Source organism: Erythrolamprus reginae, chromosome 6 (genome assembly GCF_031021105.1).
Source record: "Erythrolamprus reginae isolate rEryReg1 chromosome 6, rEryReg1.hap1, whole genome shotgun sequence".
NCBI lineage: Eukaryota > Metazoa > Chordata > Lepidosauria > Squamata > Dipsadidae > Erythrolamprus > Erythrolamprus reginae.
This window is the reverse complement of record NC_091955.1, coordinates 57,385,550-57,498,682: the sequence shown is the minus strand read 5'-3', so window position 1 is coordinate 57,498,682 and position 113,133 is coordinate 57,385,550. Positions and strand designations below refer to the sequence as shown.

General features: G+C 40.4%; 1 protein-coding gene across 1 annotated transcript; it reads right to left on the bottom strand.

The window, feature by feature from the left end:
* Window positions 1-679: 679 nt before the first annotated feature.
* On the bottom strand, window positions 680-82,561 carry PLXNC1 (plexin C1). The gene is made up of 31 exons (XM_070755837.1): window positions 81,384-82,561; window positions 63,352-63,480; window positions 61,450-61,584; window positions 58,137-58,237; window positions 56,827-56,941; window positions 55,602-55,758; window positions 42,842-42,917; window positions 42,554-42,638; window positions 42,391-42,450; window positions 39,571-39,707; window positions 38,235-38,414; window positions 36,097-36,181; window positions 32,691-32,897; window positions 32,387-32,575; window positions 28,337-28,439; window positions 27,549-27,650; window positions 25,220-25,323; window positions 24,307-24,354; window positions 22,340-22,440; window positions 21,468-21,666; window positions 20,734-20,880; window positions 17,687-17,864; window positions 15,381-15,484; window positions 15,152-15,206; window positions 14,246-14,277; window positions 14,048-14,155; window positions 12,767-12,930; window positions 9,826-9,973; window positions 4,341-4,481; window positions 4,001-4,075; window positions 680-1,623 (listed from the first exon to the last, which is right to left on the bottom strand). The coding sequence occupies exons 1-31, from the start codon at window positions 82,395-82,397 to the stop codon at window positions 1,519-1,521; spliced, it is 4,584 nt and encodes a 1,527-aa protein (XP_070611938.1). The 5' UTR covers window positions 82,398-82,561; the 3' UTR covers window positions 680-1,518.
* Between the last annotated feature and the right edge of the window lie 30,572 nt (window positions 82,562-113,133).

Genomic DNA, 113,133 nt, shown 5'->3' with positions numbered 1-113,133 from the left:
GCCTATAATGGCTAGTTAATATTGCCAATTTTTTTAGCAAGATATGGAGCCAAAACCCTCCTATTTTGAGGCACTTTTAACTTTTTCTATTCAAAATTTTAAAAATTGATACAGCACATGCAAACATCTGCTGATATGTTCCCTGTAATTATTACCGGTACTCTGAGCAGGATGTGATAGGCAAAGGAACTCTAAATATTAGAGCATAGCTGTGCTTCATATTTGAAGGCAAGGAAATACTTTAGAGCAGGGGTGTGAAACTCATGGCCCATGAGTTGGATGCTTCATGCGTCGGCCACGCCCACCCCCAGTTTAGCGAAGGGGGAAAAGATATATGTCACATGATGATATGATGTTGCGTGCTTGACACCCATGCTTTAGAGTGTGTACATAGCCCTTACACCAAACCAATCTATTCCTGGGATTCTGCTATAACTTTAGTGCACCACTCCAATCTCAGGAAAAGATACAACTTCCTGAAGGGGTTGCAGATTGTACGTTTTTGCCTTCAAATGCAGGCACTGCAGGGCCCTATAAAATATAGCTGAGAAAATTGGTATTCCAATTGCAGGGAAGGCATAGCAGCTGATTGAAAGAGCCTACATCTATGTAATGCCCTCATCTATATTTACTTTATAGTCAATAATAAAATTATAATACATTTATGAATCTTCAGTTGTTAAAAAACCACACTTCTTTGTAATTTTTATTTTTACCCTTATATTTACAATGCATGCATATACTAATGAAAATACAGATAGGAAAGGCCACCAGCTCCATTTTTCAAAAGTGCAGATACAATGATGGAAGAATTTCAAAGTGTAAATTTGCATTTGGAAGACAAGGAAACTGTGTTTTGCAAACCCCTTCCATTATCCCTTTACCATTTTCCATTACCCCTTCCATGTCAAGAAACTTAAATGCATTCGTCCCTGACATCTTCAACAGTAGAGCTGGATATGAAACCGACTTTATCAAGAGGTGAATTGCGTTGCTTTACCAATGTGCTGGGTAAATCTTCCCCTCCATTTCACATCACTTTTATAGTTATGCCACAATGTGCCGCTATTTGGGGGAAGTTGAAAATCTGCACTTCATTGTAAAACCAGTTGAAAGCTCTCTCATTTTAATGCTCAGACTATGAATAACAAGAGAACAATTTTGTGCTTATCAGAAACCAACTGAGAGGTCTTTTAAGGCACATTGCTGCTCAGTAACAGCAAAGTTGTGAACTATTACACAACCAGTTTGTTCATAAAAGAACTGTATGTAAGGTTTTTAATGCAAAAAACAACAACACCAAAATTACTTGATTGTATCTATATAGAAGGGAAGATCTGCATAGAGGGATTGCTTCAGATGCTAGCAGCAGGTAATACGTCTCAATCCAGGCTCCGCTTTGTTAACACATCTGTCTGTTCCAATCTGAGGGCATCCTTTATTGATTTTGTGTGAACAGAACTAGTTGGCCAATATTTTGAATTTGGTTCCATAACAGTAGCAGTTACAATTAAATTCCTAAGCCCATTTGCATTTTTTCTTTTCATCCATTAAACTTTTTATATTTAAGAGTTGCTGCCGGGCTTCTTCCAATCCTCGTTCTGTCTCTAATTTATTCAGTATCTATGAGAACAAAGGAATGTATGCTTATTTTGCTTATTTAAAAAAAAAACATTCCCCCCCACAATGTTAAAAAGGAAGCTCTGCTTATTAAGTAACAATTCCTTCTAAAGCCAGGCTATTTTTGCATTTTCCTTTGCAAGTTATTATTAATCACAAGTTAAACACTTCTGTTGGCACTAGCAACCTCAATTAAAGTCAAGTGTTTCTGCAAATACAACTCAAATAGCAATAGATGCATGTTGTATATCTGTTAAAAGCAGAAAAACTCTAACTTCAATAATCAAGAAGAATCAACTATCCCAAGTATAAATACTGGCATATTGAGTGCTAAAATATTTTGATTACCTGCAAGCCAGATATAACATACTTTTGAGATCATGAAAAAATGTGATATTCAGTTTGTTTGGAAACTAACTAGATTAAATCAGTCTAGTTAATCTACCTCACATGCATTGACTTTTGTGTTATACTTATTTAGACATCATAGTTTTCCATAAAATAAGATTTGTTTCTAAAGGGTTGCACAAAACAAAGAAGACAGCAATCGCAAGGGGACAAAAGAATTCAAAATCCAAAGGAACTCTGGATTCTCCTAAATTAAAATTTGGAACTTATTAAATCTTAGAAAAGGGGTGGGTTACTTTTGCACTGTGCATAGCTTTGGCAATCTACAGCTTGCTTTCTTCATCATCCCCCCCCCCCGCTCCCCCAAGCCAAATGATCTTATTAGCCTGGAAAAAACAATGCTGTATTGTCATTAGGCAACATTAAGCCATTAAGCACTGATTAGATTAGATTAGATTTATTGGATTTATATGCCGCCCCTCTCCGCAAACTCACAACAATAATAAAAACAGTACACAGTAACAAATCCAATGCCCACCAATTTAATTACAATTTTAAGTTTAAAAATTCATAAAACAATCCCAATATATATAAAAAAACAGGCACACAGTCAATCAATCAAACGGCAAAACAACATGGGCAAGGGGGAGATGTTTTAGTTCCCCCATGCCTGACGACAGTTGTGGCCTTAAGAATAAAATGCAAGATGTCAAGGGTAGAATAGAAAATAGAGTAGGGTAGAGGTAGAGATAGAAGTAGAGTAGAGAACAGAGAACACAACAGAATATGAATATATATAGTTAAATAAATAGAAATATGGTATAGGGTCTCAGTCATTATAAAAAAGATTACAATCTGTTGCTTCAGGGTCATTAATCCATATGAGTTATTAATCCCTTTATTCACTTCCAGTTACTTTCTGTCCAGTTCCTCTCCCCCTCTCCCTCCCCTAACTAGAAAGGCAGAAATAGGGTAGTGCCAGTGCATAAACAGGAATTTTAGAGCTTGAATATTGCCCAATATACCATGCACATTGCTAATACAGCAGCGGTCCCCAAACTGTGGCCCACTGAGGCCATTTATCCAGCCCGCGGGTGAATGACAGAAGCACAGGATGCATCTGCATTCTTTGCTTCTGGCCACTGTTTCCTCTAGCGGCTAGGGAAGCTGGGAATCGGAGTTGGGGCGGGGAGCGGCAAGGAAATTGTGGGGAAGTCTTGCACCACTTTTCTGAATGGGGATTGAATGTGAAGCCGGCCCCGTTTTCTGAATGGGGATTGAATGGGAGGGTGAAGGCTTGTAGGGCGAATCCTCCGCGGGGAGAGAAGAGGGAAGGTGAAAGAGGGAAAAGAGAGAGAGAGAAGTGGAGAGAGAGAAAGAAAAGGGAAAGAGAAGGGAAAAAGGGAGGGAAAGGAGTGGAGAGGAAGGAAGGAGGGAAGGGAGGGAGGGAAGGAAAGGGGAGACAGAGGGAGAGAGAAAGGGAGGGAGGGAGGAAGAGAAATAGTAAGAGTGAGAAAGAGCAAGGAAGAGAAAGAGAGCAAGAGAGAGAAAGAGAGAGAGAGAGAAAGAAAGCAAGAGAGAGAGAGAGAAAACGAGATGAAGGAGAGAGGGGGGGAAGTAAGGAAGGAATGAAAAATGGACTTTGGTGTAAATTTTTTTAAAAAATTCTCTCAACATACATTCAAACAATACAGTGTATCATCTAATTTTCCATGAATAAAATGCCGTATTTTGTTAGTAACTAATATCAATCATCAAAAAGTTGTTAACAAAAGAAAATTAAAAAGAAAACATAAACATATATGAATTTCAGACTTCTTTCCCCCCTCTAAATAGTACATTCCCATTTTGTTTTTTTTACTTTAAAATAAGGTATGTGCAGGTTGCATAGGGATTTGTTCATAGTTTTGTTTATAGTCCGGCCCTCCAACAGTCCAAGGGACAGTGAACTGGCCCCCTGTGTAAAAAGTTTGGGGACCCCTGCTAATACAGTAACCACTTTCTTTCCAGACTAGATGATTGGGACTCTTACCTTATCAAAGTATCTTGCTATATATTGGTAAATTTTATTCAAGGCCTCAGCCTCATTAAACTCATTTTCATGTTTCTAGAAAAAAATGAGGAATTTTTAGGAACTGTTTATATTTAAAGATACCATTATTATCCATTATTATCTGTAGCACATAAAATGGTAAATAATAATTACAAGTAAACATAGAAAAATAAAGAAAAGTATTACTGGAACCCTTGACATGTGTCTTAAATTCTGAATAAATCCATCAATGGGAACTGTCCTTTAAATGCAGTAATACACAGCTCCATTTACAATATACATTTAAGTTCCAACTACAGCAGAAATAATAGATAGATACCTGTGATTCCAGAATTAAAAATTCTTCCAGCTCTGCTCTGGACAGTGGAGGCAAATCCCTTATTGATTTATAGAAAGCTTTAACTTCCTCTTTATAAAGTGGTATATCCTTAGCATAAAGAAGTTTATTTGTTGGTGCTTCCTTTGAGGAGGAAGAAGAATAGACATGTCATAAAAGTTAGCAAGATGCCTCATTTATTAGTGAACACTGCCCCTCCATACTGTCAAAATTAGTTCTGGTCATTACTTATGTCAGGCAATTTTGATGGACATAATAGATTATTTGCAGGTTTACAACTATTCTCTGAAATCCATGAGTATAAAATTTTAGAAAAGTATTGAATGGGGCATCAGGGCCACCAGTGTCATTGGAATGTAGTCTTCCAGAATAGCAGGCAAATATATGTCAGGTTCTTGTCAGGTACACTAAAACTTTCCTAAGAACCGTGACAGAAGAATTGGGGAGCTCAGAAAGCTAGCATGGGGTTTTTTTCAGGACATAGAAACATAGAAACATAGAAACATAGAAGTCTGACGGCAGAAAAAGACCTCATGGTCCATCTAGTCTGCCCTTATACTATTTTCTGTATTTTATCTTAGGATGGATATATGTTTATCCCAGGCATGTTTAAATTCAGTTACTGTGGATTTATCTACCACATCTGCTGGAAGTTTGTTCCAAGGATCTACTACTCTTTCAGTAAAATAATATTTTCTCATGTTGCTTTTGATCTTTCCCCCAACTAACTTCAGATTGTGTCCCCTTGTTCTTGTGTTCACTTTCCTATTAAAAACACTTCCCTCCTGGACCTTATTTAACCCTTTAATATATTTAAATGTTTCGATCATGTCCCCCCTTTTCCTTCTGTCCTCCAGACTATACAGATTGAGTTCATTAAGTCTTTCCTGATACGTTTTATGCTTAAGACCTTCCACCATTCTTGTAGCCCGTCTTTGGACCCGTTCAATTTTGTCAATATCTTTTTGCAGGTGAGGTCTCCAGAACTGAACACAGTATTCCAAATGTGGTCTCACCATCATTCTATATAGTGGGATCATAATCTCCCTCTTCCTGCTTGTTATACCTCTAGCTATGCAGCCAAGCATCCTACTTGCTTTCCCTACCGCCTGACTGCACTGTTCACCCATTTTGAGACTGTCAGAAATCACTACCCCTAAATCCTTTTCTTTTGAAGTATTTGCCAACACTGAACTGCCAATACAATACTCAGATTGAGGATTCCTTTTCCCCAAGTGCATTATTTTACATTTGGAAACATTAAACTGCAGTTTCCATTGCTTAGACCATTTATCTAGTAAAGCTAAATCATTTACCATATTACAGACGCTTCCAGGAATATCAACCCTATTGCACACTTTAGAGTCATCGGCAAATAGGCAAACCTTCCCTACCAAACCTTCCCCTATGTCACTCACAAATATATTAAAAAGAATAGGACCCAGAACAGATCCTTGTGGCACACCGCTTGTAACCTGACTCTGCTCAGAATACTCGCCATTAACAATAACTCTCTGATGTCTATGCTTCAGCCAGCTGCAAATCCATTGAACTATCCAGGGATTAAGTCCAATCTTCACTAATTTATCTATCAGCTCTTTATGTGGAACCGTATCAAAGGCTTTGCTGAAGTCCAGGTAGGCATAAAGGAAAAATAGGGCAGTTGGTCAGCCCTAGAAAAGAAAGGGGCTTTTGCCTCTGATCCCAACTTCTGATAGTGTGATTCCAGCACACACACACATTTGTGCTCTGGGCACACTCCTGCTTGTCAGTCCTTTCTTATAAAAGCTTTAGTTTGTGTTAAATGTAGCCTTTTCTCAAACTTATCACCACAAGATTTTAGAACAATCCTGCTAGCATATAGCATGGGGAAAAAGGGATATAATGTTGAGAGAGAGCTAATTTGCATATTGGTATGTAAATCAGTTTTTGGCAGTTGAAATATAGAATTCTGGGGTTTTGTATGCTGACTGTTGGTGAATCTGCATCACAGAGAGCAGATGTATGGAGAAATATAGTTATACTGTCAGGTTGTGCTTCATTAAAGTTTAATAATAAAAAGAAGAAAGAAAAATTTCTGTGGAGAAGACAGTTGAAGGCTGTGGCAGTTGGTGTTAACTGCAGTAGCTGGAATTCCTGTGACAGTTGGCAGTATGAGGAGAAAATTTAAAGGCAGAGTATTAAAAGTGCAAATTGTTCTCTGAAGATTTGTCAAAATGGCTGGGGATATGATAAAAAAGTCACTAATTGGCAAATTGAGTTGAGAAAATTACAGTTCATGGTGTAAAAAAGTGAAGTTATTATTGGAGTCTGAAGCCTTATTGAGCAAGATCAAGAAGAATGTGAAGCCAGAAGGCAATACAATAGAGAAAACACCAGAGCTAAATTTTTGCTGGTTATGAATATAGAAGATTCAATGTTGTTCAGAATTCAAGATATACCAACAGCAAAATTTATTTGGAAAACATTCAAAAATTATTTGCAAGGCCATCAGTAAGCAAGAAGCTCTTTCTTTCTGAGGAGAATGTTGTGTCAAATGAAGATGAAACCTGGTACAAGCATGATAAATCACCTACACAAAATTGAAGAGACTGTGTGTGAGCTGAGAAAGAATAATGCACAAATAGATGAAGAGGAGCAAGTTGCAGTAATACTAAAGTTCAGTGGAAAATAGCTACTCAACCATAGTCACTATTCTTGAAAACTGCCAAATAAACAGATAACTGTAGAAAATGTGACAAGTAAATTGATAGAAGAATACAACAGAAGGACTAAAACATCAATAAGGGGGTGACAATGGAAGCACTAGATTAGCTGAGAGTAATGTCAATAAAGCATTAAAGGTGAAGAAGAAAAGATGCTTCAGATGTGGGTCTGACAAACATCTTATTGGACAATGTTCAGAGAAAGAGTACCAAGAATAAAGAAAACTTCCAAAGCTACAGAAGAAAAGAAACCTGAGAAGATGATGCATAGAAAATGATGCAGAGGAAGATGATCTACAACACTGGGTGGTCGACTCAGGAGCATCAAATCATATGAGTTATAATAAAAATAATTTTTTGCAGGTTAAAAAGCAAGAAGAGTCGGATGGATGGGTCGAAATGGATGATGGATGGGAGATAAGAATAGCAGGGGTCGGAAAGGCGAAGATATCAGCACTGAAACATCCAGAAGATCAAGACAACAATGTGTGGAACAATGTTATGTGGGTTCTAGAAATCAGTAGCAATTTATTGTCTGTGTCTATACTAAAGAAGGATGTTTTTTCTGTATTATTTGAAAACAATATATGTAAGATAATGCACAAGGTCAAAGTGTGTGTAACAGGTAAGATGGAAGGGTCTTTATATGTAATTGGAGGGAAGGAGAATTTGGAAAGGGCAAAAGGATGTTTGCAAAATGTAAGTGAAGAAAAATGTAGAGTTCCAAATTGCATACATAAATGGCCATGTGAATTTTGGGTATTTGAATAAGATGATAAATGAAAAATACGAATATAATTTAAAGGTACAAAAATGTGGAAACTATGCAGTGTGTAATTGCTATAACACTGAAAAAGCAAAAAGAAAATCAGTTCCTATAAGAAGTAATGAAAAGTCAAAAAGAGTAATGGAACATTGTGCATGGACCAAAGATTGCAAAAGATTTAGTGCTAAATCTTATTTTTTAACCATTATCAATGATTTCTCCAGATATTGCTTTGTATATCCAATGGAGAGTAAGTCAGAGGTATTGAAATGGTTCAAATTCTTTGTTATGTGGTCAAAGAGGAAATGTGGAAATATAGTCACTACAATATTAAGTGACAATGGTAGTTGAATTCACAAATAGAAAATTTGAAAATTAATGTCACAAGGAATAAGTCATAGAGGGGGAATTATTGAAAGGAAACATCTGACATTATGTGCTTTCAGATGTCAAATTAGAAAGGAAATTTTGGGCTGAAGGGCTCAGGTATATAAATTACATACAAAATAGAATTTATCACTCCTATCTTAGAAAATCTCCATATGAAATCCTATATGGAAGAAAGCCAAATCTGAGCTATATTAGAGTGTTTTGATGTATAGCATATGTTCATGTTCCAAAGCAGAAAGGAAGCCAGTTGGTTGCAAATGGGTGTTTAATGACAAATATAATGGAGAAGGCAATATAATGAGGTATAATGCTAGCTGATATATTTACAAAGCCATTACCAAATGAAAGACATAGAAACTTGATGGATTTGCTGGCATTAAAGAAAATGTAAATAAATAATGTGTTTCCATGCAAATGAAATAAGAAATTAATTTATATTGTTTTAGTTTGAAAAAACAAACAAATGTAAATTATTTTAGCAGGGGTATGCTAGCGTATATCATGGGGGAAAAGGGGATAGAATGTTGAGAGAGCTAATTTGCATATTTGTATGTAAATCAGTTTTTGGCTGTTGGAAAATAGAATTCTGGGGTTTTGTATGCTGACTGTTGGTGAACCTGCATCATAGAGAGCAGATGTATAGAGAAATATAGTTATACTGTCAAGTTGTTTATTTGTGTATGAAACCAGTTCAATGAGAAAAAAATAAATACAAGCATAAGTTTTATATTGGAGTCATTGTATCATGAACTCAAATATACATTGTATCACAGTTCTGCTATGAAGAGACTCTGCTGTATGAAGCGAAGAACATCGCTTGAAAAACATAAATAACATAGAAATCCAATGCAAAGTGATCCGTTTCCTGGTAATTAGGAAAAATAATATGTTCACACAAACTGTCTAGATAGCACTTTGAGTGATCCTAGTGTAGCAGACATAATATATCCAAGAAGCAAGGTAAGAGCTTCTTAAGCTAATAAATTCCTCTGTGGAGGTTATGACGCTATTCTAAAAACTGTGGACATAGAAGATACGAAGCTATATGTTCATAACCAGCACATAGGAATGAATGTTCCCAAAAGAATATGGACATGGCTCAGGAAATACTTTTTCAGTGAGTCACATTTAAAGATGAAATTACCATTTTCAATAGGAATAGTGCAGTGCTTGGAAGACTAATCCTGTTAACTCACTTATCTGAAAGTTAATCCTGTTAATAGGGTTAGTTTGTTAATCCTGGATTCTCTCTGAGATTGGTTGTTTACTTGCAAAATCCACACTAATTAATACTCATGATGCTACCTAGTTGGGTAATGAAATGTCTGTAAGCAAACAACCAAACTCAGAGAGCACAAAGAATTCCTCTTCAGGCAAGAGGAACAAGAATGACAAAGATTAATTCAGCCAGAGTTCAGTTGTTTATGCTTACACATAATAGACAGAATCTTGCTAGACTGAATGAACCATTACTACTATTATATTAGTAACTATCCTAACTCTTCCTGTCTCCTATCCAGCATCACACTGGATTGGCTCTTGTCTCTCTCATTTCAAGGAAACTTTAAAAAGAGGCTCTTGATAGGCATGAAAAATAAGACACTACCTTTCCCAAATGTTGCTCTGACAGAGAAAATGCATCCATAAATGCTTGTGCAATGACTGACAGGCAGCCATCTATATGTGGAGTCTTTTTAATATCAAAGACAAATTGAGGATTCTTCAGAATATTCACCCAGAATCGAAGAGGCAGACTAGACAAAAAAGGAATTTAAAAAGTTATATTGAAATAATTAAATACAAATCCTTAAATGCAAATAATGAAATAATTAAAATACAAATCCTTCATGGAAAAATCAGCAAATATTTACTGTAAAAAGCTAACTAACTAAAAATATCATAAAAATTATTTTACTGTCAATTGATGAACACATTTTCAATATGCCCTGCAATGCTATAATTTATGAAATTGTTATGTATGCATGCATGCATATATGCTTATATTCAGTCCATACAGTTCCTTTGCATTTTGGATATCTTACAATTTAGATACATTAGATAAAAGTAAAAGGGACCATGGCTGAGTGAAGAGCAATACCTCCAGCTATTCAGCAAACACATAAAGAAAGGATTTGGGGAACAACCATGTTTTTAGATAGATTTAGATAAATTTTTAAAAGTTTCTAAGGGTGAGAGCTCCCCGAATGACTGGGAAGATGTAGTTCCAAAGCCCAGGCACTGCAACAGAGTAGCATGTTTCCTCAGTCCCACAATATGGGGCTATTCAATTTTTAGGGCTCAAAGCATACCCATCTTGCTTGTTTGCACTGGATGGATAGAAACAATTGGAGATAAGCAGCCTCTCAGAAAGTCAAGCCTAAGCCAGGTCAAGTACTTTTTTCTGCTGCTGTATTCTTGAAACAGCTGTGGCTTCTGGGTGGCTTTTAAAGGTGGTCCATTCCAGAGCATGTTACAATATAATTGTGAAATGACTGGTTAGTGAGTGACTATCTGAAGAGCCTCATAGTTCAGGAAACTGGTGCATTAGACTATTTTCAAGCAGGAACTGAAAGTCCAGGAGGAACCCTGGATTTCACTCCATCTCAAATGAGGAAGTAAATCCCACTGAAAGTTAATATATTGGGGGAGGGGCTTGAATAAACATAGCCACTTGGTCTTCTCAAGACTGAGAGTGAATCAGTTTTCTCCACAGCCTGTGGGCACTAGGCTAGGACTTTAAAAGTGTCACTTTGCCAATCCAGATTCAATATATAACTGGACATCACTGGCTGACTGATAATACTTGACCCCAAACTGACAGTTGACTTTACCCAGCAGTTTTATGCATATGTTAAACCTGGCAACTTCATGTATTATAGAATGGAAGAAAGCCTGTAGTACCTAACAAGTTCTACCCAATTAACATCAGTTGATACTAGCTGCAGAGAAAATAAGAGACTATGGTCAGTGGTATCGAAAGATGCTGATAAAACAAAAAAATTAGGATCAACATACCAGCTCAGTATTGATTCTTTACAATATAAACATACACACAACATAAAACAAGTGCTTTTGAATTGTGCCCACCACCAGACAAACATTCATACCTCACCACCAAAGTGGGGGTGTTTCTTGTATAAACCATTTTAACCCAAGAGCAAAGTATCTATATATACAGTGTTCCCTAGATTTTCGCGGGTTCGAACTTCGCGGAAAGTCTATACCATGGTTTTTCAAAAATATTAATAAAAAATACTTTGCGGGTTTTCCCCCTATACCACGTTTTTTCCCACCCAATGATGTCAAATGTCATCGCCAAACTTTCGGCTGCTATTAATAAATATTTTTTTTAATAAACTTTAATAAATAAACATGGTGAGTAATAATCTAAATGGTTGCTAAGGGAATGGAAAATTGCAATTTAGGGGTTTAAAGTGTTAAGGGAAGGTTTATGATACTGTTCATAGCCAAAAATAGTGTATTTACTTCCGCATCTCTACTTCGCGGAAATTCAACTTTCGCGGGTGGTCTCAGAACGCATCCCCGCGGAAAGCGATGGAACACTGTATTATAAAGTGATTCCAATTTGTTTTTTGTAACTTGGTCTCGGATTCTACTCGCCATATATCATCTTGCTTTGTCCCATTGTCCCATCAGTTGTCGCAAATCAGTTTCATTAACCAAATTCATCCTTTTATCCATAATCTCAAATTGAATGTGATCCACCATGTACCGGTACCAATTTTGCATTGTCCGTTTTGTCACATCTTTCCAACCCAAAACTATTACCGCCTGAGCGCTTTCTATCGCTGCTTGTTTTATTTCTCTAAATTCTCCCATCACATTACTTTTAACTAATACTGCCATTTCCTTAATAATTATCCATTGTATATTTCACATCCTATTAATATCCTCTTGCACTTTTTGCCAAAAATTCTGCACTATCGGGCATTCCCAAAACATATGCATAAACACTCCTTTATCTTGGCACCCATGCCAACAAATACCCTTAACATTCTGCTGAAAGTATGCAAGTTGAACGGGTGTGTAATACCACTTATGTAATATTTTCCTTCTCATTTCCCTAATTCTTGTATTCTTAGTTTTCCTTATATTATTCACTATATTTTTCATCTCTTGCGCCTCTACTTGTATCTCACTTTGCCACCATTTAGTCAACCCTTTGACCACCTTCTCCATCATCTTCTCAAAAGGACATAATTGTCCCAGACATTTGGACCCATGATGGTTTCTTGAGGATAGGACACACAATAGCTTCCTTCAAGACCAAAGAGACACACCCTTTATTCAAGAAGGCGAACACTAACGCACACATCGAATCACAAGTCATCTCATGGGCAGTTTTAATCATAGAAGGAAAATCTTGATTTAACAGACAAATGGCTGATGTAATAGGTTTATTTACTTCCTAAGGAGTCACAGAATCAAATTCACTCTAAATAATCCCCCAGAACTACAAACAACTTTATCTGCCAAAAAGCAAAAATATTCTTTATGCTGCCATGTTACAGTGAGCACATAAATACCTGTTGGTTTTCCATATATGAACCACATCAGGATCTGTAATTTTTTTATTTTCAGCCTGAGCATCCAGAAAATCAAAAAAATATTTAATAGCAACTGGGGCTTTATTGTTGGGCAAATTCCAAATGCTTCTGAAGAGTTTCTCAACAGTTGAATGGATAGCAACCTGTGACAAAACAAAAAAGTATTACATTACAATGTGTGTGTATATGAGTGTATACAGTATATATGTTGCTTGGAGTTATAAATTAATTTTTTTTATGAATGGATTTAAAAAATGGATAAAATAGTTCAGGTAAACCTAATGTAAAAGAGATAAAGAAATGAGAAATATGATTGAGATAACCTGGATGATAAAAAGAGATATGGAGGCAGCATTAGACCAACATGTAACATAGGTAAAATTAAATTAGAATAGATTAGAAATCAAATTTAAGATTTAAGAATATGAGTGTTAGAATGGAAAAGTGAAGAAAAATTGCTTAGTCTGTCATTCATTAAATTAAAATTGGCTATTGAAATTATATCTTAGTTTTCTCTTACACAGATTGAATAATTTGAAATGTGATTTAGGATACTTATCTTTTTACGTAAGAGTCCTCAGAGAAGGGTGGCATACAAATCTAATAAATTACTATTATTATTTTACAAACATATCGAAGGTATATGTGTTGTTAAGTATATATGTTTTTAAGGTGGAGGGGGAAAAACTTTTACCTGAAAAAAAAGCTACAACCACATATTGTTTGATAAAACTGGAGCCAATACACTCCAATTAAGTTTAACATATCTAGAACCTAATATCTGGAACTTCGTGTTAATGTTTACTAATTACATTTAAATATCTCCTTTTGTCTAGGAAGGTTGACACAATATGTGTGCTTTTCCTCAATCATTATTTCCACAAACACTTTATTCTCACAATCATTTGATAGTCTCATGAATGCAGTCCTTCTTAGAGTTCCTCTGTGTAACAGTGTCCAATGATTCTCAATTTATTTAGGTCAAAGAGGAAGCCACTTTATATATACCTGGATGTACACAAATATGATTTAGTGCATAATTATATGTACTTAATGATGTCTGTATTCAATTATATGTAAAGCATTTCCCAAATGCTGTTGCTTTAGATATGATATAGAATGTTTTGTCATATATTCCTTTTCCTAGTGCTTTTTAGTCTTCGCATGCAAGCAAGTCATTCTGTAAGGTAACAGATTATACACTGAATAATTACAGCATTATATAATTCTTTTATGATTAGCAATAAAACTCGGAGTCACCTTAGTAGAGAGAAGTTTAGTGAGATACATTTCTTTGACTTTAAATTTTTGTTTTCCTTTATGTTTTGCATTCTGTGTTTCTTTGGCTGCTTCTGCATCTGGTAATATCTATAAGAAAGGTTTACACAGATGTTCATGGAAATGCTGCTATTAAGGAGCTAAACAAATGACTAATTGCTAGGTATTAAGCTGACTTACCAGATGGCAATAGTCCTCAGAATATTCTCCATCTGGTCAACACAATGAAGGGGGGGGGGGAAGGGTAAAGTGAATGCACAAATAAAGATCAAGCTATGACCTAGAAAGTAGGCTGATGCTCAGGAAAAATACACTGAAACATGCATGGTTAGCTAAATTTATTCTTATTCAGATTACTGCCAATGTAGATGGTAAAATCTTTAACCTGGTAGTCCTTTCTATTAACTGATACAATTAACATTTAAGTGGAAATAGATGCTTGCTTACAAATATCAGAAAATAGTAATCCCAACATCTGGGGGGGGGGGAAGAGTAAATCAGGGGTGGGTTGCTACTGGTTTGGACCAGTTCACCCATATTGGTTGTGGAATCTTGCCCCGCTTGCCCAACCAGTAGCAATGGCCAGCAGGCCATGCCCCCAAACCGGTCCTCCGGTCGCCACTCTGTGAAAGTGGCTGGCAAAGAACCCTCTGAGCATGTGCAAAAGCTTCCACGAAGGTGCAGAGGGTCATGTCCCTGATACGGCGCACTTCCGACACGATGTGAACCAGTAGGGAAGGTAAGTGGAACCCACCCCTGGAGTAAATGTTTACTCAATTGTTTTTCAATTAGTTTTTCAAAATCGGGTTTGCCAGGACTTCTATGAGTTGATATTTGCAAGGCATAAAGTATTCATTTGTCTTTCATATTGTTTGAAACTCTGTACTGGGCAAATGAGCTACTCAATATCGAGAACAGAATATTTAATTTTTCTTCAGTTAAACAATTTTAGTTCTTATCATATTACTCTATATCTAAAATTAGTTCTATATTCTCAGTTCATATGAACTTCTGAATTGTAATTCAATTATATTTCATAAATTTTCAAAACTCAAATATATTATATAAATATGCTATTTGTTTTACCATCCGACATATCTTGTTTCTTCTTAAATACTTCAATTGTTGCTCCATCTGAAATCTGAAATCATACAATAGAGCATCTTTTTACTTTTCTTGAAATCTGATTCAAATTGTCATACTTTACATGTTCTCTGGATGGTAACAAAATGAAAATTCATGTTATAAATTAACGTTTGGCTAACATTCCCCTAACAAAGTCAACTTTTCAACACATTTGGATGTTTATTCTTACCCCATAATGGCTAATGGTGTTCAGCTTAGTAATTCCATTTTCCAAAAGCACGGAGGAACCATCTATATCCAGAAGTTCTTTTGCTTGGGAACCTGATTTAAGAGCTGACAACACAAATAAAATGGTTGGTCTTTACCACAGTAGAATTTTGTGAAAAACTTTGAAGTGACTTTGTGAATGTGCTATTGTCGCTGCTGGAGGGAAAATTTCTAGGTCAACAAAAATTGCTACAATAATTGTAGCATTGTCCTAATACTCTATGTGTCCAATACTACATACTTGCTCACTGATGCAATTTAGAATTTTTATGATGGGATCAATTTTATTTTATTTTTATCAGTTTCCATGTCTCTGTAACAATCTGGATGACTAGTAAATTATAAAAAACACACTACAAAATACAGTTCAGAAGCAACAATGTATTAAAACCTAACATGATAACTGAGTAAAGCCCAACACCTCACAGATTCCAACTAACCTCCCAGCCCGCATGCCTGGAATCAAATCCAAGCCTTAAAACTTTCTGACAAGTCAGCAGGTCATAGTCAGTCTAATCTTTATGGCTGCAATTGAAAAGGATTACTTTCTGAGTTCTGCCAGATGACATTCTGTAACTGATGGGACTCATAGCATGCCCCAGATCAATGATGGCGAACCTATGGCACAGGTACCACAGGTGGCACACAGAGCCATATCTTCTGGGATGCAAGCTGTTGCCCTAGCTCAGCTCCAATGTGCATGTGTGTGTTGGCCAGCTGATTTTTGACTCACACAGAGGATCTGGGAGGGCATTTTTGGCTTCCAGAGAGCCTCCAGGGGAAGGAGGAAGACATTTTTATGCTCCCCACATCCAGGGAAGCCTTTGGAGCCTGGGGAGGGTGAAACACAAGCCTACTGGGTGTTGTGGTTAGCTCTGGTCCAGTTCCTGCCCCAAGGAATGTGCAGATGGATGTGAGGGAGAAATCCACATGCTGCAGGCCTGTTTTGCTCCTGATGGAATCTGCTGATGAAGCCGCCTCTGACCAAGGAAGCACGAGTGACAGGGAAGAGGGGAGTTTGGCAGACAGCCCAGGAGAAGATCAATCATCTGTATCATCCTTGGATTCTGAACAAGAATTAATGACACATCCACGCATGCATAGAGTGATTTATTTATTATTATTTATTTATTATTTGGATTTGTATGCCGCCCCTCTCCGAAAACGCATACGAGACAACAACTGAAGGATTATTACAAGATAAAATAAGGCCACCTGTGGTTGGGTGGGGCTCCAGTAATTAGGGCTGCTGCTATAAATAGCAGCGTGTGGGTTTGGCCGTTGTGAAAGAGTATCTGATCGCAGTTCTTCAGGAATCCTGTGTTGCTGTTTTCTGGACTTTGTTGATTTTTCATGCCTTTGAAACTAAAGCAGAGCAATGTGCGTGTGTCTCACTTCGTTGGAAGAAGAAGGGGTGTGAAGTTTCTTCACAGCTGCTAGCTAAGTACTTAATGACTGCTTAAGGGAAATTGTACAGACTACTCGGTTGTTTTGGGACGAGTGCTCTTTGCAATACAAAAAGAGTGCTTAGTTTATTTTGAATTTTGTGATAAAGAACATTGTTTTGAATTTTCAAACGTGTGTGTCTGAAATTTGTACCTTGAATTTTTGGGAGGCTCCTACCAGAGAGCCCAGCAGAACAACTGGGCCCACCAGAAGTTGGGAAACAGACTGTTTCTGGCCTCCAGAGGGCCTTGGAGGGGAGCAAAGAAGCTGTTTTCACCCTCCCTTGACATTGAATTATGGGTGTGGGCACTCGTGCATGTGTGGTAGAACGCACCCATACCCTTTCGGCACCCGAGGAAAAAAAGGTTCTCCATCACTGCCCTAGATGGAAACAACTGAGGAGAGGTAGTTCTACAAATAAAGCCCTAGGCTGTGGAGGGTATTTTTTGTTCAATTTATGTAGCTTCCCACACACATGCTTGTAATATCTGATGATCAGTGAAAGTACTCAGAGAGCAGTGCAGCTTGTGGAGCAAAGACGTAACAGGCATCCATTTCTATTGTGCTTTTTCAGCAAAAAGCCGCAAATGTATTTACAAAAAAATTAAATAATCCAAGACATATTCAGGTAATTAATTATACTAAATAACTTTGAAATGTTAATCTTATAGTTTATATGTTAAATAGAAAAATAATTATTTTTAGTTTTTTTAAAAATGCAAACCATACTATTAAAATAAAAACAATTATTCAGTTTTGGAGAAACAAAAACAAAAAGCTATTTCTGAATGTATAACTAGTAGAGCACTATTAGTATCTTACTCAGGCCCATTTCTCTTAGCTGGAGACCATAGAGGGATCCATTCTTGTTCAGAAAGGCCTGCAGGATCTTCTCTTTGGCCTGTCCAATGGTGTCACAATCCAATATTTTCACTTGGATATTCTGGGTAGCGCCACTGGACTCATTTTCTTGGATATTTTCAAAGACAACATTTAATACCTGGAAAAATGTGAATATTCATTCAAAGTGACTTAAAAGTTGAAACTAAATAGAAAATACACAATTTTCTATTATATAATAACAATTATTAGGAATACCTAACAGGAAAGATGGCATCCACTGATTACTAAAATGTTATTATACTTCATATTTGTTTCTCTTAGATGAGCCTCCAAATACACATTCTGCTTTCCTCAGATATACCGTATTTTTCGCTCCATAAGACGCAGTATTTTTCCTCCCAAAGTAGGATGAAAAATCAGCCCCGTCTTATGGAGCGAAGATGCAGGCAGGGAGGGGGGGGAGGCGCTGGAGCAAAGGGGGCGCAGGGACGGGGACAGGGGGGGGAATCGTCTGAACGCGGTTCCGAGTTGGGGGTTCGGGGGGGTGCTGGAAAGCCCCCCAGGCCGGCTGCAATCTTTTAAAACAGCCGCGCCGCTTCTCAGCTGACTCCTGAAGCCAAAAGCCAAAGGCGAACTTCCGCGCTTCAGGAGTCAGCTGAGAAGCGGCGCGGCTGTTTTAAAAGATCGCAGCCGGCCTGGGGAGCTTCCCAGCACCCCCCCCGAACCCGCTTCCCAGCTGTTAAGTTATTCTGTTATTGTAATAAATATTTTAGCCCACTTTTTGGCTCAAAATAATTTTTTTCTATTTTCCTCCTCTAAAATCTAGGTGCATCTTATCAGCAGGTGCGTCTTATAGAGCGAAAAATACGGTATACACAATGAAAAAGCTCCGTACACAATCTTCCCCTGTTTTCTTTCTCTATGTCCTATCACTGTTTGTCCAACTATTTCATTCTGGCAAGATCTCCCTTTTTCCACAATCTATTCTCTGCTATTCTTTTCCCTATAAGGTCCAGTCTAGATTTTGTCACATAAACTCCATAAAATCTACCATCTCCGAGCTTTCACAGTAGTATTTATAGTTAGTACTTATAGCCTGTAATATGTATTTATGGTAGTACATATTACCCTGAACTCAAGTAATTCAAAGTAACAGATGGCAGTTTGCCGAGATTTACTTTATTATGTTCTCAAATCTACAGCTAAAGAAAAATAATAACCAAGGCTTTTTACAGACACATAGGAATCATGGGCCTTTTAGAATCTTCAGACTAAACTACAACTTGGCCTTAGGCTGTACAAATACAAACCTGCTCTTCCCTTGTCTCACTTTCTTTTCCTTTGTGCTTATTTTTCTAAATAAGTGGTTTGGAAAAGCAATTTCACAGAAAACCCATAGCATGTGATAATGAATATTTCATATTCATAAAGAATGAGGTTGGTAAATCCACAGTAACTGAATTTAAACATGCCTGGGATAAACATATATCCATTCTAAAATAAAATACAGGAAATAGTATAAGGGCAGACTAGATGGACCATGAGGTCTTTTCTGCCGTCAATCTTCTATGTTTCTAGGTTAGTTCCACACTATCTTGTCAAACCTCTCCATCTTTTCCACATGAAGGAAATGAGCATCAGGTGGCACAACTGGGATGGAACAAACTATCAGAATTGTTTTGAGATTCTCCCACAGCTCTGAACTACTTAGATCATCTTAAGCATATTGGAAGAGAACTGTTTATAACACCACAAAAATAATGGAGACACATAAATAGCTCTCCTTTAATTTCCAATACTATGCTTTCCCTCTTATTTTATTTATTTATTTGTTGTATTTATATGCCCCTCACTCCGAAATGGACTCTGAGTGGCTTATCATTCAGAGAGATGAATAAGTCACTTTTTTCAGAGCCGTAGTCACTTTGAATGGTCACTAAATGAATTATTGTATGTTGAGGACTCCCTGTACAGTATAGTGAATGAATAACATGCAACCCTGCATCCTTGCTAAGAGGGGAATGATGTTATGTACATATTTTGAAAGTGGCTTCCTGTTGAAATGACTGGTTTGTGGGTGGTGCAAACCACTAAGCATAGTTTCAGAAACAGAGTGATAAAATAATTCCACTGAGCTTTATGCTACCTCTGACCTAAATATAGAGCCATGTGTTGATTGTGTTGAGATAATGATTACAACAAAGACAGGATTGAAAAGATGAAACAAATATTTGGAGGATTTTTTATTGAATAGAACTGTTTTCAATTTTCTGGGGCTAATTAATCTTCACCAAAAAATTTAAAAATAATAGGATATTTTTTGCCAATTTCCTTAACTAGATGAATAGATACTAAGGCATATTAAACATCTGTCAATTAAATTAAGTTAAAGAGTTAGCTTTTCTTGGCACTGAATCTTGATTTTAATAATAATAATAATAATAATAATAATAATTATTATTATTATTATTATTATTATTATTATTATTATTTATTAGATTTGTATGCCGCCCCTCTCTGAGGACTCAGAGCGGCTGAAAACAAATTAAAAACATCATATACAAATCCAATGTTAAAACAGTTTTTTTTTAAAAAAACCTATTAAACCCCTATTGTATTAAAAAACAGTCATACAACCGAAATATACCATACATAAAGTCAAGGCAGCTAAGGATATATCAATTCCTCCTTGCCTGGCGACATAGATGAGTTTTCAAAAGTTTGCAAAAGGCAAGGAGGGTGGGGGAAGTCCTAATCTCCAGGGAGAGCTGATTCCAGAGAGCTGGGGCCGCCACAGATAAGGCTCTTCCCCTGGGTTCCGCCAGACAGCATTGTTTCGTCGACGGGACCCGGAGAAGGCCTACTCTGTGGGATCTAATTGGTCGCTGAGATTCGTGCGGCAGCAGGCGGTCCCAGAGGTATTCCGGTCCAATGCCAAAATACACTATGCAAAGCCTTTAATGGAATATATGCTTCTTTCATACAAACTCTCATGCTTCCAGTCATAAAGTCATTAGGTAACATACCACTGTGCTGAATTCAGGTGCTTGCCACAGTAACCAGTCTTCATTTAGTGTGTATAGGGCCTTGCAAGATATTACATCCACAGGACCCTTGATAATCCTTTGATTTAAAGTTGTTACAAGTAAAAAGAATGGTTCCCCAACTGTTTCCTATGGAAGAAAGTGAAACACAATTTTCTTTTGTTGCAATTCTTTGCAATTGTTTTATAAATGTGGTGTGGAAAGGAAGGCATGGGGAAGTACTAAATATATGCCGGTTGTAGTTCAAATCTGTTTTGATAAATATGCATTTTCAATTCACACAAAAACTTGAAACCAAGCTATTTCTTTGTATCTATATTTGGCATATGACTGCTGAAAATCTGTAACAAATATAACATGTAATGAATTAAATTAGCATGCAGCTGATCAGATCCCTCCCCCCAATGTCAAAGTGACTCCTGCAGGAAATATTCAGGAATGTTTAAAGTAATAGATTCCTTATGCCTTGCGTATCGATCTGAATTTATTTAATGCACCCAGAACACCAAGTTAATGAGCTTTAATTTAATTAAAATAAGAGGCTGTCTGCAGAGCTTTGCCAGCAATCCACAGTGTCAAAATAAAGCAAGACTGGGTGATCAACACTGCTAGGAGGCCAAGTGTGGAAAATGTGAGCAGGAAAATCTGCATGCAAATACATCAGTCTTTTGCTCACTGATGCTATATAGTGAAAACATATAATATGTAATACTTGCCCGAAGGAAACCAGAAAGGCAAACTGACATCCAGTTTGTAAGCAGCTTTTCCACTACTGATTCTGTGCGCCTTAGCATCAGCTTAGGTTGCATATTGCTAGACTGCTCCATCAAATCTTTTGTCAAAACTTCTAGAATATTAGTTAAATAGACTAGATTGGTCTGTAGTGCAATTGTCAAAAATGATGCAAACAAGCATCTGTTTAAAAAGAGGAAAACAAGTTAACAATAACTCTGCATGTTAGGAATCTAAATTATTGCCATATAATAATACCATCAGCTTGATCCAAACTCACCCATAGCTTGTCATGTTTCATGCAAAAACATAAGATGATTTCTAGAACTACTAAATATAAAGGGTCTATTTACCTTTGATAATCAAAGGTACTCTGGTACAGTGTACGTCTAAGAACAGAGTATTTATTGGTAAAGTCACCAATCAAGGCTACAAATGTAAACAAAATCTGTATTGTTTACAGAGTTAAGAATCTGAATATCATAAATGTAAAATCTGTTAGCCATTTTACAGGTGAAGAAAAAGATGGGGCATAAAACTAGTGATTATCAATGAACTCAAACCCAGATCAATTTCAGTTGGGAAGATTTCACACAATCTCCTGAAGGCAAAGGCTAGATTAAACTGAAATTATTGATTGATAAGACTTAAAAAACTTATCATAACTCAGAGTGACATATTATATTCAGGATGAGAAGAACTGATTTTGACTTTTGAAAAAAAGAAGAAATCAACAAGTAGGAAGACACTTTCAAAAAATATTTTGACTATTTTAACAAAAAAAAAAGACAATTTAGTATCTGTCAATTTGTCCCCAGTTTTATACAACTTGTAGAATTTAAATTTTATAGCATACCTATCTTTTATATCAAAGGTTTTCTGTTTTTCAAGAATGTGAATCAGAGTAACAAGAAATTTTTTGTTACAAATTAATGCATATAGACCCTGGTCTTTGCTCTGAAAGAAATGAAAGACATGAATCATATTATTGTCCAACTATTTTAATGTCATATATATTTATTTCTTAAAACTGTAAAAACCATACTTTGATATTTAAAAATCCTGCAATAGATATTGATGTTACACAAAATATAAAGGAGGCAGATAACGGAATACATTATTCCTCTGAATAAAACTTTCAGAGTTCTTGAAATATCTGTCCCAGCTTGGATATGCAATATTTCTAGATTGTGTAGAAAAATCTTAATCTTAGAAATACAGTGGTATCTCAAGATACGAACACCTCGTCTTACGAACAACCCGAGATACGAACCCGGGGTTCAGAAAATTTTTGCCTCTTCTTACGAACTTTTTTCGTCTTACGAACGCCAAACCCGAACTTCCGGGTTCGGCGTTCGGGAGGCTGCTGGGAAGCCCCCCGGCTGTTTTAAAAGGTGACAGCCGGGCGGCGGGGCTTCCCAGCAGCCTCCCAACGCCGAACCTGGAAGTTCGGGTTTGGCGTTTGGCTTCGGGAGGCTGCTGGGAAGCCCCCCAGCTGTTTTAAAAGATGACAGCCGGGCTGTGGGGCTTCCCAGCAGCCTTCCAACACTGAACCGGGAAGTTCGGGTTTGGTGTTTGGCTTCGGCAACTTTTCTTTTTAGCGCTGAGGAGGAGCAGAAGGGCTGTCTTGCCTCAATCCCCAGCACTTCTCCTAGGGAACACAGGGAGGCGAAGGGGCGAGGAGAGGGAGAGAACGGGAGGCTCAGCATTCCGTCAGTCGCAGCGCTGGCTGGCAACTTTTCTTTTTAGCGCTGGGCAGGAGCAGAAGTGCTGACTTGCCTCCCCAGTGCTAAAAAGAAAAGTTGCCAGCCAGTGCTGCGACTGACAGAATGCTGAGCCTCCCGTTCTCTCCCTCTCCTCGCCCCTTCACCTCCCTGTGTTCCTAGGAGAAGTGCTGGTGAGGAGCAGAAGGGCTGTCTTGCCTCAATCCCCAGCACTTCTCCTAGGAACACAGGGAGGCGAAGGGGCAAGGGGGGAGAGAGAGAACGGGAGGCTCAGCATTCCGTCAGTCGCAGCGCTGGCTGGCAACTTTTCTTTTTAGCACTGGGGAGGCAAGTCAGCTCTTCTGCTCCTGCCCAGCGCTAAAAAGAAAAGTTGCCAGCCAGCGCTGCGACTGATGGAATGCTGAGCCTCCCGTTCTCTCTCTGCCCCCTCGCCCCTTCGCCTCCCTGTGTTCCTAGGAGAAGTGCTGGGGATTGAGGCAAGACAGCCCTTCTGCTCCTCACCAGCACTTCTCCTAGGAACACAGGGAGGCGAAGGGGCGAGGAGAGGGAGAGAACGGGAGGCTCAGCATTCCGTCAGTCGCAGCGCTGGCTGGCAACTTTTCTTTTTAGCGCTGGGCAGGAGCAGAAGAGCTGACTTGCCTCCCCAGTGCTAAAAAGAAAAGTTGACAGCCAGCGCTGCGACTGACGGAATGCTGAGCCTCCTGTTCTCTCCCCCCCCTTGCCACTTCCGGGTTCAGTGTTCGGGAGGCCGCTGGGAAACCCCACTGCCCAGCTGTCACCTTTTAAAGCAGCTGGGGGGCTTCTCGGCAGCCTCCCGAACGCCGATCCCAGAAGTTCGAGTTTGGCGTTTGGGTTCCGGAGGACGCTGGGTAGCCCCCCGGCTGTTTTAAAAGGTGACAGCCAGGCGGCGGCGTTTTTTTGTGTGTTTTTTTTGTTGTTGCACGGATTAATGAATTTTACATTGTTTCCTATGGGAAACAATGTTTCATCTTACGAACCTTTCGTCTTACGAACCTCCCCCTGGAACCAATTAGGTTCGTAAGACGAGGTATGACTGTATTTTTTAAAATCACAACAAACTTAAATCTTAGGTACTTACTAGTGGTTCATGAGAGTCTTCAATAAATATAGACGAAATACCTATAGCCTAAACAAAAAAATTGTGAATACAACATTAAACATTTTCTAAACATTTGCAACATAAATATAAAGATGATGCTAATTTTGATGACGTGTAAAGATGCATTCTGAATATTTCTTCTCTTAAAGAAATATTCTTTCTACAAACAAAAGTGATCTGAAAATTCTCAGAAACCATGGGCTTGTAAATTACCTGTATACTGGAAACTACATGTTCAGAAATCATTTCTTAAGAAAAGAAAAACAAATGCTGTTTCAAAGCTGAAATAATTACAATTCTCTTATTCACATTACATCATCACAGAGGATGGTAACCGATTGTGTGAGGGTACCAGGATATACTGGCCCTTTCTGTACCTGGAAAGTTCTCACTACACAAAAAAATGAAGAAATAATCAAGAACTTAGCAACTTTAAGACTGGCCAGTGAATTCTGGGAGCTGAAGACCACAAGTCTTAAAGTTTGGAGATCTCTGATTTAAAACACTGCAATATTTGTCCTTTTTAAAAAAAATACCTAAGATTTGAATACTGTATTTCGAGAAAGAACCCTGAATTTAACTTCTATTTTTATTATCTTCATATTCCATCACTTTCAAGGAAGATGATACTTTGCAAATGGATTGATGAATTATAAAAAACTTTTTCATTTACAAACTTAAACTTTAGCATTTTAAAATGATAAGATTCAAAGCAGATCCTTATCAACTATCTGATTTATTTTTGTGTTGTGTGGTCTATTTTATTTTTTGGGTGGAAAAAGTCACTATACATCATCTAGACTCTTAATGGAGTTGGGCAGATTATTACATTTAATAAATTGAAATACATTTTTTTCAATTACTTGTTTGTTGTAGATAAATCATCATTTACCTCTGGGAAAAATGTCCTAATAACAAAATGTTTATAATCAAGAAATGGAATTGTTCCAAAGCTATCAACTATATCCAATTCTTCAACTTGTAGTTCAACAAATCCTATAAAATAAAAAAGTCTGCTGTAGTGTTTATTTTTATAATGTTATATCCTAATAACAATTTTCACTATGGTTCTCAGTATTGGTTTTGTGCATACATTTGTGAACATTTGTTTGTTTGTCTGCTTGTTTGTCTGTTTGTTTGACTTCTATACCTCCCAACCCCACTGACAATGGGACTCAATGGGCTTGCAACAATATAGAAAGTACAATACAATATAAAAGAAGTCAAATATTAAATTAAGGCAGTAAAACCTACAAGACAATAGTCCAATCAGTATACATGCACACAGTTCAGCCGTGACAGATATAATATTCCTGCCCCCCCAGACCTGCCAGCAAAGCCAGATCTTCACAGCCTTTCGGAAGGCCAGTAGGGTGGGAGCAGTATGGACATTGGGGGAGAATTGGTTCCATAGAGATGGGACAGCCACAGAGAAGGCCCTCCCCCATAGTCCTGCCTACCGGGAGGCGGAGTGTGGCTGGGTGCCGTGTCTTTGCCTCCGCGTGGCTCTGCAGCGAAGAGGAAGCAGCCATGCCCCCGCGCTCTCCCAGGCATCCCCGGCGCTCGGCCACGTGCCGCCTCTTGCCTCCGCCAGCCCGGCCGACTTTTACCTGCTGCTGGAGCCGTTTTGTCTTCATGGCGCAAAGCCACACAGTCCTGGACTCCCAAGTCGCTCTCTTCTCCGGTCAGCAAAGCCATCTGCCCAGGAAAGCGCCACATGTTGAAAAAGCGCAATGCTTTCCTGGGCAGCCGGCTTGCTGGCCGGAGAAGCGAGCGATCCGGGATCCGTGACTGTGTGGCTTTGCGCCATGAAGACAAAACGGCTCCGGCAGCAGGTAAAAGTTGGCCGGGCTGGCGGAGGCGGCGTGTGGCCGGGTGCCGGGGACACCTGGGAGAGCGAGGGGGTGTATGGCTGCTTCCTCTTTGCTGCAGAGCCGCGCGGAGGCGAAGGCACGGCGCCCGGCCATGTTCCGCCTCCCGATAGCCTGGCCGACTTTTGGAGCCGTTTTGTTTTCATGGTGCAAAGCCACACAGTCCCGGACTCCCAAATCGCTCCCTTCTCCGGTCAGCAAAGCCATCTGCCCAGGAAAGCGCCATGCATTGAAAAAGCGTGATGCTTTCCTGGGCAGCCGGCTTGCTGGCCAGAGAAGCAAGCGATTCGGGATCCGGGACTGTGTGGCTTTGCACCATGAAGACAAACGGCTCCGGAGCAGGTAAAAGCCAGCCCCTTTCTTTCCCGGCTTTCCTTATATGTTGTAGAGCAGCAGCAGCAGTTCTCATTTCAAATTTCAGCGTGGAGGTCGGTCCTCCGCGCTAAATTTGAAATTCCCCGGGCTGAAGAGGTAAAAACCTCTGCGCTATAGCGCACTGCGCAGCTTAGAGGGAACTATGATCTGCAGTCTACAAACACTCTTCAAGGGTAGCCTCATGTAGAGTGCATTGCAACATGTATTTATTTTTGTGGAATATGCAAAACTTACTATCTTTTTAATATGCAGATGTTTAAAATTCATTTTTGTATACAACACAGAAATGACCAAGGAATATCAAAATATTATTTATTATAAGATCAGCAATAATACTCTCTGGAAGAGTTTAATCTAAACTCCAATAAAGCCTATGTTTTCTGTTATTATGTGTCAGAATAAGCTCTTAAAACACATAAAAGTACTTTCTCACTTAGTATGCAAAAAGTTACTATGAGATATTTAAGGGATGGTTTTTGCTACATTAAAAAATGTTAGAATAAATCACGTATTTTTGGTGTAGCTAAAGTTAACATTATTGCAAATGCATAAACCATTTGTCCATTCTAACAATTTTTTTCAAACTTTATTTGTGATGTTGGCAAGATCTACATACACTTATCTATTACTGATCTCTTTCGATTAGAGTAGACCTCATAGGTCTATTTATATTTGTTTATTTGTATATACAAATCTTGTTTCCTATGAACAAGGGGAGACTGGCTAAAACAAGCAGTGAAGCTTTGCAACAGTAAATAAGACAATTATTTACTTATAACCTTTTACAAAGGTTTTTTATAAGGAATATTAGTATTTTTAAGGAAAATACTAATATTTTGGTAATATAGGTACAAAACTAAATTTCTATATTTGATATAATGAAAAAATAATTGCATAAAAATAATGCAACAATTCTGGAGACTTTTATACCTAAACCTCATTTCATTCACATATATTCTGCTGATATAGATTTACCTTCCCGTATTTCTTTACGAAGCTCACATTCCAATAGCTCCAGCTGTTCATTCAATTTTCGATTTAATTGTTTGGACTTTCGCTGGGTGACACAAAATGCGACTAAAAAAAATAACATTAAGCTAACAGAGGTATTAACAAGCCATCTTTCCTAATACATACATGTTCATAATGTGTTTTAAAAGGGGAAAAAAATCTGAAATGGTGCAGCTCAGAGTGGCCAAGTTTAAACTGACATTCAATATATTTAAATCAATACATTAAAAGTATCTGAAGGCTATAAAAAAGACTAAGTATAATAGTAGAACTACGGTAGAATCAGTAGCAGAAGGCCTAAGCAACCTCCAAAATTTTGGGAATATGGATCTCTTTCCTCAAAAGCCTTTCTTTTTGTCACCTCACACTGTGGCAAATTTTGACAAGATTTGGAGGCCTCTGTCTAGGAAGAAAAATCCATAGGGTTCCTTATTTGATGGAACTGAGGAATGTAGGTAATTCAATCTGAGGCCTTGGAAAGGTTTTGCATATAGCAAGGGAGAGAAAAGAATAGGATGGATCATTAGTCAGATGCAGTATAAGCGGAACTTCTTGAGCTGTGAGATGATTATGGGTAAAGGGCTCTCTGATGACTCTGAGTGGCTTTAGCTGATGGTTTTGGTGACTGACAGAGCTTTGAGCTGTATCAAATGACTTGGTTTGTTTTCATTTATTTTATTTTCATTGACTATCCCATGCAGCCACTGTTTTGTAAGAAATTAATGGATAGAGATAAGTATGCAATTACTTACCCGCAACTACTGCAACTACTATTGGAATTAACAAAAGAATGTAGAAGAATGAATAGTTGTTTTTTTCATTAGGAACTTCATACACAAAATTCCCCACTTTGACCTATGGATAAATAAGACGTTGATTTAGGTAATGTATGTTATTTATATATTATATATTTATAGAAGGTTGCAGTCAGTATATCCAGAATCTGCTATAGCAGTGATGGCGAACCTTTTTGGCTTCATGTGCCGAAAGGGTGTACGTGGGTATGCTAACATGCGTGAGCCGGGGTGGCGCAGCAGGTAGAGTGCTGTGCTGCAGGCCACTGAAGCTGACTTGTAGATCTGAAGGTCAGCGGTTCAAATCTCATCACCGGCTCAAGGTTGACTCAGCCTTCCATCCTTCCGAGGTGGGTAAAATGAGGACCCAGATTGTGGGGGCAATAGCCTGGCTCTGTTAAAAAAGTGCTATTGCTAACATGTAAGCCACCCTAAGTCTAAGGAGAAGGGTGGCATAAAAATGAATGAATGAATGAATGAATAAACAAAGAAACAAACAAACAAACAAACAAACAAACGTGCCGACACCTCTTCCCTCCCTCCCACGCATGCGCATCACCCCACGCTGCCCCCACACATGCACACAATCCCCTCTCCCTGTGCATGCAAATAGGTCTCACTGAAGCCTGTCACGTGAAAACCAGAAGTTCAGAAAAATAGACTTCCAGTTTTTTGCACTCTGGAGGGTTCAAGGAAGCTTCCTGAATCCCCAGAGTGCACAGAACAGCCCAACGGGCAAACTGGAAATTTGAAAAATATCCAAAGGCTGAAACAGCCTTTCCCAAGGCTGAAAATCATCTGGCCAGCATGCGCATGAATGCTGGAGGTGTCATAAGGTAATGTCTCGGATGCCATCTGATATGGTTCCACATGCCCCCTGTGGCACGCGTGCCATAGGTTTGCCATCACGGTGCTATAGGGATAAAAGGAATTGGTATACTCTCTATATTTCCAAAATAATTGATAGTAATTACAATATATTAATTTATTATATGACTCTTCTTTTATTAGTTTTATTGTTTTTGTATGAGGTTTTATATTCTGTAAGTCACCTTGAATCGCCATGTGTGAATAGGCAGGAATATAAATCCCATAAACAAACAAATAAATGTTTTAAATTTATTTGATTATACTGTGATGACCTGGGGAAAGGCACAGAGGCAACACAGTCAGCTGGTAGTTGAAATCACTCCTTTATTGCACCAACTTTCCTCCAAATGCTTCCACATTATGGCAAGTCCTAGAGCAAAGTGATCTCTCTCTCTCTCTCTCTCCCTCCCTCCCTCCCTCTCTCTCTTTCTCTCTCACTCTCTCATACTCACACCTCCAGCAGCCTCTGGCTGCAAGTCATTAAGCAAAATCCAGTGAGCACAATGGCTGCAAAGTAAGAAATGCAGCAGGAATATTAAATTGTACCTCTACTTAAGAACTTAATTTGTTCCGTGACCAGTTTCTTAAGTAAAAAAGTTTGTAACTAGAACCAATTTTTCCCATAGGAATCAATGTAAAAGCAAATAATGTGTGCAGACCCATTAGGAAAGAAATCAAAGCTCAGAATTTGGGTGGGAGGAAGAAGAAGAGGAGGAGGACAGTTGCTGCCCAGAGCGAAAAGAGCGTTTCTTTTCTTTGGCTCTGGCAGAGGTTTATTCCCTGTCCAAGTGCCCAGAGAAAGAAAAATGCTTTGTTCGCTCTGGACTGCCAAAGCCTCCTTAAGCACCACCGAAAGGCTTCTCTGGCAGCCCAGAAAAGCCCAAGATGGCCGAGATTAAAGGGTGAATGGTAGGAAACTGGCAGGGCCTTCATGCTGCTCTCAAATTTCCTGGGAAATTTTTCTGGGCTCGGGTTCTTAAGTAGAGGCAAAAAAACCTTCAACATCCGGTTCTTATCAAGAAAAGTTCAATTGTACAGGATTGTATTGCAATAATACATGTCATGATTAGAAACATCTGGTGTCTGGTTTAAGCACTTTATTAATTTATTAGCAAAGAAATATAAAAGTGTGGTAAGAAACTGTTGAGAAAGAGAAAGAAATGAAATATTGTACAAGACTTTATACAGATTCTTATATCTTTTCACTTTTTCACAATGTTTTGGAACCAAGGATAAGTAAATTGCTAGTTAAGTTTGCTAATGTTATTAAATAACTTAAAACAGGAAAAGACAAGAACAAAGTTTCTTGACAGCTATTTCCAGATCAAACAAGAGTCAATGAAACAGTGGAAATTACAGGCAAATATAAGAGCAATGGATACAGTTTGTGACATATACTGTATCTCACATATATCTCCTTGATTAGATTTGAACTGTCTGTTTAAAACTTCATACACATGGTAAGTTTCAACAAACTGAAATAAGTTTTAAAAAATCTCCTTCTCTTCTCCCTATCCCTCTTCCTTGGGCTATTTCAGTAAATAAAAATGAAATCTACATTAATTTTTTTATTATCAGTCACAAACAGATGCAAAAGTGAAGTCATGTCTACACACCACTATTTTCACTTCAAAACTTCAGAAGTCATCCAAAAGTGATTCATGATCATCTTTAGCGTCTGCAGTCAAAATGCTGAACAAGGAGTTTAAATGGCTGTTACACAGGGCCTGCAGTAATGAAAATCCCTACAGAACTATCAGATACAAACGGAAAGAAAGAAAACGGGGGGAAACCCCTCAGTTACTTGGCACATGAGTTGCCTACTGGCACTAAGCCTTCAAGAAGATAAAGGGAAAATACACTCTTTCTCAATTTCAGCACTAGTGGCTTTTGCTAAGGAAGTACTCCAAAGACATCATGTTAGCATTCCAGTTCCAGAGCAGGAATCAGGAAAGATTATTCTCAACAGGGAAATTGTCAAGATTGAAAAACGCTTAAACTTCCTGTGACTATTATTGCTTTTGAACTTGCCAATGAACTGGAGGGGAGGGCGAGATGGAATGCATACGCTACAATCTTCAACCATGAGATCTGAGGATACTTCTGCAGGTGTCTGCCAAGATATGGACTGTTATTAAAACATACAGGCTGATTCCTAATTGGACAATGTGACCCATTCCATGGAAAGAGAGAGAAAAAGTCATTTTTAACTATGCAGGGAGGAAATTTAGAATTGGTTTTGCTTTCTTCTGTGCTGGAATGATGTACTCAATAGAGAAATACTTTAGATATTTTAAAGTTCCTGAAGATGCCTGCTTTTATTGAATCTGTTAGTCAGAAGGTTAACAGAAATAAAGTTCCAGAATATTTTAAAAAACAGACCACCAAGTAATCTGAGCTTTTTTCAGTATCATGCACTCCATAACTGAGACAGAAATAAATCAACACTGAAATGACAAAGGACCGGAAATTTATTTCCATTGGTATGTAGACATGTCTATGTAGACATATTTTAAGTAAAAAACTGAAGCAAAAGCTTCCAACTGCTTGCTCAAGGAATCCTGCTCCCATAAGATTAATTTATTAATATGTGCATTGTGCATTCATGCAGCATCTCAAATATTTTCAACTGACCGATAGCAGGTAGCAGCCCATTACAGTCATACTTTTCCTGATCTTCCACAGTGCTGCATGGTCCCTGCAAATCCCAAATCCTAAATATGTATTTCTATGGACCAAACTGGTCAATATGTAAATTTCAGGTGATTCAGAAAGAGTTCCAGATTCTCTAAGATGTGGCTGACAAATACAGGGAATGCATTCACTTCAGATTCAAAGTATGTTTCTGCTTTGGATTTGACTATGCACAGCTTAGAGTTTTAGATTAGATAAATGCTTAGATTCTAAAATGCTTAGATTCAACCATTACTCACATTGAAAGCTGTGTCATTCTCTTTTTATGTACATAATGCCAAGGACAGTTTCCTTGGCAAAGAAAGACGACATAAACTTTTATTATATGGAAAAATATAATTTTGAAGAATAAATATGATTTACAAACTTAGAAAAATATTCATAAGAATAAAATTTAATAATACAAATTTAACAAACAGAAAGAAAGAGAGTATATTTACTCACATAAACTTTCATGCTTGACGTATTAATCTTCCTGGTAAGTTTTTTTTCCTGTTTAGCTCTACAGTGTATTATACTACGAGTAGCTGTTTCTGAAATATTTTGGACGTTGAATGTTATGTTGATCAGATTCTTATCGGATATAAAAACTTCAAGTTCATGTCTAAAAAGACTTAAGTTGTCTTTTTGTTTCTAGAGAAATTTTTTAAAAATAGAATGAACCATTTTACTATGCAGTAAAATTTGAACAATGAAAATAGTTTAAAAGAGAAGTTTAAAACCAAGAGCTTTAAAGATCACAACTTACATGTATTTTCAATTCCAGGTCAGGTTCCAAATCAGTTATTAGTTCATAATGAATAAATTTAGGATCAGGATAATATTGAAAGACACCGCAAGATATATTAACATTTTCAACTTTAAGAATAATGTTCATAATCTTAGGTCCTTTCTCCATCTTAATAGCTGGAGTTGTAAAACTGCATTCAAAACTATTTTTATGGCAAGTAAATTGCTAAAAAAAAAGCAATATTGAGAAAATTATAAATTATAGCAATACACATACACACACAATATTGTTGAATGCTGCAGATCTATACACAGTTCAAATGTTTAAGCGTCATGTAATTCAATGAGATTTGATATTGCTTATATACAATATATATTCATACCTGTAAGTTTATTCACATATACTGTATTTTAAAACACCATCAGAAGTTTAATTAACTTTTGGACTGAGTCACAACAGTTTAAAACTATACACACACATACATACATACATACATACATACATACATACATACATACATACACAAATATATACACAGCCAAATTTGATATTTAATACAAAACCATTAATCAGAGTGTGTTGTTTTTAGAAATGATGATAAGATATTAAAATTGTTTTTACTTGCTGGGATGAAGGGGAAAGTTACTTCTGTTTGTTTTCTATTTTTCTTTTTGTATTTTACTGCTTGTATTTTTGTAGCTTATTTTTATTCACAATTCTTCATACATTTGTTTGAATATTAGTATTGTTCTTGTTAGAGTTTATACCCTCATTTTAACTAAATTTTCATTTAGACGTGTTAGGTAAATACATTTTACTCTTTACCTATTTACATACAAATTCGGGTTCCCAGAAGCAAGGCTGCACTCTGAAACAGCATGAAACAACTCTTTCCAAATTTTATCATACAGCCGCTGGCTTTTAATACAGTATTAATGTCCGAGTAAAGGCATGAGTTTCCTTTCTGCAGAATTGGTTCCAGTTGGTGCTGATAAACTCTGTTTGGCAGGACCCACTGCTTCTCTCCACTCCTATTTTACATTTTTATGGAGTCACTGATCTGTAGTTACCCAATGACACAAGATCAAGTATCAACATTATACTTGGTGAGCTAAGGGTTGAGAGGTATAGCTGAATGTCTTTATCAATATGTTGATGATACTCAGCTACACTTCTCAACATCAACCAATGAAGGATGCTCTCAAATTTCTTTCTCAGTGTCTGAAGGCTGTAGAAGCTTGGGTGGGGAAAAAAGAGGTTTAGGTTCAATTCTAGCAGGAGTAACTAACTAACTGTGGGCTTTATTATTCCCAAGCTGGTAATTTTCTACATTGGTTCTGAATGGAGTGGCACTTAAAAATGAAGGCGAATATAATACAGGATAATAGTGCAGGATCCAATTCTGGGTTGATCAATAGGACGAAAGGTTTAATCTCCTGAGCTATTAGACTTGGGCTGGAGCACATCCTCATGGAACTTCTCTCCCACCAGAATGTTGCACTGCCTACATTAGAACTAGTGGAGATAGTTTTAGATCAGTGATGGCGAACCTTTTTTTCCTCGGGTGCCAAAAGAGCATGTACATGCACTATCACACATGTGCGAGAGTCCACACCCATAATCCAATGCTTGAGGAGGGAGAAAACAGCTTTCCCTGCCCCCTGGAGGTTGGAAATGGCATGTTTCCCAACTTCTGGTGGGCCCAGTAGGCTCATGTTTCACCCTCCCCAAGTTCCAAAGGCTTTCCTGGAGCTGGGGAGGGTAAAAACAGCCGCCTCCATCCTCCCAGAGACTCTCTGGAAGCCAAAAATGCCCTCCCAGAGCCTCTGTGTGAGCCAAAAATCAGATGACAAGTACACACATGCACAATGGGGCTGAGCTAGGGCAATGGCTCACGTGGCAGTAGATATGACTCCATGTGCCACCTGTGCCATAGGTTCACCATCACTGTTCTGGATTATTGGATCCTATTCAAAAGGTATGGATTAGGCATCACTAGGAGGGTCCTTGCACAAGATCACGTTTCAACTGCATCAGTCTCTGAATTGGGAAGTCTAGCTCAAATATTTGTGTCCTGGTGAATGCCTTTTTAGATTATTGCAACATGCTGTGCAACATGAGACTTCCTTAAGAACTACATGATCACATCTGCGTACCCACTACTGTCCAAGCTATATTGACTCCCAGTAGGTTTCCTGGTGCAATTCAAAGTTCATATTATCATCTATAAAACCTCTCATGACAATCTGGGTTACATGGGGGAATTATTTCTGCCCATCCCACAGAGTGAGCACATGACAGATCTCAATCAAATAATGTCAACTGATGTGATCTACAAAGCACCAGTTTGTCTGTCTGCCGTGTGGAATGCATAAGCCCCAGAAATTTGGATGGCCCTGATCTAATTGGCCTTCTGTAAAGTCTGGCTTTTTCTCAGGCATTGGGTAGCATAGTTAGAGAATCTATTTTTCAGGGGATTGGGGATATTAATAGCCATGTTACCTCTGGCATGATTTGTTTTGTCCTATTTTCCGTTAATATTTTTATTATTACCATAACTTTAATTGTTCAAGATGCAGACTCATATGTTGAGTGAGTGGTCTTATAAGTCTGAATTCTTGACAAACACTATCAATACATATAATATTCCTTCTGTTGTGGTTAGCTCTGGCCCAGCTCCTGCCCCAAGGACTGTGGATGTGGGGGAGACATCCACATGCTGCAGGCCTGTTTTGCCCCCGGTGGAATCTGATGATGAAGGTTCCTCTGACCAAGAAGACATGAGTGACAGGGAGGAGGGGAGTGGGGCAGACAGCTCAGAAGGAGATCAATTATCTAGCTCCTCCTTGGATTCAGAACAAGAGTTAATGATACAGCCACGCATGCGGAGAGCGATGCATAGGCAACAACAACTGAGAGATTATTATCAAAGAAAATGAGGCCACCTGTGGTTGGGTGGGGCTGTGGTAATTAGTGAGACTGCTATAAATAGCAGCCAGTGGGTTTGGCCATTGTGGAGGATTATCTGATCCTTGTGTTTCGTGACTGCTTTACTGACTTTGACTTTTTGTGTGCTGATTTCCCCCCGCTTTAAACTAAACCAGAGCAAAGTGTGTTTCACTTTGTGAAAGAAGAAGGACTGTGAATTGCCTCACAGCTGCAAGCTAAGTATCACAGAACTGATAAGGGACTTGTACAAATTACCAGTTTGTTTGGAGACAGTGCTCTTTGCTATACCAAAAGAGGGCTTAGTTTAAGTTAATTTTCATTATAAAAAACATTGTTTTGAATTTTCAAAAGTGTGTGTCTGAAATTTGTACCTGTGAATTTTTGGGAGGAGTCTGCCAGAGAGCCCGACAGAACACCTTCCAATTCATTTAAAGGCAGAGACACTTGGAGAAAATACAGCATATACAGTACCTACCATTATGCTTTGTGGGATATCACTTAAAATAACTTCATCTGTGATATTCAGATATTTCCCATGTATAGTCATATTGCGACCTCCACTGGGGGAGTGGGCAAAACAATTAAAAAAAATGGCAAAACAGGAATTTATTAATAAATAAAAATGAAAAAAAAATCTAATTTTCAGAGTTGAATGCAAAGTACATTAATTCAGAATACCAAATTTTAATCTCAAATAATCAGGCAATCTACACATTTCTGATTTCAACTATCTTCTCTTATGGCATTGCACAAGGCAGACCATTTCTGGCCACCTGCTAGCTATGGCCTTAGAAATTGTCAATACTTGAGGTGTCTACACCAATGTTTCCCAACCTTGGCAACTTGAAGATACCTGGACTTCAACTCCCAGAATTCCCCAGGCAGCGAATGCTGGCTGGGGAATTCTGGGAGTTGAAGTCGAGATATTGTCAAGTTGCCAAGGTTGGGAAACACTGGTCTACACAATAAAATTGAACTCATAACACAATTCCTGCAATATATAATTATGTTTCTAAAAAATGGATTTAAACATACATGTATTCAGTGCATTACAGAAATATTAAAGAAAAAATTGTATTATTAAAATATGCATAAGATACCACAAAATATAAAAGGCTCAAAATGTATTTCTTAGGTTACTTTCTCCTTAGATTACCATATTCTTCAGTGTATAAGACGAACCCTTTTCCTCTCTAAAAGAGGCTGATAATTTGGGTGCATCTTATACTCAGAATGTAGCTTTTTGAAGCTTTTCCCCCCCAGCCCTAATTAGGTGCTAATGATCTTTCCAGCTCTTACCTTCAGATTCTTTCATTGTTACTCTCTACAAAGAATGTTTTCCAAGCCCTAAGTCTTTGCAGAGTTTTTGTCATTGTTCTACTTGCTCCAAATGTTTCTTTCAAGCCTAACCAGATGCTAATAATGTTCCCAGCTCTTACTGGCTTGCAAGCTCTTGCATTGTTACTCTCCCTTAACCTTAACCAGGGATAAAATAATGAGCTGAGGCTGACCAGACTAAAAATACTAACCAGATGAATATCTGGTAAGCAGATTCTTTTCCCTATTTTTCTCCCCCAAAACTAAGGTGCATCTTCTGCTCTGGTGCATCTTACATTCTGTAAAATATGGTATATAAATAGCACATGGCATTCAATAGACAGGAGTACAAATAAAAATAACCTTAATTCTAACCCTAACCCATACAAAAATACAGAAAATTTGGGACAGTTCTACAACTGATTTAGCACATTTATTTATTTATTTATTGGATTTGTATGCCGCCCCTCTCCGCAGACTCGGGGCGGCTAACAACAGCAATAAAACAGCATATAATAATAATCCAATAATAAAACAGCTAAAAACCCTTATTATAAAACAAAACATACGTACAGACATACCATGCATCAAATTGTAAAGGCCTAGGGGGAAAGAGTATCTCAATTCCCCCATGTCTGGCGGCAGAGGTTGGTTTTAAGCAGCTTACGAAAGGCAAGGAGGGTGGGGGCAATTCTAATCTCTGGGAGGAGTTGGTTCCAGAGGGCCGGGGCCGTCACAGAGAAGGCTCTTCCCCTGAGTCCCGCCAAGCGACATTGTTTAGTTGACGGGACCCGGAGAAGACCCACTCTGTGGGACCTAACTGGTTGCTGGGATTCTTGCAGCAGAAGGCGAATACGAATAACTATCATATGTTATGTTTTGATAACGTAATTGTTTTTCATACTGATATGAAAGTTATATGACTTTGCTATGCCGTTTAATAATAGTAAAAATAATTTTATTTTGATCTCATTTTTCTAGTAATACATTGAAAGAATCTGCTGAATGAAACGTAAAAATGTTTCCTGTTTATGAGAAAAAAAGTGGTGAGGAAGAGAGCTTTCTGTAGCAATGTCAATGGTACAGAAAAGTTTGTTCTAGTATTTTCACCCATTTGCTATTTTGGTATAATAGAGGAATAATAACCTGCTTTACATGAAAGGAAAAGTTGTGAAAGGGAAGAGACAAAGGTCTATGAATTCAGATGATCTACTTTAAATAACAATGCTGTGCTTAGGCTAGACTATTCACTTTCAGGTGGTGTAATCTTTTATGATAGTACAAATTAAATATTACCTCATCCAAGTAATATTTGGAAGGATCTTAGCACATGATGGAAAAGAGACGTAATGTAGTGGAAAAGAGGCGGAACATTCAAATCCGTTTTCCTTTATGCATGCGCTCTTGACTTCTTTACGGCTTGGTGGTAAACAGAATTTCATGTGCGTATCATTTAACACTTTAGTAACGTATCCCCTAAGGAAAAAGAAAAAAAAAGGTGTTCATTTTTAACACATTATTACTTTCATGAATATTCCTGCTACCTGAACTCTTTTTAAAACTCTACCCTTTCACCTCCTTTCATCTCCATTTTAGTATAAAATATTGTCTACAGTTCTTAATTCCTGTTGACAGTCCCATTTACTTCTTTCTTTTATTATCTTTCTTATGGAGAGTTGCTTTCTCTTTCAGCTAGCGTTTCCTTTGCTTGATCTGATAACAAAACGTTGTTCTCTTATCTAAATACTGTTCCCTTAGAATGAAGATGTGATAGGTCTGTAAACTCCTTCAGCAAACTAATGTTTGTTCTCACAGTTGCTTCACTCAGACGGCTTCTTGGAATCTAATTGCCTCCTGTCATTTCTTGCTCAGCAGGAACAGGCCATCTAATCAACTACAGTATAAGGGACAACGATCAACTCTCAGTATGCATTGCTTGTAATCAGAAGCGCTTTGGTATATTGTCTTGTTACTTTTCACAGCTGAACAAACAGTGCCTGAGAGATTTAGCTTCTCCAGAGACTGTTGTCTTTTCTTTGCTTCTTTTTTACTGGCAATTCCCCATTAATTATCCTTCTTTACCTCCTTAGTGTATTTCTCCTTGGAAAGGACAGCTATTCCTTTTACTTTCTGCTTAGCAAGGAGGTACTACTCAATAAATCACACCAGCAACCCTCAGGAAACAGACAATCCTAGCCATCAACATTTCCCCCCTTTACTGTTGAACAAATAATCTCTCAGAATATACAGTTTCTCTTGTCACTCTTATCTTTTTTTTCATATTGAAAATGTGGACGAGATATACAGTAAATTCTAAGAATGACTATGGGAAATATGAATGACTATCAGGAATCTTTCCCATCCATATTTAACATTTCATTTATCCTATATTTACTATTAATTTTGCTCATAGCTTTATGTCTTCATATATATGTTTCAGATATTCAGTCCAGTATTCCACAGAGAATGAGAAAAACATACAAAAAGATACACTAAGTTCCACTTTGGGAGTTAACACAACAACAGAAGAGTTTCAATTTCCATGTATAGGAGCTATATATCTACGTTTCTTAGGTAGACACTATCTGTGCAAACGGTTTCAAGATAAAATCAACATGATGTTTTGACTCACACATCTCGTTGGCAGCTGCTGGTTCCAGTTATCTCCATCAAAAAATTTGATTTTGTAAAGTTTTTCCCTATGACTAGCACTTCAGGTTTACCTAATATTGACATGTAGTTCGGTTCAATGGAAATAATTTTAATAGGCTATTGGAAACAAAATAAATGTATATTAACATATCCAGACAATCTTTTTAAATTAAATAACAGAATCATGCATTTTCAATTCAATTCAATTTATTGGATTTGTATGCCGCCCCTCTCCGAAAACTCGGGGCGGCTAACAACAGTCATGAACAATATACATGAATAATATACAGTAAAAATCCAATACTAAAAACTAACTTAAAACCCCTTAATGTATAAAACCAGCATACGTACAAACATACCATACATACAGTTGTATCAGCCTAGGGGGAGAAGAAGTCTTAATTCCCCCATGCCTGGCGGCAGAGGTGGGTTTTGAGTAGCTTACGAAAGGCAAGGAGGGTAGGGGCAGTTCTAATCTCTGGGGGGAGTTGGTTCCAGAGGGCCGGGGCCGCCACAGAGAAGGCTCTTCTCCTGGGTCCCGCCAAGTGGCATTGTTTCGTTGATGGGACCAGTTGTCAGAGTGAGTCCTAACTGGCCGCTGGGATTCGTGCGGCAGAAGGCGGTCTCGGAGATATTCTGGTCCAATGCCATGAAGGGCTTTAAAGGTCATAACCAACACTTTGAATTGTGACCGGAAACTGATCGGCATGCAGCGTGGAGAGCAGACCGGATGGCCCCGAGCTCTGGCCACGTGGCCTGCTCTCTGCCCTCCCACCCCGCAGGCATCGAGGATCGAGGAGGACGCCCAAGTTGCGACCCCTCTCTGAGGGGGTCAATGTTTCTCCCCCCAGGGTAATGGATGAACATATGGAATTGTCCTTGGGAGGCAAGACCCACAGCCACTCCGTCTTGTCTGGATTGAGTTTGAGTTTGTTGACACCCATCCAGGCCCCAACAGCCTCCAGGCACCGGCACATCACTTCCACTTATATAATTTATAAGTTATTTATCCATTTATAAATACCTTTAAAAAAAATTTGCTTGTTTTGTAAGGGTTTGGGAGCTAGTGGTTAAGGATCAAATTAGAAAGCAAGATGCTGTGAGTTCAAGTCCCCGCTTAGCCAAGGCAGCCAGCTGGATGACGAATATTAATTATAGCAGATGTATTCAAAAGATATTTCAATTTCAATTCATGAAATAAATCCCAAAACCTGCTGCCTTACAAGGCAGGCCCCACAGGTTCAAATCCTAGTAAGGGCATGGCTAGCTGAAGAGAGCAAAAGAGCTCAAAATAGATCTATACTAGTCTCCCTTTTCATTATCAGCAAAATATGTTATACACACACACACACACACATGAGTGTGAGTGAGTGTGTGTGTGACATATTTTTGCTGATAATGAAAATAAAGGGAGACTAGTATAGATCTATTTCAAACTGTTTAGCTCTCATCAGCTAGCATACCCTTACAGTGATTTGAACCTGGGCAGTCTGTCTATAAGGCAGTAGTTTTTAACCTCTAGGCCACAGATTCTCCTTCTGTCTCAGCTTAAAAGTTCATAAAATTTACTGCCTGGATAGCCCCTGAAGGGGCCAAGAGGCAAAAAGGAAACAGTATGCTTTCTCCCATATTTGGCTATACCAGGGTGATTCAACAGAAAACACATCCACCCACACACACACACACACCTAGGAATATACATTTTTAAAAGTTACTTTTTCAGTGAAACCAAGGTCTGCACAGAGGTGAGAGAATTAAGTTACTTTATATGTAGCAATCCCAAACCAGATTGCATCCTTATTCTGTTACAACCAGAAAATTTACAAAGCCAGCTTCAAAATATATAAATATGTATAAATCGTATGCAGTGATCCCCCGATTATCGCGAGGGTTCCGTTCCAAGACCCCTCGCGATAATCGATAACTCGCGATGTAGCGGCATGGAAGTAAAAATACCATCTGCGCATGCACGCCCCTTTTTCCATGCGCAGATGGTGGAGTTTGCGTGTGGGCGGCGGGGAAGACCCTTTGGCCGCCCAACAGCTGATCTGCTCCGCAGCGCGGCAGCAGCGAGGAGCCGAAGATGGGGTTTCTCCATTGCCCAGGCAACGGGGAAACCCCATCTTCGGCTCCTCGCTGCTGCCGCGCTGCGGAGCAGATCAGCTGTTGGGCGGCCGAAGGAACCTTCCCTGGGTCTTCCCGCCGCCCAGGCAAAGGGGAAACCCCAAGATCGCTTGCCACTTGCCCGTCACCCGCTCACCCGGCCGCTCGCTTGCCGCTTGCCGCTTGCCCGTTCGCCCGCCCGCCCGGCTGCTCGCTTGCCGCTCGAGAGCAAGAGGGGGAGAGATAGAGAAAGAGAGAGAAGGAAAGAAAGAGATGAGAGAGGGAGGAAGAGAGTGTGAGAGAGGAAGAAGCAAGATAGAGAAAGAGAGAGAGAAAGAAAGATGAGAAAGGAAGGGAGTGACGTCATCGGGTGGAAAAATCGCGATATAGCGATTCGCAATGATCGGGATCGCGAAACTCAGGGGATCACTGTACTCCTCATAAAAATGCCACATCAATCTGTCAGTAAGGAGGGAGTCTGTCTTCCTCCAAAAAGACAGATCCATGCTAAGAAGTAAAGGGATAGAGAACTTATAGGTTTCCAGATATTGTTGATAATTCTCATGGTTATTTTCCATTGGTCATGCTTAACTGGGCTTCTGGGTAATCTTAACAATAGGTCCATCTCTTGTGTAAGATATAAATGCATCTTTCCCTTTAACTTCTAATATATCAGTTTCAATATTTGTGTGCTGACCTTTGATGTTGCTGAATGATCTTTTTTGTTTAGTGCATTGATAGTGCTACTACAATCAATCTGAAAAATAAATCAATAAAAACAAATCAATTTACAAAGCCCACATAAGAGAACTAATTTCATTAAATGATTTTTATAATTCTATAAAATCAAAACATCTTACTTTTTTGGCACAAGTCATAGTAGAGGTAACACATTTTTTTTGTCTAGCATTCCAGATGCAGTGTGTATGGTCACATGTTGAACATCTAGTAATATATATTAAAAATAGAATATGTAGCAATTAGGTCTTTTTGGATGTCATAAAATATTAATATTTGATACTGGATCTATCACTAATAACATCAACTATACTTCTTTTTACATTTCTGAACTGTTTATATTTATAATTCTTAATGATAAGTGAAACATTATAAATCCATACAAAACAAATTTAGTAAATGCATCTTACGTTTTTGATAAGGAACAGATGTCAAACTCAAATATTTCTGATAAATTCCACATTCCTGAGACGAATGACACTTGAACTGGAAAAAAATTGAGACAAAAACACTTTTATTATTAACTGCAAACCTGTATACAGTATAATGAATAACTTAAAAACAACTGATTTAAATCTAGAGCTACAGGTTTCCTTTATATTGTGGTTGCTTTTGTATACTATATTATTTACAACCTATTTTTCAGTCAGGACTGATTGCCTGAAAGGTTTACATCAAGTGAAATGAATTACTAAAGAAATATGAAATGTCTTCAACAACAAACCTCTAAATAGATCACACCTCTTACTGTTTCATGTCACATAGAATTAACTGTCCCAATAAAATGATGTTCTATGTTTATTGAATAATACGGTTAGATTACCTGGCACAGAAGCTCAAATTATGGTACAATTGTATGGGATGTACAGATCTCACCCACTTCTGCATGCATTTTCTTTGCAATGCCATTAATACAATTCCCAGGACTATGAACCTGCTCCTAGGAGCAAAATTTTTAAGAGTGCTTTCTTCAAGAGAATGCGATGAAATCCTATCCCAAAGGTTCAGGTGTGAAAGAGTTTTTAAAAATTGAAATGAAATCTAACTTGTCCATGTAGATCAGAGGGGTTAAACTCATGTTGTCACTGCAGAGTCACATGATGTATCTGGACTTTACCCCTCTTCGCTAAACTGGGTGTTTAGCCAGCATGCAACACCCACGGACTGGGAGTTTGACAGCCCTGATGTAGATAATGACCAAAGACTATCAGGGACTAGAGAATCAAACTCTGAACTAATCAGGAGCAGGAAGATTAGATAATGTTTTTGTCTCTGATAATGTTCGACTTCTTTTATGGCTTTGTATCTATTTGCATTGTATTTTGATTGTTGTTGTTAGCCGCCCTGAGTCCTTCTGAAGTCAAATTTTAAAAAAAACCATTCCCCCATTGAGGTGCTTTTTTGAAACAGAGTAGCAGAACTCCATGCTTTTTTTTGTTCTAGTTGGAGTTCTTTCCCAGGGCTGACTGAATGTCACTTAAGAGCCAAACTCCAATCCATTTAGCTCTGAATTGGCATTCAAGGAATTACATGGTAGCTATCAGAAGCTGTATGTGGTATAAATTTACTTTTATTTCACATACTAAACTGTGCTATTGGGATTTTGTCTATCTGTTCTTTTGTCGGTTGGGAGGTTGTGCAAGAAAAATCTATTTTCAGTCATTCTGTTTCCTTTAAACATTAGTTTCTTAAGCTCAATATACATAACAAAGGATCTGCATTTCTTATGAAATCAGAGCTTTCATCTTGACAAGTAATTTCTAGCATATTCCAGCTATTTAGAGAAGGTAAGAATGAATTGAAATTAGCAGATAATATATTTTTTCTGGAATAACTCTCCCAAAGAATTGTGAGAGTAGTAGGTTCTAAATGCCATCATTTAGTCAGTAGTGGGTTATAAATGCCGTTGCTACTAGTTTGCGTGCCTGTGTGCTGAATTATGTCATGGTTCTAAGTAACACCGCCCCTCCCAACCAAAGAAGACTCCATGGTTGGCAATTCGTCAAAGTTCCAGTTTATTAGAGATGTCATATTGGCACATACTGTGGCACATACTACGTTCAGTTCTGGAGACCTCACCTACAAAAAGATACTGATAAAATTGAACAGGTCGAAAGACGGGCTACAAAATTTTTGGAAGGTCTTAAGCATAAAACCTATCAGGAAAGACTTAATGAACTCAATCTGTACAGTCTGGAGGACAGAAGGGAAAGGGGGGACATGATCGAAACATTTAAATATGTTAAAGGGTTAAATTAGGTTCAGGAGGGAAATGTTTTTAATAGGAAAGTGAATAAGGGGGCACAACCTGAGGTTAGTTGAGGGAAAGATCAGAAGCAACATAAGAAAATATTATTTTACTGAAAGAGTAGCAGATGTTTGGGACAAACTTCCAGAAGACATGGTTGATAAATCTACAATAACTGAATTTAAATATGCCTGGGATAAACATATATCCATCCTAAGATAAAATATAAGGGCAGACTAGATGGACCCTGAGGTCTTTTTCTGCCGTCGATCTTCTATGTTTCTATGTTTACATCTGGGAAAACCCGAATCTGAAAGTTTCTGGGCTTCCCTCACTCAAAAGAAAGTCAAAGACTCATTCCTTGCACCCACATGTCCAATTGATCCACTGTCCGAACTGGAGACATCCCCCAGTCATGGCTATCCAGGTGCAGGCTGAATGTCCTTGAGTCCCAGACGAAAAAAATATTGTTATGGCTATATATCTCCACCCACTCCTCCCAATTTCCCAGAACACTAAATGTGACAGCCCTGAAGATCCAAAAGAAAAGATTGGCTCCAGGGCTTACAAATTGTGTTATAGGTAATTTATAATGTTTATAAATTGCTTGTGATATATGACAATATGTTCTCTTTGCTGATGATGTTAAACTATTTAATACCTCTGACAATACCCTTCAAAAGGATCTTGACCATGTAACTCAATGGTCTAACAACTGGCAACTTCAAATCTCTAGCAACAAATGCTCCGTCCTACACACTGGTAAAAAGAATCCGAATACTAAAAACATACTTGGTAAAACTGAACTCACAGAGGACTCTCACTCAGTCAAAGTCCTTGGAGTACGCATTTCCAATGACCTAAGTGCTAGAGCCCACTGTAACAGCATTGCAAAAAAGTATTAAGAATTGTAAACCTAATCTTACGTAGCTTCTTCTCTAGAAACACTGATTTATTAACTAGAGCACACAAAACATTCATCAGACCTATTCTACACCTGTGGATTTCACCTGTATGGAATCCACACTGCATATCAGACATTAATACAATTGAAGGAGTCCAGAAATACTTCACAAGAAGAGTCCTCCACTCCTCCTCATTTAACAAATTACCCTACTCCTCCAGATTTCAAATAATACTACATCTAGAAAATTTACAACTATGTTGTCTCCGAACTGATTTAACTGTTGTTCATAAAATCATACATCATAATGTACTCCCTGTCAGTGACTACTTCACCTTTAACAACAACACAAGAGCATGTAATAGATACAAACTGAATGTAAATCCCTCCAAACTTGACTGCAGAAAATACGATTTCAGCAATAGAGTGGTCACCGTTTGGAACTCATTATCTGACTCTGTTGTTGCTTCCCCCAACCCCAAAATCTTCAACCTTACATTATCTACAATTGACCTCTACCCTTTTCTAAGAGTCTTATTATCCTTTCTATTACTACATTCTACTTATGTTATGTTAATATGTACTATAATACTATACTTGTTTGACAAATAAATAAAATAAAAATAAATAAATAAAATATTAGCATTACTGTATATACAAAGTCTAAAATGTCTAAAAACCCAGGCTCCAATAGAAGAGAATATTGGAAGGTCAGTAATTAAGTGTGAAATCCTTGGTACTCTCTGAACTTGATTATTGTTACCTAATTGGATAATCTGCAAAACAACAACCAAGCACCAAGAACTGCACAGAACTAGGCTTCTTGAGACAATGTCAAGGATTACCTTTGTCTCCTCCTTCCCTATATCATTTGTAGGGGAGATTCTGCTCTATTTGTTCAAGCTTGCAAATTGAACAAAGTGTCAATTTCCTCCATAGAAGCCACTGACCTATGAAATAATTTCTCGTGTGTCAGACTTCTAAACTGATAATTTTTATATAACTTTAAAAAACAAATTTGTTTATGGTGGCTGTTCTCCAGTCATTGGAGTTTTCTCTAAACATTTGATATTTTTCTTTTAAATGAGCTTTTAAATGATTTTCCCCCTAATGCAGCTGCCCTATACACATGTCAACTTTCTATATAAAGAATACATAGAAGAAATAAACTGCAAATGGACTTACACAGCAACTAATTATACATTTATATTTACATTGATCTGCAATTCTTTTACATCTGCTATACATGCTGAAGCCAAGAGATTTGTTTTCAGTCTTCTACAATTGCCTTTATTAAAAATATTTGAACCATATTCATTAAAATTGCTCTAATTGTGTCATCACAATACGTAATAGGCTGTATTCAGATCAGATTTTATTTTTGCAGAATGCTGAATATTCAAAGCAACTTCATTAAACTTGCATTCACAGGGTGTGGTTATGCAAATGCAAAATAGATTTTTAATTTATTTCATTTTTATCAACCACATCTTCTTCTCTTCCCATGCAGAATCCACCCAAACACATCTGTCTGTAACAAGGGTTCAAAAATTGTCTGCCAAAGAGACCGTTTTCTTTTAAGCAAAGTTGCTGAAACTCAGCACATATAGAGGAGTGTATAAATAATGTCATTATAATTACTATAATTTCTCCAGATACCCAGGACCAGAGTCATCCTCAAATATATTGGGATAGAAAGTATCTCTTAGGAATAGTAAGTATATCCTAGTAAATATCTCATAGAAAATTATCATCGCAGTTCTAATATACTGTACTTGAATTGCAAGAAAATGCTTTCTGGAGAAGCAAAGTCTCTCTGAGTTCTGTCTCTAGGACATCACTTCTTTTTATGCTATTTATCTCATCAAAATAATAATTGTTCTTGATTGAACCACTGATATGTATTTCTGATACAGTCATTTTTTCCAGCGTGATTTCCGGTTTCACACAGCGTTTTTACGAAATCAGTGTAATATCTCCACTACTATCTAAATGAGTCACATATCTAACGCATTCCCATAATTTAATATTTTTTCTTGTGTCGAGCCCTATCTTTATTATTTTTACAAATAACTCCAATATACTTTCTTTGTCCTACTTTCCCTACAAAAACCCTGTGGAATGTGTTGGGCTAAGAGAGAGAGTGACTTGTCCAAAGTTACCTAGTTGGTTTTCATGGCTAAGGCAGGACTTGAATTCACAATCTCTTGTTTTCTGGCTTGATGCCATAACCACTACATTCGGAATATCTTGGCTTTCCTGGGCCGCATTGAGAAATTGTCTGGACCAGTGTTCCCTCTAATTTTTTGGGGGGGTGGGCGGAAAAGTATAGTGTCTGAGCGGCAGTCCCTTCGGGACTGGGCGGCACAGAAATATTAAATAAATAAATAAACAAACAAACAAACAAATAAAAAACCCACCCTGTTTTGCCTTAGAGAATTTGAGCTAGTTTCAAACTAGATTTTGATTTTCTTTCTCTCTTCCTTACTCCCATTCTTTTTCTTTCTCTTTTCCTTCCTCTCTTTTTTCTATCTGTTTCTCTCTCTTCCTCTCTCTCTCCTTCCCTCTCACTCTTTCCCTCTCGGCTTCTGGGCAGGTTTGGAAAACTCTGAGTTGATGATGATTTTTAAGTGAGCGATTGCTCACTGCTCAGCTTAGAGGGAACTATGGTCTGGACTATATCTAAAATTGTTCAAGTTTGTTGCAAAAATCAAAACCAGAAGCACACAGAGATGACTGATTCAGCTGGATTCAATAACTTATTTATAAACATAATAACACATGAATTTGCAATATCATTAGCAGATTATTCTTCAAGTAAACACAAGCAGGAGTTAGTTTCATTTCAGCAGAGGACAGAGAGGAGAGTGCAGAGTGGAGAGTGAGTCATGCCCAGCCTTAATATTAAGTTTTGATTCTCGGCACAGACTCAGAAGTGGTTAGCACCCATTGGCTGACTTAGTTGCTATGCCTATTTACTGGCTCTCCCAGTTCATGAATATCTTAACACAAATATATAATATAGTTAATATATATAAATGCACATAATAATGTTAAAAGTTTACAACTTGTTAGCCCTCATCACTAGCTGTCTAGGGCCACATACAGCCCGTGAATTACAGATTGGTCATGCCTTCACTACACCAAATTTTCTCTCTTTTGCAGGTTGCAAATTGCTATCAATTTATAAAATACTTGTAATTAGAATACTTGCGACATTATTGGGTATCATAATCCAATAAAATGCAAGCAGGCAAACCCATTTAAAATACATTGTAATGGATAATTATTTTTCAAAGGCATAGAAATGAAATAGTTAGATGTGACTAACTATGCCATATGCCATATTTCATACAATTGAAAGATATATCAATAATGCTGGAACTTTTGCCTTGTTACTTCTCTCCCTTTTCCTTTCTGTTGCTATGAAGAGATTGAAATTTCTGTCTCAATTTCATTTAACACAGATTTATTTTTATGTCCAGATCTTAGGATGCAAGTATTTATAATTATACTTCAAGAAAGTAGGCTAAGAGTCTTTAAAGTTTGTATCTCTTAATCCCAATTTGGAGGTGGCACAATCAGTGTTCCCTCTAATTTTTTGGGGGGGTGGGCGGAAAAGTATAGTGTCTGAGCGGCAGTCCCTTTGGGACTGGGTGGCACAGAAATAATAAATAAATAAACAAACAAACAAACAAATAAAAAACCCACCCTGTTTTGCCTCAGAGAATTTCAAATAAAATACTGTACTGTGTTTCTATAACAGTGAGCTCATAATAGGGCAACTCTATCAATATCAAAATGCCACTTAAATAGTTGAGTTAGTTTCAAACTAGATTTTGATTTTCTTTCTCTCTTCCCTACTCCCATTCTTTTTCTTTTTCTTTTCCTTCCTCTCTTTTTTCTATCTGTTTCTCTCTCTTCCTCTCTCTCTCCTTCCCTCTTGGCTTCTGGGCAGGTTTGGAAAACTGAGTTGATGATGATTTTTAAGTGAGCGATTGCTCACTGCTCAGCTTAGAGGGAACTATGGGCACAATATTAAACTGTATTTAACTTTTTAAAAAATGAGAGTTGCCACTCTACTCTTATTGAAGGAAAGGAAAAATGGATCTGAAATTTCTTTACATAATTTTCAATGATTGTTTAGCATTATGTTTGAACAAGACCTTAAAATCTATTGTTAATGCAAATTTCAATTAATTATTACATTAATATTACTATTTTTCTCTTTAGAATGTATTATTATGGTTCATTCACTGCTAGCCATATGTTTAGATTGGGTTTGGTATTTTTTTATCCATCGATCAAGTCCTTCTCCAAGGACCTGAGAGAGGAAGAATTATATCCTAAGATTTTTATTAATATTGCTTCTTCATTGCTTATTTGACCCCTATGATAATCATTAAGTGTCGTACCACATGATTCTTGACAAATGTATATTTTATTTTATGTACGCTGAGAGCATATGCACCAAGACAAATTCCTTGTGTGTCCAATAACACTTGGCCAATAAAATTCTATTCTATTCTATTCTATGTTGTTGTATATGTATATTATTCCAAGTAACTTCTGCAACTGTCTGATGACGATTTTGCCAATGACAATGGTGTTCATCTGGTGTTCCAAATATTTTGGGATTGCATCCAAGGCAACTAGTACTATTGATGTGATCTTTGGTTTGGTTTTGTTTTTTTGTCACAATTGTTTTACTTTTATTTTCAGGTCTTTATATTTTATGATCCACCCCTCCCCCCATTCTTTTCCTTCTACTCTGCTGTTTCCAGCTTCTGCCATGCCAACCACAACACTATCCAGTTTTTTTCTATTTCTCACCAAAATTGTTATGTTGTAGGTGAAACAAGTGAGCAAAGTTTTCAATCTTAAAATATAGTGGTATTCAACTTTACACCCAAATTCAATACATTCTTCCTTTCTCATAATCTCTTTGAAAAAGGAAGTCAAAATGAGGAAAAATATGCACAGGATATCAGTTACTATGTATTTCCCAATACATTTGCCAGTCAATGATAATGCAGTGTTGGTATCTGGCTGAGGTTGTAGAAGAGCCTGCACTGCCTTTCATTGCAGGTAGCCCCCTCTACTCCAGCTGTGATTTCCTGTTGCAAGAATGCTCCTTCCCATTCTATATCTGATTAAAATCCTTTATGGCCATTTATTTATGTTACATGTTCATTCGTAAAGAAATTAAATGAACTTTAAAAAAAAAAGTTGCATGAAAGAACATTTTAGCAATCTGGAATTCTTGAATCTACCTACAAACCTTTATTTCTGCCCTAAAGGAAGTACAAAACAGAAAAATTGTGTGCGTGCGTATATACATAATAAAGCTATTGCACTGCAATTCCAGAAAGTATTATAGCTGACATTATTTATTAATGTATATGAATGTACTTATAATTGCACTGATCTTAGAAGGCAGTTACAAAATATATATGTCTAAAATGCAGACAGGAAAGTAAGTGATTGAAAAATATTACTATGCCATGGCTGAATGTTGGATATGTTTCATAAAGAAATGTGTATTATTTTCTTCTGCTAGAAAGCTCTTATAAATAATGCATAAGTAAAACTATATTTATAGCAATGAATAATACAAAACAGCCCAACAATAAAATGGCCATTCAAATGGACTGCAGTTTTTCCACATTATATGAGAAAGTTGATTTGCTTGTAGATTGTTAACTTTTTTTTAAAAAAAATATTATTCAACACTTAAGGAGAAATTAGAAGTATAGTTGAATGTACGCCAGTCTAAAAACTTTTGGGTTTTGTTGAACTTGCTGCCAATCTGATACTGGAAAATGTATTACAGGTATTACTATACAAAGCATATTAAAGAAAGGGACTGGCGTATTTCCCCAGAATTATTTCCCTCCTTTCCCACAAAATGTCAACAGCTGACTGAAAAGCACCCATTGCTTAACATTGGATAAGGCTAAAGTGATGAGTTTCAACATTCAATCTCCTGCTGAACCTGTCATTTCTTTGAGCTGCCTCACCATCTTCACTTTTCTCAGACTGAGAATTTCTTTCCTGCTGCACAGCTAGCCACCCTCCCCAGCTGTAAGTCAACTTCTTTTAAAACACAAATGCCTGCACTAAATTTACGTTTAAAAGTAGCATTGATAATACTGATATGGGATACAATGCAATGGGAGATTCAACCACAATGGGAGATTCAACCGCACTAAACTATAGCACCATGCTGTATGTAATTTCCTTGGAGCATGAGTTTAGTAGTAAAAGAGTGCTAATCCTATATTTAAAAGTATCCTGGTTAAGAGGAGACAGGCTATTTAGGAAGACTTCATAATGTAGATGAGTCTCCCTCTATAGCAGGAGTGTCAAATTTACGGTGATCCTGCCCCCACCCAGTTTAACGAAGGGGGGGGGGAAGTCCCAATACATCATGTGATGCCACCATGATTATGAGAGTTTGACACCCATGCTCTATATTGTTTAGTTTGTTGGTTTCTTTCAACTAGCTAATTTAAAATGTGAATCAAGTAGAAGGATAGAAATTAGATTGAAAGATCTGAACTCTTTCAGTCTTGCTGCCCAAACCAGAATTAATTAATTAATTTTGTCCAAGGCACGATGAAGGTTATAGAGGATATACTTGTAGTAAAATATATCAGAGAAAGAATAGAAGAGATATAGGACTAAAATATAGGGAGAAAGATATACGATATAGGAATAAGATATAGGAATACAGTAGTCCCTCGCTATATCACGCTTCACCTACTGCGGCTTCACTTCATCGCGGGTTTTCAAGAAATATTAATGAGAAAAATCATTCGTGGATCTTCGCTGGTTCGCGGGTTTCTGAGGAAGTCGATCGGCAGATTTAAACAGCCCGCCGAACTCGATGGGCAGGTTTTTCAAAAAAAAACCAACTAAAATTGTAATTACTGTATTTAAATACTGTATCTAAAATAAATACTGTGTGGGAAGGGTTTATAAACACTTAAAACAATGAAAACTTACCAAACAATTACAATATAAATACTTAAATAAGTACTATCAGTCGATAAATTCCCCATCGCGGATTTCACCTATCGCGGCCGGGTCTGGAACGTAACACCAGCGATAGGTGAGGGACTACTGTAAAATATATCAATGAAAGAATAGAGAAAGGATAGAGGAATAGAAGAAAAGATATAGGAGATATAGGAGAGACAATAGGACAGGCACACTAGTGCACTTATGCACGCCACTTATTGACCTCTTAGGAATCTGGTGAGGTCAACTGTGGATAGTCTAAGGGTAAAATGTTGGGTGTTAGGGGATGACACTATAGAGTCCAGTAGTGAGTTCCTCGCTTTGACAACTCGATTACTAAAGTCGTATTTTTTACCGTCAAGTTTGGAGCAGTTAATATTAAGTTTGAATCTGTTGTGTGCTCTTGTGTTGTTGTGGTTGAAGCTGAAGTAGTAGTTGACAGGCAGGACCAGTAGTCGGTGACAGGAAGAACCAGAGAAGAGTGGCAGACCCCACATCAGTCTAAAATATCTTAACATTTCTAAAGTGGACAAGAGAAGTTAAGGCAAACCTTTCTCTTGGGATCACTTTAATACACCCCTGACAGAATGATTGGCAAAGTTTGTCTGTGTATATCTATCACAACAAATTTGTTGTGGTAAGAAAAAAAACCTACTTTAAAACCAGAAAAGTTAAAGATACTTGAGAGCTACCTCAGATGATATCAAGGGATTAGGTTCAGTATCAGACAATGATAATGTTGCCAGGGGTGGTTAGATGCAAGTTACGGTGCGGTTAGATGCAAGTGAGGGAAGGCCCAATGTCATAAAGTGGTTCAAATATTGATTTTCTGTCTTTCAGGAAGCACTTAAAAGAAATGAACCTCTGCCAAAAACACATGTTTATAATCTGAATTATGTTTGTATTAGCTGACATACAATTTAGATTCTAATGGACTGTATATTTTTAAAGAACGATATATGGTTGATACAGGCTGCAAAAAGTAAACTAGTGGACAACCCATGAAAGTTTAATCATTAATCCTATTTTTAAAAAGGTTAGACTGGCTGGAAAGGTACATATACTGTGGCATAATGGCAAAGGTCAGAATGGTCAATCTGGAACTAACTCAAAAAGATTATAGTTGCCAACCAGGATTATGATTCAATTTATTTTAATCATCTATGAGTAGTGCAATCAAGTACATTGCAGTGCAATCTAGGATTTATTTGAAAAACCAGCTTCCCCCCTCCCATGTGAATATGAGCCACTGGTCACTCTTAAGTGCAGGAAAATGTGTTGACATTAGGTCTAGGACAACCAACTCGCCACATGACAATTCACCATGGCCAACCCACCACGGGACAATTTGCTGTCAGACAAAATTCAATTCAATTTAATTTATTAGATTTGTATACTGCCCTTCTCCGAAGACTCGGGGCGGCTCACAGAATAAATATAAAACAAGCATATAGAACAAATCTAATATATTAAAAAGTACGACTAAAAACCCTATGTAATACACCATCATACAATACAATCACACCATGCATCACATGTATTAGTTATATAATTAGTTATATAATATATAAAGTTATATAATATTAAAAAAATGTGAAATAGAATCGTTAAAGAAATGATGCAAAAGGAAGGACAAAATGTGAATGGCAAAATTAATTTTAAAATATTTAAAATAATTAAATAAAATTGTTGAATCAATCTGTGGTGAATTCTCCCATAGCAAATTGGCTGCAATGAGTTGTCCCATGGTGAGTTGGACATAGCGTATTGGCAGTGGTGATTAACCGTAGTAAGTTGTCCCATTCTGTGTTGACATCTACTTACCTCTAGCCATCCAGAAAGGCAACCTACAGCTGTTTTTTTCCTGTTGTATATAGGGATTTCCCCCCCCCCAAAAAAAAATTATATTAATACTAGCAATGTTGTCTATGTTGCCTTCTGCACTTCCTTTCATTGCAGGTAGCCCCCTCTACTCCAGCTGTGATTCCCTTTATGGCCATTTGTTTATTTTACATGTTCACTCGTAGAGAAATTAAATGAGATTTTTTTAAAAAAGTTACGAGAGAACATTGGAACAGTGAAATGGTGAATTTTTTTCTCTCTCTTTTTCAAATTAGGTAAAATTGACAAGATGTTACATTTTTGCCTTTTAGTCCAAGACAAAATGGTAAATTGTTCTGCTTTCTTCATTTCTTCCTGTCTTTCCTCCCTCACTCCCTTGTCAACTATGAGGAGGCTTATAAAAAAGAACTTTACTGGAAACTATGTGTCCTTGAAGCTTGCCCTGTGTCATTGCTGCTTGCTTTGCTGACAGGCATAGGAGGGGTAAAGAAGTAGTGGAATCCACCAAATATGGTAAACATAGTACAGTATAACCATGACCAAAGTGGAAGAATGTGGAATCTGGAAAGGGCTTTCTTAAGATAGCTCCACTTCCATGATTTAAGGCTACATGTGGAGTGTGTTTTTTCCACACAGGCTTTTCACATATCAACCAGAAGTACATTTTTAATAACCTAACTGAATTAATTATTATATTAGGTAATATTTTAAGATACAGCTGAATCTAAAGGGATTTATATTAACAATAGCATTTAGACTTATATACCGCTTCATAGTACTTTTACAGCCCTCTCTAAGCGGTTATATAGAATCAGCATATTGCCCCCAACAATCTGGCTCCTCATTTTACCCACCTTGGAAGGATGGAAGGCTGAATCAATCTTGAGCCGATGGTGAGATTTGAACTGCTGAACTACAGCTAGCAGTTAGTTGAAATAGCTTGCAGTGCTGCACTCTAACCTCTGCACCACCCCGGCTCGGTTCATTACAATGAACATGCAATACAAATATTAACTAGTATTGTAATATAACCTCCCTTCGCACTGAGTTCAATCTGTAAAAGTAGACTTTGAATTTTTATGTATAACTAGAGAAAAGATATTGCAAGATACAGAAATATCAACTTACAAAGCTGAAATGTAAAGAAGCCCACCTTTGTCTGATAGATCTTTAAAATTTATAACACAGGAACAATTTAGATGGCGTTGAGTCTCGTCACAAAGAATTTTATTGGTCCTTGCATTTAACATTTTGCAATGGGAATGTGCTTCAGAAATACCAAAAGAATTTACATCTACTCTCACAGAAACCTAGAAGAATAAAAACATCGAAAATAATAAATTTATTCAGAGCTAGTTATAAAATTACCAATTTTATCCTGACAGTGAGCTAGAAAGTAAACATCTGCTGATATATGTGCAACTTCAATTATTAAATCCAAACAATCAACTACAAAACAGTATCTATCCAGGTTTCCTTCCTTCCTTTCCCAGTCTTATTAATGATTTAGCATTACACAGCATATGTGGAGATGCATGGCTTCTCTATTTAAAATGTAGCAAAAATTACTTGAAAATTAAAGTACATCACTTTGATGATCATAGATTTGAACTCCCCCAAGTTAGCCAGACTGGTTAATCTATTTTGTATATCCTTTTAATACAGATGAATATTTAGAAATTTGAAAGTCATAAAATACAAATAGTATTGGTATAAGTAGAACTGTTATCTACAGGGCAAAGATCTACTGTGCTCCAACAGCAATAAAAATATTACTTGAATATACACTTTTGTATTACCATTGTTAGTACATGGTACTCACCTGTTTTGGGGTTGCCATGTAGAAAACTACCAATGGTAGTCTGTGACTGTAAAGATGTAATATGTCTTTAAGAGCTTTGGCTTGTTTGGCCATTAGAGGGCGCCAGCACCGTTCCTTGGGGGGGGGGAGTTATCTTTGAGAGTAGCTGTGTGCAGTTTGTACTCTGTTGTTGATATTTGTACATATTTGTAAAAAAAATACTTTGTTAAATACTAAGTCTGTGTATTTACTGGCTAACCCACATAATTAGACCACTGCTATTACTCTGCTGTGTGTATGTCTAAGGTTTTGCACCGGCTGCACCAAGACATACTAACAACCACTATTTCCACTTTTATTTACTTGTGTTTTGTGGGCTAATGAATTTTACAATTTCACAACCTTAACCCTGCAACAGATTTCATTGGTAAAAACTAAGAAAATGGGCAATGTTGTGTTCCAGTGGCTGATACACTACAATAATGCAATATTATCACAGTCTCAAAATCACCATTGCTAACCATTTTATTACTATTACTGACTTTAATCTATGACTTGAGAATTATGAGTTACATACCTTATTATTTTTGAGTTCTGATGTGAAGATTTTCAGGCACTTATCTATACCGTATAAAATATTTACCCAGTTAGGTAAGTTACTAGAAAACGAACATTCTCCTTTTAAAGTGCAGCTAAAGAAAATACAAGTATATTTGTTATGGAAATTCTAAAAGACATTTTTTTGACTCTATATAGCAATTCATACTAGCTTTTCACTGAAAAAATTCCTTAGCTCAAAACAGGCTAAAAGGATGTGTTTTACATCAAATATGGTTTGGGATTTCTACATCATTTCTATTCAGCTATTTTTGTTTTTTAAAAAAGTTGCTATACTGTTTCTGCAAGCAATGAAAGCATTCCTGAGAAACAGATTGGCCTAATCAGATTATCATGCTCTGTTGCATTTGCTTATTGTTCACATATTGGTATTGTTTAGATTTTTATGATTCTAAAAATCATTTTAAAACAGCTAGAGCCAGGGCTCAATGAAATGGCTTGAACTTCATATTTGGAAAGGCCTAAATTTGAAATTTTGGGAGCCTAGAATTAAGAACATAAGGAGGGTCAAGTAGACTGGATTAAAATCCATTGATCTTTAAATAATTTTCAGCAGTATAACTATAACTCCTGGAACTCACAATTGCTAGTAGGGAATTCATGGACTTGTAATCCTTATATTCTGGAGAAACAACATCATTTTCTTTTTAAAACTGGCATGCAAGCTATTTTATATGAACAGCTTTATTTATTTTGCTTAGAAAATTAAATTAACCTTAAATGAAATTCTGATTTCTCTCTTTCAGGCACTTAAAAAGATCTTAAGCAAAGATCTTGCTTTGTTTGAACACTCATATGGAATCTAATGCTCTTTGGAGCAAAGGAGTTCTTTTTCCCCTGCCCTTGAAAAGAGGTTCCAATGTTATCCATAGATTAGTCCACATAAAAAGAAAATCAATATGGCAATAAATACTGAAATGTATTTTGGCACAAATTCATTTATAATTTTTAGGGGTCACATAATTGCAAATTCTGAGAATCCCTGACTTAGTAAAAATCCCTATGAACCACAGAAATTATCTATCTATCTATCTATCTATCTATCTATCTATCTATCTATCTATCTATCTATCCATTCATCCGTCTGTCCGTCCGTCCGTCCACTATATCTTTCTTTTTCTTTCTTTCTTCATTCTTGTCTTCCTTTTCTTCTTCCTTTTAAAACATATATAATTTAGACTGACTCTCCATGAAATTCAGACTCTCCATTCAGACTCTCCATGAAATATTAATTATGTTGTATTACAACATTAATACAAGGATAAATACCTTTTCTTTGTGTGGCACCATCCACAATGTGGATCCATTGCAGATAAACAATCTCTACAGGAAATATATTTGCTGCAATTTGCAACACGTATTCTCCTGATCTAAAAAAAATTAAAAAGTATCTGTTGCAAATTCCTTATCAGCTATTCCAAGCAAATCAAATAATATTTTATGAGTTTGAGATACACAAAACATAATAACGGTTTTAAAATAATGTTATAACTCTTTAAAATATAGGGAGACATTGAAACAAATATGATTCATTAGAATACTAGTGTCAGAGTTCCAAATAGCATCCAAAATTAAAGTATTCCTCAAAGTTCCAATTTATTAAAAGAGCCATGTTTGCACATTTGGGAGAAACCCAAATCTGAAGTCCTGGAATTTCTCCACCCGGTTGAAAGTTCAGGCCTTTGCCCCCATACCCCCAAGTCCATCACATTGATCAATCTTCATCTGCCAACTTGGTAGAAACTCCCATCTCCTTTTGTGCAGGTGCAGGAGTGCAAGGACAAAGGATGACCTTGATGATCTAGAAAGAATTTGTTATGGCTATATGCAGACACCCTCCGTGCAATTATACCACCCAGATTCCCACAGCAAATAATATATTTTAAAATAGCATAAGGTATGGCAGGCCAAAGGCCCCAACTAAATTGGTTTTGGCCTGACAACTAGGATAAGGTGTGCGTTTGGTGTACGCTGATACCAATTCCTCACTTTTTCAATCTTTCACAAATAACCATCTGTGAACTTGATTTGAGCTTATCCTGGCTAGCAAAAGCTGGGTGACAAATAACAAGTCTGTGGCTGCTGGTTTATATGATTCTAGGTTGATTTTGGAACATTAAAAGAGAAACATATAAATTACAAGTGTTTTCTAATGATATGGTGATAATTTTACAAGATCCTTAATCAAAATATTAATAAAAATATAAACAATTTGGGATAATAGCTAGTTTTAAAATTATCAAGCAAAAGATTAAGATGCTAACCAAGAATTTGAAAATGGAAAAAGAAAGGTTGGAAATAACTGGTTTTAAGATTTTTCTTGAAATATATATATGTATTACTATGACCGGCATTAATTGTATTTTATTGCAGAACAATTATGTTAAAGCCTGGAATTAAGAAGGATATACTGAAATAGAAGAAATTACTATCATCTGTGTTATGTCCGGCACAGAACAGGTGGCAATATAAGCACATCTGATTGGGCACCCTGCCAGCAACCATCTGGCGGGAGAAAGACATTGGGTGATTGGCTAAACCATCTGAAAGCTCGGCTATAAAAAAGCTGTCAGAACAGGAAGAGCCGCTCACTCATTCTTGTGGTTAACTTAAGAGCAAGTCACCGTTAGCTGGTTATGTTAGACAGTAAACAGTTGTTGAACTGTTACCTGGCTTCACCTCAGTCCTTACCAGCCTTGTTCAGAGAATAAAACACTGGCAACAAATGGGGGATCCTACTGAGGCACCATTAAGCAAAGTCATGTTAAGCGAAATCATGAACAAAAACCTGCTGCACTGTGAGCTGAGCCACAGTGACGATAGGTTGCATTATGAAAATTGCCTCAAAAGTCCATCCTCACTGAAATGGCCACCATCTCTACATTAGTGCCTTTCAACCAGGTGACAGACACATGGGATTCATTCCTAGATTGTTTTGACTGTTTTTTTAGCAGAGAACAATTACAAAGGCCTTCCTGGGTATCGAAAGTTAGCCGTCTTCTTCAGTGTCTGCGGCCACAATATGTTTGAGACAGCCAGAGCACTTCTGGCCCTGCAGAAGGTGGAGGATGTATCATGGAGGACTCTGTTGGCCAAATTGAAAGGGCATTGCCCTCAAGAATTGCTAGACACCATGCATTTCATCACAGATACCAAGCTGAAGGAGAAACAATAAATTAGTACATGGAGGCATTAAGAACAGCTGCCCTGTACTGTGAGTTTAGAGATCTGGAGGATGTCCTCCTGGAGCAACTAGTATGTGGGATCAGAGACATCCATTTACAACGTTGCCTGTTAGCTAAGATGGATGTCACTCCAAACCATGGCTTGGATTTCAGAATTCCAAGGAGGAATGCTTGGTGAAGAAGACAGAAGTAATAGAAATGACAAAATTGACATGCTTGATCAAAGAAAGATTAACATCTACATTTATTAGTAGCTGGAAACTTCATTATGAACTTTTTTCTGTAGAAAGAAAAAAATGATCTATGGCATTGATGATTAGAAAGAGTAAACAATGGAAACAAAAAATGTTGATGTAACATTAGAAATAGACAGTATGCATTTACAAGTGCTATTATGAAGATCAGAAACTATTTATAATTTTTCTTTTTTTTTCTATTTTCTTTCTTACGATTTACTATTTTATTTTCCTTAATTACCATTCAATATTTCTATTGTATTTGCCTTCTTAAAACACACACAAACCTTTCAAATTAGTACAACTTTTAATTATCAATTTAAATCTTATGAGAGATTTTCATTTCTGAAGCTCTATATTTTACTTGTGAACTGAAATAGAAGTGAGCTGTTATATTAATGTTTTAATGTTGTATTTTACTGTTTTGTAGCTATTTTGCTATAGGCATATTCACAGGAAACTAATGCTAAAATTCATTCTGCTTGACCTCTGCGTCCATTTTCCCATTTCTAGGAAGGTTGGATTAATTATTGCTCTTGAGTGTTTCAGATTTTGAAAAACATAAATTTTTCAGATTTCGAAAAACATATTTTTTTCAGATATCAACTATTTTAGGTTTTAATATGGAAGAATTGTAACTGCGGTTGCTCATGACAATTTCTGTTAAGCTCAGATGGATTCTAATAATCCTATTAAATCATTATTGAGCCTTTGACCTTCTAAGGAATAGCATTTACTTGATACCAAAGAAGAGTTGAATAATGTTAAGTCATCTTACAAAAAGAAAGCCTCATAAAGCTGATGTCCTAGACCAATCACAATGTGGAGTAAGATACAAGTGTAATAATGTGAATACTGCAGAATGTGACAAGGGGCAATATTTCCAATATTAAACTACTAGGATGAGGTGATTCTTAGCACCTGATGATGTAAGAATTTTCCAAAGTCCTTCCCTGCCCCACAAAAAAATCCAGTATGTCTTAATTTTTCATAATACTCTAAACTTTTTCCATGGACATTGCAGCATCTTTTTTATCATAAAACCTCACTATAAAACAATTGGAATATTTGTAATACCTTGGCTCCATGAAGTTTTATATACAACTTTGGAAACAGCATATAAATGGAATAATTTAGAGTATAATTTAGACTTCAACCAACCATATTATTAGATGGTAGATAGATGTAATTCTGATCCGTAGGGTCAAGTTCAAGCCTATGGAAAATGGGTGTTTCTTCCTTAATTTCATATAAAATTTCCGGACAATTTGGTTTCATTTCGTCATCAAGAACGATCTATAAAAAAGGCATTATATTTAATGAACACTTGCAAACACTTGCAAACAGGTTAGAATAGAGTTGTCCTGTATTCTTTTGCCATCTTTTCATCATCATAACTTATTTTCCCATGTGGTCTTAAACAACTATTGTGAGAAAAGATTAAGGACGATTTTTACCTTGCTAAAATTATTTAATAAAAATATGATAGATAGATAGATAGATAGATAGATAGATAGATAGACAGACAGACAGATAGACAGACACAGATAGATAGACAGACAGACAGACAGACAGACACAGATAGATAGACAGACAGACAGACACAGATAGACAGACAGACAGACAGACAGACAGACACAGATAGACAGACAGACAGACAGACAGACAGACAGACAGACAGACAGACAGACAGACAGACAGACAGACAGACATAGCCCTAAATGGCATCACCTTCTGCCACATGAGTCCCAGGACGGGTTAGGTCCCACAGAGTCGGCCTTCTCCAGGTCCCGTCAACCAGACAATGTTGTTTGGCAGAGCCTAGGGAAAGTGCCTTCTCTGTGGGGGGGGCGCCCCTCTGGAATCAGCTCCCACAAGAGATTCGTATTTCCCCCACTCTCCTCGCCTTTTGTAAGTCTGAAGACTCATTGATGCCACCAGACTTGGGGTTATTAGACACTACCCCCAGACTGACAAATGTATTTTGAGCTTGTTGACTGAATGGGTATGAAAGTTTTTTAATTGGCTTTGAGGTTTTTTTAGATTATTAACTTAAATTAATTGGATTTAGGATGTATATTGTTTCCTTATATATTGTAAGCCGCCCCGTGGCATATAAATCCTATTAATAAATACATACATACATGCATACATACATGCATAAAGATTAAAGTTTAAAAAAGTGTAAATAGTTATAGATATTGTTATTACATTAAAAACATATGGTATATTCCAATATTGTGCAAAATCATTATGTAACTTCAATTATAATGGCTTACTGTATGAGCCCAGCCTAGCCAGTTGGTAAACTGTAGTAGAGGTGGGTTCCTCCTGGTTTGGACCACTTTTCCCAAACCAGTAGCAACCCACAATGATGATGTCGTGGAACCAGTTTGGTTGGTGCCAATCCGTGGGCGCAGCCATCTTTTTAAATTTATTTTTTAAATTTATTCTGAGTATGTGCAGAAGTTGAATTTTTGGCAGGTGCATGTGGTCGCCATTTTGGTTTGGGCTTTTTTTCCCCCTTGGTTTTTTTGGCACTGCGCATGCGCATACACAGGAGGCGTGGCCACACCACGAACTGGCAGCAAGGTAAGTTAGAACCCACCCCTGAACTGTAGCATATGTAACTTCTATGTGTTGTTCAAAATACCACAATAAAATCAAATGAATACAATATTAAATCAAATGTACAGTAGCAAAAAAATGTAATTTTTTAAAGAGCAGCTTTTTTTAAATGCAAAGTTCTAGTGAACAACATAAAATCCACCTTCCTTCAAAAGCTTTTCTATTTGATTTATAGAAAGTGGAAGCTCTAAACATGGAAATAGTGCAAACGTGCATGCATGCACCAACCTGTTTTACTCCATTCAAAAAAGAGAGATAAATTGCATGTTTGTGAGTTCTTAAAAATTAAGTATGCTAATTATTTATATTAATGCCATATTTTTTTGAATAAAAACATTGAATAAAAATAAATCCAAATATGAACAGTTTTCTGCCATTTTATATAAACTTGTTGTATGAACTGATGAAATCATAATGATTCATGGCATAACCTACCTTCAATAGCTGCCCATTTCCTGTCCCTAAAAAAAACACTATCTTGTTCAATAGCACAGTGGCATAAACTGAAACCAAATTAAAATGACTTAGAAAAGTTGAGTTGTTGATTGGCCATGTAACCTTTACCTGAAACAGAATGAACAAAGAAACAAAACTTTAGAATACAGTACATCATTAAATCATAACTGAAATAATATTCTGTAACTATCAATATCTGTAGGAAGATTTGTTGCCACATTATAGATTTTAGGTGGTGTTTTATCTCAAGTAGACTTCAAAACAACACCTTTTCATTAGGATTAATATAATATATATTTAATATACTTTAAAAAAAAATTCGCATAATTAAATCAGAGAAAAATATGAAACACTGCAGCAACCATGTCCTTAGAAGCATAGTTTTTAAGATTTAGCCTAGCTAGTTTCTTGCTAGCTATGTGAGTCCAAAAAATACAGGAAGAAGTATACCACATAAAGAGCTAGTTTGGTCTAGTGGTTAAGGCCAGAAAGCAGGTGATTGTGGGTTCAAGTCCTTCCTTAGCCATGAAAGTCAATTGTGTTATTTTGGGCCAATCACTCTCTCTCAACCCACAGGTTCATTGTTGTGGGGAAAATAGGAGGAGGAAGGAGGATTAAAGCTAATAATATAGAGATTGAAACAGAAAACCCCCCAGAAAATGTGAAGGTTTGAATCATAGATGTTCCATTCACAGCCTCTTGGAGCAAAACCACTGTCCCAAAAGTCCACTATTTCATATTAAAATCACACTCTTTATTAGCAAAAGGCAGCATAAAGCAAAAATAGACTCAATGCCAAATAGAAGGGAGTAATTCTTCTCTCTGAGGTGAAACGTAAACAAAGTCCAGGAAAGATGCCAAGTTGGCCTAGTTGCATTACTTTGTGATAGGAGAGGGCCATTCATCATACAAGAGAATAAAACAGCTCATCGAAATCTAAGGCAAATATCGTCTGGCCAAGAATGTCTCTTTGTAAAGCAGGAACACACACACACACTCTAACACCTCCTCCATGAGCAGTGTTGAAACCTCACACCCAATTACCCCAAATCCTTTGTTTTTATACTGACTGGAAGTGACATTAAACCCCAAAGAGATAAAGCTTATTTCCTTTTACTATGCAAGTCTTGTTGCCTTCTCAGAAATCTCCTATACCTGGCATCTAAACACGGATTATCCTCTCTAATGTCTTCCTCATTCTCTGACTGGGACCACTCCCCCATTGTTATATCAACCCCCTCTGGTGGTTCCTTGAGTTCACGCCGGTCACTTTCCCACTCACTCTCACTCTTTGCATCAGCTGGCAACCCCACTGCCCAGGGTACCCAGAGGGGCCTGGCTCATCCTCCTCAGAATCTGACATCACCAGAGGTGGACAAAGTGCACTCACAATATAAATCTAAATATGTGTGAATTTCTTGTTGTCAATGATTCTGTTCTGAAAGAAGAATTGTAGTGATGGGTAATGGTCAAGTGGGGCATTCTGGGCATTTTGAACCCCAAAATATCTGGAAGGCACTAGGTAGAACAAGGTTATACTACCCATTATGGATTTTGTTTTCAGAGGTGTTCATGTGTAGAAAGTTAGCACCATAAAAAATGAAATACACTGCTCAAAAAAAATAAAGGGAACACTCAAAGAACACATCCTAGATCTGAATGAATGAAATATTCTCATTGAATACTTTGTTCTGTATAAAGTTGAATGTGCACAACAGCATGTGGAATTGTTGTCAATCAGTGTTGCTTCCTAAGTGGACAGTTTGATTTCACAGAAGTTTGATTTACTTGTAGTTATATTGTGTTGTTTAAGTGTTCCCTTTATTTTTTTGAGCAGTATATTTTGCAAAATATTAAAAAGGCAGAATGTCATATTTCCCTGGATGAGAAATGAAGAAGTAATTTTTAGAGGCAGAGAGCAGACTCACTCTTAATTGCCCCATCTTTCTTAGTAGCCCTCAGCAGATGTCAGCACACATGAAGAGGTAGATAAAGAGATAAAGAGGTAGATAACTCTATTCATAAGCAAATTCCATGCAGCAAGGTCTGAACAAAGATAGGGTTAGCCTTCATCCACAGTAGGAATTGTCCAACAAGCCCCTTCATTTCATCAGCTTCAATTCAATTCATTGCTTCAATCAAACTTAGCTTAAACAAACTCTTAGGATTTGTACATGGCATCATGGGAGTCTAACAATAGCCAATAGAATACATGTTCTTGCACAGAAACAGGAAGTTGAAATGCAAAACCTAAGAGAAGGTATGAATACTCCCCACTCTCTACTCTATGTGGTCAGCTGCACCAGAACCACCTATGTGGTTCTGCTTCATCATTAAATAATGTTTCCAATCACCCTCCATGTTTCCAGTGTCTTTCTCCCGGTTTGGAACTGAACCAGATGGATATTTCTTCCAATACAAGTAATGCACCAGTAGTTATGTGATTGGATATCATATAATGTAATGTATCATTTTCATACCGTTTTTGTACCAAAAAAATGTGTGGTATTTTTAGATGATGAAAGTTCTCATAATGCATTAGTGAAGACTCCTACTACTCTTTCCCATGATACATTAAGTATCATATATCCCTTGATATATGATACATATACAACAATGTATAAAATATATTAGTGTCTAAAAATTATAGGTAAACGGGAGCCATTCAGTAGTATACATTTCTTTCTTTCCAATGCATGGGGCACCTTTTTAAAAATTACTTTTTTCTTAAGATGCAGCTAAATCTAATATTCATTTTATGCCCTCAGTGTTTGCATGTTGCTTTTGCTCCAATATTTCACAGTGCTAAAAGAAAGTATGAAAAACAGGAAATCCTGTACAAAATGTTTCATCTCCTTTTTTGAAATATCTTTTATAATTTAGTTTTATGTAGCTCTTTACTTTCAGGGCTCGTGGAATCATAATGGGAAATCTACTTTAGAAAGACAAACCTACTCTATTATCTCTAATTCAATTCTGCATGTATTTCTTAAATTTATATTATAGTTCTGAATAATTATTTATGACACATTCATTGTGTTATTATATTTGTAATGAAGTTAATTAAAACCTTCATATTTAATAGCACTGTTAAAATTTGCCAGAAAATTCGCCAAACGTTGGCAAAAAAATTGCCAACTTTTACATTGCTGTAAGCCAAAGCTTGATCCATTACTCCAAGTCTAGTTATACTACACTTCAGTTTCAATAATTCTCAGTTAACATCAGTGGTAGGTTGCTACTGGTACGGCCCACACCATAGCTCTGGTAGCAAAAATGGAGCTAAGTGCGCAGCTCTGATAGGCACATGTGTGTGCGCAGCTCTGATAGGCACATGTGTGTGTCTGAGTGAGATTTTGCTTTTGTGCATGTGCAGAATGTAAAATCTTGTAAAGGGATGCGTGTGAGATTTTGGCAAATTTTTTGCTTCTGTGCATGCGGATGAGATTTCTGTGACTTTTTCCGCACATGCATGGAAACAAAAAAAATCACCCAAATCTTGCATCCCCTCGCAAGACTTTGCTTCTTGCACACGCGCAGAAATAAAATCTCACTTGGATATGCGCTGCACGGTCACCCAGAGCTGCACGCAGAGCGCATCGGTAGCGGTGGTAAGTAGGAACTCCTGCCTGGTTAACATACAATATTCTGGAAACTGCTGAACTAGATTATGTCATATTGCCTATTATCTATTACCATTTAGCACAGACCTGGGCAAGGGGCGGCCCGCAAGCCGCATCCGGCCCACCCGCTGTCTGTGACCGGCCCGCCCATTATCCTTGACCGGTCCGCAGAGGTCAGAGTCCGCTCCAGTGCGAGGATGAAAGAGCTCACCGAGTCTGCCGGGACTCCTCCAATTCCTGCTTTCCTGATGAATCATGAGGAAAGCAGGAACCGGAGGAGTCCCGGCAGACGCTGTGAGCTCTTTGATCCTCACACTGGAGCAGACCCCGACCTCCTACTGAGAGCGGCCGAGCACAGAAACCACGCAAACACTCAAGCGCAGTGATTGTGGTGCACCGTGTTGCTGTAAAGCAAACAATTAGGGATCTGTAGAGTGGGTCTGGGTGTTTAGGTCAGGGTCTGGTCTTTACAATATTGGATAGAACTGAGTTAATTATATTAGTCCAGCCCTCTAAAACCATCCTAATTTCTCATGGCAAAATTAATTGCCCACCCCTGATTTAGCATAATGGTTTTCTCTTTATAATCAAGAGGCACAATTTGGTTTAATAGTTGTTCTTAAGCTGTCCTTTCAGCATTGTTCGTGATGTAGCAATAGCAATACCACTTAGACTTATATACCTCTTTAGAGTGCTTTACAGCCCGCTCTAAGCAGTTTACAATGTCAGCATATTGCCTCCAACAATCTGGGTCCTCATTTTACTGACCTTGGAAGGATGGAAAGCTGAGTCAACCTTGAGCCTAGTGAGATTTGAACTGTCAAATTGCAGGCAAGCGGTAGGCAGCAGAAGTAGCCTGCAGTACTGCATTGTAGCCACTGTGCCACCCGGGCTCATGTAACTATCAAGTGGCATAGAAATATGCCATAGAAAAAGAAACACAACTTTAATATGATCCTTTGGGTTTTTGGAGCATCTGGCATATCTTGCAATGCATATCTCTAAGCCATAACAACTGCCATGGCTTCTTACCCACTTAAAGGGGAAAACAACTTTAATACCAGAGCACCTAAGGTCAGCCTTAATATGGATTGGGGATGAGATGAAGGTAATGTGATGAAAAAAAGGGGGGGAGGAGGGAGGGTCATACTGGTGAATACCCATGCCAGGCTTAGTTCCAGTCTAAATATAAAAGACCACTCAGAGATCATTTTCATTATGTATTATATTCTCCACTGAAGCCACATTTTCACAGTTCATTACCAATTCTATTATTTAAATAGAGAAGATAATAAGAAGTATCCTGCCAATACTGGTACTTTCCAATACAATTATGATGCTGAATAAATGACTGGGAACAGAAGACAGATGCACATTTTTGAAGCATTGCATTCTCTATTAAAAATACTTTCCTATTTAAGCATCCAAAAAGTGTATTATTATTATTATTATTATTATTATTATTATTATTATTATTATTATTATTATTATTAAAGATACCCCTAGGTATATATAGTTCATACATGGAATGATTGTGTTGCATGGTTTTAATGTTGGGTTTTAAATGTTTTTTAATATTAGATTTGTTATACTGGGTTATTTTGTTGTGAGCCGCTCTGAATCCACGGAGAGGGACGGCATACAAATCTAATAAATAATAATAATAATAATAATAATAATAATAATAATAATAATAATAATAATAATAATTATTATTATTATTATTATTATTATTTATTATGTCCCAGAATCTAGATGCACAATCTTTTCCCACAACAAATAAGACTTAAAACTGGGGAGATTGGATATTTAAGTCTAATTTAAATAGCTTTAAATCTGGGGAGATTCTTTATCCTCTCTCGCATATTGGAAGAGTTATTCCTCAGGACGGTGACAAAGAAATAAACCTAAGTCATATCATTATTTTTTCTAGGCAACTGTTTTCAGAATTAGGAATAAATATCACTTTAGGTTAGAATCTTCTGAATTTAAAACATATAACATTCCGTTAAAAATTGCTGGATGTGATCACTCAAAGAAACAGAGTACAGTAATCTGATTTAAAAATTAATATCTCAGAAACACAGTGGCCTACATTTCTGAGAAAGACCCTTACAAAATGGGAAGTTTGGAGAAGCAAGAGGTAGCCACAATCACGCTCTCAGTCCAACCCACGTCAAAATGTATTCGCCGCCTTGAGTTACTTATAATATTAATAATGCAGGATTAAAAATGAAATAAATAAATGATGATCCTGTAAGATTAACAGCATGAATGGCAGAAAATTTAGTTACAAGTCTCAAGATATGCTTGCTGTCATTATTTAGCGAGACAACACAAAAACTAAAAACATCGACTTTTCATGTGGGAAGCTGTCAGGGAATCTCAACAATTGTGATCACATGACTGTAGCTTGCTACAACACTACAATTGCAAGTCGCACAGCAAGCTCCCAGATTGTGATTACAGGGCCACAGGAACACTGTGATGGCTGGAACTCCATCATAAGTCCCACTCATGAAGGGCCATCATAACCAGCCGGGGCGCTTCTTGGCGTTCTCCCGAACGCCGAACCCGGAAGTTTGGCAAAAGTTCAGGTTCGGGAGAATACCGAGAAGCGCCACTGCCCATCTGTCACTTTCCGAAACAGCTGGGGCACTTCTTGGCATTCTCCTGAACGCTGAACTCAGAAGTTCAGCAAAAGTTCGGGTTCTGCATTCAGGTTCGGCAGAATGCTGAGAAGCACCGCTGCCCAGCTGTCACCTTCCCAGAAGAGCCGGTCGGGAGGCTCAAATGGAGGTGGGGAATCCCAATAGGGAATTCCAGGGGCGAAGCTTTGATGTCACGGAGACGTCCCTCCTGGCCGTCCAAAACATGGACTCCAGGAAGGACGTCTCTGTGACGTCAAAGCTCCGCCTCTGGAATTCCCTATTGGGATTCTCCACCTTTGTTTGAGCCTCCCCACCGGCCGACAGCTCCATGGCTCTTCTGGGAAGGTAACAAATAACAATATTACTACAGCAGCAAATAATTTTGACCCATATGATAAACATTTGCACTTTTACTTGAAATGTGAATCAAGCTATATATTTTCTATGTTCTGTCATAAGGTGGTAATGTAACTAAGCATATACATAAAATCTTAAGATTTGAGTAAACTTTTAAAATAAAAAATCCTCTAAATTGTATGTTACTATTACAATTCCAGGTTTCTCCTTCCTCTCTTAAGTAATATCACCTCTCTTAAGTAATATCAAGTAATATCAATTTTTCAATATATGTTCAGTTAGTTAGACATTATTTTTTGCTGTTTGCCAATAAGTATCTTTAAATCTACTGTCGGTAATGGAAATTTAAACATGTTCAAATCATTTCAACTGAAATCAGTGAGGCTTGGTGATATTTAATTGTCGAGTCATCCTGATGATTATATATCTGCTTATTCTTTACGCATATAAAAACTCCAAGATCTGAACTAATTTTAACATTTCTTATATATAGAAGAATGTTAAAAATAAAAATAAAAACATACATACATACATACATGCATACATACAAACAGACAACAATTACCGAGTAGCTTAGCCTACTCGGTAATTGTCTAAATTGCACTTTCAGCTTCTTTAAGTGATGGAAAGTAGAAACAGAATAATATTAAAATACACTATATTATATATAAAGGGAAATAATTTCTGAAGGGAAAAACAATTCCTCAACATGAAATTTGCAAAAGTATATAAACTTTTGCAAATAGTATGACTGTAATTTGGAATGAATCTGGTTGAATGGTTTTAAATTGTTGGGGGTTTAGATTCAGGCTTTATACTTGGGTTTATTAATTTTGTATTTGTATTGATTTTGTCCTGTAAGCCGCCCTGAGTGCCCTGGAAAAGGGTGGCTGAGAAATCCAAGTAAACAAACAAACAAAATTTATATGCCAATTTTAAGAAGTGAAGATTAAAAAAACCAGAAACTATATTATCACACTATGGAATATATCCAGTGAAGGGCTACAAATTTTTTTACTACCACACTGTGGGCATGGCTTATGCAGGATGCCCTGCATTTTCTTTCAACATCTTTCAGTGCAAATGGTTGCTCTGGGGTGGAGCTCCATTTTCACTACCCCACTGCGTTTCCCCCCCCCCCCCCCGTCCGGCCAGCAGCCTACCCCTGAATATATCCCTTGAAGTTACTACCAAATTGGATAGAATATTAAATTGTACGGTGTTACTACACGCACACACATATACCTGCTGAAAATTAAACTCAGGTGAGATCAACATGGGAAATTGTCCTACAAATTGGTCTGAATTTTATGCTGCAGAACACAGAAAGTAGCAAAAAATATCAATTTTTTAAAAAATTGTACAACAGATGATAGTTAATTTTAAATGTCAATATTAAAATATTGATAAGACAGTAACAAAAAATGAATACACAACAATGAAAGAATGCAATAATATATAACCCGCAACGAATATTTGCTTAAGAAAATTATAATCTGGATTTAAAATCCACCGACCTATTTACACACCTTAAAAATCCCATATAATTAATATTTCTATATTTTAAACAGATTAAAATTGCAAAATATAAATTCAATTAAAATTCAAAACTTATAAAATATCTAATAGACATATGGCATGCACCACAGATTCAAAAAATTAAAATAATCAACACAAAGTTGAGTTAAAAGTAGACTAAGAAGCAGTATCTACTTTTGGTTGAATCCAATTCACTTTGTTCTCAGAGCCAAAATCAGTTCAACTCAACTTTTTCATACCTGGTTTTAAGAAAATGAAGAGTGAATTTCAACAGAATAAATAATTCTAACTAAATATCTCAGAAATTTGGACTGAACTACTTCTAGTACAAGGATATCTTTATATTCACAGCACTGTACTATTGCAAAAGTCTTGATTCTTTAGTTCTGTAAATATTAATTGCTACAGGCAGTTAGCACTTAGTGCTTTATCTGATAATTGTGCATGGAGTGTAAGATTTGAAGATTGACATTTCTAGGACATAGAGAATTGAAAATAGGTGTTCAAAAGCCTTTATCTGCTCAGTTTGGTTATTGTTGTTTGTACGAATATAATAGAGGCAAGCATCCCACTTAACAAATACAGACACATTGATTGCCAGCATTTTGGTCTGACAATATAAAGATAGCATCTGTAGCTCAATCACAGCCCCATTTGGGATAGAACCTGGATGTGGCTCTCTCAAGGATTATCTGAAGCTCTCTCCGTTAAAGTGTTGGCTCAAATAAATATATGAGAATGTGCTCCAGTCCAATTATTATAGATGGACAGAGAGCATTGACAGACATAATTTCCCATGGACGAAGCAAATCACTGCCAAATTATTCAAGGAAGTTTCTCATCATAATAGCTAACTATATAGGACTCGAACAAAGCCTGGAGCAAAGTTAAGTGAAGAATCTTTATTATTATTATTATTATTATTATTATTATTATTATTATTATTTATTAGATTTGTATGCCGCCCCTCTCCGAGGACTTGGAGCGGCTCACAATAAGAAAACAGTACAAATCCAATATTTAAAACAGTTTAAAACCCTTAACATAAAAACAATCATACATCTCATACAGACCATATATAAAATGGAAACGGCCCAGGGGAATCAATTTCTCCATGCCTGATGGCAGAGGTGGGTTTTGAGGAGTTTGCGAAAGGCACGGAGGGTGGGGGCAGTCCTAATCTCCGCAGGGAGTTGATTCCAGAGGGTCAGGGCCGCCACAGAGAAGGCTCTTCCCCTGGGTCCAGTCAGACGACAATGTTTCGTCGACGGGACCTAGAGAAGGCCAACTCTGTGGGACCTAACCAGTTGCTGGGATTCATGTGGCAGAAGGCGGTCCCAGAGATATTCTGGTCCGATGCCATGAAGAGATTTATAGGTCATAACCAACACTTTGAATTGATCGGCAACCAATGCAGACTGCAGAGTGTTGGTGAAACATGGGCATACCGGGGAAGCCCATGATTGCTCTCGCAGCTGCATTTTGCCTCTTCAGAGGTAGCCCCATGTAGAGAGCATTACAGTAGTCGAATCTCGAGTTGATGAGGGCATGAGTGACTGTGAGCAGTGAGCCCCGATCCAGGTAGGTCTGCACCAGGCGAACCTGGGCAAATGCTCCCCCCACCACAGCTGAAAGATGGTTCTCTAATGTAAGCTGTTGATCGAGGAGGACGCCCAAGTTGCAGACCCTCTCTGAGGGGATCAATAATTCCCCCCCCAGAGTAATGGATGGACAGATGGAATGGTCCTTGGGAGGCAAAACCCACAGCTACTCCGTCTTATCAGGGTTGAGTTTGAGTCTGTTGACACCAATCCAGACCCTAACAGCCTCCAGGCACTGGCACATCACTTCCACTGCTTCGTTGACTGGACATGGACACCTCACTCCATGTCCCTGGATGATCTCGCCCAGCGGGTTCATGTAGACATTAAATAGCAGGGGGAGAGGTACCCCACAAGGGAGAAACCTAGAGGTCGACCTCTGATCCCCCACTAACACTGGCTGCAACCGACCGGAGAGGTAGGAGGAGAACCACTGAAGGACAGTGCCTCCCACTCCCAGCCCCTCCAGCTGGCACAGAAGGATACCATGGTCGATGGTATCAAAAGCCGCTGAGAGGTCAAGAAGCACCAAGACAAAGGATAAACCCCTGTCCCAGGCCCACCAGAGATCATCCATCAACGCGACCAAAGCAGTTTCCGTGCTGTAGCTGGGCCTGAAACCCGACTGTTGAGGGCCTAGATAATCGGCTTCTTCCAAGGACTGTTGAAGCTGGAGCGCCACCACCTTCTCAACAACCCTTCCCCATAAAGGGAAGGTTGGAGACTGGACGATAGTTATTAAGCACGACTGGGTCCAGGGAAGGCTTCTTGAGGAGGGGTGCCTCCTTGTAGGGAACCGGGAAGGACCCCCTCCCCAAAGAAGTGTTCACAAGCTCCTGGACCCAGCTCCGTGTCACCTCCCTGCTGGCTGAAACCAGCCAGGAGGGACACGGATCCAGCAAACAGATGTTGGAACTCACAGCTCCAATGGTCTTGTCCGCTTCATCAGGTGTCACCAAATCAAACTCTTCCCAGACAGATGGACAAGGACAGACACAGTTACCTCAACTGACTCGTTGTCAGTTGACTCTGTTATCCAATCGGAGTCAAGGTCCGCCCGCATCCGAGCGACTTTATCAGCAAAAAATGTGTTAAAGTCCTCGGCACTGCTCTGCAAAGGCTCCCCAACTCCCCCCTGATTAAGAAGGGAGTGGGTCACCTTAAACAGAGCGGCCGGGCGAGATTCCGCTGATGCAATCAAGGCGGCATGGTACACACATCTTGCCACCTTGAGCACCACTTTGTAAGTCTTAATATGAGCTCTTACAAGTGTTCGGTAGGATTCGGACTTACTCTTCCTCCATCGCTTCTCTAGATGTCTCTTCTGGCGTTTCAACTACCGGAGCTCCTCAGTAAACCAAGGAACTCTCCAGGGTCTAGTGCCTTGGAGAGGTCGCAATGGTGCAATTCGGTCAAGAACCTCAGTCGCAGCCTTATTCCAGGCCACGGCAAGAGACTCTGCTGAACTGTGGACGAGTGCATCTGGTATAACCCCAAGTGCCCTTTGAAAGCTCTCTGTGTCCATCAGGCATCTTGGGCAGAACCACCTAGTCCAGCGGTCCCCAAACTACGGCCCGCAAGCCGGATGCGGCCCGCTGAGGCGATTTATCCGGCCCGCAGGGAGCACACGAGATTTTATCGATAGATATAATAAGCTCTTGAATCTCCCGTCCATTCACCGCGGAGGATGAGGTGAGGAGGAGACGGTGCAGAGGCAAGGGGTGGGGAGGAAAGCGGGCCTGCAATTGGCCCCTTGCAGGCCCACTTTCGTCCCCGCCCCTTGCCTCTGCACCGTCTCCTCCTCACCTCATCCTCCACGGTGAATGGACAGGAGATTCAGGAACCCCCCTGAATTTGCCCGAATGGAGGCAGCGGCGGCTTCAAGGGACCTGGTCCTTCTCGGCGCTGCGTTGCTGCAGCGTCCGAGCTCCGCTGTTGTCCCCGGGCACTGTTACCTCAGCTGCGCTGAGAGAGAAAGAGAGAGAGCGTGGAGGGCGGCTTGCCGGTCCACGGCCCCCTGGATGAGCGGCCCCGCATGGCCCCAGCACCGGACTTCGCCATCGCCTCTGCCCCCGTCCGGCTCTCCAGCAAAGAGTCCACCCCTTTGCCCTCCATGGCGCCCAGCGCCCGGCCCCAGGCCACCGCCACCTCCTCCTCCGGGTAGCGCACCCGAGCTCTTCCTGCAGGAACGGGTGGTGGGGTGGAAGTGGTTGGACTTATCTACACGCGCGCCTGCTGATTGGGAAGAGGGGGGAAAAAATCTGCGCCTCCAAAGAGGGGAGGCGGGGGAAGAAAGAAAAAAAGAGTTCCAACTTGGCGGAACGCAGAGGGGAGAACCGAGCGTGCTGCAGCAAGTTTGCTTGGCTTTCTGGGGCTTTTTTTTCTCCCCTTCCACCACCCCTGTCTGAATGTCATTTGCCGCTTAGGAGTGACCCTCTCTCGGGCTTGTTGTGGATGCGGCGTGGATGAGGGGGAAAGCCGTAAGCGCGAATTAGCAAAACCAGTTCAACCTCTTCTTCGCCTCCTTACCGACTACTGAAGAAAAAAGAAGCTTCGTTGGGATTCTGGCTCTCCACAGAGACTTTCCAAATGTGCTTTTCAGGGCAGCCGGGCTTTTCCCCTCATCCACGCCACATCCACAACAAGCCCGAGAGAGGGTCACTCCTAAGCGGCAAATGACATTCAGACAGGGGTGGTGGAAGGGGAGGAAAAAAAAAAGCCCCAGAAAGCCAAGCAAACTTGCTGCAGCACGCTCGGTTCTCCCCTCCGCCTTCTGCCAAGTTGGAACTCTTTTTTTCTTTCTCCCCCCCCCCTCCCCTCTTTGGAGGCGCAGATTTTTTTCCCTCTCTTCCCAATCAGCAGGCGCGCGTGTAGATAAGTCCAACCACTTCCACCCCACCACCCGTTCCTGCAGGAAGAGCTCAGGCGCGCAGCGCTACCCGGAGGTGGAGGCGGTGTGGGGCTGGGCACCGTGGAGGGCGAAGGGGTGGACGTGATTGCTACCTCTTAGCTAGAGAGCCGGGCGGGGGCGGAGGTGACGGTGAAGTCCGGTACTCTCCGCTCTCTCGCTCTCTCTCAGCGCAGCTTAGAAGTAACAATGCCCAAGGACAGCAGCGGAGTTTGGAGGCTTTAGCAACGCAGCACCATGAAGGACCGTATGTTGGTCCTTTGAAACCGCCGCCGCCTCCGTTCGGGTGAATTCAGGGGGTTAGCTGGAGAGCCGGATGGGGGCGGAGGCGACGGCGAAGTCCAGTGCTGGGGCCATGCAGAACTGCTCATTCAGGGGGCCGTGGACTGGCAAGCTGCCCTCCGCTCTCTCTTTCTCTCTCTGTTGCCAGCGTGGTGTATGAGAAAGAGAAAGCAAGAGAGAGAGAGAAAGAGGGAGAGATAGAGAGTGAGAGAGAAAGGATAGAAATATAGTGAGAAAGAAAGAGGGAGAGATAGAGAGGGAGAGATAGAAATAGAGGGAGAGAGAAAGAAAGAGGGAGAGGGAGGGAGGGAGAGAGGGAGAGATAGAAATAGAATGAGAAAGAAAGCAAGAGAAAGAGGGCGGAAGAGGGAGAGATACAAAGAGGGAGAGAGAAAGAGGGAGTGAAAGAGACAGAGAAAGAGAAGAGAGAGAGAAAGAGAGAGGGACAGAGAGAGAAAGAGGGAGAGATAGAGAGGAAGACAGAAAGGGGGATAGATGGAAAGAGTGAGAGAGAAAAAGAGAAAGAGAAAATGAGGGAGAGGAAAATGAAATGAGAGAGAAGGAAGAAAAGAGAGGGAAGAGAGAAGTAGAGAGGAAGGAGGGAAGGAAGGAAGGAGAAATGGAGGGAGTTTCTTGATTTAAGTTTAAATTTACTTGTTAATAAAAATGTATAAATTACTTTATTACTCAATTACTTCTTATTTTAAATATTGTTTTTGTTCCCATTTTGTTTTTTACTTTAAATAAAATATGTGCAGTGTGCATAGGGATTTGTTCATAGGGGTTTTTTTATAGTCCGGCCCTCCAACAGTCTGAGGGACAGTAAACTGGCCCCCTGTGTAAAAAGTTTGGGGACCCCTGACCTAGTCGGTTCCGCCTCCCTGCAGGGGAGGATTGGAGCCAGGAAATCAAGCCGCAATACAAAATGGTGTGACCATGACAAAGGCAACACTTCTAAGCCCCTTAGTCTCAGACCATTACTCAGTTGTTCAGAGAGGAATATGGGTGCATGCCCCCCCTCATGAGTCGGACCCTGTACTACTTGAGTCAGGTCCATGGCAGTCATGGTGGCCATGAACGCCTGTGCTAGCCCAGAGGTTTCACCGAGCGACAGTAGATTAAAGTCCCCCAAGACAATAAGTCTGGGGAACTCCACCGCCAGTCCGGCTACCTCCTCGAGCAGCACAGGCAGGGCTGTTGACACGCAGCTGGGAGGCAGGTACGTGAGCAAGAAACACACCTGAACTCCTAAGTCCAACTTCACCAGGAGGGACTCACAACCCGCAATCTCTGGAGCAACGAGTCTATGTAGGCAAAGGCTCTTCTTGGCTCATGGGGTCGAGGCTGAGGCCAAATCTGAAACTCGGCTGGGCAAATTTCAAAGAGAGGAACTCCTCCCTCTGGACCCAGCCAGGTTTCAGTCACACATGCCAGGTCGGCCTCCTCCTCCAGGATCAGATCCCGGATGTGAAGAGGTTTATTTACCACCGACCTGGCATTGAGTAGCAGCAGCCTGAGCCCAGGGCCAGAATTACACTCGTCACCAGTACCCTGGGTTGAGCTCACAGAGCCGGAACAAGGGATCGCTATTAAGCAGCGATCTCTCCTCTGGAACGGCTAGCTCTGTGGCTCCCGCCATATCTGCCTCTCCCCAGCATCACCGGGATATTCTGACCCTCTGCCACCCCAGAGATAGGTACCCCCTCCCCTCCTGCCTCTTTAGTGTCAGATGGGCCAAATATGTCATTCACACCATTCCCATTCACCTTCTCCATATCATAATCCCACCCACCCCAGCCATCCCACCCATACCAATCATTCATTCCATACATATTATTACACCCGCCCCAATTATCCATCAATTTAAAAAACCTAATAATTTAATTAAAAATAGGATTAAAATATGGCATTAAAATACAAATTAATACTAATTAATTATCAATTACTCTAAAACTAGTACTAAATGCCAAATTATTAAATATTTAAAAAAACAAAATACAGGGGGAAATCAGTTAGAAATCAATTAGTTAGCAGTTCTTAGGCCATCAACAGCTAGGTGGCACCAGACTCTGGATCAATTAAATTCTAGATAAGTCCAGCATAAATCTCCAAGTCTTTAAATAATAAGTCCCTGGGAAAAAATATCTCTTTAGTGCTGGCCGCTGCCACCGCCCGGCACTCCCAGCTTGTAAATTGTGTCTCGAATTATTATTAACTCAGACTCCTGCGTCTCTACAGCTCCCCTGGCTCTCGTCGGTCGGTCCAGTCGCCCTGTGATAATTACCATTGATTTTGATATACAGAGGAATAAACATCTCAGATATCTGCTACAATATCTGAGATATCTGTTGTGGATCCATCTTTCAGCATTCCCAAATACTTTCCTTGTATACTTGCACTCTTACTTAGAGGCCACTCAAACTGACATGCCTAGAAAATTTGCCTGCAAAGGTATTGACTAGGAAATTCAATAATATCCCGTTTGGAGCTCTTACTGATACACTCAGACACTGACATTGAGATGGTGTTTTTGAAATGCCCTATTATCTTTGAAGGATGGAGTTAATCTAGCTTCCATTTACAAATTACTTGGTCCCTACAGGCAATTCTATATTTCCTGTTAAACAGGTAGGGCTACAAAATTTCTAGGAAATTCTGTGCCATAGCAATTGCAAACAGAAGTTGGTGGATCTGAATGTATTACTGTATGGGACATGTTAGTTTCTGCTGTGAAAAGGCTTTTATTCATTTTTTAAAATTTTGATATTTTATTTTCTCTATTGCTTTGATTTTTTTTGAAAGATTGTAACATTTTAAAATAACATAAGAGAATGAAAAATAAGGTGGATTTACACACTACACTAATCCATGATATAATTTTCTTGTTTATTAGATAAGCATATTTATAAGTCCAGCCATTTTATTTTAATTCAAATATGTTCAAACAATAGTTAAAACAAATTACAACTCAATATTATATGTGGTTATTCAAGTTTATCCAAACTACTGTAGGGTTAAAATGAATTATGGTTACTGATATGTGCATTATTTGCATACAATTCACAATGCACTACAAATAATCTTTTAAATTCAATGTTAAGTAACCTCAGGAATACAATAACAGCCAGCTAAACTGTGCTGCATTTTCAGTATGACTGAATATTCCAGCACAGCTTTCTAGGAATTGTTGAATAGATAGATTCCACCTCACAGTTCTAAATGGGTATCATCTTTGATGACATCAGAAAGCAGCTAGATATCCAGGAACATAATGGGATTGCATTCTTTTTCCCCATTCTGTTTATAGGAAAAATGTTTTACTGCCCAACCTTGACTGAAATGTATTTTGGGGGGGGGGAGGAAATACTCAGACTAAAATAAAGTCTTTATCATTTACACTGTTAAATCCTTCAGATCCCTACAGGGGGTTCTATGTCTAGAGGAATTATTGCATTACTTTTAAGGATGGAAGGGATGGGAGGATTTCTTCTTTCTGTGGGAGGTGGCAACTTCATGGATTCAGCCTTCTGTCAGAAGTTGCTAAAGATGCACAATATTTCCCTCTTACCAATGCTTCCCTTTTTAAAAGGTCTTTGGTGCTGAGTTTGGTTGTTTTATTGCAGATGTTTCATTACCCAAAGTAGGTAAACTGCTAGCATTGATTATGTTACCCATTTTGGATAAAGAAATATCTGCCAAAGAACAACCAAATGACCCTTCATTTCAACCCCAAGTTACAAATATTCTCTTTTATTGTTTCCCCCTTTCTCTCTCCCATTCTTTTTCCTCATGTCACTGTTTCTCTCTCCCAAGCAAGAGGTTGCAAAAAATGAACAGACACTAAATATGTGAATTTACAGCACTCTTACAGGGAATATTAATAATTAGGCCAATTGTCACAAGCTGCTCAGAAAAGATCACCCATCCTTTGAAAAACATGTGAAGGTAAGATTCATAATTGAGGGAGAAAAATATGTTTTCCCTAATTCTACGATTATCATCACACAGATTAAAGTAAGACAATGAACCCTTGCTAATTTCTACCATTGCTGTTGTAAGGGATGTCATTACTTTGAGTTTACAAATATACCAAAGTAACAGAAGCAATAAAAGGTCATTTGAAAGTTCCCAATCTATTATTTCATTCTGCAACTGAAGAAGATTCTTATAGCAGTGTCAGCTACATCAGTCAATACCCCAGCAATTATAATACCCCGTAAAAACTATCAATGCTTTAGAACTCATAGCTTTCCACTGTTACAAAGAGAAATAATTGCTTTTAGTACAATTGAATTTGAATGTAGACAAGCACTAATTAATTAGTGGAAAGCTTAGATATAAATTGCTTTAACCTTTTGGCTTGGACCACCTTGTGGTTTCAAGCACGAATGCTAAGATTTTTCTCCAAAGGAATTTTATCATCCAAACTACCTAACCATATCCATCAAATTTCATTCCCTGCTAGTTAGTCTCTATTTGTGGTCCTTTGTCACAGCAATAGAAGAATAATGGTACTTTTAAATGAGGACCTTGGTAGTAGTGCTAATCCTGAAGATGTTACCTAGCTTAGGGAATGAAACATCTGCAAGAAAACAACCAAGCTTAGAGAGCACCAAAGACTCTTCATTCAATTGTGAGCTACAAATATTCTTCCCTGATACCTTTAAAGCATCTCCAAAGCCCCATAGTCCCATACCATTAGTTTTCTTCCCAATGCATAAGCATTCTTTATCTACTGGGGGGTTTTTTCATTGAAGCCATTGGAAAGCAAACAATGAAAAAAATGGAAAAACAATGAAAGAATCTGAAATAACTTTTTGACTGCTGTGTCTTATCACTGCAAAATACAGTAGTGAATCACTCCTGCAGAAAACCCTAAACTTTCCTTTTAGTTTTGGCTTCCATTGTGATCTGCTTGCCAAAATATTCTGTATCGTTCTGGGGTCCTGCCTCTCATAAATGCATAGCTTGCAACAATTAAACAAATCGATCTTAAATATAGCTGATTTGTTGCCAGGCGATCTGGCCAGCAATAACCGAAGGTACTCACACAGGACTTTGGAAGTTTCTGATCTGGTTCCCATGTGAACTCGGAACCGGGGGGCTCTCTGAACTGGCAGCTGTTCGCATTCTTCTTCAGTTCTTCAACCTTAAAGATGCAAAGACCGGTGGAAGTCGGAGTGGCGGGACTTGAATCTGAACCGAAAACCCCGGCCCAGAGCCCGCGTTCCTCCAGGTACGCGGAAGAAAGAATTTTGCTCTTTTTGCTGGCGCCACATCGCAGGAACTGGCTATTATGCTTGAAGGAGTTTCTCGCGTACTCAACGATGAGCATCTTGGCCTCCACGTTGTCGTTGTTATAATAAGGGAAAAAGAAGTAGTTCTGCCAGCGAAAGGCATCCTCGAAGTGCAGGTTGTATGCCTCCGTCATGGCCACCTGCCTCTCCTCGCCCACGCTGCTTTCCTCTTCCTTGAGGAGGAAGACCGCCTTGTTGGCGAGGCTCGGCGGGGGATCATCGGTGCAGCCGTTCAGTTTATGGGTCGTGGCCACCACCAGGAACCAACGGGAGCAGTTGTCCTCGCAATGCATCAGCCCGGCCACCGCGCCATCCGACGCGTAGGTCACCAATTCTTGGCCGAAGCGTTTCGCTTCGGTGGCGCTCCCTTCGGTAAGGTTCTGCGTGTAACAGACGCCTCGCTGCTGAGTCCAACAGGTGAGCAGGCGGTCGCCACCGAAGGGCAGCAGCAGCTTGTTGACCGAGGCCACCACCGCCCCGCAGGACTCGCCCAACTCCCCCGGGCAGACGGGCTTCTCCTTCCACTCCAGCGAAGGCGCCACTTCGTACCAGCAGTTGCCGCTGGCCACCAAGAACCGCTGCCCGCTCACGGCCAGGTTAGCCACGGCGTGAGGGAACGCGAGGGGTTCCTGCCCTCGGGCGCCCGCCGCAGCCCAAGCTAGCAGCCCCAGCAGCAGAGACGGTAGCAGCGGCGGCGAGGGCAACGCCGAGCTCCCGCGGTCACGGCAAGCCGGCCGCCTTCGCGTGGCCCCCGACCCTCGGGCCATGGCCCCCTTGCCTGCCCCGGCTACCTAGGGCTCCTCGGATGGCGGGAGAGGCTCTGGTGCCGCCGACATGTCAGCAGCTGCGGCACCGCCCCAACTCTTCGGACGAGCAGGGAACCCCTCCCGCGGCCGCCCTTCCCCCCGCTCTGTGGCTTCCTCTGCGCCTCAGCTGCCTCGCGCCTCAGCGGTTCCTCTTTTTCCCCCTGGGAGGTGGGAAGCCCGCCTCGCCTCCTTCACTGGCGCGGCCGACCCCGACTCTCCCCTCTTTCCCGCCCTTCCTCCCTCCTACGGAGGGCGTGCCAGCTAGGGCGCTCCACGTGCTTGTCGCTTTTCTCCCCGAATCCCTCCCCTCACCCGAGTTCGCTGTCGCCCGGGTGGGAAACAGGCTGATTGCAAATGGAGGCCATTCTCCTGGCGGAGGTGAGGCCAGCTGGTTTCAGGGTGGGTGGGTGGGTGCCTGGATGGGTCTCCTCGCTGATGCCACAAGGTTAAATGGTCTCAGATCCGCCCAGGCCAGGGGTCTTCAAACTTGCCAACTTTTAAGACTTGTGGACTTCAGCTCCCAGATTTCAACAACTTTAAGACTTGTGAACTTCAACTCCCAGAATTCTACAGCCAGCTATGCTGGCTGGAGAATTCTGGTAGTTAAAGTACACAAGTCTTAAAGTTGCCAAGTTTGAAAACCTCTGGCCCAGGCCCTGCTGGGTGGTGCCCCTTCTAAAGACGTTCCACAGCTGACTTCCCCCACTCTAACTGGTTTTTTTCCCCCTTCTAGCAATTTACAGCATTAACCAACCAGCCCTGGTGAGATATAACTTGATCTGCCCTCAATAGATCTATGCTTTTAACTAGAGACAAAATGGTCCAGGTGGATGAAAGCTATTTTCAAACTTATATAAGTAGGAATAAGGCTTGTAGGGGAGCTTGGAGATCATTTAATACAATTTTCTGAACAAGACTGCACTACTGTACTATTATAGCATGGCCATTCCAGCCTTTCTTCAAGCACCTCTATTGGGATAGAATCCTCCTTGACTAGAGGTGGGCAAAGTTGGCTCTTCTTTGACATGTGGACTTCTATTCCCAGAATACCTGACCTACCATGATTGGCTCAGGAATTCTGGTAGTTGAACTCCACAAGTCATAGAAGAGCCAACTTTGCCTACCTAGCCAAGACTCTACCCCACTGTAGAGTCCATTACATCTCCTCCCTGTGCCTAGTTGAAATCTACCTTCTTTTCATTTAAACTTGTGCATTTAAATGTCTTCTCATTTATTTTTTTGCCTTTGAACAATTGCAATCTATCTTCCACAAGACAGGCCAGCAGATATGTGGAAATAGCTGTTTATATCTCACTGCAATCTTCTCTTCTATAGTGCTGCACAGGCTAAAAATACCAAGGACATGGGGTGAGGTATCATCAATATGCTGATGATACCCAGCTTTACATCTCCACCCCATGCCCAGTCAACGAAGCGGTGGAAGTGATGTGCCGGTGCCTGGAGGCTGTTGGGGCCTGGATGGGTGTCAACAGACTCAAACTCAACCCGGATAAGACGGAGTGGCTGTGGGTTTTGCCTCCCAAGGACAATCCCACCTGTCCGTCCATTACCCTGGGGGGGGGGGGAATTATTGACCCCCTCAGAGAGAGTCCGCAACTTGGGCGTCCTCCTCGATCCACAGCTCACATTAGAAAACCATCTCTCAGCTGTGGCGAGGGGGGCGTTTGCCCAGGTTCGCCTGGTGCACCAGTTGCGGCCCTATCTGGACCGGGACTCATTGCTCACAGTCACTCATGCCCTCATCACCTCGAGGTTCGACTACTGTAATGCTCTCTACATGGGGCTACCTTTGAAGAGTGTTCGGAAACTTCAGATCGTGCAGAATGCAGCTGCGAGAGCAGTCATGGGCCTACCTAGGTATGCCCATGTTTCACCATCACTCCGCAGTCTGCATTGGCTGCTGATCAATTTCCGGTCACAATTCAAAGTGTTGGTTATGACCCTTAAAGCCCTTCATGGCATTGGACCAGAATATCTCCAAGACCGCCTCCTGCCGCACGAATCCCAGCGACCGATTAGGTCCCACAGAGTGGGCCTTCTCCGGGTCCCGTCAACTAAACAATGTCGGTTGGCGGGCCCCAGGGGAAGAGCCTTCTCTGTGGCGGTACCGGCTCTCTGGAACCAACTCCCCCCGGAGATTAGAACTGCCCCTACTCTCCCTGCCTTCCGTAAACTCCTTAAAACCCACCTTTGTGGTCAGGCATGGGGGAATTGAAACATCTCCCCCTGGGCACGTTTAATTTATACATGGTATGCTTGTGCGTGTGTCTGTTAGTTTATGGGGTTTTTTAAATTTCTAAATATTTTAATTAATTGCATTATTTATGATTTGTTTCACTTGTTGTGAGCCGCCCCGAGTCTTCGGAGAGGGGCAGCATACAAATCCAAATAATAAATAAATAATAATAAATAAGTGGTTCCAACTGTTCTTGTAATTTTCCTTCCACATTTCTTGTCATATTGGTTTCTGTTCTGTAGACCAGTGTTTCCCAACCTTGGCAACTTGAAGATATTTGGACTTCAACTCCCAGAATTCCCCAGCCAGCAAATGCTGGCTGGGGAATTCTGGGAGTTGAAGTCCAAATATCTTCAAGTTGCCAAGGTTGGGAAACACTGCTGTAGACATCCTTCATTGTATCAGTGTCTTTCCAAACTGCCCTGCACTAGATTTTTTAGGGCATGGGTGCCAAACTCACGGCGTCACATTGCCATCAATTGATGTATCACAACATTTTCCCCAGAGGTGAAATTCAGCAGGTTCTGACAGGTTCTGGGGAACCGGTAGTGAAAATTTTGAATAGTTCAAGAGAGAATTGGCAAATATTACCTCTGGCTAGACTCAGAGTGGGGTCGGAATAGAGATTTTGCAGTATTCTTCCCCTACCACACCCACCAAACCATTGCCATAGAATGGGTACCGGGATTTTTTTAATTTCACCCCTGGTTTTTCTCCTTCACAAAACTGAGGGTGGGTCACCTGCGTTGACACATACGGCCCATAGGTTGCCAGTTTAACACCCCTGTTGACCAATGGGGGAAAAAAACCCTGTGTAATGATTATTTCTTTAGATCTTGACACTAGATGATTGTTGATACCAGTTGCCAGATACAGGCCAGAATTACATTTGCTTTTCTTGTAACTGTTTCACATATTGGGCTCATGCTTAGATTTTTATCCTTCAAGACACACCAACTATTTTTTCATGATATCTGCCCCGTATGTTATTCCACTCTATTCCTTATGGCTTTGATTTTCATACCCAAATAAAGAACTTTGCATATTCAAGGGCAAATTGAAACTTATCCAAATGTATCAAGTTTTTCCTGATTCTTCAGACTGTTCTTCAAGATGATACTTCTATTCCGTTAACGTCATGTTAATTCATGAAAAATTGTTCAATATAATTTCCAGTTCCAAATCCAAGTCATTTATTTATGTTGAAGTATGAAGGCCTTATAACAGAAATGTGTATGCTATTTATTCCTTCTTTCAACTTTATACAGTCCCATTAATGTACACTTATTGGGTATGTCCATTCGACCAGTTCTGAATCCATTTACTGATAGCATTGTCTCACCTAAACTTTCCCATCTAGTCTATTAGAAAGTCATGGGAGACTCTTGAATGCTGTGCTAAAGTCTCGATGCATTATGTCCATTACATTTGTCCCTTGACAATGAACTGCATGAAGTCCTAAAGAGAATATAGGTGGTATTGAAATAACATTAATAAGCTCCTTCAAGACTCTCAGAAATAATTGTTCTGATCATAGTAATTTGCTCCCTAATAATCTTTATTTCCTTATAGTTGCCATTGTCTCCTTGAGTCAATTGTTCTATTTATATCCATTTGAACAGAGTTTAGATGTTTGGAGCATAATCTTGCAGTCATATTAAGATAAAACCAGTATTCAATCATTACAGTGATACAGGCTTGTTTGATACCCTTTATAAGTTGAGAGACATTTGGGTCCTACTCCTTTGGATTCTGTCACTTACTAGTTACTAACAAGGCATGGCATAATCTTTATGATCTAATTAACATTGTAGGGCGATCAAATATTAAGATAATCCTTCTGTTGGAGAATCTTGGCAAAATGTGTAGTGTATACTATAGTAAAGTTAATAGAATAAGATATATTATTAGTACTGGTAGTTCATGTCTTACAACAGTTTAATGCAGGGGTCTGCAATCTGTGGCTCTGGAGCCGCATGTGGCTTTTTCATCTCTCTGCTGCGGCTCCCTGTTGCTCAAAATATGCACCACAACCACCAATGTGCAACACTCACCGATTTATTGAACTTTTAAACCTGTCTCTTTTTTTGGAATTCAAAATGTTTTTGTTGCATGCAGAAATAAAAATGTGTTTTCTCTGTAGCAGGTCATTGATTTCATAAATGCAAGACATAGAGGTTTTTTTATACAAGTAGGGGGGAAGATATGCATAGTGTTATCTTCATTTTAAACACTAAAAGGATTTTGTGGCTCTTTTTTTTCCGGTGTGGAACAGGTCCAAATGGCTCTTTTGAGTGTTTAATTATTGACTCCTGGTTTAGTGGTTTAGTGACTTATGACCATTTTTCACAATTATGACATTTGCAGCATCCCCATTATCAAAATTCAGATGCTTCATATTTATGCATTGTCCCAGAGTCACATGTTTCCTTTTTGTGACCTCTGACAAGCAAAGTCAGTAGGGAAACCAGATTCACATAACAGTTGTGTCACTAACTTAAGAACTACTCTAATTCCCTTAACAGTAGTGACAAGGAAACTCATAAAATGACTTAACAAGTGCCACACTTAGCAATAGGAATTTTGGACTCAATTGTGATCATTAGTCGAGAACTACCCGTATTATTATTTGAGAAATTATAATGTAAATTTCAGAGGACGCGGTGGGTCAGTGGCTGTCAATCAGAAGGTCGGCACTTCAGCGGCTCAAATCCCTAGCTGTTTGTAATGGAGTGAGCTCCTGCTAACTTGTTCTAGATTCTGCCAACCCAATAGTTGGAAAGCACATAAAAATGCAAGTAGAAAAATAGGGACCACTTTGGTGGGAAGGTAACAGTGTTCCATGCGCTTTCGGGATTTAGTCATGCCAGCCACATGACTGTAGAGATGTCTTTGGACAGCACTGGCTCCTTTGGCTTAGAAATGGAGATGAGCACTGCTCCCTAGAGCTGGAAATGACTAGCACACATGTGCGGGGGAACCTTTACCTTTAATGTCAATTTCATTTGCCAAATGTAACTACATTAAGTTCAGTTGCTATTTTAACTATTTTGATGTCCACTGAGAGTCTACTGCTCTGCTTCACCAATACTAGAGGATTTAACATTCCTTTATAAAAAATATAAGTGAAATGACATTTTGCCGAGGCAAATATATTCCATGGTTGGTTACAGTGAGGAAACACTGATTGATTCAATCATATTGATTCTCTTTTCGTGGGAAGTTGCTGACATATTAACTTCTTTATACATATAAACAAAATGGGATTGAGAGATTCTGTCTGCTTACAATGTAGGATTCCGCACAGTTCAGTACTCTCTCCATTTTTATTTAACATCTACACGAAACTGCTGGGTGAAATAATCTGTTGCCATGGAGTAAGCTATCATCAGTATGCTGATGATTCTTAATTATATCCCTCTGCCCCTGGCACACTAAGCGATGCTATGGATGTCTTATCCCAGTGCCTGGAAGTTGTGGGGGGCCTGATAGAAAACAATAAGCTTTATCTGAATCCTGGCAAGATTGAATGGCTCTGGGTTTTGGAGCTTCTGGATCTGGAACTTTACAATTTTTGGTGCTCAATGGAGTTGCATACTCCAATCAGATCTGGTGCACTTTTATAGATCCAATAAGAAAATATTTTCCAGATCATTCTCTTATTTATTATTTGTATTTCCCCTTTAATCTTTAAAACTTTACCCAGGTTTGTTTGTACATATCCAATAAAATCGTGCTTTTCCAAATCATTCTCTTGCCCTGTCATTTCTGATTCCACTGCCTATTCTGTCTTATCAGACAAAATTTTCTCCACAACTGTCATTCTTTCATTAGTGTATTTTAAACATAATGTACCCATTTAGTCAGATACTATTACTGACACAATTTATATTGTACCTACTACTTTCTAGCTGTAGTCTTCAAATATTTCCTTTAATATTTCCAGAGTTATGATTGGAAGTATTATGCCATTTTGTACAGGCTCAAGGTTTCCCCACCCCCATCTATTTGGAACCTTTAATTCTCTCTAGTGTCCAGTTTGTAATATCATAAAGCTACATCTACAGTATGTTATTAGCCCAAGATCAGGTTCCCACAAGAAGATATTTTTATAGTTAATTCCAAAATCTTATATTGAATGTCAATATTCCAAATTTAACTGGACTCTTAATCTATTTATAACTTTCTTAGATCAATTTTATTTAGCTTATCTGCTATTTATTTCAAACTCTTTAAGTTCTTAAGCATATAATTATTTTTTCTTTTGCTCAGAACTGAAAGTAAACTTTTAAGTTGTGAGAGAACATGCAGTGGTCTGGTCAGATTCGTTTATTAGGAATCCACAGTTTGCAACAAAGAAAGGGACCTGACGGACTTCACCCCAGAGTCCTAAAAGAACTGGCAGACACCATAGTGGAACCTCTTCTCCTCATCTACCAAAAATCTTGGGCCACTGGAGACCTACCAGATGACTGGAAACGAGCTGATGTAGTTCCCATCCACAAAAAAGGTAAAAAGATGGATCCAGACAACTACAGACCTGTTAGTCTGACTTCAATACCTGGAAAAATACTGGAGAAAATAATAAAAAAACAGCTTTGCCACTACCTGGAAACAAACAGGATAATATCCAACAGCCAACACGGGTTTGTCAGAAACAAATCATGCCAAACCAATCTCATATCCTTTTTCAACACCATCACCAAATCAGTAGACCAGCGCAACATAGTGGACCTCATATACTCAGACTTCAGCAAAGCTTTTGATAAAGTTGACCACAATCTCCTAATCAACAAATTAGAAAAAAGTGGGGTAGATTACAACACATGCAGATGGATTAATAGTTGGCTGATCGACCGCACCCAATGAGTTGTCCTCAACGGTTCCAAATCCACATGGAAGAAAGTAGGCAGCAGGGTACCACAGGGTTCTGTCCTGGGTCCTGTGCTCTTCAACATTTTCATCAGGTAAAAAAAAAACTTGGACACACATACAGTCTGGGAGAAACCCCTCTCAGCAGTAGTGACGGCGAAAGAGATCTCGGAGTCTTAGTGGATAATCAACTAAACATGAGCCAACAATGTGCAGCAGCAGCCAAAAAAGCCAATACAATCCTAAGCTGCATCAACAGGGGAATACACTCCAAGACCAGGGAAGTCTAAATACCACTCTACTACGCCCTGGTCAGACCACACCTGAATTACTGTGTTCAGTTCTGGTCACCACACTTCAAAAAAGGCATTGGAACTCTGGAGAAGGTGCAGAAAAGAGCAAACAAAATGATCAGGAGTCTAGAAACCAAGACTTACGAAGAGAGACTGTGGGAACTGGGCATGGATAGCCTAGAGAAAAGGAGGGCCAGAGCGGACATGATAGCAGTCTACAGGTATACGAGGGGTTGCCACAGATAGGAGGGGATCACTTTATTCTCCAGGGCACTGGGGGGTCGGATGAGGAACAACGGCTGGAAGCTGACCAAGGAGAGATTCAACCTGGAAATAAGGAAGAACTTCCTGACGGTCAGAACGATCCACCAGTGGAACAACCTACCAGCGGACGTTGTGAACTCCAATACTCTGGACATTTTAAAGAGGAAATTGGACTGCCATTTGGCTAGGATGCTATAGGCAGGGGGTTGGACTTGATGACCCGCATGGTCCCTTCCAACTCTAACAATAAATAAATAAATAAAGCATTTTGTAACAACATGTAACAACACGTGGCTTGGTTTCCCTTTTTTAAAGGGTTCAGGTTTGGGAAGCGCGGCTTTGACAGCCGTTTGTACTTTCCCGCACGCAGCTTAACCAATTACTTTAAACTATATACAATAGGTAATTTGAATAATGATTGACACCCTCTGTATCCCTGGATACAGAACACCCCTCCCCTCATAAGTCCGAACAACCTGTCAGTCATTCAGCCAGGTGACATAATCATTCAATCGGATCGGACGCTGTCGTTCCCAGCTTGACCTGCGCAGTTCAGTTGTTCCTTCGATGTCTCCTGGGGAGGTCGGCTCGCTGCCCGCTCCACAGCTCTCTGCAGGCCTGGTTGATTCGGCCTGTGCCAGAGAGTTCCGTGTCGAGTGAGCAATACCAATGCCGGCCTCCTGGAGCTCGCTGCACCCTTTGCTGGAGTTCTGCAGTGGCAAAGGTAGGACATCTAAGTTTTCTTGGTTTCTCTGGGTGTCGCTGTTTCCTGCAAGAATCGTAGAGTTAATGTCTTTATTCCCGGTATGTTGGTAATTGTTTCTTTCTAGTCTTTGCCAGAGGTGGTCGATGTGCCTCCTCCACTCTCGTCCATCGTCTAATGTAATTGTGTATGTTTTTATGCCCCCCTTATGTATAATTGTTCCTGGTTGCCAGTTCTGGCTCTCATCAAAGTTTTTTGCATAAACTTTGTCTCTGATTTCAAAGGCTCTTTCTGGGGCTTTTCTAATCCTTTCTGTTGGTGTTAAATATATTGGATTGATGCGATCCAGGCTGGATCTAAGTTTCCTGCCCATGAGTAGTTCAGCAGGGCTTTTGTTGGTTGTGGCACTGGGTGTGGTGTGTTGCAAAAATAAGAACTTGTCAATTTTATTTTACCAACCCGCCCCCCCTGTAATTCAGCTGAGGGCTTCTCTGGTGGTTCTTATCATCCGTTCTGCTTGGCCGTTGGCGGCTGGCAAGAAGGGGGGTTTGTGTCCCTTGTGGTTCCATCTGATCGGTGGGAAAAATTTCTTGGCCTGTTTGGTGTCAGCTGGTTCGGCCGGTACCCAGTGGCAAAGGTTGGCATGTGGGGTGAAGTCATCCGGTAGGGTGGCTCGGTAAGCTATGGCGATGTGTCCCCGCTTATTGCAGCGGTGGCAGATGGAGTTTCTTTACGGGCACCTTGTTCTTGTATGGGGCCCTCTGCAACCTTGGCACTGGATGGCTGTTTGGATATCTTGGCTGCCGGTAGATGAGATTTGTAGGCAGGTCGAATCTGTCTGCTCTGGATCTGGAATCTCTGGGTCCAATGGTGCCGATGCTTCTGCTGTCTCTATTTTGAGGATGTTCGTTGCCATAGAGGTTTTCTTGACTTCACTTGTCACCTGTTTGGAGACTTATTTATTTATTATTTATTTATTAGATTTGTATGCTGCCCCTCTCCGCAGACTCGGGGCGACTTCCATGGCTTGGGCTTGTTTTAGGACGTCCTGTAGAGTGACGTCCTCATCGGTGATCAGCTTTTCCTGTACTGATTCATTTCTCATACCCAAGATTAGGTGGTCAACTAATCTGTCTTCTGGGTGTTTATATTTGCAGTTCGGAGGAGCATTCTCAGGCGCATGGCAAATTGGTTTATTGATTCACTTTCAGCCTGTTTTGAGCACTCAAAGTTGTGGCAGTATACTCTCAGCGGCTTTGTAGGTTTGAAGTGGTTTGCCAGCTTTTCGGTGATTGTGGTCCATGGAGCCGTCCGCACCGGTACTGGATCTGTGAGCATTTTTGTTAGCTCATACATGAGTTTGCCACAACGGTTGAGGAAGATTGCTCTCTTGACTTTGTCACTAGCATCTTCGTAGCCAGACACCTCCAAGAAATTCTTGAATTTCTCCATGTAGGTGTCCCAGGGTTCTTTTTTTTTTTAAATATAATTTTTATTGATTTTTTTTTAAATTTACAAAAAGCAAAAACATAAAACATAGAAGTGTACCATCTTGCTACTAATTTGGGTTCCATGACTTCTTCCCATCCTCGTCGCCACTTTTAAGTCGTGAGAGAACACGCAGTGGTCTGGTCAGATTTGTTTATTAGGAATCTGCAGCTTGCAACAAAGAAAGAATTTTGTAACAACATGTAACAACATGCGACTCGGGCTCAGGTTTTGGGAAGCGCGGCTTTGACAGCCGTTTGTACTTTCCCGCACACGGCTTAACCAATTACTTTAAACTATATACAATAGGTAATTTGAATAATGATTGACACCCTCTGTATCCCTGGATACAGAACATAAACATTCCTAGCAACTTTTCAAACTTGTTAGTCTGATGGTTTCTAATAGCTTTATGATGACTAGATAAGGAATTTCCAAAAGTGATTAGAAATAGAGGCTTACAAATTTATCTCCTTTACAAGGAACAGACATGTGTAGTTCACATGGGTGATCTCCTATCTTCTTCATATCTTGAGAGATTCTGAAAAAAACAGTGTATTCATTGTTCTTTGGTCTTTACTACAGTTTTGGTTATGCTTTTACTGAGTCATTTTCAGTTCACCATGACTCCTGCAGAATTCCCACAGTACATGAATATCTTTTTCAAAGTACAGCAAATGGGGTGGGGAGGGAGGAGATCCTGCTTTAGGTTTCATCAGAACAGTTTCCCCATTACATTTGATTTAGTTTGCATTTTTTAAAAAACTGTACAGTTGCCATTTTATTAAAAGAAGAGGAAGTGATATTGCCAGCATATATAGCCTCGTATAAAGCAGGGGTATAACACCACCCAATGAGTGCAATGTATTTGTCAGGGTAATAGGGTCTCAGCAGCTGTTGAACTCCATCTCCTTTCTCTGTTAATTACTGCTAAAAATACAAATAATAAAATATTATGCGCTAATTAATTTCAAGCCTACATTTTGTTGACACAAGTCTATTAACAGTTGTTTTGCTTTTTCATAGTTCTTATGACTCTTAAGATTCTACTATTCAAAGTATGCAAACCACAACCCAATAGTTATCACCATCTGTTCTGTCAGCACAAAAACCTGTGGAAGTGAGATTAAAACTCTCAAGAGAAGAAGATTCCAATCATCTGTTCAGCAGAAGAAACCAAAATCTAGGCAAGCTTTCTCTGAGTTGATGTCCTCTAACACAGTGTTTCTGGCTGGGGGATTCTGGGAGTTGAAGTCCAAATATCTTCAAGTTGCCAAGGTTGGGAAACACTGCTCTAACATATTCAACCATAACTTGATTTATTAACTGGTCAATAATATAGTTAATAACTACTGTATATTCTACTGGCTGAAAATTGTGACAGCAATGGTGTGCCAAACAGTGGAGGAGGACAGTAAGATTAGTCATTTAGACCACAAAAAGTATTACAATTTATGCCTGAAACTCTCTATTATATTTTTATAATAAAAACAAATTCTGGCTGTAACAAGGAAGGTACAGATTGAATTCCTAAAGTATGTCTAGCACAATTTGCCTGTACAGTATTTGAAAAAAACCAAATTAATTTAATGGGATTCAGTTTTTCTCAAAATCATTCCCGTTCGTAACAATCATATTTATTCTGAAATAAATATGTGAAAATGCATGAAATGCTCACATGTTGTTGTGAGCCGCCCCGAGTCTGCGGAGAGGGGCGGCATACAAATCTAATAAATAATAATAAATAATAATAATGATAAGTCCCACTGAAGCTGATGGAATTCATTGGCATGCATACATGCTTAAGATAGTGATATATTTCTTTGAAGCGTGCTTGTGTGAGAGAGGGGGAGGGAGGGATTTTGGTTTATCTTTTAATCAGAATATATTAAGTTCTAGAAAACTTCAAAGCCAATTTTCAGTTTACATATTCAAACTGAAAAAAATATTTATAAACCTCCTACTATTTCCTCCTTTCTCTTCAGGTTGTAACTGAACAGCCTTTGCTGGAGTTTCTGTAGATACAATTCATAGAACTACCACTTTGGATTTCAACAATTTAGTTTCAGTCAAATCGCTGAATCATTTTTATATCATAGTAGCACAACTAATTAACAAAGCATTGAAAATAATGTATGGCAGAAATTGTAATTTTCAAAATATAAATACTGTAGCATAATATGTTCACAACAGAAGAAATGTGTGTAATGAACTCCTATAAATCATAAATATAGGTTCATACATTATTTTTATATAAATATTCCTTTATTTGTTATGTTACTAGACTGGGCATTTGCCCCATGTTGTAATTTATGTTCTCTCATAAGTTTCTTTTGAGATGTATATGGATTAAAATATTGATAAAAGCAAATATTTAAAAAATAAATAAAATCTTGGTGGAAGATTCCACTTTTTATCAAATTCCCAAATACTGCGTCCTTCTGCATCATTCCACAACCATACAAGAAAAAGTAATTCCTTGTGTATTGGGTAAAAGAGTCTCCAGTAAAAGGAGCATTTTAAGCCACCTCTGTCTGTTGATCTGAACAGCAGCTTTGTATCAGGAGAAACTGAACTGCAGATAGGCTGTTTAATGCTTTAGGAATCAAACCTTAAATTGTGCCTAGAAGATGATTGGTAACCAGTCTTGATATTTCATTGAGGAATTATATGAACCCTGCTGTGGTGGGTTCCACTTACCTTTGCCACAGGTTCGCATCATGACACTAGGTCAGTGCAGAATAAAATCCCAAATAACAGAAGTTTTGTCTTCAAATGATTTGACATTAAAAAGACCTTTATTTTTCCCCAAAATAGTTGTTTTATTATGCAATACAAATAGGACCTTTTGACTGGAGACTCTTCTTACAGTTTCTTAGACTTTATGCCTAAAGTCGGGAATAATTTATTTATTTATGTTTTTTTAAATAATTTTTATTTACATATATACAATGAGACAATAACAACAAAACAATACATTTACATAAAATATGAAAAACAAGCCAGAAATATATTTCTTCTCTCCTCCTATGGTAGGAACTGTTGACAGCTGTTGACAGCTATTTTTTTTTATACTTGGCGGTGTTAAGACCAGTGGTTTGGGTTATGTACTATTATAATTAAATTCTTATAATGTAGATTCTGTTGAATAGACAGAACAAAAGTTACAATGGTTATTTAAGGTTATTCTTTGTAGGAATTTATTTATTTATTTATTGTTAGAGCTGAAAGGGACCATGAAGGCCATCAGGTTCAACCCCCTGCCCAAGCAAGAACCCTATAGCACACCAGTCAAGTGGCAGTTCAATCTTCTCTTAAAAATGTCCAGAGTGTTGGAGTTCACAACGTCCGCTGGTAGGTTGTTCCATTGGTTGATCGCTCTGACTGTCAGGAAGTTCCTCCTTATCTCCATGTTGAATCTCTCCTTGGTCAGCTTCCAGCCGTTGTTCCTCGTCTGGCCCTCTGGTGCCCTGGAGAATAAAGTGATCCCCTCCTCTCTGTGACATTCCCTCGTATACTTGTAGACTGCTATCATGTCCGCTCTGGCCCTCCTTTTCTCTAGGCTATCCATGCCCAGTTCCCTCAGTCTTCCTTCGTAAGTCTTGGTTTCCAGTCCTTTAATCATCTTGGTTGCTCTTTTCTGTACCTTCTCCAGAGTTTCAATGTCTCTTTTGAAGTGTGGTGATCAGAACTGAATACAGTACTCCAGGTGTGGTTGGACCAGGGCATAGTAGAGTGGTATTAAGACTTCCCTGGTCTTGGAGTGTATTCCCCTGTTGATGCAGCTTAGGATTGTGTTGGCTTTTTTAGCTGCTATTGCACATTGTTGGCTCATGTTTAGTTGATTATCCACCAAGACTCCGAGGTCTCTTTCGCAGTCGCTACTGCTAAGAGGGGTTTCTCCCAGGTTGTATGTGTGTCCAGGGTTTTTTCTGCCTCACTCTCTCACTCACTCTCCTGTTTTCTAGGCCACCACCTTTAGCTACTTACATTGTATTCATACTACAATTTTTCCTGCTAGAATACTTGGTTCAGGGGTTTTGTTTTTAGTGATAACAGCTATTTGTTTTCTTCTGCATTTATATTTAGCTAAAAATTTTATTCAATGGATATGCATGCTTAAATTTCCAGTTTTATAAATCTTGCTAAGTATTTGCCACTGTATCATTTCTTTATGTATGTTAGTATTGTTTAATTATGATGCTGTGCTCTATCCTTTTATTGCAAAAGAGGTATTCCACAAATGATATCGTTATTTTTACTTTTTCCTGCAATACCACCTCCCTCTATGCTGTAGAATAAAGGCCATTTCACTAATGTCATTAAAAGTGAGAAATATGTAAAGCAGGGCTGCATATTGGCCCAACTTTTGTGCAATTTCTATATCGATACCATGGTGGTGGCCCATCTTCCCCAAACAGACTTTTACTTCCCAAAACTTGCTGGAGGACCTTGCTGTTCTAATCTGTGCAGATAATGCGTCAAGACTTTCAAGATCTATTGGCCTTAAAAGACCACTGAGATTAATAGCGCAATACTGCAAAGAAGATCATCTTGAACTCAATTATCAGAAAATTAAAATCATGGAATTTGCCAAGACTGTTCAAGTCCACCATTTCAAATATTCTTAGAAACATAGAAACATAATAGACTGACGGCAGAAAAAGACCTCATGATCCATCTAGTCTGCCCTTATACTATTTTTTGTATTTTATCTTAGGATGGATCTATGTTCATCCCAGGCATGTTTACATTCAGTTACTGTAGATTTACCAACCACGTCTGCTGGAAGTTTGTTCCAAGCATCTACTACTCTTTCAGTAAAATAATATTTTCTCATGTTGCTTTTGATCTTTCCCCCACATTCTTGGGAGAAGAATGTCATCCCCCCCACCCCCACAATGAATTATACTGATAAAAATGCACGGGAGAGATCATCTAACATTCTTAAATTCCTTAGGAGGAGAGGTGGCCACTACCTGCAGTTTTCAAAATATTTGAAGCCAAGCCATTACCACAACTTCTGTTTGGTGCCCAGTTGAACTCCTCCAATTCGCATTATTAGAACTCATAGAGTCACACTTTTGTGACATGGGCAGAGAGGGGGGAGGGAGGGGGAGGGAGAAAGAGGGAAGGAAAGAGGGAGGAAAGGAGAGAGAGAATGCAAAATATTAGATCTATTAAATTAAATTATTAAAGTTTCCTAGTTCAACAGTTAGAAAAGATGCAAATCAGGGCAGCCAACTACTTAGACACTTGAGCAGCTGTCTTCTGAAGAAATATTACCACAATGAGAATTTCTTAGCCTAATCAGAAATAAGGAACATTATGAAATACTGTAGATGTAAAAGGTCATGTGTGACATAGATAATGCAGAGAGATAGAATTTTTCTTCCTCTTTCACACTGTTAGCACTTGCTGCTACACAATGAATTTGGAAAAATCCTGAGAGGTGTAAATATTTATTCATAGCATACAGATAATTTGCAATGAGGAAACAATATTAATAAAAATCTTAAGGATACAAGCAACAAATTAGAGTCATACAGTCATAACTGAGAGTAAATGGGAAATAGGAATGATGGGAAAAAACTAGTAGTAATAGTAGTGCAGATTTAGCAAATAGTTTGACAATGTTTAGGGAATTATTTGTTTAGCAGAGTGATGATATTCAGGGAAAAACTGTTCTTGTGTCTAGTTGTCTCGGTGCGCAGTGTTCTGTAGCGATGTTTTGAGAGTAGGAGTTGAAACAGTATCCAGAATGCGATGGTGTTGAATATGTAAATAGTTAGATGTAAATAGTTCAAATTTAAATGTATCCTTCTGACTGGTTGCTCCATTTGAGCGGGAGAATTGTAAAACTGTCAGCCCAGCTTTGGGCGGGAAAAAATAATATAAATATAGGAAACCCGCACTTTAGTTCAATTCGCGCCTGGATACAATAGTAGCGGCTAGAAGATATTGTTGCTGCCGAACAGAAGAGAATAAATCTTTTGCAATTTCACCCATCTTGGGCCATTTATTTCACTGGCGACGAAGGAGGTCAACCCACGCCTGCCTATTGATATGGAGAATTCTTCAGTAGCCAGACCGCCCAAGCTATTCGATCCCAAAAAACACTGCCCTCTTTTTGACTCATACAGGTCCTCGATGGAAGGCAGGTTGGCAGCAATTGTTTTTTCTGCAGTTCTATCTGCAGTTCAATCAGGCTATCAATAGCTTTTAATACAAATAGAGTTTTATTTGCTTCTAAATTTTAACATATTATTGTATGGTACAAATATCTGTTGCTGAGAATGACAGTAGAAGTCCAAGCATCTGTGACACAGGAAGAAGGATGAGCTGTGGTGGCACAGTAGTTAGAGTGCAATACTGCAGGCTACTTCTGTTGATCACCCGCAGTTTGGCAGATTGAATCTCACCTGGCTCAAGGTTGACTCAGCCTTCCATCTTTCCAAGGTCAGTAAAATGAGGAGCCGGATTGTTGGTGGCAATATGCTGACACTGTAAACTGCTTAGAGAGGGCTGTAAAGCACTGTGACATTAAGCACTGCTGCTATTCCATGTGTGTCTGGGATACTGTGGCTCAAAAATGCAAAACAGCAGCCACAATCATTTGATCAAATCCCTATGTATTTTCACATGCAAAACAAAATATGATTGTACCCACTATTTTGGTTTAAAAAAAAATCTCCCTGAAGATAACTCTACTGGACTAAATGGACCCATAGGGCTGGTCCTATAGGGCTGTTCTGTTTTGTTCTCATTTTCATTGTATTCTTTCATTTAGCTCAAAGGTCTATAAACTTGGCAACTATAAGACTTGTGAACTTCAACTCCCAGAATTCCCAGCCAGGAATTCGAGATTGAAATCTTGAAGTTGAAATCTTGAAGTTGAGATTGACTTGAAGTTACCAAGTTTGGAGAACCATGGTGTAACTGAATGAAGTCACTAAAGTATTTCAAAATGGTCCGCCATTGTTTGTCCATTATGATAAATCATGATTAACACTAAGTAACAGTCATTTTCCTCTATTCTAAGTATTGCAGTTCTACTACAGTAACTAAGAAGACTGGGAAGTTCCTATTTTTGAAATGGTGGAATATCTCTCTCTCTGTCTCTCTCTCTCTCTCTCTCTCTGTGTGCGTGTGTTGCATGTATATCCAGACCCTAATCAAATTAGTATGGATAATTAACTTTTCTAAGATGGGATAAAAACTAGAGATTGTCCTTAGTCTACCACATTTGACCTTCTGAGCTTCTTCTCTGAGCTTTTATTGGACTAATGCAATTCTACAGAAACATAATAGCGTGCACTTTGTATAATGGACAGTGTCCATTCACTAAAAAAATAATAATCCCGGGGTCTCCTCATTTTGGATTATCTTTTGAAAGATTTTCATATGACTTAATATTCTCATAAATTTTAGCATTTAGGCTAACAACAACAAAGAATTAGGACAGAAAGAAGCATCATAATTTAATGTTTCTATATTTTCCCTGATCATTAATATGTCAGTTGTTAACTGATTTTCTATATATGTTCACTTCTCAGAATAGCAACCTGAACTTTACTTTTCTGTATAAAAAATGTAGGTACTTTCCAGCCAACATCATACTTTTAGAAGCCACAGTAATGATGTCAGAAGTACTTACATATCTTTTTACAAGCAATTCACAATACATTAGGCACCATTATGCCTAAAAGCCTGCCATAACACTAGCAATTATGTTCAATTCACCTTCAGATTTAACTATACTTTGAATAAAAGGTGGCCCAAAATTATGAAGCTTAGATTTGGATACAGTTAGTTACAGTAATTTAACAGAGTTGGAAGGGACCTTGGAGGTCTTCTAGTCCAATCCCCTGCCTAGGCAAGACACCCTACACTACTTCAGACAAATGATTATCTAATCCCTTCTTAAAAACTTTTACAACTCTGGAGTTGCTTCTCTTCTTAATTAGTTTCCATCCATTCCAGCAACTGTTCTTTATATGTTTTATCCTCGAGTCCCCTATGTTGCTGTTCTTTGTACTCTTTCTAGAGTTTCAACATCTCTTTTACATTATGGTGACCAAAATTGGATGCAGTATTCCAAGTTTGGCCTTACTAAGGTATTGTAAACTGGTATTAACACTTCACATGATGTTGATTCTATGCCTTGTTCAGGGTTGGGTTCTAACTTATCTCGTTGCCGGTTCGCTTCCTCCCACGCCGTTGTGGGTGTGCTTCGTGGGCTGTGCCTTGTGGGTGCATGCGCATGCCTAGTGGCAAAAAAACCATTTAAAAAAAGCTAAAAACAAGATGGCAACACACGCACAATACTGGAAACTTAGCTTCTGTGCATGCTCACAAGAAAAAAAAATTTAATTTTTTTAAAAGAAGATGGTGGCACCTAGAGACTGGCACCAACTGAACTGGTTCCGTGATGTCATAGTGACATCACCCTTGGGTCACTATTGGTTTGGGTGAACCGATCCAAACCGGGAGGATCCCACCTCTGCCTCCAGAACTATGTTGGCCTAGAACTGTGTTGGCTGTGTTGGCAAGTGACTCATATTTAAGTAATTTTCCACTAGGACTCCAAGATCCTTCTCACAGTCACCACTATTGAGCAAGGTAGCATATATACTGTACCTGTGTATTTTGGCGTTTTTGACTAAATGTAGAACCTTAATTTTTTCACCATTAAATTTCAGTTTGTTAGATAGCATCTTTCTTGACAAAGTTCCATTGAGGACTGAGTGCAGTTGGTCAGACAGTTACGAATCCATCTAGTGATTATGCTTTCTAACCCACATTTTTCTATTTTATCAAGCAGTAAGTTATGGTCTACTTTGTTAAAAGCTTTACTGAAGTCCAAGTAAATTATATCAACAGCATTTCTCTGATCCACTAATTTTGTCACTTTGTTAAAGAATGTAATAAGATTAGTCTGGCATGATCTGTTTTTGACAAACTCCTGTTGGCTTTTGGTTATTACTTTGCTTCTAGGTGTTCGCTGATGTGTTGCTTGATTTTCTTTTCCAGAATCTTCCCTGGTATTGAGGTCAGGCTGATGGGTTGGTAGTTTCTTGGATCTATTTTTTCTTCTTTTTTGAATATGGGTGAGCACTAAGGGCAATCCAGGTGAGTATTGGGCCAGAACATTGTTAGAGGTGAGTATTGCCTTAACCCCTTTGAATGCAACCTCCTCCCTTTCACCCCAACGCCAATTTGAATGCTTGTCCAATAACCGGTGCAAAGGTTCGGCCACCGACGCCTTATGTGGAATAAAGACCGCATAGAAGTTCAGAAGACCCAAAAAGGCCTGGAGTTCAGCCTTGGATGTTGGCCTTGGGGCGTCCCTGATCGCCCGTGTCTTCTCAGGGGTAGGATGGATTCCCTCCCCATCCACAGTGAACCCCAGGAATTCCACCTTTGGGACCCCAAATACACATTTCTTGGCTTTCAGTTTAAGCCCCGTGTCCCTGAATTTGGATAATACCTTCCTTACTCTTGCCATCAATTCGTCTATGGAACTCCCCGACACCAGAACGTCGTCAAAATATGGGACCGTTCCTTCAAGCCCATATAATAATCTTTCCATCAACCCCTGGAAAATCCCTGGGGCTATGGAGACCCCAAACTGCAAGCGATGACATTTGAAGACCCCCCGGTAGGTGATGATTGACTGGGCCTCCGCGGTCAGGGGGTCGACGGGGAGCTGCTGATAAGCTTGAGAGAGATCAAGCTTTGCGAACACTCGACCCTTACCCAGGGTATGCAATAACTGCTGCACAACTGGCAGCGGGTATGAATGGTGGGCCAACGCTTTGTTCACGGAACACTTATAGTCCCCACACAACCCCATACCCCCATCTCCCTTGAAGGCAATCACCACAGGGGTCTCCCACTTGGCCTGGTCTACCGGTTCCAAAACCCCTTGGGCAATCAACCTGTCCAGCTCAGCGTCCACTTTCGGGCGGAGGGGAATGGGAACCCGGCGGGCTTTTAAACGAATCGCCGGAACTTGGGGATTTAAACTAAATGAAATAGGGGTTCCCGTATAACATCCCAAGCTGCCATCAAATACTGAAGGGAATTCCCGTGCCAAAGTCTCAAATCCCCCAGATTCCTTAACTGCATTTATCCCCGTAACAGAAAGTCCTAGTGACTTGAACCAGTCCAATCCTAAAAGGTTAGAGAACGGTCCATTTACCACAATCAGTGGCAATCTGCCAGCAAAAGTTTTGAAGCGGACCGCAAAACGACCCTCTCCCAGAACCGGAATCGGTGCTCCTTGGTAGTCCTTCAAATGTAAAGTACATGGCTGCAGGCGACTTCTGCTCATAGTGGGGAAACAACGTTTAAGTGTGGCCCAAGAAACTAACGAATGGGCAGAGCCAATGTCCACTTGCATAGGGCACCTCGACCTACCCAGTTGAACCTCAACCGAAATTTTCTCCGTGGAGTCAGACGTCTCCCTGACATACGTGGTAGCCAAACGTGGCTGGCTGTAGACGGCGTTGCAATCCTCGCGTCGACTTGAGGAAAATTTCCGCTGCCATCGGGGAGTGAAACCTTGGGGCTCTCGCTGCTCCCTGGTTGTGGCTGGAGAAGATCTGTGAGAACGGCAGACCCTGGCAATGTGGCCCTTGGCCCCGCAGTGCCAACATGCCGAGTCTCGGGAAGGGCAGCTGGACCTGAAATGATTACCCCCGCACCCCCGACAAGGTGACAGTGGTGGACGGGGACGTGCAGGAGGCAGGTCTCGGCTCCGACTAGCCGCCAGCTTACAGACATCTTCCTCCTCTGCCCCAAGACTGCCTTCCTCTTCTGGGGAAACCTTGGCCTTTTCCGCTGTTCCCGATCCCTTTTGAGTGACATTTACGGCGCTGTCCATGGCAGCCAGCGACTGCGTTGACAGCTCGAAAGCACGAGCCTCCGCTAGCGCCGCCTGAAAAGTCAAATCGCGGATGGACAGGAGGCGCCGCTTAAGGCGACCATCTCTCACCTGTCAAGCAGATAATCATTAAGATCAGCAAACTCACAGTATAGAGCTGCTCGGCGTAGGGCGGCCACATAGTCATTTATCGACTCTCCCTCAGCTTGGTTCCGCTGATAAAATTTGTAACGCCGCACACACCGCGAGGGCGCTGGGCATAATGGTCCTGTAAAGTCTTTAAGAAATCTTCCCAAGAAACATCGTGGATGGAGATTGGGGCAAACAATGCTCGGGCCGTCTCGAACATCTCGAGGCCGCAAAAACCGAGAAAATATGACCTTTTCCTATCCCCAGAAATCTCCATGTAGCCATTGGAGATCAGGAAGCAATCAAAACGGGCGACATATGAGTCCCACGTCTCCCCTTGTGGGTCAAAGGGGGCAAAAGTAAGTTGCACAGACATTTTCACTTACTGTCAGTGTGTGAGTATAAAAATCCCACCCTCGTCGCCAGTATAACAAGTGAGGCCTTAGTTAACCATAATGTTTAATGCAGAACTCGTGCCAGGCAGGCAGGTACAGGCTTAGAGCAATAATATCACATACAGTCTTATATAGCACAAACAGGCTGAGGCAGGAACCAATCCGTAACCCGTAACTTTCCCGCTTACAATGTAACTGGGGATACGCGCCCTATCAGCACCTTGGATAGGGACGCCTATCGCACGGCTCTAACCGGCCGGCTGTTGCTAAGCAGACACAGCAAGTTCTTTTCCAGTTATTTTTTCCCCAGTTCTCTGGGATCTTTGAAAGATATAATTCAATGGTTCTGAAATCACATCTGCCAATTCCTTCAGAACTTTGGGGTGTAAACCATCCATTCCTGATGATTTGAACTTGTATAGGGTAGACAGGTGCTTAGGTACCACTTTCTTCCAAATTTTAATTTGTGTTCCTAATCTGTTTTTTGTGGTGCTGTTTTTGATAGATTGGATTGTTTTTTCCCTTTGTGTAAAGACAGATGCAAAAAAATGAGTTAAGCAGTCCTAGTTTCTCCCTGTTGCTTGTCCTATTATTGTCATTTTCTCCCAGCAAAGGACCAATTGTTTCCTTGACAGTAAAGCAAGCAAGCTTACTTTATCCTCAAAAAAGGAGTAGAGAATACAGTGTTAATAATAGAAATGGGTTATTGGTGCAAATTAAATGCAGAGATTTTACAGGTAGTCTTTGACTTATGACCAGTCACTTAGCGATTATTCAAAGTTACAATGGAATTCCCAAAAGGTACTTACAACCTGGCTCTGAACTTCCAGTAGTACCTGACATACAGAGAGAGTCACATGTTTGCATTTTGGGCACATAACAACTAGCCCACATTTACATCTGTATACATCATTCCCTGGTCACATGATTTAGATTTAATTTTTGTTGAAAACTGGTATCAGTACTGGTTTTGGGAAAACCTGCCCTATAGCAAAAAATAACACTTAATGACCATGGTGTTTGTTTTAAACCACTGTAGTTACTTAACATCAACCACAAAAAGATGTCATGAAATTGGATTGGTCACATTTTACAACAGTCATGACTTATGCCCATAATTGGCAGACTCCATTGCTGTCATAAGTTAAGGAATTATTGTATTATTATTAATAATAATAATAATAATATGTGAAAGAACAAATATAGTAGGGAAGGAATCAGATTTCCAGATCAATAAGTAAACATCTCAGGAAACAGCAGCAAGTGCAGAAAATTAGTCCTATCTGTGTGATGAGATATTGCAGAAGAGACGGAGTAACGACTCGGACACAAGAGCTGGATTTAAACTTGGGTCATTTTTATTATAATAAATTTGCATAATTTATTAATTAAATTAGCATGAATTAGCATAAATTTGTATAAATCAACATACTCAACTATGACCCAGAAACAGTGGACCTGCAGGGTCAAACAAACACTTCCGGGGCGGAAATGACGTAAAAGGTCAACATTCCTGGGCAACTATGGGCGTAGTCGATGCTGGTCCAGGTGAGGGACCTCTCCCTCACCTGAGACCGTGCCATACACTCGCATGAGGGGGGTCCCGCCGGCTCACCCCTACCCTGGGACTTCAATAGCGGGACCCAAAGACAGGTTCCCCCCAAGTGCGCAGGTAGCACCCACCATGGGCTTGGAGAGAACCTGTCAATCATCCCCAAAGATGCCCAAGGGAGAACGCGCAGTTGCTGAAACCACCCAGATTTCCGCCCCTAACCTGCCACGGAGCGGGGGTCAGATCTCTATCTTGGCCCCCCGACTCCCCCCTCTATCTGCGCCAGCTCACGCAGAGACCGCTGCAGGTCCTGTAAGAAAATGGCGTTCCCCTGTTCTGACAGGTGAACGCCATCGGCCCGGTAAAGCCACGGCCGATCTATGGTGATGAGGGGATGGGCCACTACAACCCCACCTAATTCTTTGACCGTTTTTCCCACAGCCTTATTCACCCTACGCCTGACCCGGTGAATGGCCCTAAGGGAAATGGCGTCCCTCCAAACGATCCTTGGGAGGATCTCTGACCACACCACTTGCGTGGTGGGCCACACCGTGCGAAGCCACCGCAGGTCTTCGCACGCCTGGACGATCAACGGTAGACCGCCAAGCAGGCACAGGTCATTGCCACCGAGGTGCAAGACCAGCCATCTGGGTGCGGCTATGGGTTGCCGACCACCCAGTCCCATCTGGGCGCGACCCTGGGTAGCCGCCCGCCCAGCAGCGCCGGGTACCGCCCTGAGATGCTGAGTACCCAGCAACGTCGGTAGGAGCCCCTCCCACCGCATACCCCTCCGGCCCATCCAAACAACATTGACCCACCGTCCCAACGACAGCTGGGTCCCAATGGCGCTTCTGGCTGCTGAGCGGCCGGCCCAGAAGACCATGCTGTGGCCACACAGTAGCGCCGTCGGTTTCTGCCTGGACTGGGAACCTGGAAGAGGACACACACAGAGAGGTTACCTAGCCTAAGCCCTGCCCAGAATCCTCAGCGGGCCTCACATAACCCAAATATGCCGCTGACCGCCAGCGGCCGATCTCCTGAATCCGTTGGGCCGGGAGACCGGAAAGTGCCGCGCTAGTGGCGGCGCCGATACGGAACGAATGCGTTCCGTAGCCGGCGGGATCCATGCTTACCTGAGACATAGCCTTGGACACTATCGCCCAGAATTGAAACCGGGTCAGGGGGGTACCATCCTGGTGTAGAAAAAGGTACCCGCGCCCAGACCCCCGCAAACGACAAAAGTGCTGTAAAGCAGCCACCGGGCAAACAGACTGATCGGTGGCTGCGCTAAGTTCAAGTCTAACCCCTCTGTGTAACTGATCTGTCTTGGAGTGTCTCACCAAAAGGGAGACACCCCCCTGTCTAAAGGTCAGATCAGTGAACTGGAGAGCGCGGAGCGACAAGTCAGACTGCGAGGAGGCCACTGCCTCGCTGACCCTGAGGGCACCAAAAAACATCACACAAGTCGCTGCCCTAAAAAGACGGGCCTCGTACAGAGAGGCACACAGACTGTCAAATGCCTGATTAATCAAAGACAGCTGCTGAACCGTCAGGGCCCGACGAGTGTCAGGAGGGAACCCCTGTCGCTCCCGCACCCAGCCTTCTAACATCCTCCGGATGCGAAAATCACCCGAAAAATCACAGAACCCCCCCGCCTTGGACAGAAAGGCGAGGCCGGCTAACCTAGACCTGATAGTCCTAACTGAAAGGCCACGCCCCTTCAGCAGGACACAAAATTCAGCTAGGTGCTCAACCGGGACAGGCCAGCTATGGGGGTAACCCCTACCCTGCCTGAAATCCCCAAACTCCTTACCTGCACGCTGGTAAGCTCGCAGGGTGCCAGGAGCTACAGATAAGGCGATCGCCCGGGAGGCCTCGTCTCTCCAGCTCTCGGGAGCCCGCCCAGGCTCCACAGGTGGGCTGGAAACACTTCTGGCGACTCTCGGGCCCACGGGGCCAGGGTCCGAAACCTGGACAACTGACCACGGGACAAAGCGTCAGCCACCCCGTTATCAAGCCCCGGGACGTGCCTAGCCAAAAACAAGGCGTTCAGAGACAAGGACCTGTGCACAAAATGGCGGACAAGCCGCATTACCCTGTCGCTCCGCGAGGACAGAGCATTCACAACATGGACAACCGCTAGATTGTCACACCAAAAATGCACAGTCTTGTCCCTAAACTGCTCTCCCCAGAGCTCTAAGGCCACTACCAAGGGGAAAAGCTCCAAAAAGGTCAAGTCCTTAACCAAGGAACAGGCACTCCATTCCGGAGGCCATGCCGACCAGCACCACTGGTCACCTAACACTACCCCAAAACCGCAAGTCCCTGCGGCGTCGGAACACAGCTGCAGCTCCGCTTCCAAAAGAAGCTCCTGCCGCCAGAAAGACAACCCGTTAAAACGTTCCAAAAACTCCCGCCACACGCAGAGGTCAGCCCTGACCCCTGCACATAAGCGGGTACGATGGTGGGGCAAACTTAGCCCCTTCATCGCATCATACAACCGGCGAGAAAAAGCCCTACCAGGCACCACTACCCGACAGGCGAAATTAAGGATCCCGGCCAACTCCTGGAGCTGCCGAAGAGTAACCTTCCTGCAGCCCAGGACCGCCTCGAGCTTACTCCTAATTTTAACCAACTTGTCCAGGGGCAATCTGGAAGATTGCTCCTCCGAATCCAATTCAATACCGAGGAAGGTAATCCTGGTGGCAGGGCCTTCGGTCTTCTCGGGGGCTAAAGGCACCCCCAATTGAGCACAAAGGGCTTCGAAGTCCCGCATCAAAGCAAAGCATTGCTCCGATTGCGCAGGCCCGGCCATCAAGAAATCATCAAGGTAATGAACGACCGAACCCAGGCCACTACGCCTCCTGAGCACCCACTCCAGGAAGGTACTAAAGCTCTCAAAAAGAGAGCAGGAAACAGAACAGCCCATAGGCAATGCCCTGTCCACATAAAACCCACCTTCGAAATGGAAGCCCAGAAGCTCGAAGTCGCCTGGGTGAATGGGGAGGAGCCGGAATGCCGACTTAATGTCGCATTTACCCATAAAGGCTCCCACCCCACACTCCCTAACCATAGCCACGGCCGCATCAAAGGATGCGTACCGGACTGAACAAAGCTCGTCAGGAATGAAGTCATTCACTGACTCCCCTTTTGGAAAAGACAAATGGTGAATCAACCGAAATTCACCACTCGCTTTTTTGGGGACCACCCCCAGGGGGGACACTCTAAGATTCGAAAAGGGCGGCTCCGGGAAAGGCCCAAGGACCCTGCCCTCGGCAACCTCCTTTCGAATCTTAGCCCTCACAATGTCCTCATGTCCGACAACCGACCTGAGGTTGTCCGACATGAAGGCCTTCCTAACACCCACATAAGGGATCCTAAATCCCTCGGAGAAGCCCCTCAAGAGCAGCTCGGCTCTCGGGCGAGGGTGGTAGTCGACCAACCAACCCTCGAGCACAGACACATTAATTGGGCTGGGCCCCTTTTCCCCCAGCTGGTGGGGGAGGTTTTCCTGGACCCCCGCCCTTCTTCTCCGCCCCTTTCTTGGGGCGGGGACAGACTGAAGCTGCATGGGACCCCCCACAATTCCCGCAGGCATGCTTGTACTTACAAAAGGGACGAAAACACGCCCCTTTTGCAGCAAACTCATGACAAGCGGGCGAGGCCCCCTTGCCAGCCACACCAGGAGTCGCCTTGGCCGGTGAAGCCGCGCCAGGCTCCTCCTCCATGAAGTGCCCACTATCCGTACGCTCACACCCTTCCTTTCCAGACATATGCGTGGCCCGGAACCACAGGTCCGGGACCACCATATCCCATGGCAAGTTAGGCTCAACCGCCATCCTCATACGGAAACCCTTATCATAATGGCGCCATATGGTGCCCTTATATTCGAAGTGGGCCCTAGCAATCAAGTCTATATACTTAAACATGGCAGAGGCCATAGCCGGCTGCCGTTGAATCACCACAGACCCATAAGTAAGAAAAGCATACAGCCAGGAGCTGAAGCATTTCGTTACCTTGGTCTTCTTCGTTTTCTCCCCCGGGACAATCTCTTTCTCCTGCTTGGGAACCTCTCGGTTCAAAAGCGAAAAAAGATCCACGTATTCACCCCGCCAAATAGCCTCCTTGACCGACGGGTGAAGGTGGCATCCTAGAGGGGTGGACGGCAGCCCGCACGGTATAGCCCCCGCTTTAATACAAGCGAACGGGTCCCATACCGAGTTGGCCGCTACACCAAAAACTCCCGCACCGTGGGGGTAGGGCAAAACGGGGAGCGGGGGCATGACAGCAGGGGCCGGGGGAACCCACCCCCCTGCACCTGGCACCGCAGGTATCCCCGCAGGACCCGTCCCGGACAGCGGAGCAGGGCCAGCCGCCGGCGGCCCCGGAGGAGGAACCGGCTGTGCCCATACCTGCCCGCAGGTGCCCGTGGAGGACCCCAAAAAACTGGACCCGCTCCCAACCCCCGCCGGGGGAAAACCCGGGGTGGGGGAAGGAAGAAAGGACAGCGGTGTAGTGTGTGGTGCAGCCTCACCTGCCCCGTACGGGGTTGATGACATCCACGGGGGGCCCAATGTTGCAGGGCCCGGGAAAGCCGCCATCGGCCCTGCCGGGGCCTGTCGTCCGACCGGAGCCATCTGCCCAGCCTGGGCCGCCGCCGGATCTCTCCCCAACGCCGCGGGAACTTGATCGATGGACGCTCCGGGGCCCGCACCGCTCCTCCACTGCTCGAGCTCGTCGAGCCTCTCCAACACCCTGGCCCAGGACATGGCAGGAGAAAGAACAGGTTGAGGGGCAGGAGGCAACGAAACCACCCCCCCTTGCTCGGGGACCACCCCCGCAGTCCCCTCCCTACTGGCCCGAGCCCGGGCAGAAGGCCTAAGGGCCCTCCTGGGGCGCGCCGCCGGCGGAGCCATAGGGGCAGTGGCTGGCCTCTTTTTTGGAGCCATCCCAAGTATGCAGGGAGCAACCCAAACAACCTAGGACCGGACCCACTGACTGAGTAGCAGGCAAAGGTCCCCCACCGCTGGGCCCTACCTAGGGCCTAGTACTGGAAAGGGGAGAAGCCCCTGCTACCCCCCAGGCCCCTTTATGTTATTATTGTATTTTTATTCTTTGTCCTGTCCCCCTCAGGCGCTAGTAGCAAGCCTCCCTCACAGGTAGGCCTTAAAGGCCTGCAATCCGGCCTCCCAAACCGCCCAAGACCGGGGCCCCAGACCCAACGCCCCCACCGCGCCCTCCTCCCAGCCGGGAGGAGGTTACCAGTCCCCCTCGGGCCCGAGGGGGATCGCTGAAAGCAGCTCCCAAGTGTGGAGGATCAGGGCCTCAACGTCGCTTCGCAGCAGAAGAAACTTTTCGCCCCCTCGGTAGGCCACAAAATGGCGGCCGCGACACGAGGGGAACCAAAATGGCGTCCGAGCAGCACCAGCAAGTGTCTGCTCTTAGCACCAGGTCCGGGCGAAAAGGCTCTCTTCCCGGCCTGCTGTCCCTTAAATAGGGCCAGCAGGCCCCGCCCGGACCCGACGTCATGCCCAGCCACGTGGGCAGGGCATTCTCGGCCGAAATCTCGCCTCGCGAGATTTCGGCCGAAAACAAGATGGCGGCCGCCATTGGAAGGGTCCGAGTCTGCCCGGCCCTTCCGCAACAGCGCCGTGGGGCCGGTAAGTCAGCCGGCGATATTTTCTGCAAAGATCATTCAGAACAAAGTTGCCAATGAAGATCAAAAGAGAAAACAAACAAACTTAATTTCATATTTCTGTGGCTGTAGCAAAGGGAAAACAAATATATTGTTATACAAAGCACAATGCTCCATCTCCGTGCATTAAAATTTTCAGCATGGCAATTCATTTTGGAATTCTGGAAGTTGCAATACCGAAATATCTTGCAGTTGATATTTGGAAATGCTAGAGGACAAACAAGATCATAAAACTACTTAGGTATTGCCTCAGTGATATTCCACTGCTAGACATCCTAAACAGATTCAAAATTCATTACAAATATATATATCAAGTACATATCCTCTCATTTTTTTCTGCTTTATGAATTTAAAGAAAACAATAGATATCAAGAACTCTCAACATTTTACAAAATGGCAGTGTAGCTTTATTTTATAAAAAGAGAGTACATATTCCAATCAACGCCCATATCAAAATACTGTACAATATTATATATTGTGACAAAGTCATTTCAGATAATATGAATATGTTACAAAAGCATCTCAATTAAAAGGTTCACTTTTGCACATATTTAGACATTCTGAGCAGTTTAATGCCACCCCAGATAGTGCCACAACTCAAAGAGAGGCTGAGAAACAGATCATTTGCAGACCGAAAGGTAATGTATTTGTTATAACTTATAAGAGTCAAAATGTCATGTCTACTGTTAAGTCCTTGACTTACAATCCCAACAGAAATGCAAAGTCCTTGACTTATGACCTGCTGAAGCCTGCTTGGGTAAGCACAAGAGGCTTTACAACAGGAGACCCAATACTGTAGTCAAAATAGTACTGGAAGCTACAATGATGTTTTTGGTTCTACATGTTCAGAGGCTAGTTAATTGAATCTGAATGATCCACAATACAGTGATCCCCCGCTCGTTGCGAGGGTTCCGTTCCAGGACCCCCCGCAACGAGCGGGTTTTCGCGAAGTAGCGCTGCGGAAGTAAAAACACCATCTGTGCATGTGCAGATGGTGTTTTTACTTCCGCAGCGCTAGCGAGGAGCCGAAGATTGGGGGCGGCGCGGGTGTTTTAAAACATCGCCGCCGACATGGGGGGCTCGCTAGCACCCCCCCGAACCCCCAACCCGGGTTTGGGGAGGTGCTAGCAAGCCCCCCATGTCGGCGGGGATGTTTTAAAACACCCGCGCGGCTTTCCAATGAGTCCCGAAGACAAACGCGGAAGTTTGCCGTTTGTCTTCGGGACTCATTGGAAAGCTCCGATCGGGCGGGACCAGGTGGGGGCTGGAATTTCTCCGCTGGGAAGAAGCGGCGATGGATCATCCGTCTACCTCTGTCGGCTGCTCCGGGCCAGGGCGAAGGGCGGGCGAGCGGCGAAGGGCGGGCGAGCGGGTGCTGGGGAGGGCTTCTCGCCCTCCCGCCAGCAAGAGGGGGAGCGAACGGCATGGGCAGGCGAAGGGCGGGCGAGCGGCAGCGAGGAGTTTGTGTGGGCGGTGGGGAAACTCCTCGCTGATGCCAGCAAGAGGGGGAAGACCCAGGGAAGCCGCCCAGCAGCTGATCTGCCGGGCGCCATCTACGCATGCGTGCCCATAGGAAAAAAAAAAGGCACGCATGCGCAGATGGTGTTTTGACTTCCGGGTTGAAAAATCGCAAATTACCCTGTTCGCAATGGTCGGGAACGCAATAACCGGGGGATCACTGTACTGTGATTTTAACAAGTGAACTGAAATTAAATCATTGGTAAAAATTATGGCTGAAGCATGTTGCTTTCAAGTTTGGGCATATTAATTAAAAAACAAAGAATCCCTCAAGTTCTGATATCTTGCTGGCTCCTTTGAGAAACACCATGAGCTAAAATCTTTTTTCAAGCTTTACAGAGGTGGTGTAGCCACAAGATGGCGCCAATAATACATACTATGAAGAAAAACTAGTTCCTACTTAAGCTTTTGAAGTAATAGAATAACAGAGTTAGAAGTGCCTTTAGAGGTTATTCCAGGCCAGCCCCCTACTCTAATAATAATAATAATAATAATAATAATAATAATAATAATAATAATAATAATAATAATAATTTATTAGATTTGTATGCCGCCCCTCTCCGAAGACTCGGGGCAGCTCACAACAATAATAAAAACAATATTATAGTAGAACAAATCTAATATTAAAAAACATATAAAACCC

Coding starts and splice junctions, on each gene's coding strand:
- PLXNC1 (XM_070755837.1), bottom strand. CDS start 82,397: ATGGCCCGAGGGTCGGGGGCCACGCGAAGGCGGCCGGCTTGCCGTGAC. Junction 61,585..63,351: donor GAAATGGGCAGCTATTGAAG/GTAGGTTATGCC, acceptor CCTTTTTTATAG/ATCGTTCTTGATGACGAAAT. Junction 36,182..38,234: donor CCAAATATTACTTGGATGAG/GTAATATTTAAT, acceptor CCACTCCCCCAG/TGGAGGTCGCAATATGACTA.